Genomic DNA, 144,179 nt, shown 5'->3' with positions numbered 1-144,179 from the left:
TCGCTCTAGGAGCTGCCACCAGCAATGCTCTGACACCTCATACCTCAGCATTTTACAGTGTTCAGGTTCAATTATAACCATTTTAACACTTATAGTAATCCAAGAGATACAACTGCAGCTAGATCTGAAATATTATGCAGGGAGGAGGCATATGGCCACAGGGAGATGCAGAGAGGCAGGGGAGAGGGAAACAGGGGCCCCAGAAACAGAAAGGGATAGAAAATCTCATGAGCTGCTGGTGGCAGCAGGAAAAGTGTCTTCAAATGGAAACTGAAGTCCTACTCTAATGGGCTGATTTCAACCAGTCTGGCTACTGCCTATGGTTCACCACAGAGAAAGGAGCCCTTATTTGTTTTCTGTTGGTAATGTGACAGATAACCAGGGTTGGTGGACACCTACAGAACCTGATAGTGCTGATATTATTCTGTGCACCACATCCCTGAATTCAGGAGAAAAGGGCCCTTTCCTGAGAACCTATTTTCCATATTTTAGCAATAGCTTATAAGAACCTTAGAGTTCCCCATGTCCAACTCATTTGTTTTGCCATTGGCAAAGCTGAGACTTACTCAGAGAAGTTAAATAATTTGTAGATCACTCAACTAATTTGTTACAGAAATAAGACTAGATTCTAAACCTTAGAATTTTCACTGAGGGCTCTCTCCATTATATCACTATTAGTGAATTTTTCTGATCCTTTGTTATGAATGAATTTGCTTAAAAAAATGAACAGAATAAACTGGAAGGAAGGCAATAGTAATTGTGTCATTTCACTATTTCTTGCATGAACACCCTGAGCACATTTACATGAACAGCACTGGGCACATTCTAATCAAGTAAGGAAGACGGTAAAGAAAGTTCTTACTCTGTTCAAGCAACAGTTTGATTTTCATCTGCTCATTGCATGCTACTAACTTTTTAAAACATTTAAGCATATTACTTTTTAAATAGAGTCTAAGTTTAGCCATGATCAACAATTAGTAAACATTGTCTTAAAAATTATGAATATTCTCTCATTTTTAATAAATCCGAGAGTGGATTTTTTACAATGTGATTTTGAGTCTATTCCAATTCATGATTCTGCACGCTTCTCTGAAAGTGATTCATGACACATATGCAATTCATTCATAAGATATACCATGAAATGTATATGATATACCACCAGGTGAGAGTGAATGTCACTTGGTAATGTGTAGACTTAACTTGCCAATGATACTTTAAATGAGTAGAAAGAGGTTTTCATTGAAAATGTAATAAACAGTTTGATTTATGGTACAGCCTACCTATGGTATATGAATAATTCTTTCCTTTAGATACAGAGGAAAATACAGTATAAGAGGAAGTTATTTATTTAGAATTTCATATTCTTTGAAATATAAACCACATACACAAATGCTATCCTGAGTGGAAAAGGAAAAGAAATATGAGTATAATCTAAAAATCACTTAGTGCGTGGCATTTTTCTTGAGAAAGTCAGTATCAGTCATGTTTACTGTGTTCATAGAATATGTTTCTGGTTAACATCAAGTTCATGTATTTCTTAAACAGGGAAGGATTAAAGTCAATGAATGATTTATTTTCTGTATTATATTTTTGAATTTAAAAAATAACATCACACTTAGAAAAAGCAAACAAAACTAGAAATCATAAAGGAGAGCATTATCACCTGACAATCAAACATTCAGGTCGTTAACTATTTCCCTCGTGGCAAACATACTCAGGACATCTGTCTATGCACACATTTGTGTTCACTCAAAGAAATACACAAACACAAATTTCTTTTTGCACATATTGGATCTTATAAAATATGCTCTAAAGAACTTCTTTTTTCCCCATCCACTAACACATTTTCCCATTTTGCAGGAAGAGAGATAAGTTCATTCATGAATGTGCTTTTAGGAGTACTCTCTTCCCCCTTGAGTTTCAGTTGTATACACTTTTAACATAGTACCAAAGTGAATAGTACTGAATAATTTAAAACTCAATAATAGTATTTCAGAGGATGAATACCAAACAGTTACAATAAAGAACATTAGCCAGAATTCAGATCTGTGAGGTAAATTTGCAACCTTATTATAATTTAAAAAAATTTTATTACAAAATTTGAACAAATCAAAAGAATTCTATAAAGACCATTAAGCAGGATTCACCAATTATTATCATCTTGCTGTATTTTTCATCTCTCTGTCTTGTTATTAATCTCTTAATTTAGTCTCTGGGCTTTTCTTTTTATTCTGAAGCATTATAAACACATGTTGACACTTTGTTCCTGAAGATTTCAGCCCGACTTTCCAAAAAACTTACAACATTCTCCTACATGCATTTCCCAATCAGCATAATACTATTATCATTAAAATTAAGCATTTGAAAAAAATCTGGGGCACTGACATGATGCCATTCATGGAAAATTCCCCACCTGACCTCAAGGGATGGGTCATAGTCAAACCATAGGAACACTAAAAATATCATATAGTTGTCTTCAGGTTGTGAGTATAAGGTGTATATGATACATAAATGAATTTCATGTTTAGTCTTGGGTCCATGAGAATTACAGACCACAAGGTTCATTGAGCCAGATTGAAAGGGAAAATAGGTCCTCTAATGAGCATGTCAGGCAAGTGCCTGAGAGTAGGCTAGTGCCTCAAAGAACTCACAGCACCTGAATTTTGGAAGTACAGAGTTTATAAAGGCAACCCCCACAAAAACTACAAGGACAGTTGAGGCACATGTAGGTCAGAAAAGACTTGTTGAGACAGATATTTTGATTACAAGAGGTAATTGTTTTGATTATACATTTCAAGGTCATTTTTGTTATACATCAGGACCATAGTCAGGGACATAGGAGGGTCCCACTGTACTTTCAAGTCAACATGGCTACAGCTGTGAGAAGGTTGAAAAGAAAACATTTTAAGCAAGCATAAAATGGAGTCAGGTCAGAACAAAATGGTGTAACTTTGGTTCTTTTCCATTTCAATATCTAGTTATGTATAGGCAAATGCTCCTAAATCTGAAAATTCTGAAATACTTTCTGGTCTCAAACATTTCAGAAAGGATATTCAACCTGTATCATATCCCTAACAAAAATTATAACACATTTCCTAAGATTATTTAATATCAAGAATTGACTTATTAAGAAAGCCAGCTTGCAAAAGCTAGAAAATAAACCCATTTAATTACAATTAAACAACTCAATTTTTTAGTACAACTAGTTTTGTACAAGCAGTTTTTAGATTTTTTTTATACTGGGGATTGAACTCAGGGGTATTCAACCACTGAGCTATATTCCCAGCCCTATTTTATATTTTATTTAGAGACAGGGTCTTACTAAGCTGCTTAGTGCCTTGCCATTGCTGAGGCTGGCTTTGAACTCGTAATCCTCCTGCCTTAGCCTCCCAAGCTGCTGGGATTACAGTCATATGCCACCACACGCAGCTAGATTATTTTTGATTCATGATTTCATCTATATTTTCTTTGTTCATACACTGTTTACTGTAGGCCAACATTTGCAAACTTCAAGCTAAAACAACTATTTATGTCCATCTATATGGAGGCACTGCATGATTTGGTGAATTGTCCTCCTCTTGGAAAAATATAGATTAATGTGCATCTCTAAAGCTATCATTACAGACCACTAGGCAGAGGATCACTGTCTTCCACTAGGGTGAATATGGACCTGGTTCTTGTGCTTCAAGGAAATTAAAAAAAGCTTCAAGGTATCTTATTCATCTGGACTGGCAGGGATCACAAGGGCAAACCTAAAACAAGAGATTGGATTTTTCAGCACTATTTACTTGGGTGACCAGGATGAGATATACACTTTTCTTATCTCGTCCCATTCCCTTGTTTTTTCCTTTTAAATCATTTGCTAATATAGAAACAAGCAACCCCCTCGTGGCAAGGTAAAAACTCTCTCTTCTCTATATCTCTATGCGCGAAACATGTTTTCAGCCCCTTCCAGGTGTCCTCAAACCATATATTCTTTGTTTAAATGAAGAATGATCCTGTCTAGAGTTAGGATGTGTCTAATAATCAGGGGAAGGATGTGCTCACAGCTTACATGTATATTGGGAGGGGAGGAGGTCTCTCCTGTTAGGAGGAGCCGCTGGCTCCAATGTGCATGTAATATACAGGTGAACCTTGATCTGCTGTCATGTGGAAGGAATTACACTTCTGCAGCTTGCTTCTACCACAACCCCAGGGGGGACTCTAACCCAGGTCTTGAACTCAACTCATACAGCTGTGAACTTGGAGCTCAAACTCACCGGGTGCTATGAAACCTAGTCTGCCTCTTCCTCCCCATCATCCTCCCTTCCACCCAACCATTGGAAAGAAATCCCACAGGACAGCAGGCACAGCTGAGGGTAGAGCCCGGCTTGCCTGTCCAATACTCAGAAGTTACAAACGGAAGTTACAGAAGACCAAACTGTGAGCAGGTACCAATAAAAAGGGAACCACTGACTTCCTGTGAGCAAAGATTTCTCTCACCATTGCCCTTCAGAGCAGCAGAAGCTGTTTAGTTCTGCTCAAAGGAAGTGCATCAGCAAGCTCCCCTGAAGGTGCTTCTCCAAGGAGCTGAATGGTATGCTGGGAAGTCACTCTGCAGCTAGACAGGCCCTGTTCCCATTGCTCACACCACTATGTCTCTGGCTTTATGTGTTCCTGAGTTACTGCCATAAGTCATGGATCCGTGGCTCTCAAGTGTTAGCTTGCAAGGTTCACAGAACATGCTTTGCAGCTGCTCCACCCAGCTAGGAGGGGTGAAACCAGTGGAGCATTTTAGGCTGAGCTCATTTCCGCCCACATCAGAAGTAGGAGAGAAGTTTGTGCAGATCTACAATGTGCCCTCCATTAGCTGTTTCACATCTTCTGAGCCCAGATGCCACTTCCTACACCATGTGTTGGTGGGAGACTACATGGACCAGAGAGCTGCTCCTAAAAGTACTTAGGCTTTAAGTCCAAGAATCCTTTCCTTAGTCACTCTTGCTTGCTATGACACTATTTAACACATCTCCACTCCCTGCTCCCTCCTGGCATTTTATGTCTTGTTGCATATTGAGTGCATGAAAAAAGCAAAAGCAAAGTTGATAAAGGAGAGGGGAATGATGGGGATGGAAGGGGGTGGGAGGGAGAAAGATGATATCAACCAAACATTTATTAAATGGACCACAACATACAGAAGATAAAAGAAATGAAACAAAATTGAATATCACCAAGCTAAACTTTTTGTGTTGAGGAAAAAAAGAAATGAGTCCATAGGAGAGAAGAAGAGAACAGGAAGTGATTAAAAGATACAAAACAAGAGGGGTTGAAATTGAGCGAGAACAGGGAGATGGTTACTTTAATCCACATCTACTGGATTTTACAAGCCTGACTAGTATAAATACAGGGGAACAGTCTCAGGAGCTTTTCACTCTTACCCCCGCCCCCCGCCGTGGATTTCTCAAACATACCCACAGAATATCTTTAATATATTTTGCTACTGAGGCTTCATGACCTTTCCCTTGTTTCTGACCCTCTACTTGGACTCTAATGTCTGTCCCTTTCCTCCCCAGCTCAATGGTCTCTCCCATGCATCTTCTCCTACCCACTCAAGCATAGTTGATCACTTCCCCCTTTAGGCCACAATGCCATTACCCTTGAATCATGCTGCATTTTTAAGCACTTGTTTATAAGTCTGTTTTTACAACTAGATTGTGAGTTTCTGGCGGGTATGGATTTTGTTCCCACTTATTTTTGTGTTCTGGGGTCTTATCATCAATGTCCTGAACATACTAGACAGACTTCTCAAAATATTTCTTGAGGAGTAAATAAATGAATATTCCAGTGGGAAAAAAAAGTCTTTTTCCCATGTGAGGGATCAAAACACTTTCTGTTGTAACTGTCACAAAGTTTATCCTCATCTAACTTAAGCAAAGAGATAATGTACTGTTTAAAGGAGAATAAGACATGTAGGGGTATTGCTAGATTATATACAGCCAGATTGACCACAATACCATGTTTCTCTGTATCTCTTAGTTCTCATTCTCATGGCTGAATTTAAGCTGCTTTGGTTTTAGCCCTTAGAATTTGTGTGATAACAAGACCCAAACCCCAGCCATTTTTTATCTATTTATTTCTCAGTCAAGCAAAAAAAAAAAAAAAAAAAAACAAAAAAACAAACAAACAAACAAAAACAACAACGAAGAGAAGAAGAAGAATATAAAAAGACTTTTGCAGAAATGCAGTTACAATTGCCTAGATTACCATTACTCTTGGGATGTGTGTCCATTGTGGAACCAATTTCTCTGGCCAGGAGAATGCTCTACTCTGATGGGCTTACACTTGAGTGATGTGCTCTAGCTCTGCAATCACCTTCTCCATAACCAGAGGACTGAGAGAAGAAAAGGGGGATGTGCTCAAAGGGTGACCAGAGGAAGGAGAAATTATAGGTGGATGGCAAAACAATGGGTTGGCTACAGGGTAGATAAAGAAGAATTTTTATTTCTGTAAATCTAGGTTTGAGAATTGAGGGCTTCACGTATTACCAAACTCTAATGGAAAAACCAGAAAGTTCACTTCTTACTTTATTTTAGTATATCTTATACCTTTTAATGCAATTTTTAAGGGAAATTTTGCTCATTTTGATAATAGAGTTATATTAATGCCATCAAGGAAACAAATTCTGAGTTAAATATAGACAAACTAGCTGATTCATATGGACCAACAGGAAAGGACACTTACAAGGGGGAAGAATAGTGATGTGGTTACAGAATTTAAAATAAAACCTTAATATATCTTCTCATTGCTGCGTTTGCTATAAGATTTTTTTCATGTTATCTGTTTGCTGATTAGTAAACAATCCCCAAAATAGAGCTTAAAATAAAATAGTTTGCTGTCTTATAATTCTGGGAGACAAGAATTTGGATAGTGCCCAATGAAGATGTCTCAACTTGCTCTGATGTCTGGGACCTCAGCTGGAATGTCATTTTTGTCAAAACAACTGGGGATGAGAAAAAATTGAAGGCTGGTTAAGTGTCTCATTTTCTCTTTTTCTGTCAAATCCAGTCTCCAGCCTGTTGTTGTTCAGGTCACAAAGAGAATGGTTTTAAAATTCTTTAATCTTTAAACAATACCTAAAGGGGAATAATACCTCATGAGGTATGCAACATACGAAATTAAAATTCATGCCTATACGTGCCATGCATATTTATTTTAGCATTGCCTAATCTCTGCAACTGCAGAGTTGAACAGTTGCAGTGGAGACCATGTCTCAAAAATCCTGAAATATTTACCATTTGACTTATTTCAGAAAATCTTGCTGACCCTCCTTGCCTTGGCTTCTCCTCGTGTCTAGTTAGGCTTCCTCACAGCATGATAGCACAGGGTAGTTGGATTTCTTACATGGAGATTCAAGTGGTAGTATTCAAGAAATGGAACATGGAAACTGCCATAAGGCCTTTCTATTGTTCAAGCCTTATTAAAGAACATTTGGCCATCTTTAGTCTCTCACCCTTAGAATTCTAATAGCTCTTAGCGGTCTGACCTCATTTTTATAAATTATAAAACTTTTTATTTCTGATCCAATCTTAGATTCAATTTGCTATTCTTCTGGGTGTTTCCAAACTATGATAGCAGATTGCTTTTTAATTATGAAGTTGTTGATTACTAAGTAGCAGTTCCCTTGATTTTCTAGCCCACAGAATGTCCCAACCAGATGGAATGCTGCCAGCTGACTACTGCTTCATGTGTTCAGGTTTGGGAACAAAGTCCAGTGTCATCATCAGCCAGCGTGTCAAAGAGAGTAGGAGGATCAGTTTCCCTTAGCCATTTTCCTGGGGAATAGTGTTCCCTCAAAAGAAATAATGGTCTAAAACCCCTAACAGTCAGTCTGAACCAACCAAATACATATGAAGGCAGAATTCATTGACCCAAACACAGGTGCCATTCAGAGACATATTAGAGGTCCCCTTCAGATTGGAGGTCCTCAAAGAATTGTTGTTACATTGCCAAATAAGGGACTGGAAAAGATGGACTTACAACCATTTTGAAACTCATGTTTATAAGTGATTAAAATTATGGATTGAAATGTTTTGGACATTGGATTAGACTCTTATTTGAAAAAAGTTATCATTTTACTTTTTGCCCCTCCTGCCACTATTAAAATTCATTGTCTGGGGATATCAATGTGTGAGAGATAATTTTATAGGTAGGAAAAGGTGAACCGTTTCTCTTAAATAGGGAAATAAGAAAAGAGTGGTTGAGTGGTCAGAGAGCAAACAAGTGACAAAACCAAGAATAGAAATAAGGTCCCTGTGGTTCCTGAGTCAATGTCTAGGTTGCAGGCTGTGTCCTCTGAGAAGATGAAGCTTCTTAAGCCCTGAAAGACACTGTGCTAGATGCTTGAGATGTCAGTTCATTTAATTTGCATTCTAATAGCATATTGTTATATTTGAGGCAACTATGATTAGAAAAGGTACATAACTTTTTATAAGGTCTTAAAATCTAGTGTCAGGAGTTCCATTTTTAGGAAGAAAAGCTGAAAGAAAATCGAGAGGTCTTCATATTGGTATAATACAGTTTCACTACCTATTTTTTTTTACATTCAAGACTCCTCACAGGGACAAAATAAAGGTATGTCTTTCATTCATTCATTTTCTCATTCACTTATTTATTTATACCATTCTCTCTTTTGCTAACAGATATTTGTTAGCACCTTCTGAAAGACAGACACTGTTCCTGGCACCAGATTGTCAAAGGTGGGCAAGATAAGCAAGACCTTCCCTCTAATGGAGCTTATATTCAAAAGGGAAGTCAGACAAAAAGTTAGTAGATAAAAGCATCACAACTATTGAAAACACAATTAAGGACAGAGAATGAGAGTTGGGGATTATCTTAGGGAGGAGGATCTGGGAAGGACTTTCTGAGAAGATGAGAGTTAAGAAGTGATGTAGCAATCAATGAGAAGAATCTGACAGTAGGCAGTAGAAGAGAAAGAGCCCTGTTTAAGTTTAGAATTCCAAAAGGGTTAGTCTTTAGCTTAAGACAACTTGGGAGAAGCCCAAGTGAAAAGCTGTGTAGAAAGAGGTATGAGAACCAGGCTGGGGCTGGAACTTGCAGGAGCTAATAGGCTGTGATAAGGAATTTGTGAAGTATTTGAATTGCAAATAGAAGCTTTAAACCAGTACATAGATTATTTACATTTTAAGAAACTCTCTCTTGCTCAGTGTGGGGAATGGCTAGGAGGAGAGGAAGGGTGGGAGCAGAATGAGGTTGGAAGGCTGTGCCAGTCTCCAGGAGAAAAGCTGTGTTGTTTAGACCTGGAGGTAACGAAAATGGAATAGATGGAATTGATAGACAGCATAAAAGCAGCAAAATAGACTGGTAGACCAATGGTACAGAATAGAGGACATGGATACTAAGCCACATAATTACAGTTATATTAGACAAAGGTGCCAAAAACATATATTGGAGAAAAGATAGCCTCTTCAACAAATGGTGCTGGGAAAACTGGAAATCCATATGCAACAAAATTAAATTAAACCTCTATCTCTCACCATGCACAATACTCAACTCAAAGTGGATCAAGGGCCTAGGAATTAAACTATAGACTCTGCATCTAATAGAAGAAAAAGTAGGCCCTAATCTTCATCATGTGGGATAAGGCCCCTACGTCCTTAATAAGACTCCTATAGCTCAAGAATTAAAATCAAGAATCAATACATGGGATAGATTCAAACTAAAAAGCTTCTGCTCAGCAAAAGAAACAATCAATGAGGTGAATAGAGAGGCTACATCTTGGGAGCAAATTTTTACACTCAACATAAGCTAGAACACTAATCTCTAGGGTATATAAAGAACTCAAAAAGCTAAACACACACACACACACACACACACACACACACACACACAAACAAAAATAATTCAATCAATAAATGACCCAAGGAACAGAACAGACACTTGTCAGAAGAGGATATAAAATCAATCAACAAATATAAGAAAAACTGTTCAACATATCTAGCAATTAGAGAAATGAAAATCAAAGCTACTGTAAGATTTCATCTCACTCCAGTCAGAATGGCAGTTATTAAGAATACAAAGAACAACAACTGTTGGCAAGGATGTGGGGGAAAAGGTGCACTCATACATTGCTGCTAGGACTGCAAATTGGTGCAGCCAATGGAAAGCAGTATGGAAATTCCTTGGAAAACTGGGAAGGAAACCAACATTTGTCCCAGCTATCCCTCTCCTTGGTCTATGCCTAAGGACTTAAAAACAGCACGCTACAGGGACACAGTCACATCAATGTTTATAGCAGCACAATTCACAATAGCTAAATTGTGGAACCAACCTAGATGTCCTTCAGTAGATGAATGGATAAAGAAATGTGATTATACACACACTCACAATGGAATATTACTCATCAATAAAAGAGAATGAAATCATGGCATTTGCAGGTGAATGAATGGAATTGGAGAATATAATGCTAAGTGAAGTTAGCCAATCCCAAAAGAACAAATGCTGAATGTTTTCTCTGATATATAAGGAGGCTGATTCATAGTGGGGTTGGGAGGGGGAGCATGGTAAGATTAGACAAACTCTAAATAGGGCAGAGGGGTGGGAGGGGAAGGGAGAGGGTATGGGGGTAGAAAAGAGGTTAGAATGAGATGGACATTACCCTAAGAACATGTATGAAGACTCAGATGGTGGGAATATACTTTGTATACAACCAGAGATATGAAAAATTTTGCTCTATATGTGTAATAGGAATTGTAATGCATTTGCTGCCATATATAACAAATTAGAATAAAAAAATGAATTTTTAAAAAAGGCAGATTTGGGAGAATTTGCTTCTGGATTGGGCTGGATTGCTTAAAATATGGATGGGAAATGAGGAGAAAGGAGAAGTTAACTATCTGGCTTGAGTAACTGTGTAGTTGGGGATGCCCTCACCTAGGAAGGGGCATCTTCTGCTATAGTAGGACAGGTTTGTGGAGGAGAGAAATCAAAAGTTTAGGTTTAGCTGTGGCTGTCTGTGAAATATGCAAGTGCCTGGTTTTAGGCAATAGGAAATAGGGACACACAGGTGAGTTTGGACTGTGAATAAAAAATATGGATAGATACTTGAATCATAGAAATATCTGACATTTCCATTCATGGGAATCAAGAGATTATTTTGAGACAATGTTTGGAGAAAGAAGAAGGCTGCAAACTATAATATTTGCTAGATAAAAGAGATTAGGTATCAAAGTTCTGAAAAAAGCTTTGCTTTTATATTGCCCTCAAATTTTATATCACATTTACTTTAGTTCTCAGAAATATGTTTGACAGAAAGTATTATCTGATTATGCGTCATTTCTATTTCTACCTGAGTTACATAGAATTAGTTCTATTTCTAGATGAAAATGCCTTAATGTAGAATATGGGAGGGCTGGGTTGGGTTCTTTAAATTTGGAACATGGATTCAAATGTAAGTTCTGTTTCGCAGATTGTAAGTGAACTATGGAAAGTTTCTGTACTAATCTGGGTCTGTTCATTCATCTGAAAAAAAAATGGTGATAATAATAGTACTAACTTCAAACTGAAAATATTAATGGGAAAGTTCATGTCTGTGCTTAGCATGGTGCCCAGCACAGAGCTGCTATTACTATGTGATTATTATTATTTTTTTGAGAGAGAGAGAAAGAGAGAGAGAGAGAGAGAGAGAGAGAGAGAGAGAGAGAGAGAGAGAAAGAATTTTTAAATATTTATTTATTTATTTATTTTTTAGTTTTCGGCAGACACAACATCTTTGTATGTGGTGCTGAGGATCGAACCTGGGCCGCACACATGCCAGGCGAGCGCGCTACCGCTTGAGCCACATCCCCATCCCCTACTGTTGGGTTTTAGGGGTAAAAAAAAAATCTAATAAAAAGCAAAACTTCTTTTTGGTGCCTTAAAAGGTGCTCTTGGTACCCTGGCCTGTAAAATTGTATAGGCACAGAATTGTCTTCCATTTTCACTCCAGTTCACTATTACAGTGTCTTTATTATATTGTTGATAATTATTTTTTATCATGAAAACTTGTAATCTTACATATTAAATATCTCAACATTCCCATACAAACTGAAGTAACAAGATTTATTTGATAGGCAATAATAAATGCTATGCTTCTCCTATAAAACATAACTTTTTCAAGGTAAAAATTCCTTTGATACCAACAAAACCCAGTGCTTGACAATCATCCAAAAGGAAAGTAAGACAATTACAAAGATATAAGCAAATCCCGAAGGTCTGAAGAATCTTGTATTCATCAAAAAATTGAACACACACACATACACACACACACACAGACTCACATATGTTTGTTCATGCATATCTCACATCATGATATTATATTACAGTTATTTTTGCATTAGTTGTTTTCTTCCCTGAGTTGTATTCCTTGACAGCATGGTTAGCATCTTCTTTTTATTCTCACTGTACTCTACATATACTCTGGAAGAATGTGTTAGCTTTCTTTTGTTTCTACCTCCAAGCTATCTCAGACACATTTTTTTCTTCTTCAAATCCAGGGTAATTGTGGCAGAAATATGTATGTACCCCCAAACTCATGTTTCAGTTCCCCTTCCCACAGTACAGAGCTGTTGTTGATTGGTAGATGCCCAGTTGGAGACTACATTTTTCTAATATGTCTTCTGCTATATCTAGGTCTGACTATTTTTTGGTCAATAGAATAGGTGGCAAAGCTATGTAACTTTAAGGCCAAGGTCTTTAAGGATCTAGGGTGTCTTATCCATGCTATTAAATGCAGACAACGGAGAGGCCAAGGGCTTACAGAGCATCCAGATGAAGAGTCTGGTCCTTGACTCACTATGCAGAGAGTGGCTGCCAACCCTGGAACACTTCATTGGATTGATTTGTGACAGAGAAGTAAGCTTCCACTATGTCAGAGTCTTTATAAGTTGGAGGTCTAGTTGTTCCAGCAGGAAGCATTTACCCTAATTAGCAGAGCCTAGAGTAAAAGCTCCTTCCATTGACACTGCTACATCTTTGGAAGATAAGTTTGATTATGCATGCTGATTTCTCTTCTTCCTGAGTAACAGTGTAGAAAATGAATTTGTCTGTAAACAGGAAGAATAAAGGTGCCTGACTAAACAAGTACAGCAGATAAGATTTTGTAACTTTAAAACTGGATGCTCTAAAATTATCATGTTCCCTTATTTTCTTGTAACTCAAATGAAATTCAATCTTGTTCCCAGAAAGTGTATTCTCTATATCATTGCAAAAAAAATCCTGATAGTCTTAAGTAGCCCAGAAGCATCAGGAAGTATCTTGTGGTTCTTCATTCATTTCAGCAACTATTTACAACACATCTCTGTCTTTGGGCTAGATCGAGTCTTCATGGAATGCATGCTTGGAGAGAGAGAGAGAGAGAGAGAAAGAGAGAGAGAGAGAGAGAGAGAGAGAGAGGGAGGGAGGGAGGGAGGGAGAAAATAATCACCCAAACAGTATAACAGGTGTCATGAAGAAGAGTAAAAAAATATATATATTGGGATGGAAGGATATTTGATCTCTTTGGAGAAGTACAAGAAAGATTTCCTGGAGACAGGGACAACTGAGCTCATACTAGAAAGACTAGAAAAGATACACCTTAATGGCAGAGCAGAGATTTCAAAGAGAAGACAGCATGTGTAAAATCTTTTACGTTGAGAAGACCCTAGTACAATGGTCTGAGCCAATATGTATGTGATAGAGATAAAGGAGCCTTGGAGACTGTGAAAGCTGGGACTTCTGAAGGAGCTGGGCCTCGATGCAGAATCTTTGAGGTCCTCCAGCATTTTCCTTTTAAACCTAAATTTGATGGGAAGATATTTACAGTACAGGGTTTGGGTACACAATATATGATTGCATTTAGAAGAAAATGGGGAGAATGGATCGGCAAGTAAGAAATAATTAATATTAGCAGAATCAAATAACAGGCAAACGTATTAGGAGACTATTTTAGTTGTTTATTCAAGGGATGTTGGTATCAAAATTGGAAGTGGTATGGATGGAAAGAAGTCAATAAATTTGAGGTACATTTAGGAAGTAAGGTGGAGAAGTCCTACTGGTGAATTAAATCAAGTAAGTTTTATGTATGGTACAGACTAATGGGAAGAGCTGTAAGACCTGCAAGACTCTCTACCTTATTCTAAGGTCCCCAGCTGCTGCTTCTAAGAATGGAAAGGGTGAGAGAATCTGCATGTTACAACCCGCACTCAGAGAGACTCAAGATTGCCTCTAAAACAAGTGTTATCAGAACCTACATGCTAAAAATTTTAGACAAATTAGAGAACGTGTTTTTTAAATGTGTTTTAGTTATTAACCAAGGCAATACGTAATGATTTTGAGATGCTGAGAGTGTGATTTTTGAGAGTTGCAAGAAATTGAAGTACTAGGGATGCTTTATATCAAATTTATAAATTCTCACGTTTGTGGTACCTCTTGTTATATTTAATTTAGCTATTTTCTCTTTACTGGGGTTCAATCCATAACTCATCTAATGCTGTTTACTCTGTATTTGAGATTTTGAGATTTTCTTTTAGCTTTCTGAAAGGAGATTTGTTCTAAACAAACATAAAATTATTGCATTGTTCTGCCCCTGGTCTTCTATGCTAACTTATTTCATTGATTTTAAGGTACACATTTTATAAAACACATTTTAACATTGCTGAAGTCAGGATGTATCTTGTAATTGACAGGGCCCTCAAAATGATAAAAGAAAAAATACCGAATTCCCCTTTTCTTCTCTTAACAATACAGAGAAGAGTTCTCACAGCTTCCTAGTTCCTTTGGGGAAATAAATAAATACATAAATAAGCTTATTGCTTATTCCAGCCCAATTAAACACTTCTATCTCTCATGTCTAGTTTAACTCTTTTATCTCTTCTCCCTTTTCCACATTCCATCAGGTCTTTATATGTACAGTCACAGAAGGAAACCAGACCATTAGGTCCTTTGGAATTGCTTCTCCTTCCCTCCCTTTGGAGTCCCTACCCTTCTTTTTCTTTGGGGAAGAAGAAATGGGAAGCATGCTCTATTGGATATGTTTTAATTATACCTTATTGTTTATTCTCCACCAATTATTGAACATTTTTCCTAATTCATTGCAGCAACACTAACATAGCATTACTAGCTCTGAATTACAGGGATTAAATAATCTCCAGGACTAGTATTTAATTCCATTTCCTGACTACTGGACAAAATCTTTAAAAAAAATAATAAAGAACTCCTGTGTCAGAATTGATTATTGATGTAGAGGGTACAGGGGCTGAGTATGTCTACCATAACCAGGAGAGTTATGTTCTGGTGCCCAGAGTGGGAAAAACTGTTAAAGCAACATCACCTTCCTTCTCAGGCAACTTGACAATGGAAAAATTTACTTTTTTCTGTATTTTTATTTTACACAAAGACAAAGGGGGTGGACTTATCCAGTAACAGATATCCTTGTAGAACACCTAAATTTTTAAAAAACAGAGGGCAGAACCCAAGAATATTTTTTTAGGTCAAAGTATAAAGACATGCAAACATATTGTCCTATGTGTCCCTATAGGATTTTGTTTACTGATAAGAATGTGTATCAAATTTTGATATAATTTTGTAATTGCTGGTGTTGATTTGGTCCTTTATTTAACTGGTGGACATTTCTTTCTGCCACTATCTTTTGCCTATGCTACAAACACAAACATCTCCACCATTTGGCAGCCCTTGAACTCTTTCCAAAACCAAATATTTTGGGCACACCCCAGCCTCTTGCATAAGCCTCATCTTTCATTCATTCATTTAACAGATGGTACCATGAATGGCAATTGTTACACTAAACACTGCTTAGATCTCATGGTTGACTACGTAGAAGGCAGGCTTATGGGCGACTCATGAGGAGTTGAATATAAATAAACAAATACATTCCTGGATTTGGAGAAAACAAACAAGGTCCTCAGAACATAACATAGAGGGACTTTTTAAAAATGAGGAACTGACAGTAAAGCTGTTGCCTAAAGGAAGTTATGTTCGGACTGGATGGAAGGGGTGGGATGAGAACAACAGCATCCTGGGCAGAATGAAGAGCAAGGTTTCTGAGTGGGAAAAAACTTGGTTCAAGGACCACAAAAAGACAAGCATGGCCAGTGCATAGTTTAGGAAAGGTGGAACATGACATTAAATGGGTTGAGTAATGTATTATGGAGGAGGTTGGATTTCATTCAATTGAAAATTGGATAAATATTGGTAGATTCAAAGTACAGACTTATCATGATCCAATTTGTATTGAGAAAAGCTCAATTTGTTTGCTCAAAGGAAATACTGAAGGGAAATAATAGGGAAACTTGGACATAAGTTAAATGCTGCTTCAGCATCAATGATGGCTGGGTCCTAAGTGACACACTGGAAAAGGGCACAATTCCAGGAGATGGTAGAGAGAAAATGAATGAGATCCATTAATGAATTAGGTGTAATTGGGAAAGCAAAGGAGAAGTAAAGAAAACCCAAAACTTAGGTTCCTGGCAAAAATGACTGTATTTGTTTGTACATTTGCAGATTCAGATAAGACTGAGAGGTGGGGCAGGTTTAAAGAAGAGGTGAGTCAAGCTTTCCCATGCTGTGTTGACCTGGCTGTGAGGCAATGGTGGACTGTCAAGAATGCAGTAGCAAAGGTAAGTCTAAAGAACTGAAATTTAGATCTGACTAGAGATTTAAATTTGTGAGTCAGCATGAAGGAGTCACTCAGAAAAGGAGAGGCAGGTCCAGGACTGAGCTTTGACTGTGTCTCAGTAGTACTTACAAGTCAGGTAGAGGAAGAGATCCAACATGGCGACTGCTGAGGAATACCCAGTGAGGATTGAGAAAAATCTACAGGCGATGTTTTGTAAACTCACAGAGATAATGGTTGGAGAAGGAAAGCCTAACTATATTTAGTGCTGCTGAGAAGCACAGGAGGACTGAGAAATGTGATGGTATAAAATCTGCACCTTCCTTGGCAAGAAGGTTCAAGAGCAGAGCTTACAAGGCTTCAATAGCTCCCCATAGACACCCATTTAATGTCTACTAATTTTGCAGGTCTACCTTCAGTGCTTTTTATTCCAGGCAAACTTCTCAACCCCAGGCCTAGATCAAACACCCTACTGCATGTTTAAATCAGGGCACTGAGCCCTTGCTGTGTCCTGAACAGGTTTTGGTGATTACCTCATCAATAATTATGTCTTCCACCAAAGTATCAATAAGTCACAGAGCAGGTTTGGTTTTGCTCAACTTTATTTTCCTTGGGTCAGGCAAAATGACTGTCCTGTATTAGGAGCTGACTCTATATTTATTGAATGAAAGAGTGAATAATATCTGCTTCTGTAGTTAACCTCATGTAACTTGTTCATCTTTATGTTAACTTAATGCAACTAAAAATCTAAAAGATTATTTTGTTTAATTAAACTTACTATTCTAGCTTTTAAAAATCTATGGGTAAGTCAATCAGCTATAATTATTTTGAGCAAATTTTGTTGATCAAAATTTGAGCCAGGCTCAGTGGCATAGGCCTGTAATCCCAGTGGCTCAGGAGGTTGAGGCAGGAGGATTGCTAGTTCAAAGCCAGCCTCAGCAAAAAGCAAGGCATTAAGCAACTCAACGAGACCCTGTCTCTAAATAAAATACAAAATAGGGCTGGGGATGTGGCTCAGTGGTTGAGTGCCCCTGAGTTCAATCCATGGTACCCCCCTGCAGCCCCCCCAAAATTGAGATTATTTTAGATCCATGCTGTTTTTAACTACTCAAAAAGCATCACTATATTTACTATGTGTAAAATCTGGTGATAATTTCTGTCCCTTTGCTAGCCTCAGTTGTTTTGGCAAAATACTGACTAAGCAGCTGCCCACCTGACCACCCTCTTGGCATCAATGAGAGTGGATCACATCAGTATGTTAGGAACACTCCCTCCTATTTTCTATGAGAGTTTTTCACGTCAGCACGCTGAGGACCCACGTGCCAGGCGCAGATGTGATAAAGGAACAGAGGTTTCCCCAGATGTGGTAAAGAAAGGCAAGCTGCTATGCTGTCCACTGTCTAAGGAGAGCTGTGCAGCACCTCCTGACAAGCTGCTGGGAATTTCTTCCTTTCCACTTCTGGACAGACTGGACCTCAGTGCTGTCAAATGTGCCATTTGCTATTAATTCTATGGTGAGCCATCAGAATTGTGTATATATTTATTACCCATTTTTGTCTCTATACATCAGGATATATTTCCTTATGTCTTTATAGTACACAATATATGTTTTTCCTCCCAAAAGCCTATGTCCTGTAGACATTAAATTCAATTTTAACAGATAATCCAACTCAGTTAAACATATAATAATCCAATTCACTTATTGCTAATCTTAGATTCCTCAGGTAGACTATTTCTACCTACTTGCCTAAAATCAGATTGAATTTCTTAGCTTCCTGAAGAGACCTGATGTCTCTTTAAGGCTGCTAAACCCTGTATAGAGAGTTGGATCCAAGATGGAAGGCCAGACAGAGGCCGCATTCTGTGTCGCTCTGTGACTGGGACTCAAGCAGTGAGAACACTGCTTCTGTGCCAGTGATATTCCTGCTCCTGCACTGGAATCCTAGTCACTGTGTCTGTCCAGCACTCCAGGCCTCAGCGTCAGAGTAGGTCGCCCAACTCCTCGCCCACGCAGGACTGCCAGGTACCCGAGCAGGACAAGCGGCACCCGTGCAGAACTTTTGGCTACCCAACTGAGCAGAAATCACCAATGCCACTTCCACGCGGCACACCCAGCAGCTTCCCACATGGAGGAATTCTGGCCACCACTCCTGTGTGGACCCCCATCTACCAACGTGGGGCTCCCCTGTTCACTGCCATCTTGGGACTCTGTGGCAGTGAAGATGGTCCCCTACTTGCAGTGGCCTGCCTGCAGCCAAGAACTTCACACAGGCTCTGAAGTCAGCCACCAGCCACACACTGCATGCCATAGAACTCCTATCTGAACTCATCATCCAATACCATCTCCCCACCCCTGACCTGACACCCTACCGCTGAAAGCAGGCATCTCCATCTTGGTCTCCTTTATCACCATCTTCAATGGTGGGAAAATCATGGTTTGGAACTCTGGCTGACCAGGTACCCAGTTTCTAACTCCCTCCTCTCCCCAGCAGCCACTACCCCATCACAGTGACACCCTGGTTACCTTTACCATCCTGAGGGGAGAGATACCAGCTAACAACAGATGACCCCACCTATTGGATGAGAATGGAGCAGGAAAGATACTGATTTCCAACCCAAACAAGCCCTGTTTCTTCCTTCAAGATTTTTTCCCCCTCTCTCTATTCTCCCTCCTTCACATCCCCAACATATGTGAAACTAGGTACTTTGCATGAATTAGGATTTTGAGACCTGGGACATCTGAATAGTATATTACAGTTGTGTTGTATACTCTTCCACCCCAATATCTACTATTTTAACATTTTTAAATTTTTCTTAATATTTGTATTGTTTGTTTTATGTACTCTACTGTCTTCCAACTTACTTGTCTACCCCAAATTACTTCTTCTCCCATCTCTTACTACTAATCTTCCTCTTTAGATTTCTCTTTTACTCTTCCTAAGATATAACAACTCTATATCCTCACCTCCTACCTCCTCAGCATATCATCCTACTCCTCACATCCAGTTCTTTGTCCACCATCAGAAACTGTAAACCCTTTTACAAATCTACTGAGTATATTGTAGGTTATAATTGAATTCACCATTTCTGCACATTGTGACCAAACTGTAAATGTCTTAATAACAACAAACATTTGCTTTTAGGGCATATTTTTTTTATATTGGGATCTGATAACATTGTTCTTCACCTCAAAGGAGAGGTATTGGATCCCTGCAGAGACAGTATAAGCCTATAGGGTAAAAATGATAATGCCTGGGATCCACAGTGCTAGAAGGAAAGACACACACACAACATGAAAAGACAAGGGAAGAAATTGTCCCAAACAAATCAGGATACCACATTATTAGAATCCATGGCCAACAAAGCAGAAGTGACAGAGAAGGAGTTGAGTATGTACATAATTAAAATTTTCTGTGATTTAAAAGATGATATAAGAGAGCCAATACAGGCAGCAAAAGATCATTTTGACAAGGAGCTGCATAAACAAATACAGGAAGAAAAAAAATTACTTCAATAGGGAGATAGAGGCTTAAAAAAACCCAATGAGAAATCCTTGAAATGAAAGAAACAATAAACCAAACTAAAAGTTCAATTGAAAGCATCACCAACTGCTTAGACCACTTGCAAGACAGGACCTCAGATAATGAAGACAAAATATATAATCTTGAAAAGAACGTAGACCACACAGTGACAATGGTAAGAAATCATGAGCAGAACATTCAAGAAATAGGGGATAGCATAAAAAGACCAAATTTAAGACTTATTGGGATAGAGGGAGGCATGGAGTTCCAAAACAAAGGAATGAACAATCTATTCAATGTAATAATATCACAAAATTTTTCAAACATGAAGAATGAATTGGAAAACCAAATTCAAGAGGCTTACAGGATGCCAAATGTACACAATCACAACAGATTTAAACCAAGGCACATTATAATAAAAAAATGCCTAACATTCAGAATAAAAAGAAAATATTAAAAGCCAGGAGAGAAAGGAATCAGCTTACATACAGAGGGAAGCCAATTAGACTATGTGCTGATTTTTCAACCCAGACCCTGAAAGCTAGAAGATCCTAGAACAACATATATCAAGCTCTGAAGAAGATGGATGCCCATTAAGAATCTTATAGCCAGCAAAATTAAGCTTTAGATTTGATAATGAAATAAAAACCTTCCATGATAAATAAAAGTTTAAAGAATTTACAACTCATAAACCTGCACTGCAGAACATCCTCGGACAAAATATTCCATGAAGAGCAATTAAAAAACAACAATAAAAATCAGCAAAGGGAGGTATTACACTAAAGAAAAAATTAACCAAAGGAGAAATCAAGTCAAGTTAAATAGCAAAAATGGCTGGAAATACCAATCATGTCTCAATATTAACACTGTACGTTAACGGCCTAAATTCACCAAACAAAAGACACATCCTGGCAGATTGGACCAAAAAAAAAAAAAAAAAAAGACCCAACAATATGTTGCCTCCAAGAGACTCATCTCATAGGAAAAGACATCCACAGATTGAAGGTGAAAGATTGGGAAAAATCATACCACTCATATGGACTGTGGAATCAAGTGGGGGTTTCCATCCTAATATCAAATAAAGTAGACTTCAAACCAAAGTTAGTCAAAGGGATAAAGAAGGACACTACATACTGCTCAAGGGAACCATACACCAATAAGACTTAACAATTATAAATTATAAATATATATGCCCCAAACAATGGAGCATCAACATTCATCAAACAAACTCTTCTCAAGTTCAAGAGTAAAATAGACCACAACACAATAATTCTGGGTGACTTTAACACACTCCTTTCAACACTGAGTAGATCATCAAAACAAAGGCTGAACAAAGAAACTAGAGAACTCAATACAATCAATGGGGCTGGGGATGTGGCTCAAGCGGTAGTGCACTTGCCTGGCATGCGTGCGGCCTGGGTTCAATCCTCAGCACCACATACAAACAAAGATGTTGTGTCTGCCAAAAAACTAAAAAAAAATTAATAATAAATAAATATTAAAATTCTCTCTCTCTCCCTCTCTCTCTTAAAAAATAATACAATCAATAACTTTGGTTTAACTGACATGTATAGAATATTTTATCCTTCAATGAATGAGTACACTTTTTTCTCAGCAGCAAGCACATGGATCCTTCTCTAAAATAGACCATATATTATGTCACAAAGCAACTCTTAGAAAATATTAAAAAAGTAGAGATACTACCCTGCATTCTATCAGATCAATTAAAAATTAATGATAAAAAAGAAATAAAAGCTACTCCAATACCTGGAGACTAAATAATATGCTACTGAATGAACAATGAGTAGCAGAAGACATCAAGGAGGAGATTAAAAAAAATTAGAGGTGAATGAGAACACAGATACAACATATTGAAATCTCTAGGACAATATGAAGGCAGTACTAAGAGGAAAGTTCATGGCATGGAGTTCATTCTTTAAAAGAAGAAAAAGTCAACAAATAAATGACTTAATATTACATCTCAAAGCCCTAGAAAAAGAAGAACAAATCAACACCAAAAGCAGTAGAAGACAGGAAATAATTGAAAATCAGAGCTAAAATCAATGAAATTGAAATAAAGGCAACAATTGAAAAATTGACAAAACAAAAAAGTGGGTTCTTTGAAAAAATAAATAAAACTGACAAACCCTTAGCCATGCTAATGAAGAGAAGGAGAGAGAAAACACGAATTAGTAACATCCGTGATAGAAAAGGAAATATCACAACAGGCACTACAGAAATACAGAAGATAATTAGAAATTATTTTGAAAATTGTACTCCAATAAAATAGAAAATACCAAAGGCATCGACAAATTTCGAGAGGCACATGAGTTGCCCAAATTGAATCAGGATGATATACACAATTTAAACGATCAATTTCAAGTGATGAAATAGAAGATGCCGTCAGAAGGCTACCAACCAAGAAAAGCCCAGGACTGGATAGATACACAGCCGAGTTTGACAGCACCTTTAAAGAAAAACTAATACCAATACTCTTCAATTTATTTCAGGAAATAGAAAAAATTTTAGTAAAATTCTGGCAAATCAAATACAAATACATATTAAAAAGATAGTGCACCACAGCAAAGTAGGATTCATCCCAGGGATGCAAGGTTGGTTCAACATATGGAACCCAATAAATGTAATTTATCACATCAATATACTTAAGTATAAGAATCATATGATCGTCTCATTAGATGTAGAAGAAAAAGCATTCAACAAAATACAGCACCCCTTAATGTTAAAAACACTAGAAAAACTAGGGATAACAGGATCATATCTCAACATTGTAAAGGCTATCGATGCTAAGCCCCAGGCAAACATCATTCTAAATGGAGAGAAATTGAAAGCATTCCCTCTAAAAACTGGAACAAGACAGACATGCCCTCTGTCACCACTCCTATTTAACATAGTTCTTGATTTTAATTCTTGAGTTATATGCAATGTTGAGATATGATCCTGTTTAAGGTCTCGTATAGTTATGCCACCTACTTCACTCTTCTTGCTAAGGATTGTTTTAACTATTCTGGGCCTCTTTTTTTTCCAGAAGAATTTCATGAATACTTTTTCTATTTCTGGGAGGAATATCATTGGAATTTTGTTTGAAATTTCATTAAATTTGTACAATGCTTTTGGTAGTATGGTCATTTTGACAATATTAATTCTGCCTATCCAAGAACAAGGAAGATCTTTCTATTTTCTAAGGTCTTCTTTAATTTCTTTCTTTAGCATCTGTATTTTTTGTTGTAGAGTTTTCTCACCTCTTTTGTTAGGTTGATTCTATAGCTCAAGAATTAAAATCAAGAATAAATGGGATAGATTCAAACTAGAAAGCTTCTTATCAGCAAAAGAAACAACCAGTGAAGTGAATAGAGAGCCTACATCTTGGGAGCAAATTTTTACCTGCTCACATCAGTTAGAACACTAATCTCTAGGGCATATAAAAAACTCAAAAAGCTAAACACCAAAAAAACCCCCAAATAACCCAATTAATAAATGGGCCAAAGAAATGAACAGATACTTCTCAGAAGATGATATACAATCAATCAACAAATGTATGAAAAGCTGTTCAACATCTCTAGCAACTAGAGAAATGTAAATCAAAGCTGCTATAAGATTTCATTTCATTCCAGTCAGAATGGCAGCTATTAAGAATACAAACAACAATAATTGCTGGTGGGATGTGGGGAAAAAGGCACACTCCATATTTTGCTGCTGGGACTGCAAACTGGTGCAGCCAATATGGAAAATAGTATGAAGATTCCTTGGAAAACTGGGAATGGAACCACCATTTAACCCAGCTATCCCACTCCTTAGTCCATACTCAAAGGACTTAAAAAGAGTATACTACAGGGACACAGCCACATCAATCCTTATAGCAGCACAATTCACAATAGCTAAATTGTGGAACCAACCTAGATGCCCGTACGTAGATGAATGGATAAAGAAAATGTGGTATATATACACAATGGAATATTACTTAGCAAGAGAATAAAATCATGATATTTGCAGATAAATGGATGGAGTTAGAGTATATAATGCTAAATGAAGTTATTCAATCCCCAAAGACCAAATGCTGGATTTTTTTCTCTGATATAAGGAGGCTGATTCATAGTGGGGTTGGGAAGGGGAGCATGGGAAAATTAAATGAACTCTAGTAAGGCAAAGGGGAAAGAGGGGAAGGGAATGGGCAAGGGTGGGAAAAGATAGTGGAATGAGATGGACATCATTACCCTAAGTACATGTATGAAGATGCAAATGATGTGAAAATACCTTGTATACAACCAGAGATTTGAAAAATTGTGCTCTATGTGTTTAATATGAATTGTAATACATTCTGATGTCATATGTAACAAATTAGAATAAAAAAATTTAAAAGGATATATATATATATATATATAAAGGGGGTATATTTTGTACACTTTTAAAAGATCATATAAAGATCATATGTCAAATCCTTTCCTCCTGACCTCTAGTTTTGTCAAATTTTCTACCATAATAGCAAGTTAACAGAATACAAGTATTTACTTAAAAATAGGTTAAGCTAAGTTACAAAGAGTTTTCTATTATAAATGTGTTTTAAGAAATAGAGTGCAGAGCTAAGCACACAAATTTGTGATCTGTGATGCCTACTTTCCATTAGGTGTACTCATATGAAAATTAGTGATTTCACAACTATCTTATTTAAAAATATGTACACAGCCAGGTGTGATAGTGCATGCTTATAATACCAACAACTCTGGAGGCTAAGGCAGGATAATGGCACATTCAAGGCCAGCCTCAGCAGATTAGCAAGACCCTGACTCAAAATAAAACAAAAAGAATTCAGGTATGGTTCAGTGGTAGAGTACCCTTGAGTTTAATCCACAGGACTAAACAGATAACATCATAATATTTACAGATTTAGTAATCTCTCTCTTAGAGGCAAAAAGTATAAAAATACATAGTACAGATAAACTAAGGAAAGAAGTGAGAAGATGAAGCAGGATGGTAAGTAAGGAGAAGATAAAATTTAGGGACTTGGGTTCCAATCATAACTTAGATCTATATATATTTTTTTTTTTTTGCTATGAGGTCTTAGACAAATCACGTAAACTCTCTCAGAACAACATAGATAAGATGGAGATTAGTATGTATCGTTTTAGACTAGAAAATTTATGACACTAGATAACCTATAAATGTTGTGAAAAACTGGTAAGGGGCGCTCAGAATTTGGGGTGCTAATCTCCTCTGGGCTCGCCGGCATTAAATAAGTTTGATTTCTCCCATTCTTCCAGTGCTGTTTGTCACGTCTTGCATGATTTCTGCAACAATATTAGTTAGGTAAAAATACATAAATCAGTATGGACATACATATTCAAGCATAAATAATTGTATTTCTCAAGAGTGTATCTGGAAGAAGACATTTTGAACTATTAAGATGGTTCTTTCTGTACTGCAATCTGTACACGTGGAAAAAAAAGAATTCATACCCCATTTGAATCAAATGTATGATATGCCAAGATCATTGTAATGTTTTGAGCAACTAATAATAAAAAAAAGATGGTTCTTTCTGAAAAAAAAAAAGAGTAGAATAAGAATTAGGTAATGTGTGGAAAGTGTTAAGCACAGTTCATGCACAGTCTCATAAGGCAACACAGATAATAATAATCAAAATAAAATGTAATCATAATTATACTACTGTGAAAATGTTGTTACTGAGAATTTAAGCTATGAGATTATTTCCATTTGCACCAACTGGAAGCAAATTTGTCTCTGTAGTTCCTAGCAGCCAAAGTAAGAGTGTAAGTCTATAAATATAAAAATATTTATTTACATAAATACAAAAAAGCCTATAATAATTCTTAACTGGGGATTGTAGAATTAATGCATAGGTTGTCTGCCTATAAGTCCTCCAAGTATTTGCCTATAGTTCCAAGAATCAGTTGCACATGTGTGTACTTTTATTTTTAAATGCATATATTATGATAATTATAACAATTAATTCATTTGTATTGCTGGGTTCATAATAGCATTTTGCCAGTAAACATCTTATTCATGGACTTACTAAGAATACCATCTGAAAATGAAAAGCATTTTTATTCATTTCTTGTCATATCAAAAAAGTTGAAAAAGTCTAACTTTTGTAAAAGACACTTGGTATTTTTTTCCCCTCATCAGTAACATGACGAATATCCTAGGTTAATGATGTATTAATGTTTTGAAGCAGGACATGCTGTGATAGAAATGACATTCTGATTCCATTCCTAACCTCACAAGCATATCTTGTAAAGATTTTGGGGGAAACTGTTAAGCCCCCTGAAGGTACTTTTGCATAGGAAATGGGTTCTATGCTAAAACTGTCATGTTTCTGGAGCTTGAATGCCCACATGGTGAATGTTACAGGTTGCCAAAAATAACCAGATCGGTAGTTCATTCCTTCACTTGGTCATCTAAATAAATCAATGCTTTTTTTTTCACTTCAGATACTGTATCATTTTGCCAACTCCCACTCTGTTAGAGCCAGGCTGAGTTTAATTTTATCATCTCCTAGTTAGAAAAATTATTTATTGTTTTGACAGGATTTCTATTGTTGAAAGTCATAATGGATATTCTAAAGAATTGCTGTATGAATAGTTGAAGATTTTTCTTGCAGGGGAATAATCTTTTAAAAGGCCTACTAGCTTAGTATAACTACTTAAAGGAAGTAAAATGCCATTGCATTTACTTTGAAAGATTTTTTTTTAACTTCCTGCAAAGAGGTCCCTTTACAGTATTTTTGGAGAAGTAAGTAAAACCGAATCTGACATCACCACCCTCTAGTTGCTAGCTCCATGTAGCTGGCAAGTGGTTTGCTCTTAGGGTAGCAGAGGAGGAAATTGCTCCCCGTCTCATAAAACAGCAGTGAAGCGTATGCATCCATTTCTTTCATTTTTGATTCTGGTTTACTGAGAAAATCTTTTAGAGAGATAACCATTACTTTGCCTTTCAGGGGGACGCATGCTGTTTCTTAGAGACACGGCTGATTTGCAGATATGACCATGTATATGTGGCTTAAACTTTTGGCATTTGGCTTTGCCTTTCTGGACACACAAGTGTTTGTTACAGGTAGGTACAAGAATATTCATATTTCCTTAATTGGTTTTTCTTTTCTTTTGGAGAAACATTGATTTGAAATAGATATTAAAAATAAATTGTGTTTTGGGGACTGGACGTGATAAGTCTGCTGTAAAATGGTCAAGATTGTTGTGGCTCCAGGAGACACGGCTCGTTTTGTGACAGAATATATTGTTTCTGTTTAAAAATGTATATGTATTTGGTGTGGGGGAATCACAACTTAAACAAAAAAAAATAGCATCTGTTTAGTTACAAACTATTAAGGTATTGTGAAAGCAACCCTGCTACTTACCCCTCACACGGTGATGTGAACACGTGTTGGTGAAAGTCTGAGGAATTGTTTAATGACAAAATAAATGGGTTTTGTTTTTAGCAAAAATTGAACTGTTTTTAAAAATCCTAAAATGGCTTTGATTGCATGAAAGCCACTCCCTATTTTCGGATCAGGAGTTTGCTTCCTCAAATTTTATTACTATTGAAACGTCTGAAATATTTTATTGAATACGTAGGTACATGATTGTTCAAAAAATACTCTTAGGTATTTAATGAAACATTGACTTTCAACATCTTCTTACCACAGGATGCATTTTAAGTCAAACTTTAATTCCTTGCTAATAATTTTAATGATATTTTGCTTTGGACATTCTTATAGGGCCACCGCCCTTCCTGGGCATCCTAGCCTTGAGGAGGTAGAGGTATTTAAATTTTTAACAATCATGCAAATGCTATGTCTTACAAAAAAATTCAATGGATTGGGCCTTTGGTCCCTATTTAAGCTTGAGATCTTTGTACAGTTATGATCTACCCAGTGGGTGTTTCTGGAAGATTTTTAGTTTGGGTCATGAATACATTTTGTTTCATTATTAACTGTAACTAATAGATATTTAATATTTCTCCTTATGATGTAGGAAGTTATTATTAAAACATCATTGAAAGTGGCATCTTTGTAGAAATTCCAACCATTTTTTAAATGAAAAAAATGTTCAAAAAATCTTGTTTTGTGAGCTTTTCCCCTTTCTCCTTCCCCCTGAAAGTCAGGGCAGCCTGATCAGGTTACATTATCAGTCCATATTTTAAGTAACTAATGACAGTGGAAAGAAAAACACTGTACTTTAAGGTTTTTTTCATTGTAAAGCTGGATTAAAAAAAATCTTTGTAGATACAGCATTTCTTGGAGTATGAAACATGCTTGCCAAACTGCCATCCCCGTGAAGTTTCTTTATGATAATCAAAAGCAAAATATAAAAAAGCAGTAATTTCATAAGATGATATATGTGTATTTTCATAAATCAGAGGACATTCTCACTAAAAATTCCCTCTCAGAAAATGTTATAAAGCATTTATAAATGAATATAAAGGAATATGGAAATATTTTGTAGGTCATAGATCAATTCACCATAAGAATTCAAATCAGTTTGTTAAAAATGTTTTTCATCATAAGGAAAATCTTTGAATTTATGATCAAAATAAAAGTATAATAGAATCTGGAAACCTTTAAATCAAATTTTCTAAATAATTTATACTATAAATGGATAGATATACATTGTTCTATTTTAAAAATTCAAGTTAACCTTTAATTGTCACATTAATATTAAAAACAACCATTTTTCTAAAAAGTATTGGGAGTCTTATTGAGTATATAAATATTTGGGGAAAACATGTATTAACATAATCCTGTGTCTACAAATTTGTTTAGCATACTTTTAAGTTCCAAGAGATATTTTGTGACTCAATGTATAATTTGGCAGGTTATTGTTTAAATTTTGTATTTTTATTTATTAGCTTCAATTCTGTTTTATTTAAATGTGTTATAATTGGTTTAGTGTGTACAGGAAATAATAAACATTGGACAGCAAAATTTACACTTTTTGTTCTAAAGGTATAAAGAAATAGTCAAATGTAGATGAGACATCAATGAATAAATATGCACACAACTCAGATGCTTAATTTGATATCTAAAATGCCATGTGGACAAGGTCAAAGTTAAGATTCGCCAAGGCAAGAACAATGCTGGAATCAGTTTTACACAAAAGTTTTGACTCTCCTTGCATTGTACCTCTAGGCCATGACAATTGAAAAATAAATCCTTGTTTAAAATTTCTAAATAATTCTAGGGAAGAATGATGATTTTGACAGCACAGGTAGAGGTGACTGTTCTCTGGCCATAATGAAGGCATAATGCCAGGCAAATCTACCTCTCCATGGCAGTTAAGAGTACTTTGAATTATGCCTTGTGAAATGTGCTATAGGTTTTGTTATGAGTCATAACAGTTGTCTCATTTCCTGGACATAATTCTTCATTTTCCATCTACGTTAAAAAAAAATCTCATGTCACAAACACATCCTGTATCTTGCAGATCACAGACATTCAATGCAAATTATTAATTGTATTTGATAAGCAATCCTATTAAGTGTTAAATGCAGCTTAAGAGAATCTGGGGTGTGTATAAGATTGCTTAGGTGATCTTTTAAAAATATTTCCCTACTAAAAACTTTTCTTATCATTGCTAGATTTTTGTTAAGGGAAGATAAAGTGGGATTGGAGGTCTGTATCTTCTTTCACTCTCTTTCTCTTACATAACGAAACACAGAAACAGAGTAGTTAGCTTAAGCAAGTTTATTTCCCTATTCTTCTTATATCTTTTCATCAGTGGCAAATAAGTAGTGTAAAAACACAAATATTGCTACATTATTCATATACCTATCTACATAAAGATACGAATATATTCTGTGTGAATTATGTTCTATATTCATATATGTGAGTTATATGTGCTATTTGGTATCTGTCTTCAGTCTAACTACTGTTTCTCCATATTTATCTGCCTTTTAAATTTTGGGGTGCTATAAACTTGGCCAGTTATTATTCTTACTTTCTATAGTCTGGGTTGTTTATTGTTATCTACTATGTACTGTGCTCCTATTTCTCCATGTCTGGATTACTCCTGTAGAAATATGAAACCTACCTCCTTTCCTAAATACAAATATTTAACATGCTTCTCCGCTCCTGAAATTTTGCTTTTAGTAATTTTTAAAATCTTTTCTTCATTCTAATTCTCCATTGCCATCACCATAATCCATGGCTATATTAGTTTTCACCTGTAATACTGTAAAAATTTCCTAATTCCTCTGTTTTTTTTTAAATAATAGTTTCCTAATCAGTCTCATCCTTTTTCTGTACATTGTTCAGCTTAAAAATACAATAGAAGGGGGAAATTCAGATATTTTCTCATGGTGTAGTTTCTAATCTTGTAGGCAGAGCAACTGGGTGTGCCATTAAGCTGAGAGTTGGGCATGGAGCTGGTGGTGATCTTTCCTTCCCTTTCTAAGGATTGAAAGAGAATAAGCAGTTCTTCCACACTCAAGGCCTCTTTCGCCCTGTGCAAGTCCCATCTCCTCTCTGACATTCTCTTTTGTCACTCTTGCCACGAAATATCTCCACTGAAAGTGGGTCCTTTTACTACCTTTCCTTGGCATTTTTCAAGTACTGTTTTAACGGTTGTGATGATGGTGTTGATATGTCCCTCTGTGGATTCACTGCCATTATAACCTATGTAAATGCAGAAACGATATCTTAAGCTTCTTCATATATTCTATACCTGATTTCTCACCAGATACTGAGTAAATAGGGAATTTTCTTAATAAATTCATAGATTATAGTCAAGAAGAAGAAGGAAGAGGAAGACAAATCAGACAAATCTCAGAGAGGGTGGTCGAAAGAGAATGTGAGCAGAAAAAAAAATTTGAAGATTCAAGTTGAAGGGTGGCTTTTGCCTTTTTTTTTTTTTTTTGATATTTCCTTGTTTCATCTACTTGTCTCACTTCTTGTCTGGAGAGGTCTCCCTGGCCTCTTTAAAATCCATAGTTTGGAATGTTCCTAAATTTTCTTCCACTGCTTTTTGGACATTTTTGCTAATGTCATAGGGTAGGTCAGCATCATTATTCAAATGTAGGTTCCCATCAGAAGAAAAGGAGGGAGTGGAGACGGAAGCGCTCACGAGAGAGAGCTCATGTGACAGGACAGTACAGTCAAGGACAGTCCTTGCACATGTTGGTGGGACACTGATACTACTTCACTGGGACTGTTTTCAAGGGCAGATAAAGATGTGTGAACATGGAGAGTTTGAGTGAGATAGTGAACTTCAGTCTGAGGTAAAATCCTGAGACTAATAGTGAGGGTGCTGCATTTTGTTGGTGAGCACACAGTGTTAATGAAGACAAAGGCGCATGTTCAGAACAGAATCTATTGACTCAGTGGGGTAAAGAGAAATTTTTCATTACCCTAAACAGTCTTCATAACATTAGGAGATTATTTATGCAGGAAAAATTGGAATCAAAATTTAACTTCTGCTTAAACTCAGTTTAGAGTAAATATCTTTGTCAGTACTAGATGCCTTGTCTCACAGCAGTTGCTATTACCAGAGGATTAGTGATATATATGACTTTTACATATGGAAAGAGAGCAGTCTGGACAATGAGAAAGGGAAAAAATGAAATACTGAAGGTTATTTATTTAGTAATATATGATATAGTCATATATGATGTCTACATATATATATATATATATATATACACACACATATATGAAAGATAAAGAAGCAATTATAGTAATCACTGGATTTTGCATACACAGCCCTAACCAACATTTAGATTAGAAAATATCTAATAATTATCTAAAAACTTTAATCTACATTCCAGTTTACATATGTCAATGTATTATTTCAAATTCTGTCTGTCAAAAAGCCTAGGAATGACAGTTGTATGCAGAAAATTATATGTTTGGGAATCACAAAACAATCAAGAGAGAATAAAGGAAGATACCAAAACTTTTCTACTCCTTCTTCTAGGACAAGCAAAAATTCACAAAGTCAAGGTTAGCAAAATAAACAGGCATCTACTGTGTCCATTCACAGTACCTTCAATGGATTCACTTCTACAAAGATAATCAATGAAGTTTTTAAAGTTTTTTTTGGAGTCCTTACTACAGACCCAAGTTCAAACAAAAGTTAACATATTTCTATGGTGCTTATCTATACATGTTTAAGACATTCATTTCCTGTTAAAAATGAGACAAGTATTTGAAGTGAAAAAACCTGCTTTACTGAAAATGCAATATAACTTATTTATATTGACTTATGATTATATTATAATTACAATGCGATGATATTCAAGGGAAAATGATCACCACTCATATATTCTTAAAAAATTACTTTTCATTAAAATTTTAGCAACAGGAAGGAAAAGATCAGCCCTCGAAATAGTGATCTGTTATCATTGGCTGGAGTCAAGAGCTGAGGGTCACCCTAGCATCACACCCATGGACAGTGGCAAAGTGAAACGTTAATAAAAAGACAAAAAGAAATTCTCTACATTTTAACTTGGAAATGTTTGTCCCAATATTCCAGAAAATAGTTTAGAGAAACCTATATAAATAACAGTGATATTAAGAGATGATATCAAAATGATATGACAGTAAAGGGTGGTCACTCTATTTTATAAATCCCCACTTAAATAAAAACTAGTAATTTGTTTACAAAGAAAGGAAAAATATTCAGCATAATAGGAAACAAGGCAGGAATCATTCCATGTTGGGCAATACCATGACTTTGAAGTAAGAAATATTTTAGAAATTTAACTCTAAGAATTATATAATTTTGATCCAAATCATTTTCCCTCTTTGAAATAGTTTCCTTATCCTTAAGTTGTTGTAAGCATTCACAGTAATAATATTTGTGAAACTTTGAAAACTATGAGCTACTCCCTGTAAGGTGATTCATTCATTCATGTAATCCCATGAAATCACGGCACATAGCTATTGAACACTGAAGTGTGATTACAATTATCATTTAATTTGAAGCACTAAGAGCATATAAAGGGTCAGTTTAATGTTGAGGGGTAGAGGAATAAATCTTCATAGACTTTGATTTCTTTTACCTTTGCATCCCCCTTTTCAGAGATTTTTCAGGCTACTCTAGATTCTATATTCTAAAGATTCTATAAACTCCACGCCTTCTACATTCTTCACTAGGAATTCTTTACCATTTCCTATTATAACAATAGCCTGAAAATATTTTTTTTCCTTCAGTTCCTACTGGGCCCATCCTTGCAAGTACTGAATAATCCTGTAAAAGGATAAAAATATCATATTTGTGCATCTTTTCTTTAGTTACTCCCTAATTGGGTAGAGAATGTTATGATCCCATGATTTTGACACCAGGGGTGTTTGACTCAACTTTTATTTATTTATTTTTTATTGATTTTTTTAAAAAATAAATGACAGTGGAATGCATTAGAATTCTTATTACACATATACAGCACAATTTTTCATATCTCTGGTTATATATAAAGTATGTTGACACCAATTCGTGTCTTCATACATGTACTTTGGATAATGATGTCCATCAATTTCCACCATCCTTGCTAATCCCCTGCCCCCTCCTCTTCCCTCCCCCCACGCCCTAACTAGAATTCATCTATTCCTCCCATGCTCCCCAACTTTTAAATGAAATAAACACTTCATTAGAATATACCAATATGAATTTTTCTTGAGTTTCAGAAAAAGAGACCTCCATTAAACTAAATTAATTATTTCTATGTAGCTTAAGTAAATTATTTCCAATTTTTAAACTTTCATTTTTGCTTTACTGAATTCAATAGTACCAGTTTCATTTAAGTTTTTTTTTCAATTACATGCACTATTAAATTCATAATCAGTTTTATCCACATCAAATTATAGTATTTTACCTTATTTTCATTAGTTTTCTAATTATAATTTTACTTGTCAAATAATAAATCTCTAAAATTTTTTAAAATGGTGTAGTTCTTTTATTTAGATAGAAAGATTTCCTGGTGTGCTGTTTTAGCAACTGATATTATTTTTATTTTTGCAATTCATTGTTACCTAAAACAAAATCTAATTTTTCATTTTTCTCAAACTTACATTGGGAAGCATTAACCATTCTACAATTTAGGTTATGTTGATATTTCCATCAGTAGCATTTATATTGAGATTGAGAACACTTTCAGTTGGATTGATGTTGAGATTTTAATAGTTTTGATTATTCCATAGGTCGCCATTGGAAAGTTTAGAAACATGTCTGGAACTGCACTATAGAATTATGTTTAACTCTCACTCATTTGTAGTATATTCTGATTAGTTTACTAACTTCTTATTCATGGAGCAAAAAGTTAAAAAAAAATTAACATGGTAAATTTAAATGTCCTCAGTGTAAAATGGTGGGTAGGAAAGTATCACATCATCCTATCTTCGTGTACTAGTAAAGACAAAAACAATTAGCATTGTACTTGCTGAAGATTGTACTTGCAGTTCTATTTGATATTTGAATCCCTCCAGATTTCTCCAGCTTTTTCTGTAGCTTCTTTGTGACATTTTTCATATATACTATTGTTGTAATTTTCATTTTCCTAAAAATACAATAGTTTCTTGTCTTCAAACCATTGGCTATGCTATTTTTAATTCCTTGGATATCTTTATTTTTTCTCCAATTGAATAAATTATAATTCCACTTCAAAATTTAGCTAGAAAATCATGCCTGCCTTCTGGGGCAGCCACACTATCAACAGTCACACTGCATCCCTTACCCTGGGTAGGTGTCCTGCTGCTGTGATGGTCTGTGAATAACACTCCTCTTGGAGTGATATATATATATGTTGATGGACTTTATTTATTTATATGTGGTGCTGAGAATTGAACCCAGTGCCTCACACATACACTCTACCACTGAGCCACACCCCCAGCCCCTCTTGGAGTGTTCTTTACTTGGCTCTCACAATGACTGGTGAGCTCATGTAGTTTGTCACTGGGTTCTGCTTATTTACAAGTGTCTGTAGGTTCCTGACACTTTTTTCTGAATGCACAGATGGTCTATGAGTGTGATCAACCCTCTCTGTATGTAGGAAGCACTTAATGATTCATATGAATGATTTTAATTCTGTCCATTTGTTGTTACAATTATTTAAGTGAATTATTCCAGGTGAATTTTTCTATGTGGTAGAAAATTTGCAAAATTTGAGGAATAAAAATGGAAGAAATTGCATAAAGTTTTTGCTATCATTTGTTTTTTTCCCTCTTTTTCTTTTGATCACATGCTATGTATAAAATTGCATATCCGATTTTTTTCTAGGAAAATCATGATTATTCTAGACAATTGAAGAAATACAGAAATAAATAAATTGGCAAATGAAAATCTCACAGACTACCAGTACTCAAGACCTAAAAACTTTCTGAATATCTCATTTCACTAGGACAACTAAATCTATTCATTTATTCATTAGTTCATTAATTCTTCTGAGGAACAACTATTTGATGCATGCTTTCTCTGTGCTGCTTGTTGGGAATACCACTTCCTGTGCCCATTCTCATGTAGTCGACAATCTATTTATGGCAGTGGCTGCTTAGAAATGAAGTTTTGACTTCCAAGGTCTCCATTAGCACCCCGAAGCTTGCTTGTCAAAGTAGTAATAATGTTCTTTGCTACATATGATTATTGGTGTTGGTAGTCCTTTATAAATTATATCTAAAAATCACTCTCTTAAAATCTATGTGTAATTAGTAAGACTACCTCCAGGTCCCTGATCTGACTAGATTTTCTCTGCAAACTCTTCAATTAGAGTTCTGCAGTTGCCACTGAGTTGTGTAGATTATTATTCAGTATTTATTTTATTTTAAAAAGGTGGATGCAATAAGGGACTAGGAAGTGGACCTAATTCCTTTCGTTAGTTTTGTGATTTATAGTGGAAATAAAATATGTATATGGAGAGAAAAGGTAGAAACATACATCCATATACACTAAACCAACACATCCTTAGCTTTTTGATGTTCTTTCAGGTAAATTTCTCAAGTCACCAGTTCATAAACAAATCAGGGCTGGGTGGGATGGGAGATGGAATTTTTAACCTAGGTCTATCTCATTCTAGGCCTTGCCTTTTTCCAGTGAGTTAATCAATGTTGTGTGTTTAGCTTGATAATAAAGTAATTGCAGACATGACTATGTCGGTGGGTAAAGCACAGCAGGCCTGGAGGGCAGTTGTTCATTTGTGTGAAATATGTATTTAAGTCCCATCCAAAATTAGCTACTTGAATTTTTGTACACGGAGCCTCTTCCATATTTTTGGCAAGAAAAAATTCATTTGAGATTATGTCTCTTGGAAAAAACGAAAAGATATCTTTGCTTTTTAATTATCTTTACCGTGATTGCTGATGCCACACAAATAATGCAAAAATGATATGTTAACTATTATCTTGAAAAAGGGGATAATGAAGTATAGGACTGAGTTTGCCTTGAGGTGAGTGATACCATAGAAAGAATGGATTTTCCCCTTCTTAATTGTTTTTTGATATTACATAAAGTGAAAGCCATTGAATAATTCACCAATGTATCTAAATTTTTGTTTTGAAGTACAAGGGAAGTAACTTGACCTTTGTTAAACACTTTGATCATGGAAAACACATGAAGTTCTCATCTTATTCCAGGAAGTGTAGACACCAGAAAATCTTTTCAGAGTCATCCAAAAGATGCATTAAATGAATCAGGTAGAGCTCTCTTATAGTTTCCTATTACAGAGACAAGTTTGATTTAGTAACTCTAGGAACCAAAAAGAAAAAAATATGTTTGTTAATTGATCAAGATGATAAATATGATCTGCTAATCAGATAATTTAGGACAAATAATTTACTTTGATTTCTTAGATTTAGTTTTCCAAATACATCTTTTTTTCTAAAATCAGAGCTAATCAACCCCAAGTATTTCTACTTTTCAATCATCCATACATGTTTTTACACCATAAATCTACTTATTGATACTTTAGATATGATCAAAATGTATAATAGCTAAAGAAAGCAGTGAAGCACAAATTATCAGTTCAGAGTTTGTCTCTGATAGGAAGTGATACCAGGGATGTAGATAAGGAAAAGAAAAGGGCCAGGAAGCCTATGAAAGCAAATTAGATGATGATGATGCAGACTTTGGACTCAGTCAAGCTCTACTTTTAAAAAACTTCAGAAGTCATTGTTTGAAATCTTGTCTGGATTCCAGTCTGAACCTGCTAATCATGAAAGATTGCAAAAATTCACCCTTTAAGCCTCAGTTTCCTCAGATATAATAGTAATTGAGATGATTTGTTTACTGATTCTACAGTTGTTTACAGAGTTCCTACTATGTAACAGAAACTGTTCTCAATGCTGACACAATCACAAATAAAATGGAGAAGATACCCACTCTCATGGAACTTACATCGTAGCAAGGGGGGATAACAAACAGGAAAAGAAATAGATAATTGAGAAAATTTCAATTGAGTGGTGTAAAGAAAATTAAGCAGTCTGATATGATAGTGGTAGGCCAGATTCATGGGTGAACGCTTCTTGATACAGACTGATCAGAGAAGATTTCTTTGAAGACATGTCATTGAGTCATGTGTTGGTTAGACAAGAACATGGAGATCTATGTGAGTGGAAATGCCAGGTGCCAAGGCCATGTGGCCAAAGCTGAAAATTGGCATGTTCTAGGCACAGAAAAGTCAGTTGCCTGTGGCATGGTGAGGAAAGACTTAAAGTTTAATATTGAGCCTAGAAAGACAAATAGGAAGCAGATCTATAGCTCCTTGTTGAAAACGCAAAGAATCTGGATTTCATCCTAAGTATGAGATGAAGCCATTTTGAATTTGTGAGAATGACCTAATCATATTTTCATGATAAAGACACAACTCTGGCTGCTATAAAGAGAATATATTGGGTGTAAATCAACTCCTGGAGCCAATTGAATCAGGAAGAGGGAGGAGATAGGGGATGGTGATCTTGACTACTGGACTAAATGTTTGCAGTGGAGGTGGAAACAAAAGGACAGATTAACTTAGAATGAAGAAAATAGCTGCATGAAAGGACAAAGACACTATAGGAAATGGTTTCTTTTCATCGTGAGTTATTGAACTGGGTAAGAACCCAGTAAATTTGCCAGTCATTGTGTACAGATGGAATTAAAAGCTAAAGGACTGAATGAGACCATGTGAGGAAATCTCTTGATAGACAAGAGCAGAGGGCATAATTCTGAATCCTCTGGGGGCACTCCATAATTGGAAGGATTGAGAAGAGGAAATAGGAAGACAAAATAAGACAGGCTAGCCAGTGGGGAAAAATGAAATACATTTTGCTTTGAATGTTAAAAGAAGAGTCCATGAGGGTAGAGGGCCCAGCACTCTTAGTGGTATATACTGAAAAGTCAGGAAAATTTCACATAAATATCCACATAAATGTCTTGTCTGAATGGTGAACAGTGACTGTGAGCCTCCTAACTATTGGCATGTATCCCTATTTACTTTAACATTGCTGGAAAAATAATTATGAAGAAATTTGTCACAATATATAGAAGAATTATATATCTTTAATATACCACCACTTGCAAAGCATAGTTGCTAAAAAAGAAGAAAGCTGTGGCTTTACCTAATTTATTTTAATAAAAACTGCAAAATACATTGAGAGGCTAATGAATTAGAAGTTTAGCTGAAAAGTTTCTTGAAAATATAGTGCTCTGTTGAGTTGCTTAGTGGCTTGTATTTTGTTTTGATGTATATTGATAAAAATAGTTAAAAATACTACTTAAGCTAATGCTTGGAGAAGTTGGAGTCTTTCTGTGTGAGTTAATTGGTTATATAAAAGGCTTATTTTTTAAATCAAGTTTTAAATCTCCCATTTCTTCAAGAAGTTTGAAAAACAACTGGTTATCGATTTAGCAGCTATTAGGTAGAAACTAATGTACTTGATAAGTAGAAAGCATACAAATGGAAATAAGTCTTTTGATATCAGTTTGGTAGGTTTACTTAAAAGATATTTGTATTTCAGAGCAACTTGTTTTAATACTAACTAGTAATCTATACTAACTACTAAACTAACCTGAAAAATAGTTGAGGGCTGGGCATGGTGGGGCACACCTGTAATCCCAGCAGCTGGGGAGGCTGAGGCAGACATATCAGAGATTTCAAGGCCAACCTCAGCAACTTAGCAAGGTCCTAAGCAATTTAGTAAGACCCTATCTCAAAAAAAAAAAAAAAAAAAGATGGGGATGTTGCTCAGTGGTTAAGTGCCCCTGGATTCAATCCCTGGTACAAAAAAAAAAAAAAGAAAGAAAGAAAGAAAAAGAAAAAAAATAAGTCATGCTTACCTTGTGCCAGGAATTATTTTCAATAGTTTACAGATTTTATCATGTTTAGCTTAGGTTTGCAAATTGTTACAATTTTTAGTTATAGCTACCTTTGTTTCCAGACATTAGTAAAATTTACTGGTTATCATATTGTAAGAGGAAATAGTAATATTTAATTTTCTTTGTTCTAATATTAAATACTAGAATTGAGGAAGAACAAATCAGAAAGGGGAGTAACACTGAGTGCCCCCGAGGGCCTGATGCTTGAGAGATACTGTGCTCTTTAGCCTCAGAATTATTTCTACAATAATCCTGAATTCTTATGATTACTAAATGAATATATGGATAGACTTTTCCCATTAGTTTTATTTTATTTTATCCTTTTCAAGTTTTTCTTCTAATTACTTTTGTTTTCTTCCATTGCTGAGGATAAAACCCAAGGATCTATGCATACTAGGCAAGTGCCCTGCCACTGAGCTACATCCCCAGCCCCTTGGATATTCGTTTTAATAGGGGAAACTATTATATTTAAACTCAAAGAACAAGTAATCTAGATATTATTGGTATTTATTTTGCCTTGTGGTAGTTTTGCTTACACTGAAAATGGGGCCGAGATGGTTTGGTGGTTTACTGTGATCTCAATAGTGAAATCATATTGAAAGGCTCAGTCTGCACAGGAGAAAGTCTTATTGTTTTCTCCTCCTGCCCCTGCTTAATTTTCAGATGAATATAAAGGAGCAATTTAAGCACCACTGCTTACTCCACATTTTAAAGAATAAATTGAGAGTGTGGGGAAAGGGAGAGATTGAGAGAAAACATGCCAGTTTAATGAAAATACTATATTAGTGTGTGAGAAATGGAAATCATGCATGTAGGCACTGTCTACTGTGAATCTGAAAGTATAATTAGGTGTAATGCAGAAAAACCCGTGTTTGTAAATAGCAATGAGATAAAAGCTTAGTAAGTCTAAATAATCAGTTTTCAGATGTGTTAGGTCAATTATGTGGACAAATATCAGTGTGTATTTTTATTTTTTATTTTGGGCCCATTGTTTCAAGGATAAATTTTTAAAAGAAGGAAATAACATCCCATTGAAATATAAGGGGAATGATCTTCATGTAAATATAAACAGCTGTGATGGCTCTTTGCTGAAAGGCAACTTTAAAACAGATGGAACCCAGGAGTCCACCAGAGATTCAAGAAGGTGGAGGTTCTCACACTGGGGAAGATAAAAAGATACTTTCAGGGTGACCTACAAGAGAAAATCACCAAAGCCTTTGAAATAGATTTTCCCTTTTCTACTAATAGACAGTGGTGTTATGTTCAGGGCAGCTAGAAAGTCTTGGATGAAAGAAGTATTGGGAATGGCTAGTGAAGAGATCAAAGACGAGCGGAACCTCAAAATTCTGGAATTGGAACAAGTCAGATACAATGTAAGAAGTACTTCAAAGGCGGAGAAATAAGAATAATAAAAATACCTTTAGTTGTCAAATGTGCAATTTGTGCCAATTTTGTCACATTCTGTTTTGCAGGAGCACTGTAAAACTAAAGCTATTTTCTATTAATGTCAATTTTACTAAACATGTTTTCCCGTCTAACTTAGTCAATTTCCAAGAAGAGAAAAAAGAATTCCAAATGATTTTACTTGTTATATGCAATAGAATATATTTTCCTAAACTAAAATTTGACGTTTATGCTTCTTAGTATAGGGTCGTTATAGAAAATGAATGTGAAAGCATTTTTTAAAATGTAATGAGATGGGATAATATGAGAGATTGTTACATTATTTAAACATTTGGAAAACTATAAAGGAGTGCAGAAATTCTGTTATTGCTATTATAATTAGCTTCTCATGGTTTTTTACTTTAAGAATTGGAGTGAAATTTGAAATTTTATTTAAAAATAAAAACTTTTTCACATATTATTCTGTAAATTAAAATATGGAAATATAGACTGACCATTATCAATGTGGACTCCTGTTTTGTAATTAGTCAATTTTCAAACATATGTATGCTAGAGAGCAACTGACTAAAGAAAAAAGAAAAATCAGTGCAACTTTAAAGCAATGATTTTGTATAATATTGGCTCCAGTTTATATTTTATCAAAGCCTAAAAGGAAACACTTATCATGGGTCTTTATTTTTGCTAAAAAGGAATATTTATATTTTAGAACAAAATATTTTCATAAAGGTGTTTTGGAAAAATCATGTACCTTTTATTTTAATTCATCCATTATTCCATTTCATATTTAATACTGAAAACATCACATTAATTATTTTTAAACAAAAGTCCATGATAACTCATTTAAAAATCTATTTTGCCCATGAACTTTTTCAGAAGTCTCACTTCCTAAGGATTCCAGTACCATAAACCTACCTTTTAAGCAAGCCCTCCATTTTATGGGCTAAACATCTGGATTTGATGGGAAACAAAACATTTCCTTCCTCTGGCTTTTCTAATAATCCTCTCTTACAGATACACATGCTTCGTGTTTGTTAATAAATTGACTTGATTTTAATATCTACTGTTTTAACACACAATGAATTATGGCATTTTCAATTAAATTCATTTTAGATTCCTTATAAAAACAATATTAAAAGCTACCCTAAAATGTATTAAGGCCACAGATGTTTTCCCTTATAGTGTTAATTGATTTAAGGTCCATCAAAATGTTGTGAAAATGTACTGAGATTAACAATAATGATGGCACATGGTTTAGATTAAAATTCTTTTGTGAAATTTTTTTAATTAATAAAAGAGTTTATTTTCCTCCAATTGAAATAAATGTAGCTAGCAGATTGAACCAACAAAGCAGTAGCTAAGATTTTATTCTCTAATTTTGTAATGAAAGGTATTTAAAATTAGGGATCATTTGATACACCTAAAATTTACATGCACGGATTACAAGTGCTAGTTTTGTTTTGAGTGAAGAGAAGATGGCTACGCATTCTCTCTTTATATCTACTTCCCTATTTCACAATTGTAGCAATTACCCTATTTAACTCTTCATTTGACAAAATACAGCACATAACAAGCAACTTCGGTTTCTTGGTGCCTCTTCTCAAATACATTTCAATTGATCTTCATGTCTTTTAACCTTGCCCTCTTATTATAAGAGAATAATATGCACTCTAATTTGAGAAAATCATGTAAAGTTTCTCAAAATTCACATTAATATAGGCAAAACAATAATATTTCAACAAAATATAGAATTTTAAATTTTTTATAGAAAAGAATGAAAAATATAAATGTTCACCCATCATGTGCATATTGAATTACTAAGAATGAATTACAGATCCATGAATACTTAAGGAAATTTTGATTTCAGGAAATATATCAATGGACTGAATCTGTCAAACTCATTCAATTAATTTAGTAACAATGCTTTGTTATTTACATGACTGATTTTTAAATTTATGTTAAAAAATCTTAATATCGCATAAATATTATCAGAGTAAGTCAATTTGTACACAGGGTGCAAGAAGAAATAAGACATGGCTTTTATTCATGTTACTATTTAAAATAACACCTGAATTTCATATTCTTTACTATTTAGTGAGAGTCAAGTATTGCTCACAAAATGTTGTGTGTGTTTTTTTTTTAATTCACCACAATATTTCCTGCTTTTACTTGGGCTAGGACTCCGGAAGAAAAAGTTTAAACAGAAAAAAGTTTGGAAATTTGGAAACTACTGAAGAATACAGCATTGTTGTTTACACAACAGTACAATTTCAGAGAAAAAAAAAAAGATATGCTTTAGAAATCATCTAGTTCAACTGCCTGGTTTACAAATGAGAAAACTGAAACTCAATGATGTTTAATGACTTGTCCTTTATTATAATAAAAATGAGGAAACAGTACAGGATTCTTCTGACATAAGATATTTACACATTGACTGAAATAATGGAATAAATATTGAATTAGGTATTAAATGATAAGTTTGAATCTTAAATCTGCCACCAATTTATTCACCATATTTAAATTCTGATAGGTAGTTTTGAGTAAGTTACTTGACCTTTTCAAGCTTCAGTTCCCTTTTCAATTAGATGTAGGACTTAGACCAGTTTCTCAATCTTGAAGCTACTGGCATTTCAGCTGGAGAATGGGGCTGTCCTATGCATCATCGGACACTTAGGAACATTCACACACTAGATGCAGTGGTATCCTGCTGCACACCCCCCCCCCCCCGATCTGTGACACCTCAAAATATCTCCAGGCTTTGCCAAATGTCCTGAGAACAAAACTGCCTATGTTAACCACCTTCACAGAGAACTACTAAAGGAGTTGTAATTTCTTTGGGCTGTTCCAGTGGTAAAATGGTGTGGTTCTAGACTAAGTGGTTAGCCACTGGGTACTTCTTCAGAAATCAACCCCTAAGAGTTATTCACCAGGAAGTTTGTTGGTTATGGTACACAATGACCAAAGGGCACTTCATATAATTTATATACAGTTAATATAAGTGCTAAAAAATATTTGCAGGTGAGAAATGTTTAGTGACAGTAAAATACAAAATATCTTATAAGTTTAAGATGGTTTAAAATATATAAACTATATTCACTGTAACTGGCATTTTTTTAAATGTAAGAATTATCTGTCCCTATTAAAGACAACAGCAATTTGGTCATCGTTTCGAAGACAAATAGAAACTCACTTATAATCATGGGTGTTCACTATCCGGTGTTCCTTTACCCGTGGCAGCTGTGCAGGGCAGTTGTGTCTGATAAGATCTGACAGAACATTAAAGGTTTCAGAGTGAAAAAAAAAATGACAGATGTCTTGTCATCCTTTGCATATGGAAAGAGTAGGAATCTATTATATTTAGTTTTTAAATTAAAAGGTATTGTTGCTTCCCTTTCTTTCTTTCTTCCTCCCCTTTCCCCCACCCCATCCCTACTGGATCTAGACAGCTGCCAGTGGACACTATAGGAGCTATCAAGATACACCAGAGACTTTTGTGTGCCACTGATGCCAAATCAGTGAGCTAACACCATGTGTCTACTGCACAGCACTGGATCAATTCCTTTGTTACGAATTGCTACAAGTCCTCTGAGGAAGTTTACTGACCTTCCATTTTTACAAGAAATGCATGTCATGGAGGTGGGGTCAGGGAGAGGGTACACAGGAAAGTTTGGTTGCTACAAGGTAGAAGCTGAGAGCTCAAGTAGGTAGTTTGGTTATGTTCTGCCAGATGGAGATAAAAACTGAGGCAGCCACATCCTGTGACCAGAAATTGTTAAAGTAAGCAGACTTCTATGGGGGAGTAATAGTAAAGAGCTTTAAACTAGGAGATTAAATGAGAGAAGGGGGGAAAAAATCAACTTTGCTTAAGATGGCAGTACTGTGTTTTGTTAGAGAACATTGAAACTCCAACATAGGATAGAATTAAGAATCTTTTTTTGGGGGGGGGATGTTACCAGAGATTAATCTCAGGGGCACTCTAACACTGAGCCACATCCCCAGCCCTGTTTTGTATTTTATTTAGAGACAGGATCTCACCAAATTGCTTAGCACCTTGCTTTTGCTGAGGCTGACTTTGAATGCGAATCTCCTGCCTCAGTTTCTCAAGCCCACTGGGATTACACGTGTGCGCCTCCACGCCCCGCAAGAGCTTTTTATACATATTGTATGTATGTGTAATCATATGCTAAATGTTTTGATTCACCTTCTTCGAGCAGAGCAAACTTAGTACTATAATCCGAAACATGCAATTCCTAGAGCAGAGAAAATTATCTGGTTGTTTCTACTAATCCAAGTGTTGACAGTCTTTCAGAAAATGAAAATTTGTCCAACTTTACTCATAGATGATACATTAATGGAGAAAAGCATTTTTTCTGTATTGAATATTGTCACCAGATTACTGGTGCTTTGGAATTTTTTTTCATTAAAGAAATTTGACTTTTATTGGCCACACTGTTTTCTGTTTCCATTGGATTCAAACAATGGAGATATAATTTTTCCCCAAGCTAAGGGAAAGGATGTTGAGAATCAACAGTTTTCTTATTTAAAAAAAAGCAAATTCATTATAGATAGATATTCATCTGAAGTCCTAAAAGTACCGAAATAAAATATAGTCCATTTTGTTGGGAAATAAAATCATAATAAATGGTGTTTGCATTTTTAACTCTCTTGCTACTTCTGAGTTCTAACTGAGACCGGAAGGAGAAGTTGCAAAACATTATGAGAAATTTTTGCTCTGTATTTTTTTTCTTCTCAATTTCCACCCAAATGGAAATACCAGAAGTCTAGAAAAGCCCATACTTGCTAAATGCCCATTTTAGTGCTTCTTTTCCACAGCAGGTCCTCAATTTGCTCCTCATCTTTTAATGTCCCTGTCCTTTTCTGAATGAACACAAGTTCTTCTAGGTTTCTTGTTGTCATTGGCTTCCTGAATACCTCATAAAAATATGTGGTAGTAGCATCTTCTCCATAATTGAACAGAAGTAGTTTAATTATGTTTGGTTCTCAGTGAATGTGTTAAGCTAAACTGTACCCAAACACTGAAAAATCACCCCCACCCCTATTTTCTAGGGAAGAGGTGTGACATATATATATGCTGTAGCCTTCCTCCATGCCCTTGGGGACATCCTTCTGGTTCTGTGTCCATGCAATGCCTCTCCTTATTTTTTTTTTAATTTCTTTCTACTGTAAACTCTTCTAAGGGAGAGATTTACTTTTGCATATCCAGTGCCTCACATCAGAGTAGCCTTGACACATTTATTTGTTGAATTAATCATGAAATGAATTAAAAAATGAATGCCTGTACCTCATTGAGAGAAGCTGGCTATATGGAAATATTTTAGCCTGTTTTGTACAGATAAAGGGATACCGAGGCCTGCTATTCTGATGTCAAGTATGGCAATCCATTGATCTTACCAATTATTTGATTATGTTACCGTCTACATAAGGAGGGAAAAAAAATAAGGCAGTGTACACTGTTGATAATTATACTTCTGAAAGACATACAATGAATACTTTCATTCCTTGAAGCAGGACAATATGGATGCTCTTGAATATTCTCCATGACTTACCATCTATCTCTACTGAATGAGAAAAGTATCTGTTCCTGAAGGCGTAAATTTAGGGCATCCTTTTTGCTTTTTTTTTCTTTTATACAGATTAAATTAACAAGTTCTCTATGCTTCTTCTATGCTTTCCTCTTCCTGTCATCCCCTAAAAATGGTTAGTGCTTTGACATTTGTGACCTGGAATACGACATGGTACATGTATAGGACAGTATTTGATGTAACCATGCTTTTGTTTTTGTGCTAATTTCTGGAAAATTATTATAGTTCAGTCACCTTCACTTTTAGAGAGAGTAGCAGAGTTTTCTGGTGGTTCTTACTACTGATTTAGAAGGAAGTGCAGTTTCCCGTTTTCTTTGGAGTAACAAAGTTTAAAAGTATTTTTCATGAAACCGGTTGAATAGCTTTCCGATGCCCCTTACAGATGGAGGTAGAGAATATCTGCGTTGGCTGCTAGTCTTTATTTTAGTGGTAAATAAGAAAAGCATTTTCTTTCCCGATAAGATTTTTGAAAATATTTAAAAGATACCTTGATGACGAATTTAAAATTAAGGAACAAATTATTTCAAGTATAATCACTGTTTTTTTTTTTTTTTAGATATAAGCTTTGATTTCTTTAAAGTTGCAAACTGGTAACTGATAAACTTGACAACCGCTAGTCTGATAAATGGGCCGGTGGAGACTTCTGGGCCAAAATCTGTAAGAAGGAGTTACCAACTTGTTCATGTTTTGATTCTGCCTTGTTCCTTTGCCTGTCACCATTGACTCATTTCATAATAATTATTTGCTTATTTTGTAAGAAAGACTTTTCTTTTTGCTTATTTTGTAAAAAAAAAAGAATATTTCTGTAAATATTCTACATATGCTAGAATCACTGTATGCCTGTGAACAGGAGGTGAATCAGTGGATAAGAGACAAGTGGCCCCTGCTCACATGGACTTGTGTAGGCCTCCACCAATGAGGAACAAGGGCTTGTGCTCAGTCTGAGATGTGCTAGTTGAGGTTGTCTGAGGAAACTGGCAATGTATGTTCAATGACCAAACCCTGAAGGATTTTTTTTTTCCTTAATTCTTCTATAGAACTAATCTATCAGTTTGCAGTCAATGAAGAACATTTTGGTAGTTTTTACTTAAAATGCATATACCATTATACAGAAGCCTTTGTCCATATATATACATGGCCATATTTTAAGATAGATTTCTAGAACTAGAATTTTTGTTTCAAAGACTAGAAACGTTTTAGATTTCTTTGTACATAGTGACTGACAAATAGCTTTCAGAAAAGTTGTTGTCTCTGGGCTTTTTCTAGCAATGTGAGTTTCCTTTCACAAGCTTTTGTCAGAGTTTACCTTTATCATTTTCAAACGTATTATTTTATAGGTAGGACTAATTCCTAAGTTTATTATTTAGCATTTAATTTGATTTTTATTGAGGTTGGGTTTCTCTCTCTCTCTCTCTCTCTCTGTGTGTGTGTGTGTGTGTGTGTGTGTGTGTAGCATTGGTGACCAAACCTAGGGCCTCATACATGCTAAGCACACACTCTACCACTCTGCTACACAGTTAACATGCCCAGCCTGAGGTAATGTTTTATTTTTTCTAATTTTAATGTTTATATAACATTTACATTTCATCTTCTGTGAACATATCACAGAAAAAATGTTTGTACATTTTTTATTTTGTGCAGTTGTATTTAAATTTTGATTTGAAATTATATAAAAGATGAATATATATATAGAGAGATATATATAGATATAATTATCTATCTATCCATCTATATGTATATATATAGAGAGAGGCAAAAGTAATAGCAAAACAAGAAATAGAGGTTACAAAATTATCAGCTGTGATAGTCTAAAGAAGGAATTCTTTGTACAGCTGTGAATTATCCTTCAAAAAAAAAAAAGAAATCTTAACTATTTAGTTTCTGCAGTGCTCAGAGGACACTTGCAATGGACACTAGCTTCCATCATTCCGGGAAGAGAACCCAGTATGCAACCTAGGTGTCTTTGATAGTAAGCCCTTGAGCCTCACAACCCTGCCCATCAAAGAACCTACCAGAGCACAGTGACTCAAAAGTGCACTGGGATTCTTCACCTTCTCCTTCCCCCTCAGACTTCCACCCACAACCACACACACCTACCTGCTAACTTTCACACCAAGCCTTTGAGAACAGCAGTTTTGGTAAGTCCCCATTTCAATTCCTTTCACAATGGAGTTGCACAATCTTTGAGTTAAAAGAAACCTTGGAGTTCAATGTTCGTATCTCTTTATCCACACATCCACATTAAATCTTTTCTAAAGACTATTTTATTTAAAGGAAAGCCCATTTTAATTTTGAACTGCTCAAATTTCTTGAAATCCGCGATTTCAAAATCTTCTATGCTAAGACTAAACCTGTGGTCCTCAAACTAGTCTCAAGACTCCTTCTTAAACATTCCTATACATAAACTTCTTTCTTAGACTGAGTTATGGACTATGAAGAGCTTTTCTTTATGTTGCTCCTATGTATATTTACCACGAAAGAATAGTGAATTCTAAAATATTTATTTATTCTTGATTTAACAATAAGAATAAATTCAGTAAGTTCTAAGATAAATAATATTATATGAAGGAAAACTGCATACTAACTTGGCAGGGTGACACGCACATGTAATCCCAGCAGCTTGGGAAGCTGAGTCAGGAGGATGATGAGTTCAAAGTGAGCCTCAGCAAAAGCGAGGTGCTAAGCAACTCAGTGAGACCCTGTCTCTAAATAAAATACAAGAAAGAGCTGGGGATGTGGCTCAGTTGTCGAGTGCCCCTGAGTTCAATCCCCGGTAATTCACTCCCCTGTCCCCCCCAAAAATTTTTAAAAACTGCATACTATAAAGCAAAGACTTAATAGAAATGGTGGCACTGTTTTACATTTTTACAAATCTCTTTAATGTATATCTTAATAGAAAAAAACTAGATTCTTCTGTTTGCTTTTATATTCTTTTTGTTGCCATATAGTTCTCAGAAACTATTTTCCAATAATGAGAGAATTAGAGAGTAAAAGGAAAATAACTTTTAAGTATGCTGTCTTGTACCCCTATTCACCCTGTGTCCCCAGGTCAGCCTCCTTTGAATACTCTTGGGTTTCAATTCTTTTTTTAATATGTGTTACTCTGCACTGGACCCAGTACTTGAGAGACCTGGTACCTGGAATCAACTAATACATGTCTTTCAAAAAGACATATATATTGGGAAGTTACCATGTCCAACAGGTTGACTATTCTTTGACACATAATATTTGTATCAAGTGAGTATAACTAGCATATTCATCACCTCATACATTTATCACGTTTTTGTGTTGAGAACATTCATTGACCTCTTCTGGCTATTTTGGAATTTACAACACATTCTTATTAGTTATAGTCACTACTATACAAGAGAACGCTAGCACTTAGACCTCCCATCTATCTGTAACTCTTGTCCCTGTTGACCAGCCTGTTCCCTGCCTCTCTCCAGCCTCCCTACTCTGCTCTGGTCTCTAGTAACCACTGTTCTACTCTTGCTTCTATGTGATCAACTTTTTTAGATTCTACATACAAGCGAGATCGTGTACCATGTGTATTTCTGTGCCTGGTTTATTTCATTTAACATAATGTCCTCTGGGTTCATCCATGCTGTTGCAAATGACAGGATTTCATTCTTTTGCAATTTTTGTGTGGTACACCTACAATCTCAGAGTCAACAAAACCAGTGTTAGGCAATGTGATTCTGCCATACTGGGTTGATGATTTTTAACAATAACACTGATTATAAAAAATAATACCTAAAATAACTGATAATATGAATCACTTAATATGCTAGATGTATATGTTAATATATGTGTTAATTTTCTTATCTATTTTTTATATTAGGTTTTATGTTCTTATTTTTTTTTAAATTTCTTTAGATGTAGATGGACACAATAACTTTATTTTTTTTTAAATTTATTTATCTTTATGTGGTGCTAAGGATGGAACTCAGTGCCTCACACATGTGAGGCAAGTGCTCCACCACTAAGCAACAACCCCAGCCCCTCATTTTTTAAATATTATTTAGCTCAGAGAAATTAGAAAATTTGTTTTGAGTTTACATAACCAACAGAAGACAAAACCAAAATTTTATCTCAAACAACTCGATTCCAGTGTCATTTTGAATAGGATTTTTCTGGGAGCTCTGTTTGTATGTGTGTGTGCTCATATTAGTACAAATATAGATATTAATATATTTATAATTTTAAGCTGAAATGTTATAACAGGACTTTCTCCATACTAATTCATTTTCTATCTCTTCTTTTAGGACAGCATTACACATACTGCAGATATTCTCAGTTAGTTGACAGTTATTTCTCTGTTCTTCTAATGTGTCTGCTGCTGTAACTTCACATCCCGATGTTTTCATAGCATTTTATAAATTAGGTTTTCTCCTTTGACCTTGTGGGCCTCTTAGCAGGCCCTCAATCTGGACCCACCATTCCTTTCGCAGTAACTGTGCCACATGTCCAGAGAGTCCATTCTACACACGTAGAAGGAAGGGCCTGAATTAGCATGGCCCCACACCAGAGCAAGGACTACAGTCCAGGCAGAGATGGAGCACCTGTGTCCTGCTTGCCGGGTCTGTGCTCCTACGAAATATGATACATTCTTAAGCCCATGACCACCCCACAGATGAAAAGAGACCCTCTCCTCACACAATTGCACTACAGGCAGGACTGAACTTGCGATGACTTCTTCTATGTAATTCTGAAATCCCTGGACCTGAGTCCTGTTGTGTGCACCTGCTTCCTCTATACCTTGCTCAATTTCATTCTTTTCAGTCCATTAACAAAAAGAAATCAAGCTGGTAGCAGTAACAATTAGAATAATAATGGTCTTTAACTTTTTATCTGTTTAGAAAAATAATAGAATTCTCAGGAGTACTTTTAGCTATACAATTCCTTGATCTAATTAAATAAGCTTTAAACTTCTTGTAAAGTGTAAAGGGGCACAGTTGGATTTGTGGAAATAGAAAGAGGCAATCCTGAGTTTGAATAATTTGAGGTACTGGTGAGTTTCAGGAAGTAGTGGAAGGAGACTTCAGTTAGAGGCTTGGTCTTATGAACAAAATCCTGACGTGGATGTGATAGACATGTGGCCTCCCCCATCCAGAGCTGGTCTTGTGGCCATAATAGATGACATCGTTATGCAAGGTCATTTTGCAGTGGTAAAGAGTGCAGTTAATTAACTGGACTTCCTGGATTTAAATCCCAGATATACCACTGAGTGTGCTTCTTTGGAAAAGTTGATTAATCTCTCTGTGCCTCCGTTTCCTCAGAGATACTAAAGAATAAATGATTGGCACATAAAAATCATTGAGTACATGTTAACAATTATTATGATTATTTTTTGCTAATGTTCTTTGTATTCTTTTTTATCCTTTACATATGAGGTCACATTACCTGTCTGCCAACAGATATCAAGAACACAAGCAGCAGAAATTTTTCTATATCAAAATTCATAATAAACATATTCAGTGTGTCCAAATGATATATATATATATTTTTTACACTCCATATGCCTTAGGTAATTTAGGGGAAAGCATATTAAATAATTAGAATATGCAAGGGACTAGTTAAATAATATTACTTTAGGTAATTTCTACAGTAGTATAGGACTTTACAGTAGTTTTTATATATTCATATAAGACAATAAATATATATATGTGTGTGTGTATATATATATATACACACACACACACACTTGAGGGGAGTGTGGATTTTCATTTCATGTCTGTGGCTAGCTATGAGAAATAAGGAACAGAATATCTTCCCACATATTAAAGGGAACTGTACAAAGATGGGAAATAACTGTTTGAAATGGCTGTTTGATGAATTCAGCCATAATTGCCAAGTGTCTTGACAGCAGTAGAAATTATTTGGGTAGCAAGAAGAGTACAGATTCTGTGGGTGAGAAAAACTAAGTCACTACCTACCTGAGAAGACACTGCAGAGAATGTGACATGACCCTGAAAATTTCCAACTATCTCATCAGGGCCCAAGGCAGACACTGCTGTGGGTTTCCCAGTAGAAAGCAGAACTGATTTTTCTTCTTTGTCAACTAATATTTTTTAATGCTCATTTAAAAAATAGACATTCTAAAAAGAGTCATGTTACTTGATGACAGAAAGTGGCCTTTAATAATAGTGAATGTTTTTTGAAAATCTGGAAACTTGTAACCCAAATATGTCAGGAACCACTTTCATCTTCATTTCAGATGTCTCCATCAGACAAGTGCATAAAGCTCTGGGACAGGCGCTTTGGGAAAAATACAAAATCTCTCAGAGGCTATTATAACCCTGATTGTTGCCTGATTGCCGGTCAAAGGCTTATTCTTCTGGTGCCCTGGCCCACAGGCCTATATTCCTGTAGCACTGGAACACATTTTTGAATAGTTCTTTCTTTTTGAACTTTGGGTAACTCACATATCAACAGTGGTTTATGATAATAAGAGGAAGAAAATGCTTATCTTTTTCCTCCTAAGGCTGGTGTTGTTGGTGGGTGTGGGGGTGAGGCTATCATAAAAATCTAGGTCTCCCATTTTGGAAAAGATCCTTTTTATATGAATGGAATTGGAGACAGTATCAGGGAGGCATTTGGGGACTATTCTTCAGTTCTTTATATCAATTTAATAAATTCAGTTTTTATAGAGGAAGACATTTCATTATTTATCATAATTTCAATGGCTGTATTTTGATATCAAAACTAGCCAATATCAAGAAGTCACTGTTGAGACCTTAAGGGTTAGATATGAAAGACACGAGAACAGACTGATCAGGCCAGGATGTTTTGCAATGGTTGGCTCAGCTCCTCTGGTTGTCTAAGCAAGATTTCCACCTTGAGGTCACTGGAGTAATTAGAATCCTGATCTGTCCCTGCAGTTAATGTGTCTCAAGAAGAGATAAACTGTGAACCTAGCACATACATCTTTCTTCTTTGGATCCTTATCATCTGACTGGTAGCTACCACAGAGACATTTGAGTGTGGTTCGGGTACTACATGATAATAAATACCACTGCATAGATGGTGAAGCATATTTGGGAGAGTTTGGGGGGGGGAATTCAAATTGGCACAGTAAGGATAAAATGATAACATGGAGAACTATGTTTGATTCCTTTGTCCTGGAAAGATGGCTCAAATGTATATACTATGTATATTAAGACACCAGTGAATCTTTACTTATGAAAGACAGGTCATTATTCAGTCTGCTCAAGTATTCAAATTTAAAGATGTAGGCAATGTTGTGGACATCTATTTATACAGGTTTGAATAACAGAAATGAACCTCGTGTATGGCTGGAATAGTGTGTATATGTGCATTTCTGTGTGTGTGTGTGTGTGTGTGTGTGTGTGTGTGTGTGTGTGTTTCACTCAGGTAGAAAGGAGAGTGTAGAAACAATGGAGAAACTGTTTTTGGTAATCATTATGTTCCCCCCCAAATCCTTTAGACTTGATACATCTTTCCTAGGCCAAATGGTTTTACTGATTATCTGTAATTCACGTCTATTTTTTAAAGAAAAGGAAATGTTACAGTGTTTCCTAACCATGTCTGTAGGCTGCAATTAAAGTAAAAAATGAAAGGTCTATTAATCAATTAACTGAGTTTAAACTGTGATGTAAAGGCAGACTTAAAATATGACAGGACCATAACAGAGAAGATGTGAACAGATTTCACCTTAGGAAGACTAGACATACAACTCAAGAACATAAAATATTCTTTGTGCAAAGTGATCTTAACACTCTTTTCAAGGTATACGTCTATCATGAACATGCTTTGAAAAATAAATTCATTTTTATTTGTCTATATGGGTTAAATACAAACTTTCTTGAATTCTGTTGATTATAGGAGGCCTCGGTATTGATCCTGCGGATCACTATAGCCATTGTCTTTTTATTCAGCTGTCAAACAAAATAAAATTTACCAAATTTACCAGTGTTGCTCAACTAAGTTGGAGCAACATTTCCAGAGATGTAGCTGGATGAGACACATGATAGGTGCAGAGGCATAGTCATGCCATAAGCAACCCACATCTTTTTCATGTTTCTTTTCCACCTTCCCATTCTGCAGGCTTTTGTCCTAATGCTTGCCATTTTGTATATAAATAAGGGCTGCCGTCCACTCATGCCTCTAATCCTCATTCCAAGAAAGAAGAAAGAGAAGAACACAGAAGCAAGAGATTTTTGCCTAATAAGGTGGTGTCCTTTATTTATGAATAGAAACCCTCCCCAGAGGCTTTTGTCTACACTTAGGGGTTAGAAATAGATCCAATGGTCACCCATTGCTATGAGGGGTGAGAGGGAGGCACTGAGAAATACAACATATTACTTTTTCAATTCTATTGTAGAGTTAAACAAGGATGAATGGCATTCTGAACAGCTTTTAAATATTTACATTATATTTGATAAGCTTCCCAGTGTACCAAACACAAAGGAAAAAAATAGTGTGTTTATTCCAATGGGAATAATTCTTGATAAAAGAATGCTGACTTCCTTGGCCATGTAGATTTTTAAAGTCAAGATTTTGCCTTTGTGGACAACAAAGAGGAGGCGTTCATTCATTCATCCATTCATTCATTTTATCTGTGTTAGTAAGTATTTGCGAGCTCACAGCACAAAACTATACTCTGAGAAGAGAACAGAAAAGAAAAATCATGGCTTCTACCTTGGAAACATGCCTATTTTATTCATAGAACAACACCTGTACATAGCTATACAAATCAGCAATTCACAATGTACCACAGAAATATATTAAAAATTTTTATGAAAATCAGAATTTTCAAGTAGCTGATAGCATTTAAATTCTAAGATCTGGATAGGTAGTGACTGTGTTACAGGTACTAACAGTGCACAGCATGAGAAGAGGTGATAACAAAAGTAAACATAGGGAAGAATGAGACCCCAGGTACAGTAATTGTGTTTGCAGAGTAGAGAAGGAAATGATAGAAAATCACACAGGCATCCGATAGTAGCAGTTTCTGAATGAAGAAGTGAAAGTTAAAATATACTGTCCTAACAGCTGAATATCAATTATTAAAGTGATCTTACAGACAGAAACACTGGGTGAAGGGCAGAAATGATGAGAACCAGCCATATGGCTCTCTAGGGGAAGAGCATTACATGTACTCAAATCTAAGGTGATAGCTTAAATCCAAGGTGATATTTTATGTGAATATATGCACAGTGCCATGGTAGCAAAAAATAATGTCATCTCACTTAGGATTCGGAAGGCCATTTAAACATCAGGTAGACGAATAAGAGGGGCAGGGTACAACACATAGAAAAAATACAAAGTGTTCAAACAATTGAGTTTGCATACAAACTAAGTGCTTTAGTGCTGCCCTGCTTCTTTTGTATTACTACTAAAAATGGGAAGTAATAGGTAGAGAAAGTCAGGGAGACTGAAGACTTACAAAAACATCCTTGCATGTAAGAAGTTAATGCAAAATTGGTAGTAATGGTTCCTAAGGCAATGGGTAATAATTCTATTGGAAAAATAACACGTGATTAAGGGTAAGGTAGGAAGGAGTGACAAGAAATTAGGAAGGCCCTGTGTCAGGAAGGGGATTTTAAAAAGAAGAGATCTGTAGCAATAGCTACAAGGACTCCAGGAAAAATCAATGCTTTTTCCGATCAGGTGAAAAGGGTACATGTAGACGAAGTACAGAAGAAGACTACTAGACTGTAAATGCTAGAGGAGGAGATAAACATGAGATTGCTGACATTTTAGAACTTAAAAGTACAAAGGTGGAAGTTTTAGCTTTTCTGAGTTGAGGAATCCATTTCTCTCTATGGAAAAAAAAAAAGGAGAGTCCTTTGGTGAATAGATACATATTGAAGGGAAATTAAGAGAACTTTACAGAAACCTGACCTCCGTCCGTAAAAGCAGCAATAAGACCACCTGAGGGTTCTGGTACATTTAAATGGAAAATATTTTCATAGTTACAGTAGATGATATACAACATACTCACCGAAACATGTGAAACTGACAATATTTAATCACTGTTGACCTACAAAAGAAACCACTTTGTATGGTTCCATCTAATGGCAGTAGTTTCAAAGGAGCCTAAATAATATGGTTGAAAGTGTACCCAAAGCTTAGCACACTGGGCAAACATTACAAAGAAATGCCTAAATGGTTGCACAGTAACCACAAAAATGAACACATTTATATTCAGAGTTCAAACTGTGGTAGATTTGAGAGGGTGTTTGGAAATGACTAATTTTTAGTCGCTTCCAAATTCCTGCTCAAGATTCTTTATCTCTCACCAGTCATGCTCACACTCGTTGTCTGCCAGCCTTTTCCGGTGCTCACATGCACCCACCTGCACCCTGTGTCCTCTTTTCATGCTTTCTGCCATCCTTCCTTGTAATGTTCCACGGTACCGCCCAATCTGCAACATGCTCATAGTACTCAGAAGACTTCTTTCGAAAAAAATAATTAGCTTTTCCTTTCAAAACACATTTTTTTTTCATTTAGAAGCATTTCATATTATTTTCATAGTGTGTTTTAACCTACCCTAAATAACTCATTGCTGAATTCTATAGATATTGGAACCAAGGACCTAGACACCCTTGACTTCCCATTCTATTAGAACAGGAACAGGATCTATTCCAGGACCCTGCCAGCCTCTCCAGAACCCCTTACCTTCCCCAAGCAAGTGAAAAAACATGTGTGTGTGTGTGTGTGTGTGTGTGTGTGTGTGTGCATGCCAAGAGATATAGTAGAGCAAAATTTAAAATTCAGGAAATGCATTAATTGAATTAATAACCTAACTCATCTTTGAGCCCTAAAGCCCACTGAATGATGAAGCCATTTTTTTTTCTAAAATACAGATTCTTCCCCAGTTCTCACCCTCATCATCCTGTTTGTAAAGGGAATAATTTAAGTCAGATAGTTCTTTGGCATCACCCACTTGGCCCTAGGAAATACAAACTAATAACAATTTTATTTTTCTGTTGTAAGGACCTAAATTTAGAACTGTAAAAACATTTTTGTTTTCTGGGCTGGGGATGTGGCTCAAGCAGTAGCGCGTTCGCCTGGCATGCGTGTGGCCTGGGTTCGATCCTCAGCACCACATACAACAAAGATGTTGTGTCCGCCGAGAACTAAAAAATAAATATTAAAAATTCTCTCTCTCTCTCTCTCTCTCTCTCTCTCTCTCTCCTCTCTCACTCTCTCTTAAAAAAAAAACATTTTTTTCATGTTAAATAAAGCTCAAACCTGGTATTATCTTCTATTTGAATTACATTTTATAGATATCTCAGGAGTTTTGACATTTTATAAGTTAGGTCATGAGTGATGTACTCTATTGGAATAGCTTGACTAGGGCTTTCATGACGGATGTGGCCTTTAAAAATACCAAATAGAAGTGTTTCTTTTCATTTTCTTTAGCTTTTTTAAGGAAAAACACTGGAAAACAAAATCTTCATGATGAAATATTTATTTAGCACTATTATATAACCTTTTTAGGTATGAAAACTATATTGAACTTCCTAAATATGAAAGCTAACTGGCATGGGGTTTAAGAAGTAGTAATAAAACAAAACACCATTGAAGAAGCACATAGAAAAATGAACACAAAATAGCATTGGACACATTCAGTACTTACAAATATAAAAGCAAAGACTTAAATTTTTAAGACACACCAATTTATGCATTTATTATGTAATATACTCCGGAAATATTTACATTATGTTTTAAAACCTTGCACTTTCCTGTCATCTACTCCTGAACTACACACACACACACACACACACACACACACACACACATATATATATACACATGCACACACACAATCATAAAAACATTTTTGAGAGAATTATAATGGCAGTGCAGTTAAAAAATAAATAAATACTATCTCTCCACTGCAAGTTGCTTTTTAATTACTCTTTTCTAGCCTTTTATCCTGCTTCACAAACTCTTAAAGATTTTTTTCTAGCATAACAATCTACATTTTCTCACTTCCCATTCTCTTCTCCACCTACTACTTTCTGGTTTCTTCTTCCAGAACATTCCTGAAACTACTTACACACTTATAACCAATATCATCTCCCCTGAATCCTCAGTTTTTAACCAATGAAATATGAGCATTTACTTTACCTTATCTCTCAAAGACATTTGACATGATGGACAGTTTCCTTTTTTGAAATTCTTTTCTAGTTTTCATAAAACATGAAACCATCTTCTCTTAGTTTTCTTATTTATCTCAGTCCTTTTTCTCCATTAGCTCCTTAATGTTGGTGTTGGTATATATTCCATTTAGGGCCTCATCTCCTATGTCCCCACACTACATCACATTCTGCCATTGCTTAGTACGTCTTCTGTAAGTTGATGGTTTTTACGTGTGCATCTCCAGCTCTGCTGCCTCTCCTGTGTAAGGGATCCAACTATACACTCCCAGTGCTGTCCCACTGCTATCATACACTCAACAAAACCAAAACTGAACTCAAAATCCTCCATTAATCCACTCTGCTTTCATTCCCTATTATTAGTGAATTATATCAGTTTCCACATACTTGCTCATGCTAAATGTCTAGGGTATATGCTGAATTTCTCCTTATCTCTTAATATAGCACATTCAGTTATAAAGTACTAATCCTGTATTCCTCATCTCTCTTAACATGTTTACTTCTATCTACTTCCATTGCCACAACTTTGATTTGGGTCACTTGCATTTTGGCAGTAGTTTCTGGGATTGTTATCCTCATACCTCTGTTTTTCTTGCTAATGGGATCTTCAGTTAAAAAATTGGGGGGGTGTGCATTTACTTAATTATTTAAGCGCTCCATGTGACTTGAAGTTCAACTGGATCATGCTGTTTCCCTGCTACCAAGTTAGTTCCTGCTTGGTCAAAGGAAATCATGGTGACTTCATTTCCTTTGGTGGTGATGCGATTTAGCCCAATGAAACATGAAAGAGGTTTGGGGAAACTCTTCCCTCAATCTTGAAGAGACAAAGGAAAGACAAGATCCCTCTTCTGTCTCTAAGGCTTTCTTTCTTTCTTTCTTTCTTTCTTTCTTTCTTTCTTTCTTTCTTTCTTTCTTTCTTTCTTTCTTTCTTTCTTTTTGGCACTAGGGATCAAACCTAGGGACACTTAATCACTGAACCACATGCCCAGCACTTTTTATTTTTTATTTTGAGACAGGGTTTTGCTAAGTTGCTTAGGGCCTGGCTAAGTTTCAGAGGCTGGTTTTGAACTTGCATAACCCGTCCTCAGCTTCCCAAGCTGCTAGGATTACAGGATGCATCGCCATACTCAGCTCTAATGCTATCTTAAGAGAATATGATTCTTGGTCATTTTGAGACCAAGAAGGCAATTAAATCATACCCTGTGGAAGTCAGTGCAAAAATGTTGAAGGAATCTGGGCCCTGATATTATCACTCTGCCTATGATATTAACTTTAGTTTTTACTAATAATAAATTCCTTAAGGTTTAAACTGGGTATGATGGCACACACTTACCATCCCAGCAACTCTGGAAGCTGAGCAGGTGGACCAAAAATTCAAGGCCAGCCTCGACAACTTAGCAAGACCCTAAGCAACTTGTAGAGGCCCTAAGTAACTTAGTGAGACCCTGTCTCAATTTTTTTTTTTTTTTGAGAGAGACAGAGAGAGAGATAATTTTTTTTAATATTTATTTTTTAGTTCTCAGCGGACACAACATCTTTGTTGGTATGTGGTGCTGAGGATCGAACTCGGGCTGCACGCATGCCAGGCGAGCATGCTACCGCTTGAGCCACATCCCCAGCTCCTGTCTCAAAATTAAAAATGAAAAAAGGACTGGGAATGTGAGTCAGTGGTTAAGTGCCCAGCCCCTGGGTTCAACACCTAGTACCCAATAAATAAACAAATAAATTCCTTAGTGTGTAATATAAGTTTTTAAAAATGCTAATTGTGCATGTTTGATAAAATATTTTACAGCCTCTTGATCCGTTTTACATCCCTAATCTCCCTTCTGTATACAACAATTGAGTTGCTCACCCACCTAAAGTTCTACAATAATCCTGAGGATAATGGTCTCATTTCTCAGTCTGTAATAGGAGGCCCTTCATCACCAACATCACATTTTCCCCCAGAAACATTTATAGCATTACTTTTTACCTTAAACCTTGATTTTCAACCTTGAAGAACAATGATTACTTTCAAAAATATCCTAGACTTTCAGTTTGGGGCCACACTGTTCTCTTTTCCTGAAAAAATTGCCTTCTCTTCCTGCTTAACTCCCACACAATTTTCTTAACTTAGATGTTCCCTTTCTCAGGCACTTGTTCTCTCCGTTTCCATATGACCCAAGACACTATCATGCTTATGACTTTGTAATATGATTATAATCTAATGACTGAAAGAATTAACCTCGAGTCATACTTTCTGCAGCAAATCCTGTCTCTACTACTAAGAAGCTGAATGATGGAGGACAAGTTATGTATTGTGCTTTTCTTCTACAATGAGCATAACATCCTATATGATTACAATGATGCGATAAATATGGGAAATATAAATATTGTCTGTACCTAGTGCAGTGCTTGATACATATTGAGTGTGGTGTATATATTAGTGATTGGGACTGTGCCTATGTGTTCTATTTTCTCCCTTAAGCTGTGGCCAAGACTATGAATGCACAGTTTCAAACACAACATCTTATACATGATAGGCATTTGAAAATATTTTTTGGTAAATAGAGGTGAGTTTGTTTTAAACAAATGAAAATAGGTATTTGCTTATTTTTATTATAAAGACATAGCCCCATCCTCAAGTTTTTTTTTATCCAGAAAAAATGATAAAATTCATTTTTGTCATTGTCCCTGTGATACTGAGAAAGATAAACAAGGTGTGGTGAAAGACTAAAGCATAACGTGTTCTCAGAATGAAAAAATATGTCCCTGAAAATGCAGCAGAAAAAAGACTTTTGATTTATGATTTTTTCTTTACTTTGCTAGTATTTTTATAAAGCAACACCAAATTTAAGAATTTGAAATTGTGAAGTGTTACTTTCCCCCTGAATATGGTTTTAATTAAATGACTTTTTCCATGTAGGTGGTTTATGTATGCAACTGGGGGATTAAAACCCTTCCTTCATTCATTGGTAGGCATTTGTGAGTTTCTTTGGTACACCAATTTATTTTATTTTATTTTTTTATTTTAGTTGTAGTTGGACTCAATACCTTTATTTTATTTTTATGTGGTGCTGAGGATCGAACCCAGGGCCTTGACCATGCTAGATGAGCGCTCTAACGCTGAGCCACAACTCCAGCCCCCTGTACACCAAAATTTGGAAAGAAATTATGTTTGTGCTTTTTATTTCATCCAGCTCTATCTTCTTAAAACAAAGGCCTTCATTGGTTTGCATTTGCTTCCTTGTCCTGCTGCAGTGGAGTGACACTGCTCAGCTGGCCTCAAGACCACGGTCCCGTTTGGGAGTTCCTGGGGAAGCATCTCACGCTCATCCTCTCAATTAGGTAATGGATGCTGGCAAGTCAGGAAGAGCAAGAAGAGTATTTCCAATTAGGGCATTTAAGAATAAACTCACAACCAGTGAATGGGAATTTTATAGAACAGTTTTAAGTATTAGGGAGATAGATGGGTAAGCTTTATGATCTTTCAATCATGAAATGTTATGATCCCTTAAACACATCAGGATGTGTAACATTGTCTCTTCAGTAGAGTTAATCTTCAACATCTGTGTGATGGTGTCATAAGTGGGGCTGTGATTCAAGCATATACCAGATGTGCTATGAGAGTGTCCAGTCTCAAAACCATTCAACTATAAAATGAAAGAAAAGTTTTTTCTTCTTTCTCTGAACTATTTACAACCATGCATTTTTTTAAAGAAAGGTTTTAATTTGGGAATAATTTTAGATTACAGAAAAGTTGCAAAGGTAATGCACAGAGTCCTCATTCATTCATTACTCATCTCCCTCTAATATGTTTGTTAAAGGGCACGTTTGTTAACACTAAGAAATAATCATTGCACAATGCTATTAACTAAACTACAGTTTTTATTTGGATCTCATCAATTTTTTCTAACAATGTCCTTTTTCTATTATGTCATCCAATCCAGGAAACCATGTTGCCTTTGTTAATCAATGTCTCTTTGCTCTGATATATAACAGTTTTTCAGTCTTTCTTTGACTCATATGGCCTTGAAACTTTTTAAAGAGTCAGCTGTTCTGTAGAATATCTCTGAATTTTAGGATGTCTTCTGTACAAATTGAACTTTTATGCTCTTTTTCTTAAACATGAACTTTTATGCTCTTAATTGCAAATAATTTTCAAGAGAACTTTGTTATCAAAACTAACTTTTTTTTTTTTTTTTTTTTTTTTTGGTACCAGGGATTAGTCTCAGGGTCACTAGACTACTGAGCCACATCCCCAGCCCTATTTTGTATTTATTTAGAGACAGGGTTTCACTGAGTTTATTAGTGCCTTGCTATTGCTGAGGCTGGCTTTGAACTCACAATCCTCCTACCTCAGCCTCCTGAGCCTCTGGGATTACAGGCCACCATGCTGGGCTTTCAAAACCAACTTTCTATTTTGGATGGAGTAACTTACAATATTACCACCAACAGCATGTCATTTAATTTTCTCAGTGACACCAAAGTTAGTACTTAACAAAACGGAAATCTATGGTGTGTGGCTCAACTACATGCATTCTTTGGTAAAAACAATGCAAATGAAGAGAAATCACTGTGCTAACAATATAGCAAAGTGAAAAGCTTGCCTGCCATTAGAATGACAGTAATAAATTTTGTAGTAGCCTTCGAAAATTTTAGACACTTCTTATTTCTAGTCATTTTATGAAAATATTAATTGTATTTTTTCAAGATGAAATTAATTTGGGTGGGAAACAAAAAACCTATATTTTTAAGAAAATAAAATTTGAATCTATCTCCTTTTAGCCTGACCTTCCACCTTACTAGGATTATATTATGATAAAGAGACAAGATAATGCAAGAGAAAGAGAAAGAGAGAGAGAGAGAGAGAGAGAGAGAGAGAGAGAGAGAGAGAAACAAAAGAAGCCTAGTTCTTCATAAGATTTTCCATAGAACTTGCTGACCCTAATTGCTCTTTGCTTTATGTGAAGAAATAACATCCTGTGTCAAGAACTGGATTTCCTTTTTATGGATCATACACAAAAATATTTGTCTATATTTATAAACTAGATATGTTACTAAGGTATGTATGTTATTGATGAAAATTTGAAACATAGAGTCCATGTTCCCTAGGAGATCTCATCATTATAAAAGAAAGACAACTATCCATTTATTAATGTCCAGCTGCTGCATTACTGGAAATTTCTGTTGTTACCTGCTGATTTCATTTAAAAGGATAACATTGGAAAACATTGGAACTATAATTTCAAAACCTTGCCAATGACCAAAATATCATTCCTTCCTTAGAGCATTCCTTCCTTCCTCAAAATCAAGGCTAAGATCCTAACTGGGATTAAAATGTGCACATTAATGTTAAAAAATGGTAAAAGAAATGGTAGAAATGAAACTAGACCTTTAATGAGTAATTTTATAGACTGGGATTACAGGCCACTCACCAAATGTTTCTAAAGTCATGTAGTCATGTAACTGTTTTTATGTTTTTGTTTGTTTGTTTGTTTTGTTTTGTCTTTAAGTAATTCAATGCAAAGGATTTTAGTTGTATGCATGGAGTGTTGAGGTGCTCTGAGTGCCCAGGTTGGGCCTGGACCCTGCAGACCCAGGCCTAGAGGAGCTATATACTTCAGGGCATTAACCTGCTGCTTACTGTTCTAGCGTAGGTTCAACTCAGTGTAAGTTGTCCTATTGATGTGAGAATACTTAAGCCCATCAACAGGAACTATAATGTGAATCTGAAAAGAAGCCATGTCTTTTTCATTGAACTTATGAATAACATTTTTTATATGGTTGTCAAATTTAAGAAACCGATGGTAGATCTGTGTCAGTCAGTGAGGGGAGGATGGTTGGGAGGAATTTTTCTGAATGATTGTCAGCAAACTGGGTCCCTGAAACTGCCTGGCTTTGGCATCATTTCTGAGCTGCTTTACAAAGGAGGGCTGGGATTCAGAACTCATGGGAGGCAGCTGTTCCCACTGCATCGAGACAGAATCACATGTGACTGGCCACCAAAAAATCATGTGTCGTTGAGGCTTGATATCTTTATTGTTACTCAAAAGCCCTGCTTTTGATAGCATTTCTTTAAAGCCCTCCAAGGAATGCAGGAAAATGTGAAAGAAATATGATAAAATACAGCATTGAATATGATGGACACATTCAAGCTATGGGGAGGGCACTCTACATACCATCATCTGGGACCATTACTTGAGGGCTTTTCTTTTTTGCTCAGTATAACTGCATAATCACAGTAGAATTATGAAGAAATCAGAATTCAAGATAGTAGGCACATTTAGATGCCTATAAAATTCAAAATTAGTAGTAAAATGAAATTTTGCGTGACAATTAAACTGTAATTTACTCAACTCTACTTGTGGATCTTCTACCCATTTACAAAGGCCTCTGCAAGTATTCTTTTATATAACCCTCATACTAACTCATACTTCTACTAGGTATTGTGATTCTTGTTTTACAGACAAAGATCACAATGTTATTTATTTTATTTCGCTTTAAATTGACACAATAATCAAATTTATTTATTAAGTCAAATACAAATTTATGGGCCATAAAGGGATGATTCAATACATATGTGCAATATGTAATGATCAAGTCAGGATAATTAGCATGTCCATCACCTTAAATATTTAAAATCATTTCTGCCAACATTTTGTAATATACATTATTGTAAACTACAATACTACCCTACTGTGTCATAGAATACCAGAACTTATTCCTCGTATTTAACTGTAGCTGTCTTTTTCTATGTTGTCACAAGTAACAGAACTTCATCTTTTTATGGCTGAGTTATGCTTCCTTATGTGTGTGTACAACATTTTTCTCTACCGGTTCATCTGTTGATAGCTATGTAGGCTGGTTCCATATCTTGTGGAATAGTGCTGCAGTGAACACAGGAGTGCAGATGTCTCTTTCATAGTGATTTCATTATTGTTGTGTACGTACCCAGTACAGGGATTGCTGGGTATTTAACTTATACAAGGTCTTAATTGGCTGAGCTGGGATTCAAAACCAGGTCCGTTAAGTATGATACAAGGTTCAGTTCTTTCTTCACAACAGTATTTATATTTGGGGGCACAGTTTTGCATTTTGTTCTTCGTTGCAGGAAGATAAATATAGCGATGTATGAAAATTCAAAAACACATGAAAATGCCAAGAGGAAATGCAATACCATCTTATGAAATGAGATGTCATTTCTTACAATGAGTTTCAAAACTTTATTGCTCAAAGTTTTCATACTGTGAGAACCTAGGCACAAGCTATATTTATGATGAACATTTTAAAATTTATTATTTTTTTCACATAAACCACGGTGCAAAACACAAAGGATGCTAATTATATCTGTGCCTTTCAGAGGCACAAATTGAGTTAGCAAGTCAAATATGGGAAGGCAGTGATATGAGATAATAATAATTACTAGCATTTACTGAACACATTGCTAAGGTCTTATTTGAGAGACAAGACAGCCTCGTAAGTAGATATTACAGTCTTTCTTTACCTTTATGAGGAACTGATGTAAGGTCAATGATAAAAATTTTAGAATCTCCTACTAAAACATTTTAACAGTAAAGAAACATCCATATATTTAAAAAGAGGTCGATGTCTAGCAGGCATGGGGAAGGGACAGAGGAAGTCATCAGTACAAAGGTGACTGAAGGGGACTACCTAGAGTAGGGTAGAGGCAATGGAAAGGAAAAGGAAACACAGCTTCCAGTTATTAGGTATTCAAGAACTACGTGTCCAAGCTCAGGACAAGGTTGGGAAATGCATGCTCAGAATCCTCCACTCCCGGGAGGCAGCATTATGGATTTAACAAGAAGTGCAGGAACTTTGCAGACTGACTGACATGGGACTGAGGTATTGCACTGTTACTTACTCTGTACTTGAAGCAGTTTACTTAAAAGGTTTGTCTTTTACCACGTATAAAACAAAAGTAATAATGTTTATCTCATAGGGACAATATGAATATTATGTGAGATAATGTATTGGATTGGAGGTATTCAATTCTTCTTCTTCACCTTCTGTCTCCTTCTCCTTCTTCTTCTACTTTCAATACAGAAAAAAAAGCTTTTCCAGTGTAGCCAGAATTGCCCCAAACGTAAATGAAAAGGTCCTCATGATATTTTCTAAGGCTTATTAATGAATGCAAAGGCTGATATATTATTTTAGTATCATGAAACACTGATTTAGTGAAGAAATAAGACAATTGGTAGAAATATTCAGTATGGAAAATTGTCACCAACCGGGGCAAAAGGGTATCAGTTAATGTGGCATGTCAGAAAAGGTCCCTACGAATTTCTGTTTTTTCCAGCATTGACTTTCATGAGACTGTTCAATCCCATATTAAAGAAGTCACTTAACTAATGTAGCTCAGTACATTTGCTTGCGAAGGGTGCAATGTGGTATTTTTCTACCAGTAAAGTAATATTTCACATACGATATTAAGAGGACTCTGCATAAATTTGAAAAATCCTTGCCTAGATTATGTTTGATCATTTCATATTTTTGAGGCTAAAAAATATGAATTCAATTCACAATTAAACACACATATCTATAATCTATAATTCTCCAAGATTCATTATGCAACTAACTTGTAAAGTCCAATTGCTGGCCAAAGAAAGGGTGATTTTTTTTTTTTACATTATTTAAGATTAAATGGAGTTTAATATTTTCTTCTTATTAAAATAGCATTGTGAATGCTTTTCAAAATGAAGTGCTCCTGAAAGATACCAAATCACAATAAAAATCAACCTTGTTTTTGAAATATATTTTCACTGAAGCCAAACCAAATCACCCTGAAATTCAGTATTATGTAGCAGTTAAATGCCTAACCAGACAGCTTCTACACAAACTAGAGAAGTTGTGGTTTTTACCCTGAGATAGGGCTGATTATGCTAGTGCTATGGCAACCAGTTGCACCATTTGGAAGCGCTTGTGTGCTTAACCGCATGAGCTACACCTCTTCCTTTCCTATAAAGACTCAGAATAAGAAAAACAGAAGTTCGCAAGGAGGAGAAACCACAAGGGCAGTAAAGACACTGCTGTGAGCTTTTAGCTGTGCAAACAGTAGTCTGTGAGAACAACACACTGAAAACCTCTTCTCTTTCAAAGTGTAGCTTTCCCCATTATGCCAGGTTTCTTTAATGATTTTGAAAGTAACCCAAGTGTTGCTGTTCAGCATTTGTGTGGAGGGGAAATGAGAAGAAATTAGTGGTGCATTTATCAGCCTTTGCTGGATTTTCCTCAGCTTTGTGGGGTTGGAGGGCTGCAAATGGGGCAGTCTTGGTGGACATTTGATCCTATGGGTGATACGGATACTGGTTTGTTAGGAGATCTCTCAATAACTTAGCATTTGTTTTCTGTTTATTTTTTATTGTCTTGTGTTTAGTTTACATGCACACACATAGTATAATTTTAATCTGCCTCCTGGTTGTTAGAAAAGTTTGTGGGTGCTATTGTGAATAATCTTAAGCAGAACTAGATGAAATCGGTGCCCCCTACCCTCTTCACTTGTTTACCCCCTCACCCTGTTCCTTACAAGTTACAGGTTTTGTGAGCAGAGGTTTTTTATTGCTTTTGTTTTAATTTAAAGCATAGACATGAGAAGAGCAACACGTTTTCAAGCATGTTTTACTGCTTTTTCTTCCTTGATGATTTGGGTAAAAACACCAAGGACGCACAAGTTCATGTGATTGCTTTATTTTGTCATAGGCAGGCCTGTTCACTTGTCCTTCCCCTTTTATGCTACATTAAAAGAATTTCCTTCTTTTACAATCATCATCTGGTAGTTTGTGCTCTTTAACAATAAGTTTTAATGTGTGACAGTTTGAACAATGTTCATACATGGTATTTTACTTATTGTTGAGTTCCTCATAGCTATTTGGCACAAGGAGTAAATTTAGCCCTCGGTCTTTTTCCCTGTAGCACAATGTGGTTGAACAAGCATGGGCTTTTTGGAATCAGATATGCATTGAAATCTACACTTACTTTTCTATGAGTTTTTTAGCCTTGTTCATATTTATTTATGTTCTTGACCCTTCATCTATAAAAAACAAATAATGCTATCTGCTCTGTAGGTGTCCTATAATAATTAGATAAAATAATGCATAATGTTATTTAGCACACTGCTATCCATCTGGTAGCTGCTTATTAAACAGTAACTATTATTAATAGGACTGAAGGCATTGATCAGACAATTTCTTCACTTGTGCAAAGGTACTTTGGTGTTTCTTTGTATTTCTTTGACTATGACCTTAGCCATTCTAGAGGACATGAAAAGCCACAAAACCATACCAACAGACTAGTACAGTTAATGGTTTTTGTTCTCTGAAGTGCAATGTATAAGTAAAGTATATGTCCTTGGATTTAGAGTAACGAGAATAAGGCATTTTTATAAAAATAAAAAAAATATGGAAATTAAAGTATTAAAAGAGCATCTGGGTTAAAAAAAAGAGTATATAGATATAACAAGGAGACATCTTTACCAATTGTTCTTAACTCTTGTTCCCCATTGTAATCACTGAAGTTTAAGAAAAAAAACAACATGGTTCACTTCACACCATAAATTTACTCAATCAGAATTTCCAGAGGTGGAGCCCAGTAATCTGTACTTTCAATTTTATGCATAGCTAGGATTGATGCAATAGAAGATTGATATTTTGTATTAATAAGGATTACAATATTGACATACCAACACACACACACACACACACACACACACACACACAACTGATACAAATGAGAATTTCATGAGCTATGTTCCAAAGAACACTGCCATTCCATTGTGCATGTTCTATGAGTATGTGGCTTCTGGCCAATACTTTTGGGAGATCCTGAGTTAAAGGAAACTACATAAACTTATCTATGCCTTTAATATGCTAATACAATTTATGAATCTTTCCAAAGGGCATGTAGAATTACTTTTTAAAGTATTTTAACTATGGGACTTTTTACGGCACATGAATCTAAATCAGAGACCTGTTTCCCCATTAGCACACAGGAAGTGATAATCTAGATTCCCCATGAATTATTAATAAATATTATAAGATAGGAAAAAAGGAACAGAACCACTTTTTCATACCTGGTTATCTTGTCTTTATTAAATTTTTGCCATTATTTTCATAGTTGGTCAACATTTCTAAAATTGATAACATGGAGTTTTAAGACAAATATAAAAGATCTGTAAGTGCATGATTAATTTTCTAGGTTAAAGTATGTGCATACTCACATTGACTCACTAGTGAAAAATAATATTTACAATATTATGCATGATAATTCTTTAGGAGAGAGATGAACACAATTGCTATGTTTAAAAATAATAAATAATTTGATATTGTTTAACCCCAAGGCTGTAAACGTTCATCCTTTTATCCCTCTCTCACATAGTGATATTTTTCTTTGTTATTTGTATTTTTATATAAAAAGTGTTTGAACATTTAGACAATTACTTCAACTCCTATAGTAAAGAACAGTTCTTTTCCAAACCCCATTTCCCACCTTTGATAATATTGTGCCATTGTAAATAGTTATCTTTTTGTTTTATGTTTTTTTTTTTTTTTGGTTTGCTTTTTAAGATTTTAGCCAATATCCATTTGACCTTGATGTTGAAATGTTGCTCTTTTTAAGCTCTTATTCTTTGTTCATGGATGCAATGTCACCTCATTTCTGAAAATATGAATTAGAGTTGGTTTTATGATTTTTGTTTGCATTGTCTGTTTCTGCCAAGGTCCACCTGTGTTTATCTTGTGTTAATCCCCTTGTGGGAGGCTTTGGTCTAGTGTGTCTTGGATGTCCATTTGTATTTATGAGTGAGGCCTAAAAAATTATTTTGAAAATTTCTGGGCCTTGATGAAACTTATAAATTCATCAGCCTTAACTTTATTTAATGAAATCAGAAAGGCGAAAACTCTCTCAGCCTTAGTTTCCTTATCTATTGGATGAACACATGTCAATACATACCATTAGAATCCTGAATCATTTCTGTGAGTAGAAATCTCTGAATTATTCTCCGATAATATACAGCAACTATTTTACACAAAGGATTCCAAACATAACAATAATATAACTACTCTTTTAACATTGAGTCTGCCTAAAGCAAGTAAGTGTTAATTAGACACACCTTCAAATCTTACACGTCTTCTGTATGACTGTGAGCAATTTGCTGAAGTCCTTTAATTCACAGTTTAATTCCCTACAAAATGTGTAAAATAATTGCTGAATGACTTACCTAGATGATTAAATTAAAAATAGGCACACATGCACAGAGAAAAAGATGTGCATGGTGTTTGATATAAAAAAATATTTCAGTGAGCTATGTCTATCAAAATTTTATTTTCTGACAAGATAATGGATGGAGGAAAGGCTACTTCCTCTGATTCTCTGAAATCTTGATAATAGCTTGTCTGTCATGCACAAGATTTTTGTCCTATCCATACTTATTAATCTGATACAATTTGTTAGATTTATTATCTGTGGATCATATGCCAGGTTTACAGAATAAATAAAAATAGAATTTTTAATTTTTATTTATATGATTTATTATTATCATGGCATACAAAGAAAGGACAGCTGTGCATATCAGTTCTAGCTGACCCTAATTTTTTTTTTTAGCTTTTCCACTTTGCATGGCCGTTATGCTTATGGAGGTCAGGTATGTGTTCTACACCTTCAGAGCATGCCTCCAATCCTTTTAGACCAATATTTAGAATAAGCATGTATTTCATCTATTCTGTTTCACCCTTCTGTCCTTGTACTTCTCTTCGATTTGCCAACTAGACAGGCTTAAATCCCCTTGGAAGTGGTTTTCCGTTTATTTTATTTATTTATTTTTGGAAGCAAAGTGGAAGGGGTGGTATTTAAAGCCCAGGTACATCTTTTGAAATGCCATTCCACTCAAATTGATCCCTGGTTCTTGCTGAAATCTCTGATCCGGGACTTAAGGGTGTGACTTCAAGGCAACTTTGATTTGCAATCATTTAAACATTTTGAGTTGTAAAGGAAACATATTGGGAAAGGTAAATTCAGTAACAATACATGTGTTAGAATAATGCCGCTTTGAAGATCAAGTGTTCTGTTATCTACATTTTTATGTGTTTAATGTATCTAGTCAATTCCGTTGGTGATTCACAATAGGATTATAATGGGGAAAAGAGCTCTGGGTTGAATGATTTACAGATTTTTGGTGCTCTAGTGCCACCTACTGCAGTATTACTAACTATTGCTCTCCCTACATAATGAAGATACAGGGCACTTGTGTGGGGAAAAAAAATAAGTGTAGAACATTGTGTCCCCAGAAGGTTAAAGCCAAAATGTTTCTGTAATTAATAGAAACACTGAGAATATCACTGTGCTCCATTTTATTATATTTATTTGATGTATTTAATAGAATTTAAAGGAAAACTCCATGCAGTTCATTCTTTAGAAAAACTGAGGCTCTCTCTTTAACTGTCATACATCTTGACATGTGCTCACTTAATCCCTACTATTTTATGTAGTTTTCTTTACCTATTCGCCATCCTTCACAGTATTGCTCATATATACAGTTTGCATACATCATAATCCTAATTTAGTAATATAAGCTAGTATTTGATATGTACTTATCATGCATTGGTTATTAAGTATTTTATACAAAGATTCTGTTTTTACCAGACCTACTTACTTAAGTAACAGAAGACTGTTACTTTAAGTAACTCAGGAGCTAGGGTATAAAGAGCATAAGGCTGGATACATACATCAAACAACTGAGATAACTACATTGGCTCATTTGCTTTGATTGCTCAACCAGATTAATCTGTGACCATGTACTGCAGCTAAATGGATAGTTCATGAAATAATTAAATGTCTCACACAACCGATCTTTTTAGGTCTTTTGGTATGACAATAAGGATTCATCCCAGGTGCTTCTACCTATGGTTTTAACAATATTCTGATGATGTCTGCATACATGAATTTAAACAGAAAGTCATTGCTCATGTAACTTAGGAAAAATTTCAAAATGTGATAGAGGCATTGATGAATTAGTACAGACATTTTACAGATAGTTTCTTGTAAGTATCTAAACAATGTCATTTATCCTCTACCTTCATATGCAGAGACCATCTCTACAGAAGAATTTGTTAGTGCACTGATTGCCTTTGACTGTCCCTTAGATATTCAGTATTTTTAACCAGGTGATTCATGTAGGTCACCTGTGTGCTCCTATTTTGAGATTCATAAATTTTTGTGATTTTTTAAAAAATAATAAAAAAATTTACATTTAGGTATTCAAATGGATACAGACTATGAAAATTAATATCTTATTTCAAGTTGTACTACTGATGTGGCTGCAAAGTGCTTTGGTTTGAATTTTGGAGTGATCTTTTCAATTTTTTTTAAATTATAGTGATTCTTTTGAGTTTTTTTGAGTAGTTAAAAATTTTCATGTCATGTATCATGTTGAATAAAAAAATCTTGTTAATACTGAAAATATGCCTGTAGGGAATTTGTGGCCATGAGAACAAGTAATTTTGGTTTTATATTGAGTCTAAACAGGTAATGCTGAAGTTTTGGAATTTTCTTTAAAAAAGATGAAAGTGAATATGTGTTTGTGTGTGTTTGTGTGTGTGTGTGTGTAGGTATAGGTGTGTAGGTGCAAGCTTGAAATCTCATGTAAATGAAATTTTTTAAAAAACATGAGCTACAGTATTTTAATGTAGCCACTTGGTGGAGGAATTTAAAATTGCTTTCAGAGGTAAATGACTACACATGTAAATGTATGTTCAATTTGAGAAAACTTTATGGAAAGTATGCATGAACAAAGAAAGGAAAATATGTCAGCACTTAAGGAATTATTTTGTTTTCCAGGGATGTTAATTTTTTTTCTATTTGAATAGAAGGTGAAAGGATTTGGGGAAATATTGAGTATTTAAACACAATTATGCCAGAAATATATATAATTCTATTCCCAAGCTTCAGAAGCTTTCACAGCTTCTCAAGAGGCCTATGGATTGTAAAGTTTTTAATACTTCTGTTTTTCACTATAGTTTTGTTGGCTTCCTGGTCATAAGAGTATCTTATAGTAAATAAGCTTAATAAATCTTTCATTTTTTCCTAATCTTTTCCTGTACCTTGTTTACAGCATTCATTCAGCAAATTATGATTGAATCTGAATATTCATTTTCAGGGTCAAGTTTACTTTAGTATTTTTAATATTACCAGTAATATACTCTGAAGGAAAATCCTAATTAAAATGCTTTTAAAAATTAACTTATGAGCTATTAATAAACACATTCTCATAGAACCTAAGATAGTGTTAAAAGATTTTCCTTGCTATGAAGTCCAAATGAAGACGAAAGCCTGTGAAGACAGAATTATGAGGGAAGAGGGAGGCCTGAGATTGAGAGTATGGCCTGCAGAGTCAGACAGGCTCAGACTCAACCCTGGGCTAGCATGCACTAGCCTGGCAAAGAAACTTGAGTTTTCTGAGCTTCATAGGGTTTTTGCAATGGTTAAGATAAAAAAGAAAAGCAAAAGGCTTAGTATAGGGCATAGCACCCATTAAACACTCAGTAACTATTAATGACTAATAATAATAACATAATACCATTTCTAGGTCTGTCTTTAAAAAAGATAAATCTCTATTTCAGTAATTTACTTTGTTCTCCTTTTCTGAACTCTGATTAAAATACTGTACATTACATAGTTTCTTTTAAAATGCATTGCATATGAACCACTTGGAATTAAATTCATTTTTCTGAGGTATTTAACACAGATAGGGCCCAGTGAACAGTCCACTACTTGCAAACATTTCTAGCATACTTACTCTAATATTCAAATTTTTTTTCTTTAAAAAAAATTCATTTCCTCAACAGCGTATATTTTCCTTTTATAAAATACTCTATATCTTGATGCTACATATTTCAAAGGCAGCAAGCTAACAGGTCAGATCCCAAAAGTCTAGTGGTCTGTGAAATAAGTGTTGGAGCTGGGGCATGTCCACAGATTCCTCTTTTCTCCATTACCAGATTTACTACCTGATTTCTTCTTTATATTCATTGATCTGATGGCTTGTATCACTCTCAGGAAAAAAATTAAACCTCCTTATCAGAACCACTAAAGCTTGCTCCTCACCTTTTCTCCTAAAGATGTTATAGTCAGATCTGTTTGATTTCTACTCTGAATTTACTCTCAAAATCATTCAACAGTTAACTTACTGACCACCTACTATCTGGAAAATTCTTTAGCTACAGCTGCTGATCTTTCTCTTTCAATGCTTGCTAATCTCCCACAGAAGGAATTTTAGTCATTAGTCTGAATCAGGTTCATCCATGAATTAAATGTCTTTGTAGGCTACTGGGTGTTGTGTCTCATGGAGTATAAATTTTTCCAGGGCAAGGACCACACCTTTGTCACATTCAACCTTCACATCTGATAGCATTGCCCTCAAAACAATGAATTCTCCTTGAACCCAACTGAACCAAATTAACTCATTTCAGGGTTCAAGGAGTTACATGTTGATATTAAGAAAGAGTGTATAAAAATGATTTTAGACATTTAAAAGCACATCTCTTTCTCAGATACAGAGAAATATATTATCTGAAATGTATTTATATGCTCAAAGCAACTTGAGTGTTTTAAATTTGTTGATATACTATATCCTTTACCATACCATGAGGGATATTTTTATATTCATTTACTACACGAGAATTATTATTTAATGCTATACTAATACTTTATTTTTTTATTATTACTTTTGCAAACCAACAGAATTCTAAGAATCTAAGAGGAAAAAAATATGAATAAGAGAATAGGTGTTTAACAGAAAAATAAAAATAACAATAATTTATATGGAATAGAATAATAAAAAAAAATTACTAAACATGAAGAGGGGAAAATTACCCATAATCTATATAAAATAATTAAGTCATGTGCCACATAAAAATGTTTTGGTCTACAGTGGACCACATATACAACAGTGGCCCCATGAGATTTTATAAACTAGTGATGCTATAGCAATTTAAATTCCATGGTGCTTCACAAAGATGAAATCACCTAATGATGCATCTCTCAGAGCATGTGCCCATTGCTAAGCAATGCAATGAGTTTTCAGAATGAACGATCAAGAAAAAATAGAGAAACATAATAAGAAAATGCATATTTTAATAATTACACACTACCCATCAGTTATACACATATACCACCAGCACATGTACATAAAAATATATTTCATTCCAAGGCCTAAGCCACTGAGTGTTGATGAAGAATACTGTAGTCATACCCCTCTGGTGGCACCTCTGAGGGGGAGAGATATTTTCAGATCAGTTTGTCCTCAGAAAATGACATCTCATGGCAGGAAGACATCTTAAATACTAGTCCATCCCTCATTCCATTCGATACTTGGCTCCCTTTCACAATTTCAGTTAGATATCATTTGGAAAAGAACTTAATATTCTTCTTTTTTTTAATTTTATTTGTTCTTTTTAGTTATTCATGACAGTAGAATGTGTTTTTTTTTTTTAATATTTATTTTTGTTAGTTCTCGGCGGACACAACATCTTTGTTGGTATGTGGTGCTGAGGATCGAACCCGGGCCACACGCATGCCAGGCGGGCGCGCTACCGCTTGAGCCACATCCCCAGCCCTTAATATTCTTCTTGATTGTCATTCATTAAGATAGGATAAACACATGTGCCTTTAGGCTGAATGCAGCTTCTATTGTGCCAATAAAGCTGTTCTTTACAGCAATCTCACAATCTCCATGTTGAATCCAATTATGCCAAGTAGATTCCCATGTTATTTGACTTAATTGGTTAGCTTTGCTGGCCTTCTTCTTAATTTCCACTTAACTTCAGGATTCTGTTTTGGAGACTCTTTATTTTATGCAGCTTTGGGGATCTCCTTTGCCCCCATAGCTGCAATATCCAGCTATATGCTGAACTATATAGTTCCTGTCCAGGTGTATCTTGAGCTACCAACCTCTACATTCAAATGCTACTGAAAAATTTTACACGGAATCTCAAGCTTATCAGATTCCCTTCTTTCACTTTCTTTTTCTTTCTTTTTTTAGTATAATGAAATTCTCCATGACCTATCTACTGTAATTCACTTTTATGTAAAACCATCAGTATGAGTACTTTCTTTAACAGTCTCCCACATTCTTGTCCCAAAGATTTCCAGTCTTGATGGCTATTTCCTAAGTGTTTCATGGACCCTTTCTTCTCCTGCTTTCTTTGGGAATGCCATTTTCCTCATATTGTGTCTCTCATTTGCCTTCCTGTAGTCCCATGATTTTTTTTTCTGTCTTCAATCTTGTCATCTGTTAATCCAATTTCCAATTCTCAAAAAGTTTGATCTAAATTCAAATGCTTCTTCATTACATCCACCATCAAGACATCACTCCAGTGGCTATCCAAAGACTGTGAAATAAACCCCAAATTCTTATTCCTCTAACATTATGCCAACCATACATACACCTAGAGGTCATGACTTAAATGCATCCAGAAACCCCTAATGCCTCTTCCAGCAGCCGGCCACCAACCTGAAAATCTAAATAAGATGTTTCACCTATGTACTTCTATGGCACATTCTAAAACATGTGGAGAGGAAAAATAGTTTCAAAGAGCTAAAAATACTGAAAATTGAAACTTTATAAATGTTCTAATATAAAGATGATGTGTAAATTTAAATTTGCCATAGACTTGCAAGCATATGTAAACTGAAGTTTTCTAAGAGGTTTTTGCTTTCCATTTTGCTGGGCAAATCTCAACTTCTCTCAGTGGTGGTAAGAATGAATCAATGTTTCTATTTTCTTCATTTTGCGTTCTTGTTTCAAAGGTTACATATTTAATATAGACATATTTTTATTATTCAAAATAATAATTTTAAGAACAAGTTTTATAATTCTGAATGATTCTTGACATTCACTTGTTCCATCCTGTTTATGAGATAGGTTTGATAAGTACCTCAACATATTATTAAGTTGTATATACATTATAATATATAAGCACTAACTTCTCTTTAAAGTTGACAGTAAATCACATGACAGGATTCTCATTACTTTTAAATATTTTAATATTACAAATAAATAAATTTAAGTTAGAATTCAAATATTTGTTGTCTAAATGCAGGTTAAAAAATTATCTGAGATATTGAAGAGAAGTCTAAGCATAATTATGTTTATTTAAGAATTAATATTTTTTAACATTTATAATTTATTAATATTTAAATTTTCACACATATTCTTAATAAACTATTAATTATTTGCATAATAATTCTTTAAGAGTAATTTGCCTTTTTTCAAAGCATAAAAAAGCCTTGACTATTGAGATATTTTGTAATAATCATTTCAAATACTCAAATTAAAACTGCATGAATGGTCTTAAAATCTGTCCAAATCTTGAGATAAATAAATTAAAAAAATAAAAATTCTACCAATAAATTTATATATATTACACACAAAATAATAGAGAAATTAAACTGTAGGCAGTTAAAGATAAATCATGTAACTTAAATGTTATCATTATTGAAAATGTACTATTTATTTCCTGATTAAAAATACAATTGACAGTATGCACTGAGAAGTTATGTAAATCACTGATACAATTCTGACTTAATAATTGTAACACACACTTCTAAAGTTGACACATTTGACATATTCTGAAAATTGGATAATTATAGGAATTATTTTTGTCATTAAATAAAAATTCTTTCCCAATAATGAAAACAAAATCTACTCCAACACTAATGAAAACACTCCCAAATCTGTGTAAGAAGTATATTCTTTAATTTTTTTTTATTTTTTATTTCTTTATTCTTTTAATTTTCAAAAGGTCTAATGGAATTTAGGTCATTCCTGAATAACAGGTTGTGATTGATTTAGGAGATCTTCTCAAATGAAAGTTAGCACCTCTTTCATAGACAATTAGGTTATGCTCAATCTTATAGACAACCGTTTTTGTAGAGAGACAGATATGTGGTAGAACAAGGTATCAGTGTTTAAAATGGTAGTTGACTTGGTACCATTGTGAGGGAGCTTCCATTTTCTCTGTCCTGACTCTGCAGTCATAAATCTTCAAATGATAAAAACTGGTGAGTTAAAATTGTAACACATTATGCAAAAGAGAATGTTCTCTCCCTAATATTGTCAACAAGAATGTTATCACTGGGAACCAATAATCTCACCAAAGAGATGGTTTGGAGACAAAGTGGAATTGGCAACTGAAGCATATTTCCTAATCTTAACTTTCTATTTGTGAAACTAGAGCTTAAGTGTGTGCAAGGATATGGAGACTTCTATATGGGAGAACAGTTCTCTGAACACCAAGCTTCATATACCAGGAATGAATTTGCTTTGTTGGAAGTAAAGTCTTTAGAAATGCCACTCTTTGGGGCTGGGGTTGTGGCTCAGAGGTAGAGTGCTCACCTAACACATGTGAAGCCCTGGGCTCAATCCTCAGCACCACATAAAAAATAAGTAAATAAAATAAAGGTATTGTGTCCAACTACAACTAAAAAATAAATATTAAAAAAAAAGAAATGCCACTCTTCAAAATAGCATAGCATTGTTTGTTATATTGGGTGTTTGGACTGATTCTCCTTCTAAAGTTTCCTTGTAATTCAAATCTAACAAAAGAGTGGGAGTGGATGCTAAAGAGAGCTTGTTGCAACATTTCTCTCAGAGCAAAAGGGATCATTGGAATCCTGCCAACACCAAAAGTTGATCTAACCTAAAAATAACACATGCATAGTTGCCATGTCTGAATTGTGAACAAACATTGGTGAATAGAATATTAAGCTCAGTCCTTCCTCCCTCCCTTGCTCTCCTCTCCTCTCCGCTTCTCTTTTCTTTTCCCTTACCTTCCCTCCCTTTTATTCAATGAATAGTAGATAGGAAAATACTATGGTTAGGCTTTCAATTTGACTCCAAAGACTGGAAGTAGCTACTGGCTCATTGTTTCATTGGTTATGTTGGTAAATAATTATGAGTGAAAGTTTGTTACTAAATGGATTGAATTGTGAGTTACCTGGTTATATAATTATAGATAGTGAATATTATCATTGGAAAATAACTCATGTAACAAGTGCACTAGTACTTTGGATTTCTGTAATCACAGAATAATTCTGTGATATTTTCCATGTATTTGCAGTTCAGTATGACTCAGATTGGTTTTATCCATATTTAGTGAAAATTTACTTTCAGCATTAATGGATGAAACTAGGGTTTCTTCCAGTCATTCCTATTTATATTTTCTTAATTTTCTAATCAGAAATATCTCAATTTTAGTTCTTTTTCTCATCTCCCCACTTCTTTTATAGTTTTCCCAATCTTTCCAGCTTCCCATATTTATGCCGCTTTCTTTCACCTAACCTTTGAACTGAATTAATTTCAGTAATTGAGTAATATTTTAGTTTTGATTAATTGAATATTTGAAAATGTATAATTTTCTATTCAAAGAAATTAATACATGTTAAACAGAAAAATTAGAAAACATTAATTTCTAGAATTCCAGAAATCACATGTAAGTTTAAAAATAAGCAATTTGGTATATTTCCCTATTCTTTCATAAAGAAATAGATTTGTTCATTCAAAAACCACAGGCAAATTTAAAGGCCTTGCATATGTAGTGCTAATTTACCCTGAAGAAAATTGTTCCCAAGTGCACATACATTTCAATTGTGCAGGTACTTATTTCACTACTACTTGGTCACTTTTCTCCTCTTTTTAAAGCAAATTTGAACTGTGGAGAATGTTACTTCTGTTCCTTAAATTGTGTTTCTGGGGCTGGGGATGTGGCTCAAGCGGTAGCGCGCTCGCCTGGCATGCGTGCGGCCCGGGTTCGATCCTCAGCACCACATACCAACAAAGATGTTGTGTCCGCCGAGAACTAAAAAATAAATATTAAAAATTCTCTCTCTCTCTCTCTCTCTCTCTCCTCTCTCACTCTTTCTTTAAAAAAAAAAATTGTGTTTCTTTTGTTATCATAAAGTTGAAGACATGTTGACATTTTCATAAATATGGGTCATTTGTATACCTATTTGTGAATTTTGTTTTGTTTTCCTTTACCCACACTTTTTTTTTGCTTTGATTACATTTTATTTATTTTTTTTAGAAATCTGTGTGTATCTAGAATTTTTGTCTTTTCTTTTTTCCTCTTGGAATCTTGTCTCTCCTGGTAACCTTTTTCTGACTTTATCTTTCTCCTCCATTTTCTTCATCTAAAAGTTTTTTAAAAAATTTCCTTTAAGCATCTTTGCCCATTGTTCTCCATCCTTCTGAATCCAAATGCTTTGAAAAACCCAGAAATTTAATGGGAAGGCAGCAAAGGAAAGATGTTTTTAAGACCATTTTCCCCACTTCTATCTCTTGCTACTATTTTGTAGCTTGGTTTATTATCTAAGACTGCATATTGTATTTCCGCATGCACTTGTATTTGCACCCACAACATGTCTATGACACACATGTGTGGCATACACATTATAATGGACTAGAGAGTTGGTATATTCAGGTGACTTTGTGTTTCAGGATGATTCATGTATTTATTTCTTCTTTTTTTCCATCTCCCATTAATATAGAAGGACTGAACATCACAGAAATTTCCAGTGCTGTGCCTCCAACTAGCCCCTTACTGACTTCCACCACTACCCCCTCACTCGCAAGCATCTCTGAAAGAGAAAATGACTCATCAGAGACCACATCTTCTCCTAGTCCAGGTGATCCTTCAGCCAAGTCTCCCTGGACCCTTTGGATGATGCTAATGTTTTTGCTATGACAGGCTGACATAGACATAAAAATGTTCGTAACTGAAATATATTAGGGAAAACTTATCTGTTTAAAAATATTCTAAAGTAATCAAACAGCTTTTTTTATGTGTGCAGTTTCTAAGGATGTATTTTATTCAAGTGCATAAAGTGTGGGAAGTATTAAGTGTCTATAAAATATTGATTGACTAATGTCATGCATATGTGCCATTAGGAAGAGGGAAAGGGAGGGAGGAAAGGCCCCAAGTAAAATCAGGAGGGGGAAGTTTTTCCAGTGTCCTCCATCTCCACATTCAGCATCATTCTCTCCACTCACTCAGGTTTGCTGCAGCCCAGGACACATTGGAACTCCTTATCAGAGCTAAAGTAGAATCTTCCCACTCCTTTGTTCCATTCCATGTTCATATCATCAGAAAACTATTGAAGATAGACAATTTATTTTTAAAAATTTACTCTGAGGAGTGTTACCTCAGTTTTGTTATGTGGGTTTCTCCCAAAGATATTTGCATTATTTAAAATTTATTTTAATTAACCCAAGTTGTGAGACCTGACAGTGGAATTTAAGGCAAAATATCATAGCAAAATATCAGATTGATGTGAGAAGTACTTTTGCTCCTTAGAACATTCACATATCAATGATTTCAGCTCACTTGATGGTCAATATTAAGTCTGCTAGTATATTCAGTACCTAAGTCTACCAACAGGACAGTTGCCCATGCATTTCTGAAACAATGTGCTAGATGTCATTTTCTTAAGTAAACTGGTTTGTAGACATAGTCTGATAAGAGACTAAGCTATGTGACTGCTTAGTAATAATGCCATTTATCTTAATTTCTGAAACAATATAACACAGTCACAGAAACTTTGTTTAGAGTATGTTGCAGTGTTTTGAGTACAAATACTGATGAAATATATTAATAAGTCATTAAATAAACGGATGATGTCTTCTTCAGCAATTACTGGCTGATATTTAATCTTTTCCTCCTGCCACCAATAGCAGAAAAGTGGCTAGAACCTATTGAACCATCTGAACTCATTGCCTGATGTTTCTACAAAAGCAAAGTAAGGATGGAGTTGCTGATTCTAGGTGGAACATTTCATTCTAAGTTGTTATTTTGAGCCATGTCACAGAGTGTCTGTCATATTAAAGGTTCCATGTTTCACTTCACATACACATTAAAAGTCATACATTTGAAACATTTCTGACTCTTTATTCCCACTTATTATCTTTTTTTACCTGAACAAAGTATAGTCATAGATTTGCAGAGACAGCATATAAGAAAAAAGATTTAAAATTGAAATAATTGGAAACAAGGATACATAATCTTAAAATACTAATTTATTTTGGCAGTATTAATTTGATGGCAAATTTTGCTTGGAAAAGTGTCTTCTGCTTTCTAATAAAAGGACACATTTTATTATATAGAAAACAAACTTGCCATTGGGTGATATTTCAGTTATCTGCTACAAGAAATTCTATATACACTATTTGATTTATGATTATGATTGATTTATATTTTAGAATGCAGCCAATTTTTTCTTGCTCACTGATAAACTCAAGGAAAAATCCTTTAGTTCACTCTTCTAATCATATAATATGCACCATTCAAAATAGTTGCAATGTACACGAACTATGGTTACCTGAGTGTGTATGTGCACATGTGTATATAAGCAAACACTTGTTTAACTGGTTCTACACTTCTCCTAGCAATAAAAATCATCAATCTGTCAAAACTGTCAATATGGTAGTTAAAAATACTTGATGTTGATTTACATTTGTTACAATGATGAGCATTTCCCCCATACTTTTTGGATATTGTACATATTACTCAGATGCCTACTACATGGCTTGTCCGTTTTTCTATTTCTTCTTTGTGATTCTCAAGAGACATTAGTTTATTGGAGGAGCCCATTCTTATTCTGCCCACAAGGAAATGTTCCAGCATTCAGTTTGTAGTTGAAGGAGAATTTGAAATGATTATAGAAAGTTGAAAGTCACATAAGCAATCAGGAAACGTGAATCCTCTAAGGCTTCTTCTAGCTAAAGGAGCCCCCAGGAATCTGGGGACTGGGAACACAGGTGCCATCTTCCTGTCAGGTGAGCTTCAAAATTGGCAGGCACATTTTAATAGATTGGGTCACTTCACAGTTTGGTAACTGTAATGGCATCTTGCTCCTTTTTAGTATCTTAGTGTTTGGATTTTGTCCTGCAGCGGAGAAGACTGATGGAATGATCTCATTTTCTTGCCTAGGTGATCCAGTCTCACAGACGCCTGCCCCACCCACGCACACCGACTCGCAGGCGCCCTCTTCTGGAGGAACTGACCCTCAGACACTCAGCAGCACGGCTGTGCTTACCACACTCATGACTACTCTGAGCAGGCCTGATCCTTCAGGTTTGCGGGTCTTTTCGACTTGTACAAATATGAGGAGTACACGTCAACTTCCTGTATTAAAGAAGGGTGTGAAAAAATCCAGCCACTTGTTCAACGTATAGCACTTGCTCCTTGATTTTGTTGGAATTTCGTAATTACCCTTAGGATATGAAACCACATAACAAAGGACATTCTAACAGATATGAAATACTAAAGAATGCAGATTGAGGCTACAGCAAAAAGGGGTTGGGAAGAGCCAGTTATTCCTGATATACTGTGTTTCTTTCTATTTTAGGCAGTTATTGTACAGTGAAAACTTGTTGCTAGTAATAAAGAATAATGAGTCTTTAAAACCTCAAATTCACAAACAATCATGAAGAACAGGTGATTGCTTGTTATTGATGAAAGGCACTAAAGAATGAAATTATTATTTAAAAATTGAAAAAAAAGAAATACCTGCTTGTATTTTTCAATCAATTGTCCAGATTCTTTCATATTAAGCATCTTTGTATTCATAATAACACAAAGTATTCTTGACCTATCTTTCCAAAAGTAGTGTCTAAATCCTATCATGGTGCCTTTTTTTTTTTGTCCCACAGATAAAACAATCATGTCCCTTCTCAGGTCATAAGTCCACACATTCACATATGTAAATTGAGTGGCTTGAGTACTTGGATGTTAAAAATATAACATCCAAGTACACCTGGTAGTAGAGTAGTGCTTCCTGGTACAATTCAAACATGGAAGTTAAGCACATAAACAACATAATTATTTATTTTGAAGGATTAATGCTGTCTTCTTGGCATGAAAATATTACAAGAAACCTCCACATGTTAAAAAACTAGAACTGTCCCCACCTCCAGTCACATTCCACTTATGCCAGCTGCCAAGGGAACCACAATAGACTATTTGGTGCTTTCAGTAAATTCATAGACTCAGAAGTTGTAGAGGGGAAGAAATTGTAAAGTAACCAAAGAAAACTGACCCCTGGAGACTGGTTGTCACACAAACTCGTCTACTCTGCCTTCATCAAAGAATCCTTCTTCTCATGGTGACTAAATCCACTAATTAAAGATCTATTTTGAGGAATCAACCCGATTAAACTTGTAAATGCTATTCCTAAACTGTGGCTGAGATTACCTCCCTAAGGAGGGAAATGTAGCTTCCAATTGAGGAGGTAAAGGTAAAGGGAATCTGGAGAAGTTGAAAACAGGGGGACCTGAGGACCGCATGGGGACAGGGGTTGCATGGGAGGAAAGAAGAGGCAAGTGAGAGAAGAGCAGGAAGGAAGGTGGAAGAAGGCTAGAGACAAACCTGGCTGCTTTCAAGCTTTGCAGACTGCCAGTTCTAAGTCTAAATGAATTTTAAAAGTACAAATAAATAAACTTTCCTACTCCTCTGCAGCCCTTTTTGGGATCAAGAACTGATGAATTGATGTTTATTCATTCTCTTTGGTGGCTTTAGTTAAATGTGGGTGTTTTGTAGGTTTTAAAGACTCAACTAAGAACTTAAACTCAATTAGGAGGGAGATGTATTTCCAATTCCAAAAGAAGGAATGCGTTAAATTAGGGGCTGCAATCCATTAGCAATTGGAAGATGCCTGCATATTCACATTAAAGCCATTTGCAGAATGTGCGTACGTGTATCACAGCCGAAATGCAGAGTCTCACTGCAAAGGGGTATAATTTCATATCATTGAACTGATGACCCCAGGTATCCTCACTGAAATAACCAAACAAGCTCTGGAATAGGGAATAGCTCATGTTTCTTTTTTGCTTTTCCCATGATGACTACCATAGCACTAGTCACACTGCAGTTCAGGATGTGATGTCTGGGGGAAGATTATAATGTACATTAAGTTCTTTGAAGCCTGACAAGGAAAAATCTTAACTGAGCACAATGTGAATCTTCTATAACACTAGATTCTATACTTATTATCTCATCAATTATTAGAAAATAAGGGAATTATTTCAGTATAATGTACCAATACTGTGTATTGGATCCAAAACAATTTGATATTTTTCTGGTAAGGGAATTTACCCAGTGAAAGTAGAAATGTAACCTTCAGCCAGAAAGAACTCTGAGCTCAGCTACTGAATAGGCAGGAGCCCATTGTTTCTATTTTAAGAAAATTAAAACTGAGCACCTGCACACAGAGATCCTTCCCTAGAGAGGTGCACTCATGCCAGGTTCTCAGCAGGTGCCAGGCCCTACTTCCTCTTGTATCAACCTTAACACAGTCTTTTATATGCAGAGTTTCATTTTAGTCTTCATGTTATCTGCATCACCAAGATAGCATCCCTCTCTGCTGCTCTAATATATTTTCAATATTGCCTAAAGCAACTCTCAGCTAAAAAGCTTGGTCTCCCTGTGCTGTCCAAGCTACTTCCTGGGACTCCAAATATTTTTTAATTTGTAGTCTGATTACAAAGCTGCATAGGTTTCCAGTTGTCTGCCCCTAAGATTCATATTTCCCACAAGTCCACATGCTTTTAGCACAGTTTTGCAGAATGCATATATTGTGATACAGCAGTTATGCCTGATGCTCCTGCTCTGCCTTAGCTTCAGTAATCATATTTATGTGGGTTGTCTAACTACTGCCCTTGCGTGATAGGATCAAGTGACAGTGCTGATGGCCCTTTTGATTGCAGGTGTCCCTGATGGGAGGAGACTAATCAGCACCATTCCTGCAGACACAGCCTTCCCTCCAGCAGTCACCCGCATACCTGCATACAACAGCTCTGCTGTCTTACCTGCACACACCACCAACATCAGCACCACAGAGAACTCCTCAGGTTTGCCTATGATGTTGCAGGTGCTTTAGGCTACGGATAATGAAATAGAAACTAGAAACTGGAATGCATCTCTTGTATCACTCCAAATATTATTTGCAGGCTTCCTAATTTATGGAATTTTACATCTTGATACTAAATTAAGCACAAGAAACTTACCAGTAAGCTTTCTCTGGGCATGTTTTTATTACTAAGATTATAAAGGTTTGTGGTAAAAAAAAGAATAGATAATGAATGAGCTTTCATGTCATCTAGCCCTGGGATCAAATTCAGCTTCTTCATTTTTCTAGCTGATTTTAGGACCAGTTGCTAGTATTTTCTGAATATTGATTCTCCCTTCTGTAAAAATGGATATAATAATACTCATTTCATGAGATTGATATGAAAAACTGAATGTGCAAAAAAGTGTGATATGCAATGGATATTACAAAAGGGTAACCAATCCCCTTAATATGGAAAATAAGGAGAGTCGTAATTGAAAGGAGAAAGAATCCTTTAAAGAGGATTACACATCAGATAAGAATAAAACTAGAAGATGCATAATTTGCTATCAACTTACATGATGTTTAGTTCAAATTACTTGAAATATTAATTATCTAAAAGGGTTTTCATAGGAAATCTTTGGTTCATTTGATTATTTCAAAAATAAGCAAGTGTCTGTTCAAACAAGGATTCCTAGAGCAAACATTTGATCAGCACATTATCTTTGCTAAAGAGTCTTCCCCCTCACCCTTTAATAGGACAAACTCATTAACTTTTATTCTTCTGTTCATGTCCTTATAGGTTCTGACAATACAACTCCAGGAGCCACTCCATTGAGCACTGCCCCTCCAACCACAACAAAAGGTGACAACCGTCCTCTCAGTCATGCAGTTGTGCTCTCACCACTACTGTGGATGTACTCACAGCCTGGTCTTCCATCTCTTTTTCCTGGGGCTGCTTTCTTTGCGATGTTCAACTTAGCATTCCACTCCTAAGAGCCATGGGATAGCAGTTTAGTCCTGTATCCATTTGGCAGTGCAAGAACTGATGAGATCAGCATATAATCTTACCGTAATAGCCACCATACTGCAGTAATGCTCCCCACAAATTGTATGCTTTATGAAAACATATGAGAAATAACCACATCTATTAGAAATTCTTTCTCTAAGAGTGGGCTTGGGTATTAGTGTGGAAATGAATAATGCTGTCAGTGGAGCTCTCCTTTCTAAGTGTTGGATAGGTAGCAGAGGATGGGTGGCAGTTTTGGTCAAGCAATGTGCAGGCATGGAGGTCAATGGATAAGGCTTCTGGGGAATGCCCGCAGCAATGGTGGCATCTGGATTGGCAAAAGCAGAGTCTGCAAGTCCACCATTCTCCCCCAAATTCTTCCAACTCTGAGAGAAGACCAGCAGAGATCTCTTACCATCCATGTATTGCATTTCTTCCCAACTCTTCAGTCAAATCATATGCTCACACAATATACTACTCAGTTTGTCGAAAGAGAAATTTATTGTTCTCTTTGCAAAACCTTTTTTTTTTAAAAAAAAGGAGCTTACAGAAGTTAAACTAAATAACAACACAGTCTTTAAGTATAATATGATTTTTAAAATCAAAGTATAAACTTCTCTCAATAAGCATTATAGCCATGAAAGTTAAGGTTTAGATTAGCAAAGGGGAAGAGGACCTTTAAAATACCTTTGGCAGTGTGACTATTTGACCATGTCATCATAATGCATTCAGATGTGTACCAAAGAGTCTTGATATTTTTTAAAATACTTTTAGGTATAGATGGACACAATGCCTTTATTTTATTTACTTATTTTCATGTGTGGAGGATAGAACCCAGTGCTCACTCATGCTAAGCAAGTGCTCCACCGCTGAGTCAGCCTTTAATATTGTTGTTGTTGCAATTGTGTTTGGTGAATATTTTATAGAACTAGCTCATTACTTTCTAACATTTGGGGTTTGATATCAGAACAAGGTACTAGGCAAACTCTCCATTGTATTAACCTAACTAGATAGATTTTATAGTTCACGAAGTTAAAAAACAAAAATATGAACTACCTTCCCCCCAAATGACTAGAGAAGCTAAAAAAATTAAATTAAAAAAATTAATAATATCTTTTCTTTTTTTTATTACAGCTGCTACTACAACTGAACTACCACCATGTGGTAAGTTTGTTTATTTAGAGGTAACCTATATCAGTGTGGAATAGCACTTTAATTATTTTCTTCTTCATTCTAAGATTTCAAGAAGAACCCCTGGCTCTAATTTCACATGAATTGACTAGCCCCAGATCTTGAGAGCCAGGATTCCTCAGGGGCAAGATGGTTAGATTTCACATTAAGCCCTGGTTTTGAGTTCCAGGATTGTAAAGTTGACAGACAACTTTGATGAAGCCTCTTAATTATAGTTAGTTATTTGTAAAATGTAATGATAGCAAGTTAACTTTGGAATGGGGCAAAGATAATAATATGTGATTAATACTTTCAAAACATATTAAGAAGGAAAGAAGAAAAACAAATCCATTTCTGATCCCCTCATCTCTCTATCTTGCCAGGCCAGGGGATAGCTCAGTACACACATATGGAAACAGTATGTCCATTCTTCTCTCATTTTCTTCTTCTTGTCCCAGCAGAAGCAAAGTCTTCACAGTCAGGTTCATCCTTACATTTCCTTCTAAATCTCACCACTGAAGCCACTACCTTCAGTAGCTTTCTATAGGCTGATCTTTATACTAAGTGTATACATTTGTTTCATGCATTTGTTTAGGTAATGCAACCTTTTATGTTCAGGTTTCTGTGCAACTCTCCCCTGGTATCATCCTCTATTTACATTCTTCTCTTCAGTAAGACAAAACTACTTTTGCAAACACACAGGCTCCTGCCTTTGTGTCTCCTCCTGCTCTTTCTCTATACATCCAGTCCCACTCCATACTCTCTGGCCCCTGTATTTGGTATTCTATCTTCCATTCATATTTTAAAACACAAACAGAGTCATCTTTTCTGGAAATCCTCCACTATCCCTCCAATATGAATAGTTGTCTCTCTCTTTACTCACAGATTATTCTTGCATAATCTTATTACAGACCTTTGCTTATCTCCTGCAATTGAATCTGTGTTTATCTTCATATTCAAGTCTACATTTCTAAAAGTTGATTATGTCTGACTTCCTTTTGTATTTCTAGAGTTTGTGACAGTATCCTAAGCATAACAAGGTCTTAAGAATTTTTGTGAAATAAAAATGAGTGAATAGATTGATATTGTTAAAAAGATAGTTTTTACCCATCAATAGGAATTGTTGACATTAAATTAAATAAAAGTGTTTAGGAGGTGTTTGTTATTATAAAAAAATTCAGTCAAGGATTGAATGAGGGCCTATGGTCTATAAAACATTCCACATATTTGGAGAAACAGAATTTATAACCACATTTTAGAAAACAAGGGAAATTATAAATTAGAGGAAATTTGTCAGATTTGTGCCTCAATTCAATAAGCAATTATTGAGCTTTTACTAATGATATTATGTATTGACCTGAATTTATGTCAATGTTCAAAATAAACTAATTATGGTTTTCATGAAATTAATAGCCCCAATAGGAAGATAGAGATTAACACAGTAACCATCCAAATATAAATTTATAAGTCCTTGATAAATAAAGTAAAGGGAACTATTAAAGAGTGGTGTGGAGGCCCCTGATGTATTTCTTTTGTTTTTTTAATGTTTGTGGGGATATTTTGTTAGTAATTTGACATTTTTAAAAATAAATAGTAAGGAATTTGTATTTAATGTAGTTTTATTTATTTTATAAACAATAATCCATACTTTTATTTTCTTTCAGAGGAAATATTCAAGAACATCTCTGTGAATTATAAATATGACAAAAATAATAAATCATTTACAGCAGAGCTGAATGTTACAGATGATGTGTTGTGTGACTTTAAAGATTGTAAATCAAAGTTGCAAGGTCTACGGGGATGTCACAATGATATTTTTAATCTATCACATACTTCATGTACTACTCCTTTTAAAGTGATAAAATTAGAAGTACCACCAGGTAAATATCAATTTATTTCTATTTGTATATTTATAAACACAGCATAGTTTGCATGTGTGTTCTAGTGGTCCCGGGAACTAGTCTGATGAGAGAACAGGGCTGAAGGAATTCAATTAGACAGTGAATGAATTGTATGTTCCCCTAATCCAGGAAAAATGATGAAGTCATACAAGCCTTCTCTTCATGTCCTGGGCCACCCCTTCTACTTCTTTTACAAAGAGGTCATGTAACTTAAATATGATTTATTCCACTGCCTGATTTTATATGTTTTCTCTTCTCTTATTTAATTCAAGTTATTATATATGTATATATTATATATGCACATATATTTTATACATATACATATTTAAATTAAGGATCTGATGTGTATGGAAAGAACCAAAATAATTTCACAGTAGAGTTTCATTGTGTTAGGACATCAAGCTGATTTTGTGAACTACACCATTGCTGGGAAAGAGAAATGACCTCAGGTGTCAAGCAGACTCCAGTGAAGTATTTCTTAGCAAAATACATATGGAAGAGTGATTGAAAAAGCCCAGACAGTTACCTAAAAATTCTCATGTCATTTAGTAAAGTGAAGATTATTGAGCAATTTATTAACATTTGAATATGTTATAATCTGATGTTTTTAAAAAATCCACTTAATTCATTTGTTTTCCCAAAACTACTGAAATAAAAAATCAGTTGAATGCAGAAAATGACAATATTTAAAAATGCCTTCCTCAAGACGGAAAACTTCAATATTTTGTGCAATAATAGTCCTAGTAAAAGTCAAAGAGTTCACAGAAAAATGAACATACAAATAAGAAAGCAAATGAAATATTTAAAAATATGCAAAACTGCAATTTTATCTCGACATTTTCAAGCTTTATTTTTAAACATAGCATAAATTCTAAATGAAACCCTACTGAAGTGTATGGTGTTCAAAATATAATAAATACTATTTTTCATAAAGAATGATAAAAGTTTGAAGTGATTAGATATAACTACCCTTACATTATTACACAACACATACATGTATCAAAACATCACATTGTACATCACAAATTAGTAAAATTATGTGTTAATTAAAAATAAAGGCAAACCAATAATAATAATAATAATAATAATAATAATAATAATAATCAGGAAGCACCAAACCGTGAAGGTCATCAGGCTTTTTCAAAAGCCATACATATGCTTATGAAATCTTGATATGAATATAATTTTAGAGACTTTAGTTGGGAAATAATACAGATTGTAAAGTGTTAATCAGGTCTATTTTTGTATATTCTTGATAGATCTTGAAACGTTTGAGTTAGATGATTGCACACCAATAGAAGCAGCAAATACTTCGATTTGTTTAAAATGGAGAGGAAAACCTGCTTGTGGTGAAGAGAAATTTAGATACGAATATCAATGTGGTAAGACTATAACATTGATCAGATAATTTTTTTAATGCTACAAAGTTTTTCTAGATACTGGTTAATTCTTTTTCTCCCCCTCCCCTGCCTATCTCTTGCCTTTTATTTATTTATTTACTTGGTTTATGAGATGTTTGAAGTCAAACAACTGTATTATTTATACTGCTCAATTTCACAAAATGGAGACTCAACCTGTAAGATCCATACCGACAAAGTAAAAGTTTATTAATTTAAATATTTTTCTTGGCAATTGCTATATACAAGGCATTGTTGACAAGATTATACTCTGATAGAAAGGGAAAACTGATAGGGGATTGTAAGATTCAAGAGTTTACTGTGTCAAATTCCATCAAGAAAGTTCACACAGAAGGTCAAGAATACTTAATGATAATAATAGTTGTTATTATTATTGGAAAATAATTATAATGGCAAAACAGCAACTGCTTCTAGGCTCTTGGCATAAAGACCCCTGCCAAGCCATATTTGGTAAGACGGACAGATATGCACACCCCCCCCCCACACACATGTGCACACAGAGGATGGAGTGCAGCATCTGCTGTCATCATCATGTTAAGGGAGAGGTGCCTGCTACAGTGTAAGCACTGTGAGCACGGCCAGAGCAAACAGGTGACAGATGGACAATTAAAAAACCGTCTGTCCAGGCAAAGGCTAACTAAGGTGCAATCTCAGTTCTGAACAGAGAATGCTGAGGCAAGGCCTCCTTCCATCATTAAATGAGGGATACTCTCAAATGAAGTTACTCTTGCTACGTATTTCCTTAAAAATGGAGTGTAGCAAAACCATTTTCAGGACCTTTGACTTACTATTTCAATCATTTGCATTGGTTTCCTAGCTAATCAATATATTATAGAACCATAAATATGGATTAAAAAAGAAAGTTAGATGTGATATATTTATGTACTCATATGCAATAATTATTTCTTTCAGATAATTTGACATCTTCTGAGAAAGAAGCAAAATTTGTAGACCTTTCTCCGAAAAAAAACTATAGTTGTATATCAAAAGTGTTCTATAATGGCCAATCATATACTAATGACAGTAGATTTATTGAAACAGATTTTGGAAGTGAGTATGTTACTTATATTTATATGTAAAATTGCTTTCCCTTTTATGTTCTTATACAGAAAATAATGGAATTTTAGAGAACAATTTTTTATCACTTTTTAAAGTTGAACTTGAAAATAAATTACACAAGGCCCTAACTTCTGTCAGTTTATTTACTTGTTTATTTTTTCTGTTTAAAGCTGTAATAAGATCATATTGGAAACAGAACTGAAATAAGTAAAATGTTTTGTTTTCTCACTTGTCATCTCATTTTCCCTTCTTTTAATAGCACAATTCTCTGTTTTGTATATTTCTGTACCTTCTGCCCCTCTGTCAAAGCCTGCCTCTATGACAGAAGTAAAATGAGCAAAGAAACTCACAAAGCACAGTAGTATATCTAAGTATTGATTGCAAAATAGTTATTATTGTTATCAAAGAACTGGCAATATAAGTCATAAGAAGATAATAATTCTTAATGAATAACTGAAGCGTGAGATTATGAAATATAATAGCATTTAGGAGAATGGGTGAAAAAGTGTTAAAATTTACACATTTATTTAGAACTATAAAGAGTCCAATTAAATTCAGAATTTTCTAGGAAAATGCATTTATTATTTGTCTGACAATTTATGAGTAACCACCATAAGGAAAGTAAAAGAGATGGGACTTCCAACAAGCAGTAGAAGAGAATTATGGAATGAAGAGTTCTATGTGTCACAGAAGGAAGGGTGATATGGAGGAGCAAGAGGAGGAGGGGGAGGAAGAGCAAAAGAGGAGAAGGAAGAGCAGAAAGAGGCAGAGAACACAACTAGAAAACCACAAGGAAGATAAATGTCACAATAGATCAAAAGTTACAATAAAAAAATGAGTGCTTTGCACAGATACTCAGATTTGAGTAAAGACCAATTTGGGGGATATTCTGTAGCATTAAAAATGTTAAAGTGATTTTATTGGAATTTTTTCACTTTGGTATATGTTGAATGAAAGTCAATAAAAAGTGCCTATGAAACAAATGCAAAGATAACAAGGTTTAGAGTACATATTATTGAACAAGGGAACAAACAAAAATAGTAGGAATTCATTAATAAGTGTGAGTCCTGGCTTTTGAAAAGAATAATAAAATAGCTAATGTCCAGCAGAACAATCCTTCCTCCATGAATTGAATAAAACAATAAGAGTAAAAAGTATCGTAGAAATTCTTTTTTTTTAATGTAAGAAATTCTGTAAGTTAGAAAACAACCTTGTATCCAATTTGAAAAGTTAGATAAAATGTATAATTTTCTAAAGGCTCTGATACATGAACATTTAGTAGGAAGAATTAGGAAATTAGAATTAAAACTATACCAACTTATCTCTCTACTCACCTGTTTTCTTAATGGTCTGTTTAAAAAAAGAAAGAAAAGAAATGGTTGCTTTATAGGGGATGAGTGTGTAGCTCAGTAGTATGTTTAGCATGTACATGTTTAGCATGTACAAAGTTCTATATTTAATTCACAACATCTGGAAAAATAAATAAAAATAAAAAGGTAGCTTTACCAACAAGATCATCAAATATTTAAAAAACAGATAATTTTTATTCAAATACTCCACAGTATAGGGGAGGCATGGGAACGTCTCAACACCCTTTGATTATTTTTAGGATTTGGAATAGGCTTAGGATTAATGTAATGTGGGTATGAAACCTGGCCAGAGCTTAGACAACTGCAGGTCTGAATTTCCTTATTTCCTATGAAAAGAGAACTAAAAAGTAAGTGGACAATTAGCAAAATGGATTAAAAATAATATGACATTATTAAGAGTTATCCCAGTAATAGAGAGAGAAATACACATATATATATATATATACACACATACATATATGTATGTACTTATATTATATATTATAGAATATATTACAATAATATGTATTATATGTTATATAATACATAATATATATATTCTATAAGTATATGTAAAATATATATATTTCTGTATTACTGATATATGTGTGTGTGTGTGTGTGTGTGTGTGTATACATGGTTTGTGGTGAGTGTTCAACTTCATTCTTTTTGCATGTGACCATCTAGTTGCCCTATCTGGTTGCCCAATTGCTGAAATATGTTCTTTCTCCCATTGGATAGTCTTGCTATTTTTGTCAAAACTTTTGTGAACGTAATGACAAGTGTTTTTCTTGACTCTTAGTTCTATTCATTGGTTTATATATCTATCTTTATACCAGTACTAGACACTTACTATTGCTTTGTGATAAGTTTTTGAAACTAGAAAGTAGGAGTCATTCAAATTCATTCTTCTTCCCCAAGATTGTTTGGAATATATGGCAGCCCTTGAAATTCCAGATGAATTTTAGGATCAGCCAACAGTTTTTACAAATGATCTTCCTGAAATTCTGACAAGGATTGTGCTGAATCTAGACCAATTGGGGCCATATGGGTACATGACATGAAAAAGAAAAAGAAAAAGAAAAAAGAAAAGCAAATGTTTTAAACATACACTTGGCGAAAAAAAATAATACAAAATTGCCTAATACGTAAAACAATGATCAAAATCATTAACCATCTACAAAATGCAAATTGAAGCAATAAGGTGAATATGATAGTTTACATCCACTAAAATTAAAAATACTGGCAATAGTAACTATTGGTGAGGATGTGAAATAATAATGACCCTTCAACATCACTTTAGATATTTACCAAAGAGGGAAAAATATATCTGCAAAACAAAGCAGATTCATTCAGAGTAGCCCAAAATCTAGAAATAACTCAAATATCATCTACTGCTGAATTACAGATAAATGTGACATACTTTACAATGATATAAATACTGCTTGTATTAGTCACCTTTTCATCCTATAAGGAAATATTAATGTATAAATAGAAAAGGTTTATTTAGATCATGATTCTGGAAGTTCTTTTCCAAGATTGGGTGACCCCAGGCTTTGGGCCTCTAGTGAGGACACTGGATGGCAATCATGGGGAGTGCATCCTTGAGCAAACTGCTCACCTTGTGCGCCATGAAGCAAAAAGAGAAGAGGAAGAGACTGGGGTTTCTCAGTTCCATTCAAGGGTATGCCTTAAATGACTTAAGAACCTCCTATTAGATTCTATCTCCTAAAGGTTCCACCACTTCCCAGTAGCACACTTTAGGAACCAACCTTTAACGCATGGTCACGGAGGACATTCATTATCTGAACCACAGCATGACCAATGAGTAAAAAAGAAATCAGTAGCCACTGACATATGCACCAACAAGAATAAACCTCCAGAACGCTATGTTACATGAAATATGTGGGAAGTAAAATATTACTTACTGTTTAATTTTATTTGTATGAAATTGATAATAAGACACATTTAATATATAGTAACAGAAAGTGGATCAGAAAGTGTGTAGGCTGGGCAGTGGAGCTGGGTTGACTGAGAAGAGGCACAAAAGAACTTTTTGAGATGATAGAAGTACTCTACATCTTGATGATGGTGTGGGTTATGTGGATGTATACATTCATTGTAATTTGTCAAGCTGTACCTCAAGTGGATGCATTTCAACATAAATTATGCCTCAGAAATTTCATTTAAACATCTATAACATTCTTTATCTCAGGTTTTAATAACTAGTTACTGGAAGCAATAAGTGCTACTCAAATACTTACTGTTAAATTTATCAGTGCTAAAAAGTTGATATTCTTGACACAGCAAGTTCTAGAAATTTCAAGGTATCTTGACAATGACATGTATGAGAGGAAAAGGGCATTCTTGGGTATCTTCAGGTCAATGGAATGCTTAAGCTTCACAAGGCCACCCTGAAGAGATACTTAGCCTGTTCATTAATTCTAAAGCAAATTTAATAAACTCCAATTTTGTTCTTTAAATTTCATTGATAATTCACAATTAAATATGGCTATTAATATTGCACAGTGGTTATATAAAGAATGATTGTTCTGTGTCTCATTTTTCATATTACCTATTCTTATTCTTTAAACAGTTCCAGGAATGCCTCAGAATCTTTCTTGCCGTGGTGAAAATGACAAAGAAGGAGTAATTAGCTGGAAATCCCCAGAAAGTGGGTTCACTCCCAGTGGATTTGTTCTTTGTCATGAGCCCAATTCAGGTAATTTATATAGAATTAAATTCTATGTCAAGAAAGAAAAATCAAGAATTTAAAAGTATTAGACGTATGAAGAGAGCCAGTGAACCATAGAGCTTCCAGCATAGAGACTGTGAGAGTATCCTATTTGCCTTGATTTTTAGAATTGCTTCCATTCTGAACACAGAACATCTCCTATATTGGCTTATTTTTCATGATGTGTCTTTGTTCCAATCTTTGCACTCCAAAGCTTGGATGAAGAAAATCTCTAACAGACATTACTTATATCTGTCTTGTAAATGTTATGTAATTGACTCATACTGTTTCAAAATCATTATTCAAGTCCCTAAACAAGCCAACCAAAAGCAAACACTTTCCAAAACTTACTCCAGTGGCTATACACAAAATATTGTCTGTCCATCTATAAAGCTGGTGTGGGAATGGAAGGGATATAAGAGGAAGTTGGACAAGATCATGTGTGCCCTTTTCTCCAAAACTGTATGCTAGTAGCTAAATCCAGCCTTCTCTCTAGAACATGCACTACCTTTGCCTAAAGCGCCTTTGGATTCAGGACACAGTCTATTCTCTCCATAGCAAAACCCACGATCCTCCTCACAGGTGTGCTCTGCTTTGTTTTCTCATTCATCTCAAAACCGTGCCATAATGAGATCCTCTCTCCCTGTATCCAAGAAAAGAGAGCTGGTAGGATCATAATATTTTGGAAGTAGTTGTTAACCACTCTTGTTATTTCAAATAAAATCATTATTAAAATCCACAGGAATAAAGTCTTTCAGATTTACAGTTCATATTACTTTTTAATCATAGATTATATTTTATTGTTTCATAATTTGTTTCAGAGACTCTGAAAGCCAGGAATTAAAATGTGAGGAAAAATGTATTTGGTATTTATTTAGTTTCCTTGGTTTATTGGGTGTTTTTATAATGTTCTACTTAAACCATTTTTTCCCATCATTCCAGATGTGGAATACCAGTAAAAACTTAAATATAGCATACAATCTATAATATAATTATATTATAATGTCAAGACTCTAATTACAATTATATTAATTAATATAATAATATATAAACTCTAGGTTATAATTTCCAGTCTATTTTAATGTACCAGTGTCAGTTTTGTTGAGGTATTCATAGAATTGGAAACATTGGACTTAATGGGTTAAAGATTTCATCAAGTATCCTAATAATGACTCTGAGAAGGAAGGCATATATATATATATTTTTTTTCATGGTTCATATGATGAAACTGAGGCCAATAGAACTTAAGATAAATGTTCAACAGCTTAGGCTGTGCTCTTTCTGCCATTGTGTTGTTCATGATTTTAAACATTTTAGGGAACTACACTATTGTGTCATTAACTTAATGATGCCAACTGAATAAAAATTCCTCAGTAGTGGGAAAGAGTACTTCTAAATTTACTGCAGTCAGAGGAGTATTTTTAAACCTTATTGAAATCAATGTGAACTCTACAAAATACCAATAATATTGCTGGAAATTATTTTATGGATTGCTTTTTATTAAAGGAAAAAAATACAGCTTTTTTTTTTTTTTTTTTTGACAGTACAAAATCCATTGAGTAGCAACATGGTGACATGATTTGAAACAGTATTTAAGAACTGCTTTAAAGTAGTCCAAGTCAGGAAATTGATAGCACATTTCCTGAGATCTTTCTGAAAAAGAAAGCACAAGCAGAGAACTTAGTATATTTCTGGGAATTTTCAGTGCAACACACATGACTCTGAGAGAGGACATGTCTCAGTTGCCTCACTTTTTAAAAAATTTGTTCTAATTAGTTACACGATAGTAGAATGCATTTTGACACATCATACATAAATAGGAGTATAATTTCTCATTCTTCTGTTATACATGATGTAGAGTTTTCCTAATTGTGTAATCATATACACATACAGGGTCATAATGTTCAATTCATCCTATTATCCTTCCTTGCCCCATATCTCTTTCCCTCCCTTCACTCCCCCTGTCTAATCCAAAGTACCTCTATTCTTCCCTAGCCCCGTTTATTGTGACTTAGTATAGCATATCAGAGAAAACATTTGGCCTTTGTTTCTTTGGGATTGACTTATTTTGCTTAGCATGATATTCTCTAGCTACATCCATTTACTGGCAAATGCCATGATTTCATTCTTCTTTAAGGCCGAATAATATTCTATTGTGTATGTACACCACATTTTCTTTATCTATTCATGTGTTGAAGGGCACATAGTTTGGTTCCATCATTTAGCTATTGTGAATTGAGCTGCTATAAACATTGGTGTACTTGCATCACTGTAATATGCTGATTTTAAGTCCTTTGGATATGTGCCAAAGAGTGGGATAGCTGGATCAAATGGTGGTTCCATTCCAAGTTTTCTGAGGGATCTCCATATTGCTTTCAAGATTGGTTGCACCAACTTGCAGTCCCACCAGCAATGTAATCATTCTAGAATAGCTATTATATCTCACAATTTGGAATCCCATGGTGTTTTCTAGATATTACAACTTCCACTTTACAAATAAGTGACTAAGATAAGACATAAGCATATACTGCATCTTTTAAACATACATTGCTTCTACAAGCCCAGTGGCACATCCAGAGAAGGGAGGCACTCAAGAAAAAGGTGAAGCTTTGTCCTGATACAGTTACTTGTCCCCTCTTCTACCCCAGTGGGCAAGTGAAATGGCACAGAATGGAGAATGGGCTCTGAGATCTCAAGCTTGATTTCACGTTGGCTTCATTCTTCCTTTCCACTGGAGTCATGGACAGATTGTTGGATCTCTCTGTAGCTCGGTTTTCTCATCTGTAAAATCAGATGATACTACATATAGGGTCAAAGAGATGATTAAACTAATTGATGTATATTGTCTAAAAATCATGGGCAGGACATCTTGGCACATAGAACAAGTGCTTGCTTTGCTTTTTTTATCATTATCAGTTTTATTATTATCATTTTAGCTGCTATGCAATAACATGCTAATTCTCCTATCTTCATTTAACCCATCCTTTCTTATGTCATTTGTCTAATAAAAAAAATGTCAGTGCCTTTTGGGGAAGATGATGGCCAACGTGTCATGAAGGGGTTTTTCTTCCTTTCCAGGAGAATCCAAGCCACCCTAAAACTTACAATCTCAAGTGATTAGTAAATAACAAAGCACAAATACTCAGAGATATATTTAGGAAGCAAAGCCCCTGATAGATCTAGTCCATTTGGGTTCTGGAACTACACAAAAGACAAAGTGGCTCTGGTAGTTTACTTAAAGGGGTCCATCAAAGCAGAGATAAGGTTTCAAGGGCAAAGTCTTGCTTCCTGATGTCTTGCATTCAGCAGGTTGATTGACATTTTGGCAGGTCACACCCATCTCAGATGCTGTGTAGGATCTTTGGCAGAGCTTGAGGGGAAAGTTCACCTACATCAGGTAGTCAATTCCTGTGGGGGGTGGGTGCCACCAGAAGTTCGCAATGCCAGATTTACGCCCTCGCAAGGCTACTATGTGTAACAGTCCACACACAGCCCATGGACAGCTAATGACAAATGCCTAGTGATGTTTTTCACTTGACAAATGCTAACTCTTCTGCCTGAATGTTAAGATACTTCAACGAGACCCAATCTCTCAGATGTGTCCCTGACTTAGTCAGGCTTGTCCCTAAACTGAAAACATTCCTTCTTTGACTTATAGCACCTTCTTTTCTCCCTTAAGCCACTCAGTTTCACTCATCTTTGAATGAAGAGCTCAGATTCCAATACTAGAGTGAAGCTTTCCCTCAGTCTCACGGATCCCATGGACTCCTGTAGTGCTTAATATAGTATGATAGAGCAGACCTAGTTATTGATGATCAAATGATGTCTGCAGTGAAGTTTCACAATGGTAGCTCAAGTTAATATTAGTTCAACATTTGGAGGCTAAGAATTGGAAAAGGTTTGATAACAAAGTATTCCAATTTACAATGTTTATAGTTGTCTTAGGAATAAAAGAGAATACCTTCACAAATGTATCTGGGATTTTAAATATATCATGTACTAAAATCAATCATATGAAACCATCATTTTTGAATATTTGAGGTTATTTATAAAAATTGAATTGCTCAATAATATTTTCTGAGCTTTATATGTACATCTGAGCATTAAGGATATACTTATTTCTCATTAATTTGGAGTCTGCTTGGAATTACATGGAGACCAAATGAAAAATATGATGATCGTGACTTTTAAGAACTTTGCTAAATTTTTCTTTTCTTTTCTTTTCCTAAGGAGAAAAATGTGTCACTCTGGATATGTACCAAAGCAAATATGATTTGAGAAATTTGAAACCCTTTCAAAAATATAGTGTATCATTATATGCCTTTGTCAGTGCAAAAATACAACGCAATGGAAATGCTAACCAGTGTGAATTTCAAACCCAAGCAGGATGTAAGTTCCAGGCTTTTTTACATTTTTGATAATATCATTTTATTTTCAAAAATATGTGTATTATATATATGTTTATATATATTATTTGTTTTTATGAGTTATACATGACAGTAGAATGCATTTATGTACTTTGATATGTCATACATAGCTGGGATATAATTTCTCATTTTTCTGAGTGTACATGTTGCAGAATCATATTGGTCATGTAGTCACATAAGTACATACAGTAATAATGTCTGTTTCATTCTACTATCTTTCCTATCCCCATATCCCCTCCTCTCCCTTCCCATCACTTCTCTCTACCTAATCTAAGATAATGCTATTCTTCCCTAGTGCCCCCACTCTGCCTTATTGTGAATTAGCATCTGCATATTAGAGAAAACATTTGGCTTTTGGTTTTATTGGATTGGCTTATTTCACTTAGCATTATATTCTCCAACTCCAACCATTTACTGGCAAATTCCATAATTTTACTCTTCTTTAAAGCTGAGTAATATTCCATTGAGCATATATACCACATTTTCTTTATCCATTCATCTATTGAGGGACACCTAGGCTGGTTCCATAGTCTAGCTATTGTGAATTGAGCTGCTATAAACATTAATGTGGCTGTGTCACTATAGTATGCTGATTTTAAGTCCTTTGGGTATAAACCAAGGAGTGGGATTAAATGGTGGTTCCATTCCCAATTTTCTGAGGAATCTCCATAGTGCTTTCCATAGTGGTTGCACCAATTTACAGTCTCACCAGCAATGTACCAGTGTACTTTTTTCAAAATCCCAATGATATTCTTCATAGAATTAGAAAAAGCAATCATGAAATTTATTTGGATAAATAAGAGACCCAGAATAGCTAAAGCAATCCTTAGCAAGAAACAGTATGGTATTGTTTAAGGTCTGGAGGAGGCATCCTGCATCACAATGGTACCTTAAACTATACTACAGAGCTATAGCAATTAAAACAGCATGGTATTGGCACCAAAATAGACTTGTAGACCAGTGGTGCAGAATAGAGAACACAGAGACAAATCCGCATAAATATGGTTATGTTATACCAGACAAAGGCACCAAAAACATTCACTGGAGAAAAGATAGTCTGTTTAACAAATGGTGCTAGCAAAACTAGAAATCCATATGTAGAAAAATGAAATTAAACCGTTATCTCTCACCCTGAATAAAAATCAACTCAAAGTGAATCAAAGACTTAGGCAGTAGAACAGAGACTCTGTGCCTAATAGAAGAAAAACTAGGACCAAATCTTCACCATGTTGGCCTAGGATCTGTCTTCCTTAACAAGACTCCTAAAACACAAAAGTAAAATCAAGAATTAATAAATGGGATGGATTCAAATTAAAAAGCTTTTTCTCAGCAAAGGGAACAATTAATAAAATCAGGAGAGAGCCTACAGATTGGGAGAAAATCTTTACCACATCCACCTCTCATAAGGCATTAATCTCTAGGATATATAAAGAACTCAACAAACACCAAAAAAACCCCCCAAATAACCCAATCAATAAATGGGCTCAGGAACTGAGCAGACACTTCACAGAAGAAGAAATACAATTGATCAACAAATATATGAAAAAGTGTTCAACATCTCTAGCAATTAGAGAAATGCAAATCAAAACTACTCTAAGATTTCATCTCACTCCTGTCTGAATGGCAATCATCAAGAATACAGGCAACAATAAATGTTGGCGAGATCCATGCTTTAATAGTTCTTTCCATGAATGAACGGCAAAGAGCATTTTGTTCTACTATGCGTCCATCTTTATGCTTCATTTGGGAAACACATTGATCTAGCACATTTGTTAACATCTGGAGTTTATTACAATTTTAAACAAAACTAATTTAAAATAATTAAAAAAAACTGCTATCCTGAGTTCTCTCTTCTCTTTAGACATAGTCATAGAATAGAAGGAATAATGCGTCAGTGAGATTTGTAATATTTTAGGCAACTGAACACCTAACCAACAGCAATAAAAATGTATTCTTTTTTGTCGTCTTTACTATCTAGACTATTAACTGCAATCAGAGACCAAGCAATGTTTTACAAAGCATTATATCAACCTCTGTTCACCTGATAAAACACACAAAACACTATGTTTTTTTTAGCAGTTTTCTTCTTTATGTCACACTGATCTATATACTATTTTATTTTATATCATATTTTTCATTTGAGATTTTGGGGGACATTCGGCTATTGCCATCTGTATAATGTCTCCATGGTTTCCAGGCCCCAAGATAGATCCGCCCCTAAAGTAATTACTAACTTCCATGAGGGACAGGAAGAAGAAATGACCCTAAGTGAGGCAGTGTTGGTAGCTTCAGAGAGTTTATTGGATGCCACAATGGTGAAAAAAATTCCCTTTTTAGGGTTTATTCTCCCTGTCATTGAGGTTCTGACTTTAAAAGGCCAATTTATGCCTCTGTTGTCTCCCGGAGTTTCTGTGATATCACAGAAAGCAAGCAAAATCTGTTGCAGGCTCTTGAAGAACCAAGCCACTGTTCAGCAGGATAATTCCAGCATTTTGGGAAAGGATGGTTGGAAGGAAAGGTAGGCCTTGGAGGTCTGGGTCACCATCATTTCTCCTCCCTCCTCCTTCCCTCACCCTCTGCTTTTTTCCTATTCTCTAGTTCCACATACTTTCCTTCAGGGACTGCATACATCTCACAATTTGAAATACAATCTACATGTTCATACTCACTGAATGAACAGGTGATTTGTTTTGAAATGTTTGGCTCCAGCTTTTTAAATTTATGTACTATATAATCCCAAGATAACATTTAAGCTCTTTTATACTCTATACAATGTCCAGTAATTTAAACATGTACTTATGGAATGATTAAAATAACAAATCTCTTTTTGTCTTTGATAGATCCAACCGAGGTCCAGAGATTGAGTGTCACCCAGATGGGAGACAACGGTTTATCTGTCAAATGTACGCAACCTAAAGAGATTAATGGCCCCAACAATGGAAGCTACCACTTGGAAGTCAAAACTGGAGGTAGTCTCATAGAAAAGAAAGACAAAAAATGTGAATTCTATTTACATGATCTTTACTATTCAACAGAATACGAGTTGAAGGTAAGATCATGCTTTCTATAATAATAATGGTACCAATATATATTTTAGCAATTACTATCTAGTACTTGAATAGCATTAAGATCAGTGATCATGTGAACTCTGATGTCTAATGGAATCACACTTGAAGGAGTTTCAAAAATTTGACTCCAATCTTTTTATCCCTGGAACTATTAACTATGGCTTAAAGGAAATGTTTTGTTAGAGTATTTTACAACTTCAAAATGATTTGATTATATGGAAATTAGTCCTCATGTGTCAAGAAGTGCTGGCCTTTCTGTGCAACACATTATTACTTAGCCAATTTTCTTCTTGACCCTTTTCTTTTTATTACTGTGAATTTTTCAACTGCAAAATTTTATATGCACATGGAGGTTAGAAAATACTAAAAACAAAATTTCAGACGATATTAGTGAGCATCAAAAACTTTAAAATATTCATAATCTCAATGTGTGGATCATAGTTTATGAATATACTTTGAAAATGTACAATGCACATTTCTTTTCTTCCTTTTTTTCTTTTTTGTTTGTTTGTGTGTGTGTGCATGTGTTACTGGGGACTGAATCTGGGGATGCTCTACCACTGACAAACTACATCCCCATCCCTTTTTACTTTTTATTTTGAGACAGGATCTAAATTGCCTGGGCTGGCCTTTCAATCCTTCTGCCTTGCCCTCCTGAGCAGCTGAGATTACAGGTGTGGTCCACCGTGCCCCACTCCTGTAATGCACATTTTTAATCATTTAACAAGTATAATGTCAACATTCTGAATACAGTTTAGTGAACCATATTTTTCTATTTTATTTAGAGACAAGGTTTCACTGAGTTCTTAGTGACCTGCATTGGCTTTGAACTCATGATTGTCCTGTCTCAGCGTCTCACTTCCAGCAAACCATATTTTTCATATGTCATTATATCATGCTCATCTTTCCATGTTAAATATTTTACTACTATGTAATTTTTAATATATGCTTAAATTCTATTACATGATTTATCCTATTCCACTAACTGTATGTTGATCTCTAATATAGATACATCCTGTAAACACACTTATTAGTAATAGCAAAACCTTTGAATGTCTTTAATAATTTCTGTTTGATAAACTTCATGAAATAGATTGGTTAAGTCCAAAGAAATTTACATATATTTTAAGATTTGTTTGGACACATATCACCATTTTTTATATTAATGTATGAAATTAATGTCTCTTGAGAGTCTTGCCTATACTTTTGCATTTAGCATGTAGAATAAGGTATTTGTATTTCTTTCTGTTTCAATGAGGATTTTTACTTTCTGTTAAGATTACATATAGTTTTGTTATTGTCCTTATGATAACATATCTTCACCTCATTTGTCCGGTTTTGGGGGTAAGTCCTTTGTATATTAAATGATATTAAACTCTATGTCATATGTGCTGTTAATTTTGTTTTCAGTTTATACTTTACATTTTAATTTTTCTTCACAGCCCTTAGAATCTTATGCAATTTTATGTTTATACAGATACATCACTTTTATTCCTGTTAAATGGAAATTTCTACAATTAACTAATAAGAAGTTGATCATTGGCTTCATAACTTTTGTCACTTGAAGTATATTTTTATATTGATAATATTTTTTTGGTTATTTTTATCCAGAAACATAAGTTGGAGTTTTATCAAAGTAATTTTTAAGGCACTAAATGTTCTTTGCCATTCATTCGTGGAAAGAAGTATTAAAGCATGGAACTTATCTCCTGCTTGGGTTTGAAATTCACACTTTGTACCACTTCCATTATGTTGTGATACCATGGTGTGATTTGTTTACATGGTGAATTACAGTGGGAGATCTAATGCTACACCATAGTCATATTCCAAGGGAGGTGGGAATCTCTCCTTTGTCATTGTATATTATTCTTCTAAAATATTACAAATCAATTGCTTAATATTTTATAGTCTTTATGAATGGATTTTCCTAAAGTGAATCCCATTCAGTAAGCAAAGAGAGAGAGAGAGTATTGGCACAGCTGCGGGGATGCACTGTTCTTGTTGCAGCTATATATAAAAGTTATGCTAAGGGATAAAACGCCCTTGAGATATTTTCCCTTTTTCTGTTTTATGATTTTTTTTTTTAAAGAGAGAGTGAGAGAGGAGAGAGAGAGAGAGAGAATTTTTAATATTTATTTTTTTAGTTCTCGGCGGACACAACATCTTTGTTTGTATGTGGTGCTGAGGATGGAACCCGGGCCGCACGCATGCCAGGCGAGCGCGCTACCGCTGAGCCACATCCCCAGCCCCTGATTTTTTTTATAGTATAGGAATAATTTGTTCTCTGAAAATTTTATTTAAATATATTTACTACAAAAAAATTCTTTGAGAACCACTTATGGATTCTTTTAATATGATTATTCTTTTCTGATTTTTTTAACCTTTTTGAGTGACTGTACGTATATTTTTTTCAAGAATCGTCCATCTAAAAGGAACATGTTGTTTCCATAATAACATCGTACATTCACGGGCATTTTCCTCGTTAGTGCCCACCAAACTCCTGGCATGCTGGTCTTAGTTTCTCAGATGCACCCGAGTTTTATTCTCTGTAAGCTCCTTATGCCATGCTCTTCTCTCTTCTTAGAATTATCTTTTCCCACTCTTCAAGTATTATAAATTATTCTGGATATAGGTGAACATCATATTAACATATAATCTTACTATCCAAATCCCTTTCTGCACTCTGCAAAAGGCTACCTTTTGTTTTCTTCATTGCACTTACCTTAACTTGTTTTCATGTTTATTTCTGTCTCTACTACCACATTTACACCTCTGTGAGGGAGCAACTATATTAGCTTTATTTAGCTTTGTTAACAAATTAATAGCATTGTTTTTATTATTCTTAATTTTTATTTTTATTGTTCATATATTCATTTTGGGGTTCTTCTGGTAGGTTTTGGATCAAAAGTATTTATTCCCCCACCATTATATATCTTTTCTTTTCTGTTATTTTAAAAGAGATTAAGGCTATAAATTGTCCCTTGGTAAGTTTGTGACTGTGTTCAAAACTTATGTCTATATTGTTTGTCACTAATTTCTGAGGTCTGCATAGAAAATATAATGAATGAATGCTTAAATTAGAGTATTCTGATTTCTACTAATTTCTAAAGAATCTGTGATTGCAAATTTTTAATTAAGAGACTGTTTCTACAATTTTGGTGCTTGCATTTTTTTATTATTGGTAATTATCAGTTGTGATAGATAATTGAATTTTATGCTCCCTGCCTTTGGAATTGATAGAATTTTTTTTTTACAGCTCAATATATGATAAATGTGAATGTACTATGAATACTGGGAAATCATCTAACTTTCTATAGAATCAAAGGCTGGTTATATATTTGCCATATTAAACATTTACCATTAATCCCTTTTGAGGCATTATTCCAATCTATTTAACGTGAGATTTTATTGTGCCAAGATTATCATAGCTTCTTTACTCTTTCAGTTTCCCTGTACATCTTCATTGTTTTTCTTTATTGTACTGAATATTATGAGATATAGGTGTTTGTGTTAGTTATGTCTCTACTCTATATTCTATAATGTATTCATTTACCCTTAAAAAATAAGTGCATTTTATGTACAACTCTTATTAATAGCATATGGTTAAATTACCCTTTTTAAAATAAAATGTGAAGATATTACCATTCTGATGGTAATTTTAATGCTAATGGTAATTTTAATGTATTAGATTTTATTTCTTCAACCATTTTTATTTATTTTCACCGATTATAAGTTATTATCATTGCTAAAACTAAGCTAAGATTTCTTTCTATCTTTTTGACTGCCTTTTCAAAAATGTTTGACAACAAAATACTGGCATGATCTTCAAGTTTCAACTTTAAAGCATATTAGCACATTTTAAACAAAAATAAACAGCTTTATACATTTACATTGAAAAACTAAATTATTTTCTTTTTTATTACTGACATTTAGGTCTACTTCAACAATGGAATTAATTCTGGAAAACCTGTTATTAAGCATCATTCAACATCTTGTAAGTTATTACTAGTTTATTCTATCTTACAAAAATATATTGCTTTGCAATCAAACTTATATTTAATTTTTGAATGATTCAATTAGACATTTAAATAAATATAATATCTTAAGTTGTCAGGGTAAATACATATAGGTAAACATCATATTCAAATGCAATATCATAAATTCAAACTAGAAAATACAATTAAAGGATTATTGCTTTCTTAAAATAATCTGTAAGATGAATTATTGACTAAGAATATTAAATTATGATAATGTTTGTGACATTTATGCATGCTAATAACTTTGTCCTGTGTGCAGTTTTAGAGATTGTGGCCTTTTTTTTTTCTTCTGTTCTTTATTCTGTTCCTTATACATGGCTTTTCAGAAGTGGGTCTTAGATACACATCTCTCCTGATTTGCCTAATTGAAGATAAGCATTACCTAATAACAATATCTCTGTTTAAATATTTATAATAAATATTGTAACTAACGTAAAGGTGCACATGGAACAAATCCCTCAAATAAATTTCATTATATAATAATAACAACAACAACAACAACAACAGCTATATGTCACATTATCTGCCTGGTGTTTACCTCTCCAGAATAACGACTTTGACTATATGTCTATTTGCAATTTTCCTTATAGTTTCCTTCATATATCAGCAAACAATATTGTGCACTCTTTATCTAGAGTGACTAACTCAATAGACATTTGCCTGTTTTCTGTCCTGTGGTTTCCTTCCACCGTGTATGTTCTCCTTACATTTGAGACTCAGATATTCTGAGTGATTGGTTTCTTTCCTGTTCATCAGGTTAGCTGGTGGCTTCCTCTGCTTTCTTTTCTAATTTCCAAATGTAAAATTTCTTTGCCTTTTATTTCCCTTTGTCTGTCATCCTCTTTGCCATTATGGATGGATGTATTTCGCAGAGTTCCTGGAAAGAAGGTAGAAAATGTGTGTTTAGACTCCACAGAATATATCTGAAGATTTGGCTTTTTTTTAAATAAATAAGTTTATCAAAGCCAGTCTGATGCTACTTAATATTTTTGTAGAACCCATTATAACTATAATGGATCAGAATACTAATTGTACTCACTTGATGCAATTTCTTGCAAAATCCCACTTTGAGTTTTTCTACTCTGCTAGTAACATAGTTTCAAATTAATAAATTACTTGAGGAAGATGAGATTTGATTGTATTCTGATGACATGTTATCCACAACTGGCAACAATATTGATATTCATGTACGTGGCATATACATACACATATGTATATACATATGTTATGCACACATGTATGTACATATGTTATGTGTTTATGTATGTGTGGATGTATGCATGCCACTAACCACTGGTCAGGATTGACATTTTTAGGGAAGGGAATTTGAGATATAGACAGGACAAGGAACATTTTGGGTCACTTTAATAGTCTATACTAATAAGAACTTCCTTAAAAACATTCAATATAATCCACTCATATTTATATTCATCTATCTAACCAGTTTTAGATGTGAAGCTAGTATAAATAACCTTTTAAAGAGAATAGAAATAACTCCTATTTTATTGACAAGGAAACTTAAGACCTCCACAAACCATATACTATATAGGTTCCCTCTCCTTCCTACCACCCCACTGACTTTTTGTCCAGTGTCTATTTCCCCCTGTGAGAATGCAGATATTTTTGGAACTGGTACTTTACCTGCCTTATGTTGTAGTATTTTCATCTTGACAGACGTTATCATTTTTACACTACTTTTCTATTTGCTTATTGATTTTGTTTATTTTTTAATTATCTCTTTCCTCACTAGAAAGAATTGTCCATGAGGACAGGTATCTTTATTTTGTCTTCTGAAATATCTCTTTAGAATTTTAAGTGTTAAGTTAAATTTATTTTTAGTAGGTGGTTTAAAACATAAAAATTATATATAATTGGGTACCATTCATACATATATACACATTGGATAATGTAAAGTCATGTGAAACATCTACTTGTAACACATTTATCATATATTTATACTTGAAAACTTTAAAAATCTTTTCTTCTAGCTCTTTGAAATGTGCAGTTATTATGATCTCTAGCCATGCTACTGTGCAATATAGCACACAGAATTCTTGCTCCTGTGTAACTGTAACCTAGTACCCATTGATAAACCACTCCTCAGCCCACCTTCCCTCCTGTTTCCTAACCTCTGGTCATTACCAATCTGCTCTCAACTTTCATGAAACTAATTTTTTATTAGATTCTGTGTATGAATGAGATCATGTACGTTTTATCTTTCTGGGCCTGTTTTATTTTGTTTAACATAATGACCTCCTGTTCCATCCATGCTGTCACAAATGATGAGGTTTCGCTCTTCTTATGGATGATCATACACCATTGTGCCAAGGTACCACACCTTATCCACTCATCAATTGATGGAAGCTCCAATTCTTTCCATTTCTTGGCTGTTGTGAATAGCACTGCTATAAACATGGAAGTGCAAATGTCTCCTAGACACACTGTTTTTATTTCCTTTGGATATATATACCTAGTAATGGGTTTGCGGTATCATATAGTAGTTCCAGTTTTAATTTTTTGAGGAACCCGCATCTCATTTTCCATGAATCTTCTATTAACATTCCCATTGACAGCGTGCAAGACTTTTCTGTCCTCCACATCCTCCCAGAACCTGTCATCTTTAGTATTTTTAACAATATCCTTTACCGTTGGAGTGAGGTGATATCTCATTGTGGTTTTCATCACATTTCCCTCATAATTGTTTTTTTAAAACTTTTTTTATACACACGTTAATCATTTATATGTCTTCTTTTGAGAAATATCCATATGTTGCCCATTTTAAATAAGATTATTCATTTCTAATTTTTTTTTAAATTTTTGCTACTGAGTTTTTGGAGTTTCTTATATATTCTAGATATCAACCACGTGTCATTCATATAGTTTGCAAATATTTTCTCCCAAATCTGTAGGTTCTTCACTTTACTGATTGTCTCCTTTGCTGTACAGAAGCCTTTTATGTTGATATGGTCCTACTTGCCCACTGTTTCTTTTGTTTCCTCTACTTTGGGGATCTTGTCCCCCAAACATTCCTTACCCATTCCAATGTCCTGAGTGTTTCCTTCTAGTAGTTTAATATCTATTATTTAGGTATGTAATCTATTTTCAGTTGTTTAGTGTAACTGGTAAGAGATATAGGTCTAGTTTCATTCTTCTGCCTGCTGATATCCAATTTTATCAGCACTATGTATTGAAAAGATTGTCCTTTATCCAATGTGTGTTGTAATTACTAAGCACCTTTGTCAAAAAAGCAGCTTGATATAGGTTTACATCCAGGCTGTCTATTTTGGTCTAGAGGTCTGCATTTATGCCGACACTACGCAGACTCTTATAGCTTTGTAGTTTATTTTGAAGTCAAAGAAGGTAGTGTCTCCAGCTTTGTTCTTTTGGGTCAAAAAATGACTTTGTCTATTTGGAGATTTTTGCAGTTCCACAAAATTTTAGAATTATTTTTCCAGTTCTGTGAAGAATGTCATTGGTATTTGAACAGACTTTATCATTTTTTACATGAATTTGTCCATTGCTTTTGGTAGTAAGGACATTTTTAACAGTGTTCATTGTTCTCATATACAAACAAGAGCTGTTTTTCTTTTCTTTTTTTTGTTTTTTTCTAATTTATTTCATCAATGTTTAATAACTTTTATTGTAGTTATTCTTAGAAGTATTTACTCCTAGGTATTTTGTTTTATAGTTTACTTTTTACATTTACTTATTTATATATTTGAGATGGGCTTTCTCTGTGTTGTCTAAGCTGGTTTTAAACTTGCTATTGTCTTTGCCTCAGCCTCCTGAGTAGCTGGAATTACAGGTGCATGCCACAATGTCTCACCTGTAGCAATTTTAAATGGGATTGGTCTCTTAATTTTTATTTCAGAAAATCTACTATTAGCATGTAGCAGTGCTACTGATTTTTTGTCAATTTTATATTCTGTGTTATGACATATCTTAAGCATCTAGAATAGTGTTCATAGAACATTATTGTATGCTGTTTTTAAGTCCTTTGGGTATGCTATTCCTTTTAAATATAAATGCTTTTATTAACTTTAAATAATATAGCAAAAGTCACAAGATCAGAAATCTATTGTATTTGTTCGTATTTGAGAATTTTTAGTTTATAAAGCTTTATGACAATGAAAAATATATCCATTCCCTGAAGATTGTTATTCAGGCAATCAGGCAAAATATTTGACATAATAACCTCTCCTCATGTTATTTCTTATTTCTAGATAATTCTAAAGCACTGATTGCATTTCTGGCATTTCTGATTATTGTGACATCAATAGCCCTGCTTGTTGTCCTCTATAAAATTTATGATCTGCATAAGAAAAGATCCAGGTAAGAACTGATGTATGGATTAAAAATAATCATGGTAGAAGTAGCCATGCAAGCTCATGTCCATAAGGCAGTCATGGACCCAGCTAAATAAATATGTGAATGGAAGAAAACAGCATGGAGTACAGATCATGACTGACACTGGATCGAAGTCCTTGTTATGGGTGTTATTGGTTTATATTAAGTATTCATATTTTTTACATTTTCAAATAATGTTCTGGATTTACTTGGATTACAGCCAGTGGAAAGAATATGTGTCTGTTCTTTTAGGACAAAGTGGATCAGAGAGAACGAAGAGTGGCAAAGGCAAAAGAAGGAGGGAAATAGTTGGGGACATGTACTTATTTCTTTGGCCAGGAAAAATGATATTTTATGAAAAACAGGAGCATTAAAATCAACTCTTTTGGTCACATACCAGAGTTTAGCAGACATTTCTTGGTTGTTTTATCATCCCTCATTTTTTTTCTTTACTCCACTCCCAATTACTTTCTCACCTCTCTTTTCCTCTTCTCTGTCATCCCTCCATTCCCATCTCCTCTCTTCCTTCCTCTTTTTCTCTCTCTTTTCATCTTTCTTGTCTTCATTTCTTTCTTACTTCAATGCATTCATTAAATAAAATTCACTCAGTTGAATTGAATGCCAACTGAATTCAGTGTTTCTTAAGATCATAGACATTCATATTTCTTATTTTCACAGCAATTTAGATGAAGCACAGGAACTTGTTGAGCGGGGTAAGTATGCTTATTTTTTTACTTATGAATATGCTTGCTCTTTCATTTGAGTCCATTGGCATTTTTAGTTTAACCTGGACTTCTTCTGTTGATACAATGATGAAACTTAAATCCAATTGTTCTATAAGCAAGCCTCTATGAAGTTCCTAGTGTATGCCAAATGCAAGGCACTGAGAATTCCACAGGGATGGGCCACAGACTGCTCTTGAAGGGTTTTGAATCTAATATATGAAGACAGGTGTATTGACAAATAGGACAGTAATTTGATAAATGCTATAGTTACTGAATATGTATGGGTCTACACAAAGATAGAAGACAGAAACCTGCTTGTGGGGAAGGCAGGGATCTGGTCTGTAAAGATCCTGAAAAGCACTAGATCAACAGATGAGGGACGAGGAGGGGTGGGAGAGCAGAAGGCAGGTCACAGAGACAAGGAGGAGATGAGTGTCCTGAGGTCTTTGGCAGAGTGGGATGATGGCTGTTCCCACTAAAGGCACAGTTAGGGACAGGACACAGAAGAGCAATTTGATTTAGGAGAGGAAAACAAATTCCTTTTTTTGTCAACTTTTAAATTACTTCTTTAATTAAAAAAAATCATGATCCTGTAAAAAGAGATGGAATTTAAAAAATTGAAGCTATGCTTACAGTAATGAGTGTTTTTTTTCTCTCTCTTACTCAAGACAGGCAGACCTTAGAATACCTCTCTTGAGTTACATTTGAAGGGCTTCTTCCTTGTAACAGCAGGTATCAAGGCTATGTGCAGAAGCATTAGGGCTGCTTCTCTGGAGGTCCCTTGTTGTTAACTTTGTTTTCTTTTGCAGAATATGTTAATATCTAACTGTGTGTGTTATTAATTCATTCGTTTGTTTATTATCTTCTCTCACTAGAATGTAAGCTTTGGAAACACAGGGAGATTTTTCTTTCTCTTCACTGCTCTATTCCAGCACCTGGAATTGAATACATACTAATGAATAAATGAATCAACAGGATAGCATGTCCTGAGAGTTAGTTTTGATAGACTGAGGAAGAATTAAGAGCACAGGAGCAATATAGACTGAGGAAGAATTAAGAGCACAGGAGCAACAGCATCTGAGCAGAGGAGGAAAATTCATTTTAAGGAGTTAAGGCAGATGGGAAAGGGAAATTTATCTCAAAATTAATAGTGATTGCACCATAGAGTGTACTAGAACTTATACACCTGAACTTCATAATCTCCTGAGAGTGGTCTTCAGTTCAGAATGAGTGAATATACTCGTGATCCCAACAACCCAAAGAAGCAACAGCATGTGGCCATTTTGATACTGTGATGGATAGAAGGTTTCTATGGACCATAAAAATAATGTGACACTCTCATGGACAACTTTTCTTCATCTTTAAATGGAGAAAATTAACATGAGTACTAAAATAAGGATACCTAACAGGACATGGAAAAGTAGTAGAAACATAGTTTTTATATTATGTTAAAACATAGTATAACCATGTTTCATTTTCTAGAGGCACAATAAATGAATATAACTTGTTTCACAGTCTAGTGTAAATAGACAATAAAACTTAGCTGAGTAGTGGGTAGAAGGGTATTAATCAAATTTTCTTGTTTCATTTGCATAATTACAATATTTTAGAATAAGTTAAAATGAAAATAATAAAAATAGTTATAATATAATCATCTTAATTACTATAAAATATATGTAATTACATGGATATATGGGTGTCCTAACAATGGTGATATTTGGTTTGAGATCTTTTCTGTAGGAATAGAAAGTATTCTAGTAGAATACTAGAAAAGCTGTTCTAGTAGAGAGAACAATATGAAGCCCAAAGGAAGACTGAAACACACGATTTGAACGATATTGATTTATTGGTGAATGTTTATATGTGAGTGAGGTTTTCCGGGCAGCCTGTTTGTGAGAAGGAAAGACACTAAGAGTAAAGTCTTAGATGCAAATTTGTGAATGTGTATGCACATTTAAAAGACAGACATAACATTAGACTTGAATCTTTAATATGTTTATAGATGATGAAAAACAGCTGATGAACGTTGAACCAATTCATGCAGACAATTTGTTGGAAACTTATAAGAGAAAAATTGCTGATGAAGGACGACTTTTTCTCGCTGAATTTCAGGTATGGGTTACCCTTGACATAGGATAATAAAATTTTGAATGTATTTATATAAACATTTGTTTTAATAATGTATCCCACATACTACTCCAATATGATCAAGGCAGATATTATTAGTAGATATTTATAGACCAGATGAAATGTTAACAAGATTATAATATGAAGTGAGTAAATATTTTGGTATAATACTTTATTGTATTATTATCAAATATGAAGTCATGTCACAAAACATATTTGGCTGATTTATACTTGTACTGTAGCTATTTATTCAAGCATCTGTTTTTAAGTGAATTTCAGAGCGGTGCATCAACTAATTCTGAATTTTGTCTTATTCATGAAGTTTGTTCTGAAAATAATTCATCATTCATTTTTAATGTTTTGCATAACTCCTAATAATGTTAGTCTTAATAATCATATCTGACATACTTATCAGAATAAAGAAAATAATTGACAGGATGTCACATTAACTCAATACAATAACTGGTGAAGGGAAATTTCTCTAACCCAAAGAACATTTGTATCTTTCAGAGCATTCCACGGGTATTCAGCAAGTTTTCTATCAAGGATGCTCGAAAGCCTTTCAACCAAAATAAAAACCGTTATGTTGACATCCTGCCTTGTGAGTCCTCATTGAGAACTGAATTTTTATATATTTAAGCTGTTCAATTGCTCATTATTTCACTTGTTTCTTTTCTTTTCTTTAAACAGATGATTATAACCGTGTTGAACTCTCTGAAATAAATGGAGATGCAGGGTCAAACTATATTAATGCCAGTTATATTGATGTGAGTAAGAATATGAAATTTTTTATATTGTTGTCATCATTGACAGTTCAAATTTTTCGTATGTTTATGCATTCTGTTCAGTTTCTTCTTTGTCTTTGTAAAGTTTTATAAAATTTATTAGAAATATTTTGAAGTAAGCCAGGTCACAGATGTGAACAGACTCACTAATATTTATAAGAGTAGTTCTTGATTATATTCCTTTTGGTGTCAGATGTAACATAAGATTTTCCTCTTTGTGAAACAAAATTATACTACAAATTAATATACTATGATGCCTATTATGTGCTGGATAGTAAAATAAATGACCTAGCACATATTCATCATAAGAACCCCACATTTGCCCAGCCATCTGCACTATGCTAGGTGTGTAAATGAGGACCAAGAGGCTGACATTAGTTACCTTGTGCTTGTTCACACAATCACAATGACTTGAGATTCAGCTTCAGTTAGCCTGACTCCACATTGCTTCTGTTATGTACACTACATTGTACCTGCGACATTCTTAATTGACATTCATCCTCTGTCCACTGAATTTATCAAAAAATGAAAATATCTATACATGGTAAATTTCTGAAAAAATATTTTAATATTTCCATTAATAATATCATTGTAAATAAGTAATGATTTACATGAGTTAAATAATTTTAAACACCATAAAAATATCATAAACTGAAAAAACCCTTCTTACCCAATCTACCATTTGCCGAATATATCCATCCACCAGAAGAAATAACTTCTATATTGGCTTTTTATTTATCCATCCAGAGTTTTTTATATATATATAATTAAAGCACCAAAATATATTACCATCCATTTATCTGAAAATGTAAACACAATAGTCACACTGTTCTGTATCTTGCTAGCTATATAACTCTCTATCTGGGATTTATATGATATCATTGTAAATAACAGGGTCAGAAACTTTTCCTATGAGGGAGCCAGACCAAAAATAGTTTTGACTTTGTGGAGCATTTTTACATCTAGCTATTTTTATAGTGATTTGCAGTATAACTGCATTGAGGTTTATTTTATCAGTTCCTAATTATCAGGCATTAAATGTGGTTTCTTAACTTCTACTACTACTAACAATGGTATAAGGAATCATATGAACTTTTATTTTTCCAAATGAGTTTCAGTATATCTGTAGGATAAATTTCTGTTAGAATTGCAGGGACAAAAAAAAAACATAGATAATTGCAATTAAAAAGAAAATTCTAAATGGCTCTCCAGAGGGGTTTTACAGTTTATAATCCAGCAGCAACATATGAACATGCTCAGCTCCATATAGCCTTGACAAAAGAACGTGCTAGAGAAAGGTTTGGCAACTCAATAGCTTACCAAGTATATTTTATGCTGTTATGTATGCTGATTTATAAGGTAATTCCCCAGATTCTTAAAAAGAAAAAAATAATTCAGCTGTTTGTTGTTGTTGTTGTTTATATTGCTATTGCTGTTGGACCACTTGAATATATAAATGTTCTCTACTTTGCTAGTAGAATCATCTGGGATTCTCCCCTTAGCCCCAAGCATTCTGTCCCTAGAGAGAGCACTCTAACCTTTGTTTCCCTCCACTTTGTTTGATATAGAACAGCTTTAATATCCTTGTTTGCTATTGTCCCTGGAAATCCATCTTAGTCTACAAATAACTCTTCCCTTAACCTGTCCTCATGATATCCATAATGAAATCTCTTATTCTGTCTTTTTAATATAATCCTTAAAAGATTTATTTTTAATAGCAGGCAACACTTTTTGCAAATGTTAAGTCATAGTCCAAAGAATAACTATTAGTTCTATGTCATATGTTTTTTTTTTACTTCTATTTGAACTGAGCTCCACAGACCTTCCCAGTTAGCACTAATCAAATTTATTTTACATATGGTGTTTTTTTACAAATAATAATTTGTTATTCAAAGTAAAATACTTGAGAGCAGACCTGCTAAGACTTCACAAGAGCTTAGATGATCTCTAGGAAAAAACAAAAACCCCCAAATATATATGGCCACTATGGTATCAGATTGTATTTACATTTCCTCAACACAGCTAGGAGCTCCCGGAAGCATGCTTCTTCAGCTTTTAGATTGGTACTTGACATATTGTAGCCATTCAATATTTGTTGAATAAATGAACATGACTAATACTGTGCTATGAGAAGCTACTAGAATTGAAATGAATTCTTATAGTTTTTGTGCAAAAGTTCATTCAGTAGCAAACTTCATCTCTTTCTATGGAGCTTTTCTCATTGAGGCAAATGAGATAAAGATAAAATTAAAGAGACTGAGATAATTTTGAAGGTATCATGTTTTATCAACTTCTGTGCTCCCTTTTTTGTCTTAGTAACAGGAGCAGAGAAAGCAGACATTGTAGGTAATGAAATGAAAGTGATTGCATCACTTATCTGGAGTTGCATAAAAAGACTCCAGGGAATCAGCAGCATATTTCAACAATAGTTAAGAGGTAGAAGTGTAGAGGGCAATTCCAGAGGGATTTAGACAAAGCATTGGAGTACAAATCTGAAAAGTAACTACATGGCTGGTGAGAAGGCTGTAAAGGTTCACAGGATTTAAACTATAATAACTGAATTACGCTCACAAATTGTTGTATTATCCTAGGTAAGAATTAAGTCAAGTTTTAAAAAGTGTTTGCAGTATATAGCAAAATACATGAAAGTCATGAGTAGTATTTGCAAATGCTAATTAATCCACTTGGCACAGTTAAATGACTGATCACAAATTAATAAAATTTCCTTAATAATTTGAAAATGCCCTGGGAAATCTATAACCAACAAATGGCAAATCTAAAGCAATTTCTTCTAATTCAGAATATTGCATGTTAGCAGGGTATGGTGGCACATGCCTGTAAACTCAGCAAGTAGGGAAGCCAAGGCAGGAAGATCTCAGGTTTGAAGCCAGCCTCAACAATTTAGTGAGGTTCTAGGCAACTTAATGAGACTCTGTCTCATAATAAAAAATAAAAAGATCTGGGAATATGGTTCAGTTGGTTAAGTGTCATTGGATTCAATCCCTGTTAACAAAACAAAATAAAAAAGAAATAAAAAAGGAATTTTGCATGTTAATGAATAATGGAGTATTTAGTAAATGATATATTTTGTGTGTTTTTTGAACAGGGTTTCAAAGAGCCCAGGAAATATATTGCTGCACAAGGTAATTTATTTGATAGTCCTATACTATTTTTGGAAATTTATTTTATAACGCTTTAAAAAATATCTCTCTTAACTTGTATTTTTTTTTAATCTCCTAGGCCCCAGGGATGAAACTGTGGATGATTTCTGGAGGATGATCTGGGAACAAAAAGCCACTGTTATTGTCATGGTCACTCGATGTGAAGAAGGAAACAGGGTAAGAACCTACAAGTTTCACAGGATGGTGGTTGGAATTACATTTTAAAAAACCATATTTTTGTGCTGCTGACTAAAATAGAATTCTTTCTATTTTAGTGGTGCTAACATTTGATTTGAATTCTCATACATGCAGAAAAATAAAATTTTTACATATGTAAATGTATTCCTAAATATATGACATTTAGATGTTTTGATTTAATTACTGGACTTTTATTTGGTTCCTGTTTTTTTCTTTTTCTTTTTCTTTTTTTTTCCTTAGCATTGTTCAGAACCTTGAAAAGTGTTAACTTCCCAAGTACTAGTGAATACTCAAAACTGACTTTGAGCAGATAGGTGTTAAATCATATAATATGACTTTATTGGAATAAAAGCCTTTTGGTTTCCCAGCCAGTAACTGACCACAATGAATCACATCTTTTTTTGCTGACCACTGAGCATGCCCTCTTTTTAAAGGCAGCTAAGACTCAGAACATTGTCCTTCTGCTATGTAGTCTAATACAAGGGGGAGAAATGAATTACAGTAGAGGGGGTAGAGAGAGAAGAGGGGAGGGGAGGGGACGGGAGGGGGGATAGTAGAGGAAAGGAAAGGCAGTAGAATACAACAGACACGAGTATGGCAAAATGTAAATCAATGGATGTGTAACCCATGTGATTCTGCAATCTGTATACGGGGTAAAAATGGGAGTTCATAACCCACTTGAATCAAAGTGTGAAATATGATATATCAAGAACTATGTAATGTTTTGAACAACCAACAATAAAAATAAATAAATAAATAAATAAATAAATAAATAAATAAATAAAGTCCTTCTGAACACCTAGATGGGAAACAGTGCATTTCAGACACCACAACTTTAGGTGTATATGTGCTTAACCAAGAATATGTAAATATTGTGAGAATTTTGGGTAAATAATTTTGGGGTTTTGTTTTATTAAGAGTGTATAGTAAAATTTTGTTTAAATGAAAAACTTGAATCATTAATGATTTTTTAAAATATAGAACAAGTGTGCAGAATACTGGCCGTCAATGGAAGAAGGCACACGGGCTTTTGGAGATGTTATTGTAAAAATATATGAGCACAAAAAATGTCCAGATTATATCATTCAGAAACTGAGCATTACAAATGTGAGTATGTTCTAGTAAATGATTTTTGGTTTGATATTGCTTTTATAAAATTTAATTATGAGATATTAAATGTGAGAAATTGAAATATATCTGGGTAAGTTGTCTTTTACTGATCTCTAGGAAGAAGGGTTAGGTTAGAACAAGAATACAAGTTGATAGGTCAAATTTTAGCCACGGGTCAAAGACAGGTTTGTCCATGTCAAATCAAAAGTATCTATTATGATGGACTCCTGAAGTACTTTAGAAAAAGAAGGTTCCATTAAATATGTTAAATAAATGATTATATTATTAAATTAATAAATAATCCTGAATGGATTGTTACCATTAGGGAAAGAATACTTAGGCAAACTGCATAATTAGAGAGCAGTACATGGAGTATAAATTCTAAATATATAGTAGAGAGAGAAGTTTAGTTTATAAAATAAAGAGGCCACCACCGTGGCCTTGGTAATAGATAAAATGGAGGTCAACATACATATTATATAATTGTATTTACATATAAATTCCAGATAGGTGAGCAGATAAAATTAGAAAGTAGAGTAACAGTTGCCTCCAGCTGAGAGGGTTGGAATGGGGAGCAACGGCTAATGGGTGTAGGCTTTCATTTTGTGCTGACAAAAATGTCCTATAATTAGATAAGGGTGATGTACCAATCTGGGAATATAATAAAAACCCTTCAAATGAATGATGTTTATGATGGATGGAATATACTTTAATAGTGCTATTTTAAAAATGTAGATCTTTCATGAGAGGTTGAAATTTTCTCTGAATTCCATTTGTTGGAGGTCTTTCAGTAATCCATTTTTTTATTTCTATATAGTCCAAATACATTTTTCTTCTACAGGAAAAAGAAAACTTATTATGTATTTCTCCCAAGGTCCTCTTGGCTCCTTTTGCATTACTGACTGCTTTGCATTTGAAGGCTGTGAAACAATTCTACCAATGATTCATGGCTAAATACGTGATTGACAGAGCCACATAGGCCCTCAATCCATAAACATAGGTATTTAATACACATCGATGGCATTTATGTAGACATCAAGGCCCATCTGGTTATCGTGATTACTCTGGGATTACTATTCTTAATCAACTCAGTTATTTCCTATTGAAAAATTACAAACAGCATAATTTTTCTTTAAGTTGATGATTCTACTTTTGGAGGGCTTAAGGAATACAGTCAGATTTTCTACGTGTGAGAAATAGTCCTGTTTGCTGGTCTACCAAGCAGAAGAATTTTAAACACCTGTGAGAGTGACATTTAGTAGATTTTTTTTTCACACAAATCCCCTCATTGACACCTAGCCACTCCCACCCCTTGATTTTTTGGTGTGTGTTTATTTTTGTTTTTTTGGCTTTGTAGCATGAAAGTGCCTAGGAGTTTCAGCTCTGTTTACCTTACCTTACTTCACTGGTAAGTTTCTGCTTACTGGGTAGTGCATGAACATCCTGCATGAGCTTTCAACTACTAGTTATTAATTGGAAAGGGAAAAGCATTCATGGCTGAAAAAGCTTACTGTACACCCCAGGAAAAGTCTCTGGAGCAGTTTACATTTGCATGAGGAATTTTTCCTATGGTCCTTCCTCCCACTTATTTATGTTATATGGTTTACTGTGAAAACAAACTCACCTTAAGAGAAAAATTTTACCTTTTGACTAGAAAAAGGAGAAAACCACTGGACGAGAAGTGACACACATTCAGTTTACCAGTTGGCCAGACCACGGGGTGCCTGAAGATCCCCACCTGCTCCTCAAACTGAGAAGGAGAGTGAATGCTTTCAGCAACTTCTTCAGTGGCCCCATTGTGGTGCACTGCAGGTAAACAGAGACTCCTGTAGCACCCAGGGGTCTGTGGGTCTGTTGAAGTCCTGAGTTAAAGATGTCCTCTCCTTGGGTAATTCCTGTTTGGGGAAAGAATCTGCTGCATGTAATTTATATTCTTTTTTGAAAAAAAAATTGTAAATTACCAACTTATAATTGAATAAATTCAGGGTATAAAGTATGATATTGTGATTTGTGAACACAGTAGCAAGGGCCCTGAATAGACCTTTTTCAACAGAAACTTAGGTTCTTATCTCTGCTTCGTGCTTGATGGTTCTCCACTCATTTCCTCATCATGATCCTGTCTCCACTTTTTTTAATGGTTTTGTCAGTGCTGGTGTTGGGCGCACGGGCACCTACATTGGAATTGATGCCATGCTAGAAGGGCTGGAAGCAGAGGGCAAGGTGGATGTTTATGGTTATATTGTCAAGCTCAGGCGACAGAGGTGTCTCATGGTTCAAGTGGAGGTACGTTCTAACATATGCTCACTTTTATTTTTGAACTTAAATTATTTTAGGGAAACAGTAATGGTATAAAAAGAAATCTAAATTTGTCATACCTTCAAATAAATTAAAATTTTTTGAAAATTAAATCAAGTGGCAATCATTTTGTTATGCTTAAGAGTTCTGTGGAAGAAAGATGACCATAGAATATGTGTATTTTTTAAAATAATGAAATACTACGTACAAATATCAGACCAGGGAAGAAATAAAAGCATTGAAAACAGATTGGTGACATGTCATAGAATTAAAAACAAGGAGACAGTATTAGTGATTAAGAGCCTGGTTTATTAAACTAGACTTCCAAAGTTCAATTCCTACCTCTAATTTTTAATCCTATACACCTCTGGACAAGTGTTTAATGTTTCTGTGCGTCACTTAAGTCATCCATAAAATGAAGATCAAGGTAGTACTTACTGCACAGATTTATAAAGAAAAAGGAAATACAAGTGAAGCACTTAGACAAGTTTGTGGCATATGCTATTCATTCAGTGATTTGGATCATAAGTTGTTACTGAAAAATGCCTGTAGTTGACCTGCCAATCGCACATGTCTGTATTGTGTATACCAAAGTGCAGCAATTACAAATGTGCATAACTAAAAACAGGTGCAGGACTATTCCTTGCATTCAACATTGATAGAAAAGCACAACAATAGAAACACTTGAACTAGATATTAGCAGGGGAGAGGGAAAGCAGTAGTGGACTTTGTATAGCAAATGCCAGGCTGCAGTTGAAGAAATCTAGGTCTATAATCTATCTATGTGAATGGATGCTTAGATGGAAATAGCGAGTGAATAAAGTCATCAAATGAAACACAGAATATGATTTTTGTGATCTTAAATCAGAAAAATATATACAAAGGTCTAAATGTTCATAGATCAATAGATATCAACAATAAGTATAAAAATAGATTGTTAACCAGAAAATGAGAAATTAAGTTTTGTGGAATAAATGAAACAAAGAAGAAAGACATAAGAAAACTCAGGGAAGTGGTGGTGGTAGTTAAAGAAAAATGTTATTTCTCTTTAAATCAGAAATATGTAATTTCCTTCAAAATAATGAATTTAGATAAAAAGTTAGGAGTTATCAAATTTGGGTTTGGCTATTTGATCTTCTTAAATAATTTTCTCTATTTTAAGAAGTTCTAGAAAATTTTAATGATGCATTATACAGCATATCAACTTGCCTTTTCTGATATCCTGTGTATTTATTACAATTTCAAATGTTATTAATTTCACTTATTAACTCAGTAATAGTTACTGAAGAAACTAACAAACTATTTTTAATGTTGAGGAATAAAATAAGAGATATGAAATTATACAATGAATACTCTATTTGGCAAACAATGTATTTTTTTTTTCTGAAAAAATAGTCTGAAATGAAATTTGCAGAGAGTGGGGAGAGCTAACTTCAGAACATTTGCATGTTACCCATATCAATTATTTTATCACACATTGTCCCAATATGAACCAAATTGTATGAACGCATATTTTATTTACATGTGACACATTGGACACTGCAGTACCTAATTATTTTCATTTTTCTTTGATACTATAGGCACAGTACATCTTGGTCCATCAGGCCTTAGTGGAATATAATCAGTTTGGAGAAACAGAAGTAAACTTGTCTGAATTACATCTATGTCTGCATAATATGAAGAAAAGAGATCCTCCCAGTGAGCCGTCTCCACTGGAAGCTGAATTCCAGGTAATAAGTAGGGATAGCAGTAATAATTACAGGCAAATTCTACGGCTTTATATTTTCCAATTGTTTGCTATGCACTTCATCTGCATCTGGTCCTAACCATAATCAATGGAGTACAGATGAGGAAACTGACACAGAGAATTTAAAAGAAATGCCTCTGTCTACACAACTATTATGTAGAAGACTAGTTTAAACCCAGAAGTCTGATTCAACCTCTAACACTTCCTACACTCACTCATTAAACTGGTCTGACATAAAGTGTCAAAATAATAGCATATAGCAACAAAATTGGCCTGCCCCAGTCAATACAGCATCTCACCTTTAAAAATTGCATCTGGTTTTGGTTTGTGAGAGGAAATAATTAGAGGGGTTTGTGACTGCTTAGGAAGTTGAACTGGCTGGAGCTGGTAGACAGAAAGGAAAGGATAAGTATGTGTGTCCTAACCTATTTATTAGGCAATTATTCTGACAGCTAACCGAGAATATGGCTCCCTGTGATTTCAGAGAGGTGACACAGCTATCTTCGAATTGCTTAGTGGTCAAAAAATGTTTTTAACTTTTCTCTTCCACCAATGATTTTCAGTTTACAGAGTCTTTCTATAAAATACCAAACTAGTCAATTCAAAGAGTTTCACAAAAAATGTTTTTAACTTTTCTCTTCCACCAATGATTTTCAGTTTACAGAGTCTTACTATAAAATACCAAACTAGTCAATTCAAAGAGTTTCACAAGGCCAGGAATGTGCTTTTAATCAGATGCAGAATCATTTAATGTTGAGGATCAAAGTGGGGCTAAGGTGGGGGGAGGAGGTGGAGCTTATAATGACCACCAAGCAACTTGGTCCTACAGAATATCCGCATTTTTGTGGAAGAATTGACAGGCATGGAGTATTCTTAAAGAGAGAAGTATTTCATTGTTGTTTTGTTGTTCTTTTAGCTGAAAATTTTATCATAATCAATGCACTAACCCACTAACCCACATATGCACATGCTATTAGGAATTTCAGGTTGCTAGGCTGAAATGATTAGAATTAATGTTCTAGAAGAAGAGGGATAATTTTCAAGAACATGGATGCTTGAAATCATGATTTTAGAGATGTTGTAATGTTTGGAATAAAACCTACAAAGGTATAATGGTAAAATAGAATGGTTGAGGAATGAAAGGGAAAGTCATGGGAGGTGAAAAAACAGATGAAATTAATGAGAGTGTTGGCTAGATTGTCCTTGTGAATGTCGAAGTAATTAAGGACGAGGATGGACCCTAGAGAAAGAGTGCACCATTAGCCAAGTCTAAAACTAAGAGGAGGAGTGATCCAGAAATCAGTGCCTCATACCCTCACATGAAGGGCAGTAGATTAAAGGTGGTGTAGTATAACGGAAGGAAAATCAAAAGTCATTGGGTTTCTTTGAAGCAAAATATGGAGAAGTGGTTTGCAAGTAGCAGCAGTATCAAAGAGATCACATGACTGAAATGGAATGGGAGGGGAAGAGGATTCAGATGGATGAGGATTTGCTGATGACAGACCATGGACATGAAAAACTCAGAGGAGAGCATTGGTTGATATAAGAGACTGGGTTTTATTTGAGAATACAGGTAACCATCAAGGAACAAAAATGTGGGGAATGTGGATGGATGCACAGAGAGGCTTAGACTATTGGTGGCAACTGAAATAAACCAGGATTGAAGATGGAAAAATCCTTTGGGTCTTACAGGAAGGTGAGCCATTAGTTCCACTTATAATCCTGAGCATTGGCTACTAGAAGGAAGTGGCTATTGGGTGACCTTTTACAGAGCAAATGGTCTTGTGGTGCTTTCCAAGGCAGCTGGTTTTACATGCACCTCATGGTGGTATTCATGTCGTTGGTATATAGTGGGATTTAGTGATGATGTTCTCTTTCATTCAATTACACAGTACTAAGTGGGGTTCAAAACTGGATGCCATAGTTAGTTTAAAATATATGCAAATAATTATATGTAAATAATATTACATATAGTATATATAACATATTTTATATAATGTATATAATGTATATAATGTATTATATAATTATATAATTATATAATTATATAATGTATATAATTTTATATGTAATCATATACATTTAATATATAATAAATAATATACAATTATATACAATTTTAAATATAAGTTATGTATATATTATATAATTTATATGATTTATATATAATTAGATATAAAATAAATATTATTTTATATAGTATTATTTATACATAATACTACATATATTCACATACATTTATATGCATTGTCTGTATAAAAAATCTTAATGAATGGTACATGAGGAACTTTCTCAGTTTAGGTTATTCAAATATTAAATATTATTATTCTGAAATATTATATACTCAATCAATATTTACTTAGGGACTAGTGGGAAGAGAAAAGGGAGTGACAAAGAGGAAAAAGAAAACAAAATATATGTTTGTCTGTGTCTTAGCGTCATATCATTATAGTGAAATACCTGAAACAGGCCACTTAGGAAGAAAAGCTTTGTTTAGCTTACAGTTTTGGAGGTTCAAATCCCAAACTCGGTGTTCTTATGGCATTGAGGCTCGGACAAGAGTGGGACATCATGCAGGATCATATGTTGGAGCAAAATGCACACATCACAAGCCAAGAGACAGTGATTTTGAGAAATATGGTCTCACAATCCTTTGGTTTCCTTTTGAGGGCAAGCCTCCAATGACTGAAGGACCTCTCACTAGACCCAACCTCCTACATGTCCATAAGCATTCTCAATACCACCACTCTGGAAACCAGGCCTTTACAGGTGAACCTTTGGGATACATTCAAACCACTGCATCCTGTCAATAGTGAAAGAATAGCATGGATGTCTTAGAATCTGAGAGCTGCCAGGAATGGAGGAATTTGGTTTCGTTGAAGTAGGGAGGGACCTAGTATGGGACAAGGCTGGAGAGATAGTCAAGGGCATATCCCTAAAGGTTTTTTTTTTATGCTCTACTGAGGAGGTTTACTGCTTCCTGATATTGGAAGGAAGTTGCTAAGGAGCCTAAGAGGGACATCTTCTGTTTTGTATTTTAGAAGGGTTAGAGCAAGCAAGATTGGACATAAAGAGCACAGTCATGAAATTGTTGATAGTTTCCAAATGAAAAAAGAAGATGGACTGAACTTAGTTGGAAGAGAGAAAAGTAACAGTAGAAATGATAGATTTTGCTAACTGATTAGCTACTGTGCATGAGAGGGACAGTACCCTGGCAGGTGTGAAAAAATGAGGTTTCAGCGTTTGAAACATCAAGTCTTCTGTGAATGCTGTGTCTGTTAAGTTTAGTTCTCATAATTTAAAATAATTGCCATTGATTTTGCAGTATAGGTAACAATGAACATTGGTATAGTGTTTTCAACTTATACCATAATGAAGTACACTACTTTGTTGTCAAGCAGTTCTTAAGTGACAAGGTTACTCTATTAGAGAAGTGTATATTTTTAGTTCCAACTCACCATGTCAAATGTTCTAAATGCATAAACAATAAAAATGGAAAATTCACAGGGAAACTTAAAAGCTTTGGCCTCTAGGGAGTGTCTGCAAATTTCACAAAAATTGATCAGGTGCCTTTCTATAAGAAGCATTCTATATCCCAATAATAAATTAATCTAATATTTAGGTTTTGAAGGAGTTTTCTATTCTATTTTTTTTTCAGAGACTTCCTTCATACAGGAGCTGGAGGACACAGCACATTGGAAACCAAGAGGAAAATAAAAAGAAAAACCGGAATTCGAATGTCATTCCGTGTATGTAGTTTACTATTATTACTTTTTGTATTAGATAAAGTGAAACTCTTTTTGGATTTGTTGAATGTGAGACACACATGCAAGTTATCTCTGAGCAAATTTTCAACATTTGGTTTACAATGAAGAAGTTAATAGGCTATCTGAATTTTAGTTACAGCAAATTATTTGAACCCTACATGTTTTGAATGGTCTTTGGAGAATAGACTGCATTCAGTGTTATCTTTCTGCCAGTTAGTTCAGAAAGAGGTTGTAAGATGAAACCTCTGAAGCAAGGAGAAAAAAGGTCAAGTACTCTGTACTTGTTTTAATATTATTTCAGGGTATTTGTCAAATAGCAATCATTGTATCCATTTGTTCTCTTTCTGCTTTTTTCTCTTTATCTCTTATATCTGGGAGGTTGAAATTAGATAGAAAATACTCTATAAAGTGCCAATCATCAAATTTGACAAATAAAAATAAGCAGTTTTCAGGACTGGAATTCTACCATTTAAGCACATCCATAGGATCACATCTGGTACTACTGTAATTTTATTCAACAGCATACACTAAAATTAGCATAAACAAAATATAAGCCAAGCTAATAAACTAGACAACCAGATAAATCAAATCAGTGCATGGCTGACCTAATTTCTGCAGAAGTCTTTATGAATATAGTTAAAATACAGAGTTGATAGTAATGTAAACAGATCATTTGACCAGATTATTACAAGTTTAAATTATTGGGAGGCAAGGAAAAATTTATACTAAATAATAATTAATATGAAATACCCATTTAAATAAGACTGTTAATTTAATGTTAATAGAATATGATTGAGAAAAAACTCTAGGCTTTGTATTTTTTAAAAATTTGTAGCAAGCAGAATTATGGCATTCGTGGAAAACTGAAGAACATGTATCAAAGATTGAATGATCATTTAGAGCATTATGATATCTACTTGTTATGTTTCTTCCTAAAACCTTTTTAGGTCTTCCTTTTTTTAAGGCTTTTTAAAAAATAATTTGTTAATCCATTAGTACTGAATTTTATGTAGGGTATCATTGCATTTATATTAACATACTTAATTCTGAATTTTTTTTAACTTAGACATGTTAACTAAACATAGAATTATTTTTTTATTTGTTTCTCTTTTGGTGGGGGTGGGTATTGAATCCAGGAATTAGCAAACACTAAGCCCGTGCTCAGTCAGTGGGCTACATCCCCAGCCCTGATTGTTTCTAAAGGAAGACTTACTGCTAATTTATTTTACATAGATGATTTTAACAGAGTGCCACTGAAACATGAACTGGAAATGAGCAAAGAGAGTGAGCATGATTCAGAGGAATCCTCTGATGAAGAAAGTGACTCAGAAGAAACGAGCAGATATATCAATGCATCTTTCATTATGGTAAGTGCTTATATTTCCCAAACCCAGTATCTGACACTTTCAAAAATTAAGTCCACATGATTAGAAGCCATTTATTACACAGCTTCATAAATGAGTGATGAGCTTGGTCATAACTATGTATCTACTGATAAAAGTTTCAACTTTTAATGCTGTATTTTAACTTAGCAAACAATTCAAAAATGTTAAAAACTAATGAATAGATTCAGAATAAGGCAATGTTATTGCTTATATTCCATGCAAAATAATACTATTGCCATATTAATTTTAAAAATAAAGTTTGAAGAGCTAGGGTTGTGACTCAGTGGTAGAGCGCTTGCCAACCATGTGTGAAGAACTGGGTTTGATTCTCAGCACCATACATACATAAATAAAATAAAGGTAATTGATAATGAAAAATATTAAAAAAATAAATAAAATAAAATTTGAGCAAAAATATTATTTGAAAATATTTCTTCTTACAAATAATATTATTTCAAATTTTTATATTTGCATAGTTTAAAACTTCACTTAGATTAACTGGCTTGTCAGGTGAGTCTGTGTTACATACATTTTATTAAAAAATAAACTGAGAATTCAAACAAAGAAATTTTAGTCATTCAATAAATACTTATTACATATATGCTAAGTTGGATTTCTTTCCACAGATTTCCTAAAACACACATTCGTATTCAATGAACATTATTTAAATTATGCTACATCATAAAAATGTATAGACTCCAACTAAAGTAGTGTCATAATAAAGATAATTTAAGTGCTATGGAATTCTTTTTACCTTAGTACTAACAAATATAGTGAATAAAAGGTTTGGGGGGTATTTTTGAAAGGAAAATCTTTGTTTTTCAAGATAATATGTCTTAATCTTGATATAACATTATTTGCTAATTTATTATTTGAGTACATTTTTATATATAATTATATATATGTATATATAATTTCATATATTTTATATATAATAAAGATATTATATTTCTTTTTGAACCTAAGGATTAATATTTTAATATACCAGCATTGATATCAAGCTGACTATTTTTCTCTCTTCAGAGAGCAGTAGTAACAAAGTCCCCACCTTTGTTTTTTTTTTTTTTTTTTTAAAGGGTTACTGGAAACCAGAAATGATGATTGCTACTCAAGGACCATTAAAAGAGACCATTGGTGACTTCTGGCAGATGATATTCCAAAGGAAAGTCAAGGTTATTGTTATGTTGACGGAACTGAATCATGGAAACCAGGTTTGTCCTTTTGGGAATATATATTTGTTTCAAGTTTTTCTATTATAAAATGTCACTCTCCATTCTTGGGTTACTTGCTTGATCTTTGTGCTCCTGTCTTTTTGGTCCCTCTGTCACCAGGTCCATTTGTTTAGTTTTAAGACAACTTCCACCCCCATGTTGGCTCCCGTCATTTTGGGTTTGGATTCTGACAATTTCGTGATTGCCTGTCCAGTCTTGCTACTCACAGATGTCCAGAACACCGCAATTTTAGCATCACAACAAACAATGCTACGTTTTATATTTTCTTAAAGATAAAAATTATTTATTTCTATGTGGTGCTGAGAATTGAACCCAGTGCCTCACACATGCTAGGCAAGCACTCTTCCACTGAGCTCCCTTCACTCCCATAACTCCTGAACCCAAGAGAGTGTAGGTAAGAAGCCGTTAGCCCACCATACTCATGATCATCTCCTACAGAAGTGGTGAAAAGGGGCTATAAAGAGAACTAGAAGTGTATTTTGTTGTATAAAATGAGGTACTATCTCACACACCTTCTAAAAAATTAAAAAGATGTTACACCTTTCTAATGATTTATTCTGAGCATGGAGAATACTTTATGTGTTTGATATTTGAAAATCATGTAGCTCTTTGAGTGTTCCTTCCAAATCATAGCTATAAAACGTGTACGAATTTTCTAAACATGAATAGATTTCAGGGTATGCTTACCTGTTTACTATTTGTGTTTTTCTTCAGGTATAGATACTTTGTGGTACTACTGAAAACACCTTTTTTTTTTTTTAAAGAGAGAGAGAGAGGAGAGAGAGAGAGAGAATCTTTAATATTTATTTTTTAGTTCTCGGCGGACACAACATCCTTGTTGGTATGTGGTGCCAGGCGAGCGCGCTACCGCTTGAGCCACATCCCCAGCCCCTGAAAACACCTTTAATAATATTATTTTGGCCAAAATTTGTAATATATAATTCACTTTGAGGTGATGAATAAAATTTTTCTAATATCTTGGGGAAAAAAGATAAAAATTAAACTGCTTATCTGATGTTTAAGAACTTCATAAATCAGACTCTATATATCTTTTCATTTCCCTCCTGCTTTTTATGTTTTACTTACTCTTTACTTTAGAAAAGTAGGTTTATGGATTGAGTCTTTATGAACCAATTATATTATCATTCCTGTGTCATAGTATTAGTATTTACTAACACTCCTAATACATAAATGTGCCTTCCCTTCCCTCTTGACTCTATTCTTCTAGCAAATCAAAACTCCTGAAAAATTTATCTATATCCTTCCCTCTTCATTCCCATGCAGTATTTATTGCCATAAAATTCTAATTGAAGGTGAACCTAAGATATTTAACACCTAACAAATTACCTAACATATGTTAATGCTTATTTAATAAAAGCCCTCGTAGACATACACTAAGAATCATGACTTTTTTTCTTTTCTCCTTATGCTCTACTCATATACAGAAAGTTCTTTTTTTATTTATGTCTTCTGGTTTATGAAATAAATATACGTTCAGATTTCCAACATGGAATTCCAGTAATTTTTTTCACTTATCTAAATTGTGCAAGTCAAGAAATACAATGAGAATACAGGCACGAATGGCCATCATTGTCAGCAATGGCGGATTTGTAGCACTGGAAAGCAATCTGCAGAGGAGGAAATATTTTGTGATTCACCTGAACTCCAGTATGACCCTTTATTTTGATATTCTGCCAATTTAGTAACTCATGGTGCTGGTCATCAGGATGCAGAGACAAATCCCTAAATGATGCAGGCTCCTTCCTCAGGGACTGGTGGATAGACAGCAGGGCATGAATTATTGGAGGTGTCAATCTCCAGATTTTGAAGAAGTGCTAATCAGAATATGGAAGGCAGGAACAAATCTCGAAGACCAACATCAGCAAAGATAGAGCTCTTCCTGGCTACATTGATTATTCCCGGATTTCCTTTACTTGCACAATATTTGTTAAATGGATCTTCACCATATCTTCAAATGGATTTTAGATTTTTGTGGGCAGGTTTCAATTTTAGAATGCAGTGATCTCCATTTATTAGAAAATAATGAAGGAAAGATGAGGGAGAGAGAAAAAAGAGAGAAAGATTGATTCTCTGAGTACTTCAAATAGTAAATTCAACATTTGTGTAGATGTCATTGAATCATACTCTTACTTATCTAGGAAATCTGTGCTCAGTACTGGGGAGAAGAAAAGAAAACATTTGGAGATTTAGAAGTTGATCTGAAGGACACAACCAAACATTCAACTTATACTCTCCGTGTATTTGAATTGAGACATTCCAAGGTAAATAAACAATTTAGATGGTATATACCTTTGATATAATTAACTCTGGTAGGAATACTAATATAAATTATTTTATTTGAGAAAAGCTACCATCTGTGTAATGGTTCAGAATAAAAATTTTAAATTATTTACATGAAACCAATTGCAAAGAAAATGTGACTGTAAACTATATGGATAGAGCATCACTTCAGCTAATGTCCCCTTCCCTTCTGATATTAGAGGAAAGAGCCTAGAACCGTGTACCAGTACCAGTACACCAACTGGAGTATGGAACAACTTCCTGCAGATCCCAAAGACTTAATTTCCATGATTCAGAGTCTCAAACAAAAACTCTCCAAGAAGACTTCCACTGAAGGGAATAAGTACACCAAGAGTGTGCCTATCCTAATTCACTGCAGGTGGGTGGAATTTGATAGGATGTGCTCTAAAAATCCAAATACTTGACTTCTTTGTTGGCACTTTTTTCTATTTGTCCTGATATATAAAACGTATGACTCCAGAGAAAATCTCTGATGGAAACAGTCACTCTCTGTGTTATATTTCTTCAGAATAATGGTTATATAAATATGATAGAAATGGTTATATTTGAGTTTAATAAATCCAGGCAATAAATTTAGATCAATAAATACCAAATATCATGTCATCTTGGATTCCTCAGTACCTGAACCTAGAATGTCATAATGGCTGAATGAGCAAATGAGTGGAGAGAAGGGTGAATGAATAGATAGATGGATGGATTGCAGTGGATATATGCTCATCTGCATTGATTCCCTCTACTTGGTGTTTCAGAAGCCACAGGACTGAAAGCTTCATCTACCATAAACAGATTTAAATATTAAATGATATCTCAGTGTTTAGCAATTTTGATTTTAAATCCATTATTTGATTTTCTTAACTGACCTTAGAGGCAAAAATTTTAGTAATACAAAATCTAATACTTGATTTTATTAGTTTCTGTTATGCTGGCTTTCAAATTTCACCTGTGGTGAATGTTTTTCTGTGCAGAATTTTACCTGTGGTAAATAGCCACCTTAACTAGAAGATATTAAGACAAAGATTCATAATATAGAAGGTTTATGTGAAAGTGAATATGAAAATAAATGAGAACTGAAGAAAATCATAAAGCAAAGTGAGAAATATAAACATATATATTGATGTAATACTTTTAGAATTTTGAAAAAGCCTCAGCGTTATTGGAATTGCAGACACTAGAATCAAGCCCTTGGAGATGTCATACTTTTCATCACTTATTTGAATTTTCAAAAGTGAGACTTACCTGGAAAGAAAGGAAATGAAAGGAAGTTTCACCTTCTATGTATTAAGAAATATGCTTAGGATATGCATAAATATCTACTAACTGTTCTTTAGTTATGTATGGTACACAGCATCCTGATGATAATGCATGCTAAAATTAAATCTATTATATAATGCTTTACACCTCTCATAGAAAATTGATCATTTGTTTTCCTTTGTTTTAATGAATAATTCTTCTCAGTTCTCACGCCTCTTCTGGTATGGAAGTGGAAATGTTTGTAAAAAGTGTACAGAGCAGAAGAGTCAAAGAAAAGCAAATGGTCTTCTACTTCTGGTTTTATCAATTTCTAACTATGCCTTTAGTGCCTTTAACTCTTGAGTTCCTCATCTGTCAAGCTGACATTACTATATTGGTCCTAATAACTTCAGATGTAAATAAAATGCATTTAAAACCAATGAAGTACTAAATAGAATAACATATATTTTAAAAGCCCAATCCAATTGTTTATAAAAATACAGGAATATTAAAATGCTAAATTGAAAATGATCAATCACTCCCCTCTAAAAAATTATTTAACAGAAATAACTGACTCTTATGAAATTGGAATAATACAATCTAGTAAAAAATATATTTCATCTCTCCCTACTTCATACGAATATCACTTTTTCCATAAAATACACTAGTTTTCTATTTTAATTTTTTCTTCTTATAGAGATGGATCTCAGCAAACAGGAATATTTTGTGCTTTGCTAAATCTCTTGGAAAGTGCAGAAACCGAAGAGGTAGTGGATGTTTTCCAAGTAGTGAAATCTCTACGAAAATCTAGGCCAGGAATGGTTTCTACATTTGTAAGTATACCTCACCGTTGGTTTTTTTTTTTAACACTTTTTTCTTTTTTCTTTTGAATTTCTTTCCTCCTCCCCTGTCCTTACCTTCTATTCCCTATTCTCCTTTTCTCTCTTCTATTTTTATGTTACAATTCACATGGAATTTTTATCAATACAAATAAGAGACCTAATTAGCATTTGCGAGCAATTTGTTGTGACAGACCATTAAAAAAATCCTTAAATGATTATGTATTGCTTAATTTCCCCTCCTTTAATTCTTTATCCATTAGTGTTGTGTGAGAAACCATCCCAAAATTTAATGGTTTAAACAGCATTGATCATAGTTCAATAAGCCTATTGCTATCTGGATTGCTCTACTGATCTGCTTGAGCTCAGATGAACAGGCTCTCTGATATGTCTGCCACCAGCTGAGGGGTCCTCTGGGGTCTAGTCACTCTCAAATGATCTCTGTCACTATTAGGCTGAAAGTTGGCTGCCATTTAGCTGTGACTGGATGACCTTCTGAGGTGCAGGCTTGAATCGAACACACCCAGTCTTCCTCTGCCTTGTTATCAGCTGAAAAAGTCACAATGCCACCTGGATTTAAGGGGTGGGGACCACAGACTCCTCCTAGTCTTTTCCTAAGTGCCTGAAGTTGTATTATGAAGAGCTGTACATACAGGAGAATAATAAATGCTCCATTTAAAAAAAAATCAAGCATGTATCTTCTTTATGTTGTAGTAACTGTAGATGATTAATTAGGAATTAGTAATTCTTTACAATATAAATTTAATTATTGCTCTCTAAAATCTATGAAGCATTTTATTATGTACGATGTTGAGTTTACATATATATTGATTTTAAAAATGTGTTGAGTGCCTGCTACTGTACTCTTATTATTGAGAGACTCATTGTTTGATGTTGGGAAATGGCAGATGTTTAGTCAACAACATAATAATTAAAACCATAGAGAAATTATAGTGACACGAATAGGGGCATTAGGCTATGAGGATCAGGGTAGACTTTTTGAAGCAGGTGATTTCTGCTCTGATTCTTAAGCGGTCTGTATGCATTAACCAAGAAGATAAGCCCCCAAATGGCGTCAAGGGCAAAGGCATGGGACTGAGACATCACATGTTAGAAAGGAAATGAACTCCTATTTGGTGGTGCTTTAGGGTCCATTTTGAAAGCAGCTCATCCTTTAGGACCACAAGGAAATAAGTCATTCAAAATTTTCCTTATGCAGACATGTCGGAGAACTTTCATCCAGACTTCCAGAAATAAAGGATTAGTTGTTGCTAATTTTCATCTGACATATAAACAAGGACATCAGTTTTCCTCATGTAATTTCTTGCTGCTTTCCTTCATTAGGAGCAATACCAGTTCTTATATGACATCATTGCCAGCACCTACCCTGCCCAGAATGGACAAGTAAAGAAAAACAACAATCAGGAAGATAAAGTTGAATTTGATAATGAAGTGGACAAAGCAAAGCAGGATGCTAATTGCGTTCATCAAGCTGGTGCCCCAGACAAGACCCACCAAGGAAGCAAAGAGGTGGAAGGTGCTGAACCCACAAGTGGCACCGAGGGGCCAGAATATTCTGCCAATGGTCCTGCGAGTCCAGCTTTAACTCAAAGCTCATAGGAAAAGACATACATGGGGCAACTCAAAGCCTGTGCTAGCTGTTTTCTGTTTTTCTAGAAGTGGGAGGGAAAAATAGGAAGACATTGGACTGATGATCGAAGTGCACTGGACCAATGTTTGGGGGAAGATGCTATTTTACCACTGTGGAAAAAATATTTAAGCCAGTTTTGCTAAGATGTTTTGTACAGTGTTATGCTTATTTTAAAATATTACCTGTCATTCAGCAAAAACAACTTCTTAGTAGTCTTCAAGTGTGTGTGTTTGAATACCTGATGGTGGACAGGTAGAGCTTTCAAGTGAATTTAAATGCTCTTGAGAAACTTTGCATAAAACTTTTTTTTTTCTGAAGAAGAAAAAAAACCCTACACTTTTTATTGGAACTGTTAACTTAGCTTGAAAGATCTATTTTTTAAGACATAAATTGCATGTGTACTCTGTATAAGATTAGCAACATGTACATTTCTAGAATGACCTCAAGATGTCCTCCTTGTTCTACTCTGATATATCTTATAGTTTACTATTTTACTTAGAGTACATAAAAGTAGCATGTGTGTGTATAGGTACTACAAGAAAGTTAACCAAATTAAAATTTGGAAATCTTATACTCCATCTGTTATCATTTAGTCCAATACCTTTTTAGGTATATTTAATTTAAAAATTTCAACTGAGCCTATATTGCTTTTTTCACATGGGTTTTACACTTTGCAACATAGATTATTCTCTGTACAATATATGGAATTTATTGCTTTCGACTTTGACCAAATTTATGTTTGCTATAATTGAATTTAAATAAACATCTTTAAAATAAATAAATGTAGTATATATTAAAAAACCATAGGGATATGAACAGAGCAAGAAAATGGATTTGTGTCCTATTTACATCTGACACTTAACGTAGCTATTTTATGAAATTTAAGATTTATGTGAGAAATACAACATTGCATGTCTATACTTCCCATGTTAAAGTTCATCTTTGACTTTCATTAGTGATTACTTTGAATATCTCAAATTCTTAGACTGTTACCACTAGGAATTCATATGGATAGCCACAATAAAGTTCAATCATTAACTTCCTTGTTTATAATATATTAAATGTTACATGTTCCTAAATGGAATATGTACCCACCTATTAAAATGTAGCTTAAGTACTATTAATAACAGTTTACAACAATTTTACAGGTTCCAATCTAATAATAATAATATAGAATCTATTTTTTAAAATCCTCAAGAATAATGGTACTTTCCAAGATGTCTTTTGAAGAATTCTGCATTTCAACATGGGTCACACTATCTTTAGATTTATTTGGTTTTCTATATTTTCCTTTTTGTAGCTCATATCAGATGTCTTAACTATACAGCATCAATTGCATTTTTATACAAGCCACATTTATTTTGTTTTTATTTCGAATTCTTTTTTTATTATAACATAAAATTAGCATTAAATCCTTATGCTATTGTATATTTCATTGCCTTTATTTAACAGACGAAAAAAGGGAAATTTAAAACGAAGCAACAGTTTCCAATTTATATTAAGGTCAGTTGCCACCTTTTTTACTTATTAGTGAGAAAAAGGCAGGTGAAAATCATCAATTATGGGCATCAGAAAGAAATAATCCTACTTTTGCTTTTCTTGCTACTTTTTCAGACTTCTGCACTTTAGTTTCACTTCATGAAACTTGACCAGATATCATTTACTAGATAATGTTATTATAATTTGTAATTCTAATGCCCAGTAGATTCACATGATAGGTATTTATCTTTATGTGAGTTGCTTCAAAATAAACAGCAAAACCTAAATTTTAAATAATCTATAAAAAAGTTTTTCTTTAGAGGTTTCAACTGCACATAACATTCCAAAAGTGAATGTTGTGGGTTTAAAATATGTATTTCCTACTTTAGACTATCCTTTCAGATAGAAAATAACTATTTAGAAAATATAGCCATAATAATTTCTATTAGTTTAAGAAACAAGCTGGGAAATTTTTCTTTTTCTTTTGCAAATATGAATGTGCAGTAAAGGGAAGGATAAATTGTGGTTCAGAGACCAATTACTCTATGAGAACATGGATCAACCAGAAGGTGCACTTGAATGTAGGATATGTCCATAATTTCCATCTTAAAAAGAAAATGGTATGTAGTGGCTTTGGCTATGGGTTGCATTCATAGGAAATCTGTCACAAAACACAAAAGATTGCTTTGCTAATGTTTGGTACTGACATTATTAATACCAGGAATTAGTCAGAAAAATGAAGCAAAAGGTGTCAAATTAAAAAAGTCTCTTCCATTTTAAGGATAAAATTCGGAATCCTGGAGTCTCTTTATTGGACAGAAAGAGACTATGTTTCTTTTAAAGTTTATTTTATTTCTGGGGCCAGAGTTCATGGGGGAATAAAATATATATTTAGTAATCTTAAAATTCAGTTCTTCAGGAAATAATTGTTTACATAGGTATCAGATATTTTCAGAATGTATATGCATTAATATGTTCTTTTTTTCATTCTGAATTTTTCTTTATTTTTTAATACAGGACAGCAGTGGAATGCATTACAATTCTTATTACACATATAGAGTACAATTTTTCGTATCTCTGTATATAAAGTATGTTCACGCCAATTTATGCCTTTATACATGTACTTTGTTGTGTTTTTTTTTTTGCATTACAATTCTTAATACACATATATACCACAATTTTTCATATCTCTGTATATAAATAACTTTTTTGGGGGGGTGCTAGGGATTGAACCCAGGGCCTCTACCAACTGAACTATATCCCCAGCCCCAATATGTTCTTGTAAATGTCAGTAGCTGAATGTCTCTGCAAGATCACTCTAAAACGAGTAAACTTCTGGTCAGAATTCTAATATTTGGTCAGAAAAATCTGACTAGTTAACGCAGCTATTTTATGAAATTTAACATTGTACCTATTTTCCTTTTTTTTCTCCTTAAAATGTTGAATGTAAAGTTTATTATTTCTTACAAGTAACTAGGGCTGATCTTAATTTTTAATTTATAGTGGAGATTTGTTATAAAACTTTTCAGAGCATCATAATAGGGCTAAACAAGTGGGTGGTAATTGCCTCTAACTCATTGCAAAATGTATTGATATGAAGGCCTTCACACACACACAACTTCAAAGTAAATAAAAATCTGTAATAATTAGTAGAAAATGAAAGATTGTCCTTTCATTCTCCTGTGTATATTTTACATGGGATAATCTGAAGTTTCTTCAAAGAGACATAGTCAAAATTGGATTATTTAACATCCTGTTTTAAATGAAGAGATTTATTCTACTATGGGTCTTTTTATGATTACAAAGGATTGTGTTCAATCCTTTGTAATCATGAAATTTAGGTGTCAGATAAAATACAAGGTAGTCATTTGAATTTAAAAAAAAGTTTTTAATATGAGTATATCCCATGCAGTATTGAATATATACTAAAAAAATATGCTTTGCCTATCAGAAATGAAAATATTACTAGGCAATATAAATATACATATTAAATTTTAAAAATAAAAATTATGTATTCATTATGTATATATTTTCAAAATCTTGCACTTCTAACTTGGAAAATTTCACAATTTCCATTTTACTTAAAAGAACATTTGTGGAATTAGCCCTGATTTTTAACTTTTAATCAAAACTTTTTCATCCATCATCTGAAAATATAATTCTTCCTCATAAAAGGAATTTCCTGAGATTTAAAAGGTCAAAATAATTTAGATTTTTGTGTAAAAAATTTTTAAAAAATCAACATTAAAAATTAATACTGATCCAATTGAAGGTAAGTATGTTGTTGTATCATAACTTATAAATTTAAAAATTATAATTGTAATAATTAACATTTACTGAGGCAAAATACATGCTAAATATTAGTTACTTGTTTTACCTGCATTGTTTCTCAATACAATTTTTACGCCATACATAATCTTGTTATCTTTGGTTTATAGACGAAGGACTGAGGCTTGGATAAGTTCAGTGCCTGGTATAATACCTCTATTAAATGATAGAGCTAGAATTTGAATCAGCTTTGCTGGCACATAAGCTGTGCTCATAACCTTCTGCTCTTCTTTTGAGTATCAACTTTGTTCATATGCTTTGAAAAATTAGTGGAGAAATCAATCTGATTTTATTTTCTGTTTTTTTCCTTATTTAATGATTAAAACAAATAAAAAAGCCCCCACAAACTATCTGCTCTCAACAATGCTGCACAACATAATAAGCCTAACTGAGCCCTCTTCCAAAATCAATGTTATTACACAAAAAAATAAACATCCATGGGAAAAGATGGTTCTCATAATACGTATAAACAAAGATCATCTCATTGCTAATGTGAGTGCCAGGAAATAAGGCATTACAATAAAAATCACAAACGTCATTGTTCTAATGTCCCATAATTTGGAAATAAGAACAAATTCTTACTGTTTAGATCACATTTCAGTATGGTCACAAAATTCATCAATCAGCATTTAAAACAAGTTAACAATCCACCATAAAATGCAAACCACATTATGAAGGGTATGATTCATTCACACTACCAGGAGTGACACAAGGAGTTTTTCTGACTGTGTTTGTTCCCAAACTTGGAAAGCCAGGGAACTAGAAATGGACTTTCAGTATACATGTGTTTCCTTCAAGACTCATATGCATCATTTGACTGCAGTAAAAGAGGGAATCTCTGGTGAACTTAACATTTTATTTTTCAGAAAATGGAAAGTTGTTGAATTCAATATGTCTCTCCTGTATAGGAGGCAAATCAGAACCAAAGAATCTGGTATCCTGTCCAAGATAAAAATATCATCTTAAATTGTCATAGGTTGTATAACCTTAAATGATTTTCACAAACATGATATGACTTGGGAAGATGTGGCACTAGAAAGGGAAACAATCTGTTCAACATTAACACATGGGATGAAAGGTGAGACAGAATCAGGGTGCCCGTAGAACCTGTCCCACACTGGTTAACACAGGCTTAATGCCAAGGTTTGCTCACTGTGTGTCTAGGTCACTACCTGCTAAAATTTTTAATAGATAACTGATAACTCATATGTCTCATTAAACCAGATTATAACATCCCTCATGAATTATGTTTCAGGAATATGTTATATAAGTTAGGAAGCAGGGGAGAAAGGGATTGATATATGTTATAAATATATTTTATATATTTATAAAAAAATTTTAAAACCGACATATAGCTATTTATTTATTTATTTATTTAGGTACTAGGGATTGAACTGAGGAGCTCTTGAACCCACTGAGCCACATTCCCAGTCTGTTTAATTTTTTATTTTGCAACAAGTTCTTGCTATGTTGCTCAAAGCCTCCTTGCTAAGTTGCTGAAGCTGGCTTTGAACTTGCCAACCTCTGCCTCAGTCTCCTGGGCCGCTGGGATTACAGGTGTGCACCTCCATACTCAGCAGCAAATCCTTTTAGAATGAACTTTCCCTTTAAATGCAAGTACTTGCTTTCATTGCATTGACAGCTTAACCTAAAGAGAGGGATGGAGAAAGACTATGCAGAAGATTTAAAGGTAACATTTCAGATATTTTTGTCATACTATCAGAAATAAAAAACTAAACTCTCTCAAAGACTATCTAGTATCTGTTCTGAGTTATTCTGAATTGACTTGGCAAATAAATTTCCCAGTTCTTCTTATACATTGTAGTTGATGTTAACCTTGATTATATTGACCTGCTTTTAAGTCATGCTTCTTCTTCTTTCTTTTTTTTTTAATTTACACTACATAATTCTTTGAGTACCTGATGTGTTCTGATTGGCTTACCAACTCTTGGATAACTCACCAAATCTTTGTCCTAGATGCTAAGTCTTGACCTTGACCTCCACACTATTTTGGAGCTTCTTGTAGTCCTGAATGATAGCCTAAATGCATGCATCATGAAGAAACACAAGTACCATAAGAATCACACTTTAACAATCAAGAAATGATTCATGTTCAATACCTAGTCATGTGAATTATATGAGAAAATGTGTATCCATGATATAAATGCAATACACTTTAGTTTGGATTTTTCAATGCATGTGTAAGTGTGTGGGTTTCCTCTAAGACACTCTAATGCTTCTCATCTGGGATCACAGTCAGTTTCAGTTTTGTACCATGACTTCTTAAATAAAACAAGTTTTTTTTTGTAAATAAAACATGCTTTGGCAGTTTTTCCTTTGTTTAAAGTAACATTGAATTAAATCATTGAAGTCAAATTTCCCTTTGGTTAGAGTCAGTGGGAAATAAACTCTATTTGTTCTTTCAAGAAGCAGCAAAATATTTGCTCACAATTTAAATGCGGGAAGTTAAAAAAAAAGGTCAAAAGCAGTCAAATCAATGATAACTTAGTAAAATTACTAAACTCCACTGTTTCTGTCCACATAAGTTTTTTTAGTATGTTTCGATTCAGTGCCCTGTAGTCATTCATAGAACATATGAATTTCAGGAGCATTTATGCAATGTTAATGAAAGATTAATTGTATTTATCATTAAAAGATGATGCACTTTGTAGGGTGTTCATTATTTAACATAATTCTGTGGATATTTGCTTAGAAGGGCATCTTTCCAGGAATATGTGACATCTGTGTTTTGTATTTTTATGGAGTTGCTAAATTATTATGAATGCAAGACATGCTTGACATTAATT

The 144,179-nt window shown here is 34.4% G+C and overlaps 1 protein-coding gene across 1 annotated transcript; it reads left to right on the top strand.

The window, feature by feature from the left end:
• Positions 1-26,944: 26,944 nt before the first annotated feature.
• Positions 26,945-139,114, top strand: PTPRC (protein tyrosine phosphatase receptor type C). Its single transcript, XM_081299748.1, has 32 exons — positions 26,945-27,052; positions 27,134-27,249; positions 81,139-81,276; positions 83,577-83,720; positions 86,351-86,494; positions 87,275-87,337; positions 88,616-88,645; positions 90,316-90,531; positions 91,812-91,934; positions 92,883-93,020; positions 96,975-97,100; positions 101,343-101,501; positions 104,380-104,588; positions 108,541-108,601; positions 112,868-112,976; positions 113,670-113,704; positions 115,719-115,828; positions 116,354-116,444; positions 116,534-116,610; positions 119,735-119,771; positions 119,869-119,966; positions 120,969-121,094; positions 122,752-122,909; positions 123,245-123,380; positions 124,973-125,122; positions 128,798-128,888; positions 130,140-130,273; positions 131,368-131,502; positions 133,683-133,805; positions 134,025-134,203; positions 135,773-135,908; positions 137,259-139,114. The coding sequence occupies exons 2-32, from the start codon at positions 27,177-27,179 to the stop codon at positions 137,532-137,534; spliced, it is 3,825 nt and encodes a 1,274-aa protein (XP_081155874.1). The 5' UTR covers positions 26,945-27,052; positions 27,134-27,176; the 3' UTR covers positions 137,535-139,114.
• The last annotated feature ends 5,065 nt before the right edge of the window (positions 139,115-144,179 follow it).

The sequence above is a fragment of the Spermophilus citellus genome (genome assembly GCF_964194105.1).
Source record: "Spermophilus citellus genome assembly, chromosome: 6".
In the NCBI taxonomy this organism is placed as follows: domain Eukaryota; kingdom Metazoa; phylum Chordata; class Mammalia; order Rodentia; family Sciuridae; genus Spermophilus; species Spermophilus citellus.
This window is presented reverse-complemented; position numbering and strand designations above follow the sequence as displayed.

Bases quoted from the DNA above. Each gene is read 5' to 3' on its own strand.
- PTPRC (XM_081299748.1), top strand. From the start codon at position 27,177: ATGACCATGTATATGTGGCTTAAACTTTTGGCATTTGGCTTTGCCTTT. The intron at 93,021-96,974 runs GTGAGTATGTTA...TTCTTTAAACAG, and splicing joins TATTGAAACAGATTTTGGAA to TTCCAGGAATGCCTCAGAAT. The intron at 116,445-116,533 runs GTGAGTCCTCAT...TTCTTTAAACAG, and splicing joins TTATGTTGACATCCTGCCTT to ATGATTATAACCGTGTTGAA.